Consider the following 128,650-nt stretch of genomic DNA (forward strand, 5'->3'; position numbering starts at 1 on the left):
GACGAATACTTAAATGATCCTAATCCTGGGGATTGATTTGCTCCAGTTCAAACAATTTGTATTAAAAACTTGGCGATTGAAATGAGTGGAGGAAAGTTTCTTGCCAGTTCTTCTTGTCCGCTCTACGGCCTTGACTTGCGAACTGGTAGTAAATGTAAATTTACAATTAATTTAATTCTTTTTGACGTTCATAAGTGTACTTGTTTACCTATACGAATAAAGATATTTTTGTTTGTTTGTTTGTTTATCTCTTATATCTTTTCTACTGTTTACTACGCTTTATAAATGTATAAAGCGTAAAAGAGACGTAACAGTATAAAGTCTGTATTTGTTATTCGAGGACGCTATTACAGAATAGCCTCGCTGGTCTTCAATTTCGGGTAGTAAGAACATAGTACCGTTTGAGGCATAGTGAAGAATAATCCGCGCAATTTGTTGTCGTTATAATGTTCATCATCTGTGAGGTCGTGCGTTCAAAGTCCTGTGGATCAATAATTGTTATGAATGATAGATTTATTGTAAATGAAATATACTATAGAAAATGCACTCTATGTGATGTGTTGTACTATAGTAAATAAATGTTTTGCTCATGTGGCAAAGCTCGATCGAGTACAAGCCGTCATATGTTAGAACTACATTTCGTCATTTTTCACGCACTTGCCTATTACACGCCGCGCCGGGTGGCTTTGATACAATCTATATCCTATGTATATAAAAAACGAATCCCTATTTCCTTTGGACACGGCATCACGTGTGAACGGCTGGACCAATTTCACTATTTTGCTTTTTTTGTTGTGTTTGTTATTGTCACGAGAAGGTTCTTATGAAAGAAAAAAATAAGAAATATTCGTGGAAAATTAGTATTAGAAATTGCTGAAGATTCATTAATCAGCCCGGTAGATGGCGCTGCAGTCCTGTCTAGGTTATTTATTTATACTGCAACTAAATATCTGGTTATTTAATATCCTTGCTTGAAACAACGACTTTCGGGGCCGCTAGTTTTTTTTATAAACAGTTGGACATAAGACATAACATACCCGCCTCTCGGATTATACAGCAGATAAAATAAAGTGGCAGATGGCAGTTGACAAACATTATTAAATGTTTTAATTTTAAATGCCAGACCCAAAAAGGTCTGATATACATATTATATTAAAATTGGCATAACAAACGAAAATTACTAAACTACAAATTCGTATGCGTTTGATCATACTTCTATATATAACCATTCAAATTGCTGAGGGATCAAGTATATGGTTGAACGTTTTCATAGTTATTGCGATGCATGACGCATCTGGCAATACACAAAGGAAGGATCAGGGAAGTATGGCAGAGCGTTGAGGGTTGTCACATCTCTTTTAATATTAACTTGTATGAGACCAGGTATTTCTTTCATATCTTGATGAAAATATAGGACGGAAATAGCTGCCGATAGCTGTTGCTATACTATAAGCCTAAGATATCTTGATTTTTTTTATAAATGAACCATAACCTCAACTATAAAATTGTGTCTTTAATATGACCGAGATTTTCATTTTTAATTATTCATACAATAGTTTTTCTGTCATAGTTAGGTACTCTTTTAAATTTCTGTAGCGTTTTTTTAAATATGGTAAAAAATTAATATATGTACCTACTATGATTTAATGAGTGTAGGAAACTACGACTTAAAAATACATTGTACATAAAAATATTAATAAAAGGCATCAAGTAGTTAGAAAAAGTTTTATTTATTTTATAAAAATAAATTATCTAAAAAACCATTATAGAAATAGTTTCAGTACATACGAAACTTAGCATGCATAAGCTGTTAATAAATAAATTAAGAAAAATTGTGGCACACGTTGAAGATTGCGTCATCCAAGGGATATAGTACTCAAATCTATCTCTCTTCTCAAAAGGATATTTTATAATTTGCAAGAAAAATCTTCCTTTGCCAAACACGTCACTGTTTTCGCTCTAAGATATAACAGTTTCCTTATGAATTATAATAATAAATTCCTATTTAATAAAATGTATAACATATATAATTCTTAATTGATAACTTTAACTTGGCGATTAAAAAGAGTGGCGGAGAGGATATTGCCAGTTCTTCTCTTCCGTTCTACGCCCTTGTTTTGAGAACTGGCAGTAAATGTAAAATTAGAAGCATACAATGTTTATTCCTTTTCTTACGTTCATAAGTGTACATTATGTTACCTACATGAATAAATGATTTTTGAATTTAATACCATCTCTCTCAGTCAGTCTTCAGTCTGCATGTTCATAGTTGATATCTTACTTTGAAATCACTTCCTTCAGTTTTTTTATTATTATAGATTGATGTTTTTTTGTATTGCTGTTTACATTTACAGGTTTTGTTACAGTTTATGCCATATTAAAACTTATATTTTTATATTTGATTCTCCTCTCTCAGTCAGATGTCAAGATAAATTAAATATTAGCATGGTTTAAAGCACCAACCATTTTTATGTTTTGCCCTTAACTTTACTAATATTCTTACGAGTGCCCCCTTAAATAACATACATTATTTTAAATATAAAAAAATTAATTGTTCATTCAATTGGGGGATTAGGAAGAACATACTAGGAAGGAAAATGTTTACATAACAGAGATATTTTTAAAATTCAAATTTCGAATTTTAATAAATCTTCGAATTATTTCCTTAAAATCAAATTGCCACATCGTGCGTGCTACGTTCGGGAACACTGCATTAATGCATTTCAGGCTGAATCGTATTCATATTTCCAATTGTATTTACTTTGCTTATCGTGAGTACTCAAAGCCCTGCTAATCCTATTATCTTTATGTTTATCGCTACAGTGAAGTACTGTGGTAATAGTATATATGTGATTGAATTTTCACACTGAACTGTATTTAAATAACGGATGGATTTGTATTTATATATCGTGGAAATACAAATCCATCCGTTGGATGGGGGGGGGGGGGGGGTCTTGTAATGTTACGATGCGTTTTTAGTTTCAATGTTAATTTATAAGAACTTTAAATTTTTATGTACTAAGTAGGATAAGTAATCACATCAATAAAGGCTTTTATTATTATTAAATATTTAATGTCTTATAAATGCTTATGTTTTCTGTTTGTTTTGATTTGTAAATCTATGTCTAAGTGTTTTTTACTATATATTGACATTGATGTGGAAAAAATAAAGACTTTGACATGTCTTATAAAGTCTTTAAAAAACACAATGCCTTCACAGGTTACCTTTAAGGTTTCATAAGCAATTCATCTTTGAAAAGTTAATTAAATCTAGTAAGTCTAAAAATAGTAACAGTGCACTCTCAAAGGTTCATGTTTATAGCCTTCCCACGTCATAAGATTATGACAAAGAAACGTGAACGAAGTGCGTAATGTGTATGCGTTGAATAGTAATAAGATTCTGTGTCAGAATTGTTTAATATTGTTACATCTTATAAAACTATAAGATTCAATATATAAAATCAGAATCAGAATAAAAATTCCTTTGAAAACATGAAATGACTCCAAAATGCGTAAGCATTTGTTGAATAAGAAGTACAATTGACTTGTAATCTCGACTTCTGGATTGTTCCTGGGATATATCAGTTAATATCTTCTTAAATTAACCTGATAAAAAACTTTATAATATATGTAATAAAAAAAATTATATTTAGTTAAAAAGAAGCCTCCTAGGCTAGAAGGATAGGATGGACACTAGGATGCAGCTGGTCCTTTTTGTTAACGGAATTTGAAAATAATTTCTACATAACACAATTTTTTTAATAAGCTATTGTTCACAATAATAATATTTTCCGTTTCAGCTACTCTTCTAACTATTAGTGTGAACACAAAATCATTTGAATGAGCGTTGAATTTTTTCTTCTCAGTTGATACCGCACATGCACACTCTCAATACCTGGGCTCGTGAGCATGCCTATTTAATTAGGCATTATAAATCATGGGCTGAAACTAAGAACGGTTTTTGTTGCAATTATTTTTATCATATACCAGGAATCAAGAAGCTCCTTATTTTAAGTGAAAAAGCACATTTGAGGGGTAGTGGGTCTTTAAAACTTAAGACTACTCAGCATAACATAAATTCCCTAAAGAACTTTCTCCCACACGTATACTTATTAAATAAAATTTTTACATGAGACTGTATTAAAAAAAAACACTTTTTTAACGGATTGAAGCTATGTATTATTATAAACATGTAATTATTTTACATAATTTTTAATGTTTCCTAACGTTTCGCGCTGTTTTACTTTTGACATTCAACACCTTTTGTCTTCAGTCATCGCGATCACGAAAGTTATGTTATTAAAAGACAATACATGAGCCTGTATGACATTTAATTTTATCAAATTATTGATACTACTTTAACCCAAAGGACCTTAAAATATATAAAAAAATATTATTAACATAAGTCGCTTTTTAAATACAATGTACAGATATGTAGCATAACTAATGTTAGATTACATATATTAGTACTAAATCTATTCTATTTATTTTCATTTATTTAAATAAACCACAGATATTAGCAAAATATTTTAAAGCTGTATCCGACCACCGATGCGATCATTAATATGGCAATGAGAAAAAGATTTAATCACGCATGGGAAACCCCAAGAAGGCGTGATTGTCGAAACGCAAGGGGCGGAAAATTAAATCCCTACTTTGGTGTGAAGGATAAATCGAACGTTTGCGATACTCTATTTATAGTATTTGTTCTGTATGTTCTATGGAGAGATCGTGTTTCTTAATAACAATCGTTAATAATTATATGTAATCTGTGGGTCAATCAAAGATACACCTTTTTTATTTATAACTAGCGGCCCGTTATGGTTTCAATAGAAAAAAAAATTGAATACATAGATATATTCTTTAACGTGGAACATTTGTTTTTCTATCATCGATAGTTTTTGCAGCGCATGCGATGAGAGATATTTTTAAACATTTTTTTACACCTTACCTTTAGTTACCCAAACTTGGGTTAGTTTCAGTAGGATCCTTTTCTTTCCTACAAATATAATATCCTATATTAATCAGTGATAATGAAGCAATGAAATAGTGAAACAATTTTCAAGATTGGTAAAGTAGGTTTTGAGCCATTTCGTTACAAACATACATACATACAAATCTTTCCTCTTTATAATATTACGTATTCTACTCGTCGACAGGCCTTGAAAGCGTATGCTCCTTAAAAATCAGAAGAGAAGATACAATATTATAATAATATGGGTACATTGGTACATAATACCAATCAACTGGGTGGATTACACATAACAATATTGTAGCTAGAACGGTAGGAAGCACGTATTAAAAATAAGAAACAGTAAAAAAAATTGAATTTCTTCAATTATGTAGAATTTTTTTTTTGTGATATTAAAATAAACTGTATTTAACTAGATAATGCGTTTTAATTAAACTTTCAATGTATGAAATTCCTATTTTCCATAAGTGTCGTTTTTTTTTAACAAACATAAGGCGAATGATAAAAATTTTAATAATATTTTTATCTTGTCACGCCATTACTTCTAACTGGTGTAAATAAGTACGCACATAAGCTTTATCAATTTTCTTTTTCTATAAATTGTTAGGATAAAGTCTTCTTATTTGAATTTTTCTTTTCTTTTTTTTGGAATGAGATGACCAGGGGTGGATCTACGTAAGGGCTGTTTGAGTTAAAGCCCAGGGCCCCTTGGATACAAAGGGTTTTAGTTAAGGTATTGTTTTAAGTGGGGACTGGGATACCCCAGTCCCCACTTAAACGCAACAATATAATTTATCCTACCAATATGTAATAAATAGCTTATTTGGAACTTATCCGGACATTGTGAAACAGACCCTTAAAGTAAAATCTCTTTCGTATATAATATTAGGTACCTTAATTATGGTTATTATTTATTTTTTGATGCTGTTACTCTCGCGTTGTTATAAATTGTATATTTAATATTTTATTAAAACCAACTATCCTAACATTTTTTAAAAATTACATATACAAAGAAGAGTTACTGGCAGCTTTAAAGGACAAACAGAGATTTGATAGCCTAACGCAAACCAAAATAAACTTTAAATTAAAAAAACTGCCTTTATATGCATTTATTATTATTATCATTTTTAAATATAATTGGGGGGCAAAGGAGCCTGTGGGACACCCAAAAAGGCAGTAGTCGCAGCCCATAGGCACCCATTTTCAGTAGGTGCGTTGCCGGCCTTTAAGGTTTAAGTTCGTATCTCTCAGGGAAGACCCGCGCCGGTATTCGAATCCACAGTTCGCTAGTTCGCAAAAGAAAATGCCTTGGAAGATTTCCAGCCATCAAGCTGATGTTGGTGAAATTCAGCATTCATGCGGCTCGTACGATGCTGAAGCGAGGCAGGAGGCTCAAAAAAATATTATGCAACAAAACTGCTATGTTTATATTAATACAAAGCACAGCGGTTTTCTAATATAACATACTGTGATATATTATATTATTTTGTTAAAAAAATAAAAAAAAGGTACACTATCACATGTACCAAACTTTTAAATGTATGTGACACAAACTTAGGAACAACTGATTATATATATAAACCTACCATGGTTTTATTACCAGTACTATTAATATAAGATATTTTATAATACCGAGCAATCAGAACCGTTCGTTTATAATAAATAAATATTTGCCATTATAATAAAAAATACAAGGAATAACAAGAAATTCATTTTACTTGTTTTTCTTAATGTTGGTTGGTAAATAATAAAGTTAACAAGATTCAGCACGTTGTACTTGAGAGCTAACTAACATTGCCAGTCTGACGTTTCAAAATGGCGATGGTGGTATCCGCCAAACAAGAAAAGTATCGGGTGCTGTACTGCCCGTTCTTATCTCAAGGCCAACATAGAGAAGAACAAGCAATTTAATCTCCGTCACTCTTTGAAATTGTGTTTTTAAGTTTGTTAGCTTCATTACATGTTCCTCATGTACATAACAATAGTTTCAATATTATAAATAGAAATCGAAAACAAAAATAGAAAGTACAACTGTGTTGAAAGGAATTCCTTTTTCGTGACGATAATCTGTCAAATTTCATAAGGGTTCCACGATGTACCATCAAAAGCGACGATTCTATACCAAATATGGTAGGTGTTGAAAGCACTGTCATTATTCATTAGTCAATTCAATGTCTTGTCATTATGGTATTTTTATAAACAGCCAGAAGCTAGAATGTCATTTAAATGGAAAATTAAGTATACATGACAAGATACTCTTTGTAAGGAACGTTTTCCTAGAATGCGAATATATACGCTTTTCAAATGCCAGCTCTGAGAACTCCTGTACTGTGGGTGGAACTGTCTTCAATCTATGCATTCATGCTCCTTGACCCATGACTCTATTAAAATAAAACATAGTTATATAACTAACCGTATGAATAAAATATATGTGCTCCAACAATTGTTTTCTATAGCTAATTTTTTTGTTAGCAGCTGGTTTTATTTGATGGTGAAATCAATGCTGCTAGAACACCTTTAGGTCTAGGCCTCAGATTTCTGTATCTGTTTGGTGATCAATCAATTTAATAAGCGAGAGGTTAGCAGCCTGTGACACACGCCGTCGACTTTTTAAAGCGAACTTGTTTTGTCACGATGTCTTCCTTCGTTGTTAGAGCGAATTTTAAATGCGCAAATAAAAAGAAACACAATATAAAAAGCTATGTAAGCTATATAAACGAATTCAAAAACTGTCCCAATCTTGTTTTAAGCATCGAGACAAATGATTAAACAAATATTGATATTTAGATTGGAATGATGTTATAATACAGTTCTAACATTATATTTTAATTAAAGTACCAAAGCTACATGGGCGATATTTATGTGTCATAGTTATAAGCGCCTGAGAGATGCTGGATAAAAACAAACCTAAGTTAAAAACCTTTTTTAGTTTTTAAATTAGCTTCATTCTAAACTAACGAATAAAACTCATAAAGCAAAGTGAAAACTAAAGTTTAAACTTCGGTAGACGTTGGACATGTGTTTGAGACAAGTTTCCTTCACATATTATAATGAAAAGAGTTGAATACTCTTATAAATTGAGTGTGTATTTGTGTTTAGATAATGGTTTTATTTTACCGTAAGTGGCCTATTGTATATGAAATCAGTCTTCACTTGACCTCATACTTTTAAGAATACCCCTTTATCTTAATATATAAATCAAAGTCGAGCTTTTTTCAAACAGTTACTCGAGAATTACTTGGCCAGTTTTTATGGGTTTATATTTGTTCCAATGGCAAAAAAACCTTCGCGATTAAAAAGAGAGGCGGAGAGTTTATTCCCAGTCCTTCTCTTCCGTTCTACGGCCTAGATTTGAGAACTGACAGTAAATGTAAAATTAGAAGCATTTAATGGATATTTATTTTTTTGACGTTCATAAGTGTACATTGTGTTGCCTATAGCAATAAATGATTTTTGACTTTGAAAATAACTAGGTATTAAAATTTGAGAAATTTACTAAAATAATATTATAAATAAATGTATCAGAAAATGTTCATAAGTTTCGTAACGTTAAATTTGGATAATGTGCCAACATTGTAAAAAGGCAAGTGGAAGTGTGATCAGTATATATTAAAAATCTATCAATAAATTCAATCACACAGACTTAAAATTGCGGCAATTGAATTGTATTTTGAGTTAATGTGTTTATTGCCCCCTCATCATACGATTTTATTCAGATTAATACGTCTGGAACAGAAGTTTTGTATAAAGGAGGAGTAAAGTGTTTCCAAATAAACTGACAGATATAAGAAGACAGACATATCATTTATTAGTAACGAAACAAACACACAGAGAGATTAATAATCTATTCGTACACAGCCGGGGATCGAACCTACGACCTCAGGGATGAGAGTCACACACTGAAGCCACTAGGCCAACACTGTTCTCTGTGTCAAAGCAGGAATATAGTGATACAAAATCTACAACATAAAAATTCTTAAATGAAATCAGCCCGGTGTGAAAATGAGACATTAATATTCAAGAGTTAAAATTTGGTCCCACAAACAAAATGCGCATACATTTTTCGAAAAACTTCAATGTATTGTCAAATTGTTAAAGTTAAACGACGACATACAAGAGAAATGCAAATGAAATTGCGAGTGTTCTAGTTTTTCCGAGTTGTTTTCTCGTACACCGCTTTTAAGTCTGTTAGACTAAATTTCCATTTGAATTAACAGTTTTTACTGATGAACAAGAAAGTTATGTTTGTTTGGAATTTAATATAGATAATAAAACACACTAACAAGTTGAATCGAGTTAAATTCCCATCTATACTTGAAATAGAACTACACCCAGATCAGTCGATGCAATTGGAAATGTATAGACTCCGAAGAGATGAGGCGAAGAGACCCGGAGAGACTTGATGAGAGGTGAAATACGAGGCTTACAACCGGAAGCGATGGTGACTCACTGTAGACGCCCTCAGCCCCATCTTGGGGTTATAGGACATTAAGTAAAGTAAGTCATACTTAGTCGTACTTAGTCCATTTATTGAGAAATGTGTTACCGCCGCCCATGGACACTCTCAATGGCGGAGGGCTCGTGAGTACGTTTCTGGTCCTTTTAAGAACGCTCCTTTTAGAATTGTTATGGATAGTCAATTTATTAAAAGAAGTGATACCGCCGCCCATGGACACTTTTAATAGCAGAGGGCTCGCGAGTGCGTTGCCAGCCGTTTAAGAACTGTCCCTTTGTTTTCGATAGTCCATTTATTGAGAGAAGTGTTACCGCCATGCATGGACATTCTCAATGCCAGAGCGCTCGTGTGTGCGTTGCCGGCCTTTTAAGAACTGTCTTTTTTTCTTCGATAGTCCATTTATTGAGAAAAGTGTTACCACCGTCCATGGACACTCAATACCAGTGCACTCGAGAGTGCGTTACCGGCCTTTTAAGAACGCTCCTTTTTGAAGGAGCCTAAGTCGAATTAGTTCCGAAATACAAATAAACATATTATTTACATCGTTTACTATCAACAGTTTAAATAACATATTTGCAGACATTTGAACATTTCTTTCAATGAAATACTGTGCAATGTGCGTGTTGAGAATACTCGGTCACACAACATAAATAATTGATTGTTCATACTTCTGGAGCTTCTTCATAGACAATTCTGCAATTTGGCTTTTTCATCTTTCGTATATTAATATTTCAAGAACATTTTTGGTCCGCATTTTTATTCATCTTTCATCTTGAAAAACTTTATACTGTGCTTCTCTAAGTGTTATAAAACACGATACTCTGAAAAATTACTGTATGGATTCATGCTTTTCATCAATACAAATGAGTAAGTCACCGGTGTCTAACCAGCGTAGTATACTGTTTTACCATTCGAGATAATTTAATAGGCGAATATGAATACTGCTATAAAATGAAATTAGTTTTAAGGAAACTGTTTTAATTACTGTTTTAGTTCGAGGGGCAATTATATAACATAATGACCCAGATCGAATTTCAATTGTTATTTCTAAAGTTTATTCTAGTAAGTTAGCAAGTAATTCATAAAAATCAGCTTAAAAAATTTTGAAACTGTCCCTTTTAGGGCCTGTTTCACAATGTCCGGATAAGTTCCAAATAAGCTATTTGTTACTTATTGGTATGATAAATAGTATTTTTGCGTTTCACGACTGTCAGATAGCGCTATACGTCATAAAATTCGAAGTGTCTTATTTGGAACTTTTATCTTTCGAATAATTTATGTGTTGCATATCTATTTGGCACTTTATCCATACATTGTGAAACAGGCCCTTAATCTCTTTTAAGAATTGGTACCTGGTCTTAAAGGACCCTAAGTTGAATTAGTTCTTCTACTTCTGTGGGCAGCTGGTTCAATATAGTGGTGCGCGGCAAAAACTGTCTTGAAAATCGCTCAGATGTGGAACGAAAAATGATGGTAAAATTCTTTGCGTGTTAATGCTGGTTCGGGATTGGTTTAAATGTTTTTGTATGTCATATGAACAGTTCGTCTGTCGGGACCGCCATTAAACGTTTATTTAACTGAGAAGTCTTAGAGCAGTGGTGGTCTAGTGACTTGAACATTGAGCAACCCTCATCCTTGGGTCGTTGGTTCGTACCCCGTAAATAAAAACCGCGAGTCAGGTACTGAAGGCTGTTAACCATCTTAGTATTGTCTTTTATAAACATAACTTTACACATTTAAAGAAAACACTTTTTTAATGGATTAAAGCTATTATTATGTATGTAACTTATAATAATTTTACATAATTTTAAATTTTTCCCTACGTTTCGCGTGCTTTACACCGTGCGTGGTCACGGTGACTGAAGACAAAAGGTGTTGAATGTCAAAAAGTATCACAGCTGTAGAAAAAGTTATATTATCTATATTTATTTCCCCGGGGTTGATATCGACTAAAAGAAGAAAGTTTTTTGCAGAAATTGTTTGATTTGATATTTTAAGTTGGTTTATAATAATACATTGCTTCAATCCGTAAAAAATGTACTTTCTTTAAATGTTAACCATCTTGCTTATTACAACAACTTCACCCACGTAGATTTTAGGTATTTATTAACATATTGTCTATAATAATATTTTTATTTTAGTCAACTTACATAAAACTACCCTACAAGCAGGTAGATTTTATTTTACTTGCTACACAGCAACGTGTGACAACTGTGACAACAATACCGTTGACTTTTTGGACCGCACCCATTTCTACGAAATGTTTTCGTTCACCCATACGAGTCTTATAGCGGACATAGACAACAGTTAATTGGTGCGATCGAACCTGCGACCACATGGTTGAGAGTCTCATGTAGAACTAAGCCAACAAATAATAATATAACTAATATTCAAATATAATAACAATATATCATATATATGTTAATTATATTATTTAAAACAAATAAAACAAAACATTGCTTGGTGTCTCTAGTTTATCATTTTCAAATAATGGTATGATTTTATATGTCCATGCTCTCTCATATAAAATGCATTTGTATTCATTTATGTTAAGCGTATTAATAGAATGATGTGCGAATACAAGATGTGACTCAGACTATCTAAAATAAATCGTTGTTTTATATGTTATTGTTTCTTTTCATACTTGCTCATATTATCATAGTATAGGTGTATTACGAGACTTAAGCATAATCTCATATGTTGAATCCAATACGTTTTTGACACACTGGAGTTATAAATTTCGGAGTTGGACTTTAAATTAAAGTCTTTCACAGATCTAATATTGACCCATTTAACAACTCTATGTATTCAATTAGTAATTACTGTAAACGTAGAATAATGATTTGAATCAATAAATAGAAATAAAAAAAACTCACGCTTTTTAATATATTTTAGACATAGACTTACCATTTATTACAACAATTTAACAAAACACACACACAGAGACATGCAAAATAACATTAAACAAAGAAAAAAAATGTACAAGAAATGGCTTTAGTTTAGTTATAGCATGTAAGGACTACAAGACAAAAGTCAACTCCAAAATTGTTTTAGTATACTATATTTTTAGTTTGACAATCAACTTCATATGATATCAATCATATTCAATGGAAAAGTGTTGTAAATAAATTAAATGATGCGTAAAAAATCAGTTTGTTGTTGCCACAGCCATGTAGCTTCCAAAGAACCTTTTCTTTATGCCTAATTTAATAGAGCTTGCTTGCTAGAGAATGCTTCAAAAAGCATTGAAACGAGATTAACACAAAATACACAAAATACTAAAAGTAGAATATAAATTATTTATCGTTATGTACTTTTATTTGCGTTTATAAGTAAAATCGATTGTTTTAGCATGTCACAACTGAATTAAAACAACGAAGAACCTACAAAAGAGTTTAATGACTGTCTTGGAATAATTTTGGAAGGTTGAATGAATTTCTGTTTAGCACGTGCCGGTACGGATCGACTACAATATCAGTACAATTTTAAACATTTTTTTATAGAACAGGGAGCAAACGGGTAGGCAAATCTGATGTTATGTGGTATCGCCCATGGACACGCTCCATGCTTGAAGGCTCGGGAGTGCGCTGCCGGCTTTGTCGAGTCGAGTATGTTTACTGTTTGAAGTAAGAAATGTGAAAGGAAACAATTTTCAGATTTTTAATATAAATGTTTTTCAACGGCACTGAGCTAAGTAGAGTAATATATATGCATTTCTGTTTAGAACGAACTGGTTCAAGCTAGGCTATTTGTAAGCAGGAAGTTGTGGTAGTAGTTAATATACCAATTTGGATACATTCGAGTAAGTGATTTTCAGATATAATGTCTCTATATATGTTATATATTGAGTGTCTCTCAACCCTGTCTTTGTGCCTTTCAACCCCGACTTTTTGATGGTTTTTTAATGTTTATATGTGTAAAAACAACGAAACCGGCTTCTAAATATTCAAAAACCAACAACAAACTAGAACTATGAATACCAAATTTATTATGTTTATAAATGGTATTCAAAAAGCCGGTAACTCACTGGCGAACCGTCTGGCATTGAGGGCGTTTTGTCTGTTTGCCCCCTGTTCTTTGAAGAAATACTAAAGTGAAACTTAGCTGTAACTCTCTGTGTATCAATCCACTAACGATTGTCAAAAATGCTGACCACTTCATTAAAGCAAAATAGTGAAATAATTAAATCTGACCCATAAACTAGCGGTTTAAGATATATATATTTTGCAATGCAAAAACGGAAGCTACTAATGTTCCATTGAATTGCTAATTTCAAATTAATATGACTTCAGTAAAATGTGTACCGAGGTCATGTTTATCATATACGTCACATATCTAAGTAATTTAACAATGAAAATTAGTAAAAATCATTAACAAATGGATTCTCGTTCGACAGCGCTTGAACGAGAATCCATATAATATGTAATTCGACTTTTTTTTTGACATGACAATTTTTACGATAAGTATGTACTTTAGTTAAAATTATGCCATTACCTACTGTTCTATTTTTATCAATAGCGGGAAATGTTTTATAATAATTGAATTATTAACAGATTACAAATAGAACAATGAGGTGCGTTCATACTTCTATAAACAAACGAAACTATAAATAAAATAACGTTATAGTACCTATCTGTGGTTTGAGCCCACGTACAGATAAAAAATTTGGTCATCATTTTAATTCAGAAGGGACCAGAAGGGTAAGAGTAAGTTTACCCGCTAAACTTGGAAGTTATATTTGAGTTTGGAATCCCTTAATTTATGGCTTTACTATGTGTCAAACATGACACATTAGATCAGTGTTTCCCAACATATTTTGTGCGAAGGCCTTAGCCTTTCTTAAAATCTTATGACCCATATTTTTTTATATCCTTAATTGAATAGGTTACGGATAGGTTTTAATGAATAAATTAGTTGATTTTGTTTAAGAAACCAACTAATTAAATGAACAACTGAAATTACAAATAATTATTTTAAAAAAAAAGAAATTTTTTAATTGCCCCCCCGTGGGCCCCACGTTAGGAAACACTGTATGACATGGATTTAAATATATTTTTTAAATGCGGCGTAAAAACATCCTCGAATTTTTATTATACATATTTATTTGTATAGTAACTTTAATTAATTATTAATATGAAAAGTGTAATATTAAAATTGGTTATTAAATTACACAATAACTGTATTCTCTCTCCTTCCCTGTAGAGAAAGAGAAAGATGAGAAAATAAAACTGAAGAGAAAACATTATATATCTCCTCCTTGTACAGGAGATCTGTTTTAAAGATAAATCAGAGAACGACGAAGTCTCTTATTTTAACATTCACATAATCATAGAGTTTATTTTAAAATAAACAAACATTTCAAGTACTTCCATTCTGATAACAATCACAAAAAGGAAGAAAGTTTTTATGACATCGGCAAATCAAACGTACGAGATTTTAAATTAACTTTCAGTACGAGAGTAATCTTCCCTAATTGCGAACACGATTGGCGATGTAAAACACTATGGGATAACTCCGCGACGCGGGATCATTTCACTTTGAGACTCAACTCCGCTGTGTACACTCGCCGGTGCGTATCCGTACTTTCGCCGCGTATAAAAACTTTACGCCAAAATGTCAAGTGACATAATTAGACCGCGTTACAGATTCTATTTTTAAATGTGCCAGTGAATTTAAAGTTTTGGCGGCAAAAGACTTTTTAATTTGGCGGTCACCGAATTTCGAGTCAAGGATATACGTGAGTATATATATTATTTCATTATTTAACGTAATTGTAACGGAACTCCTTGGATTATGTCGGTCAATAAATTGTAAAATATAATGTTAAAGCTTAATAATAACCTGTCAAGATAATTGAAGTATTTATTATTGACACGCGATTGTGCCGACTTTGTTGTTGCGTGATTCGATGTTTGACATTTTTATAATTACACAGGGAGACATGCATTACTTAAGATCTTCATATGTTATTTAAAATCTTACAGTAATCATTTTTGTGTAATACGTATTATAATTACACAGCGATTAGGAATAATAATATGATTTAGTAAAAAAAAATCCATTCTAATTTTAAACTAACCATAGGTAGATTATGAAATTGTATTCCGATCTTCATATGTTTTATACATAATATTATAATAGATCAATATTAAATTCAACTTCTTTTAATTAAAAAAAAAATTGCTACATTAAATAAGAGACAATTCTAATAATCATAATAATTTATTTCAAAAATATGGAACATTAATAATATGGTGGTAAAATCGTAAATTCGCATATTCTGCTACACATTATTGCATGCAAGTTTGTCCTAATAGTTTGTCATGTCAATAAGTAAATTCCTAGATTATTTGTATCATTTTATATGTTATCAAATTAATAATATATATAATATTTCACCAAATAATTATTATATTTAAGAGACTTCAAGAAAACATATTTATTTCATTACTTTTAGCCTATTAAGCAATTATTACACTAGATTATTTTTAGGAAAACACGAAATGACTGGAAGCTGCCCTTATAGCTGGTAATTTTTTACAGTCCGTTTCATAAGACACTTTCTTTTATGAACTAGCGAGTTGTAGAATCGACTCCCGATCTTCCTTGAGACTTCAAAATATTAAAAGTTAGACTGTTCTCCTCCGTCAAAGGCCTACTAAGAATGAGATTCCATGGTCTCGTTTGTCTCCCTTTTATATAAAAATTGTTTCGAATCTAAAATAATTACTATCAACAAAGTGTTTTTCGTTTGTGAATATATTACACTTTGTTCGTCACTTGTCACTTCCCTGGAGATAATATAGTGTAATAAATATAAACACAGACGAAAGTGAAGGCCTCCTCGCTACTTTTATTTATTCCATACGAAATTTTTGAAGAGCATCAAACTCCTAGAAATTTTAGAAAATTCATATTTTCTTAATTATGTATTTCACATATGTAATTTACCAAAAAAACTCTACTAATATTTACTTAGCCTACCAGAGTTTTTAAAAACCGATATAATGTAAACGAAATTGTTTTTTATAACAAAATAATTAATTAGTAATCTTAGCTAACCTACGTAGATATTTTAAAATAAAACACTTAGACAAAATACAAAGCCAAAACGGATTTCATCTAAAACAATATAAAAAAACAATAACTAACCTTAAAATATAATAACTAAAATATATTATTAAAGAGACCTACAGGCAAGGTTCCGAAGATACTGGTAGCACACCCCTTTGAATAGCTGATAATAATTATGTGTATACAAATAATATCAGGATTGTTTAATTGATATGACTCATAACGTATATAACTTGTATGTAAAATTCCTTTTAAGACAAATTTGCACGCCATTATTTGATTATGCGAACTTTAGATATTACCACCATAAAATTTTGTAACAAATTCTTGCAAATAAATTATTATTTTTATTATATAAGAAATTTGCTAACACAGAAATATATTCATTTCTGTACAATCATTGTCTGTAAAGGCAAGTAGGCAATCAACCATTTAGGTCTTAGAAGTGGTTTACTCAAGATGTTTTCTTTTACTGTATTATATTACATACACCAAGTATTTGGGGTATAGATAGATAAATTGATTGGTCGCTATAGAGTTTTGTTTTGTATGTTTAGAGTTACGTCTTTTGTTTTATATCTATGAAAGCGCCTACATTCTAATCTGTTAATAATTCAAATTATTCTAAACTCTTTCTCCCCTATTCCTTAAAATGTAATATTGGCTTCATATTAATTTAAGTACATATTGTAAAATACCTTTTGACATAATGAGGCGTCTCTAATTAAGTAGCAGTATATTAATTGAAATCCCATACGATAACTTTTTCTTTCTTGGCGAATCTTTTAAGGTCACTGAAGTGAGTAAATTTACTTCCCGTCCCTATTCGTTTGGCTCCTTCTCTATCTTTCTTTAAATCTCTATGGTACAAACATTATCTGTCCACATCATATCCCTAACTTTCGTACTAACTGATGAATTATCGTGATTAATGTGTCCTTTTAAGTTTAGTTCTGTCCAAAATGTATTATGTATTGTGTATTTTTGCACTTCTTGCTCACTAAAATAATATTCACAGTGGTTGTCTGCAAGAGGTAGCTCGAAAGCAATTTGGCCGGCAGCTCCTTCTTTTTTAACTACGTCAATATATTATATTTCTGAAACGAAGTGTTAATAAATCAATAATTAAATAAATTTATTTTGTGAAATTTTAGGTTTCACGGCTAAGTAAAAGTAGTTTATAAAGTTTTTGATTCTTAAAAAAACAAAAAACTACTGTTTTATGGTGAGTTGGCGAAGTCTTTGTATTTAGCTGCTAATCTCCGGATTTCCTCTTTGATAGTTCTCATTTTAAGATGTTCGTGAACTTTATTGTTGGTTATGTACCAAGATACTCTTGCAATTGCTCTCCTTCTTTTCTTGCTGGATATTTCTGTTCGTAATCCTCTGCCCCACAGTTGGAGGCCAAATGCCCAAATGGGCTTTAAGATGACTTTATATGTAAAGAGTTTGTTGTCTAGAGAAAGTCTGGAGTTTCTACGTTGCATCCAGTATGGGTTGTACTCCTGTTTAACATTTAACCTCACGTTAATCCAAGATAAATGTGTAAGCCAAGATATCTAACATGATCGCTGTGGGCAACCACAATCTAGATTTTTGAGTTGTGACACACAATTTTCTATTGAGCGACGAAGTTTTCCACTTTTAAACTTTTAAAAACTAAAACATTCTTTGTGGAAGATGGAAAGCGTTGATTTTTTAGTGTAAGAGGAAATAGTAATAAATCATTAAAGTCGGATTTGGCGAATCCGGGATGTATTCGTAAAACACACGGCTTTAATGCGTCTCGTTGAACAACATTATTATGACATGTCTTGATATATGGATACTGCACTTTTGGGTTACTGGGTTGGTTTATTCTGTTGCTAGGAGTTTTTAATTTAGTTAATTTTTTTACTGATTTATGATATAAAAGCGAGTTAATTATACTATTTTTTTATGACAGTATTACTTAAAAATATATTTTTCAGCTTGTATGTAATCGACTATAGTTGAATTAGTATTATAAAGCAACAATATCGCAATAAAGCAAACAATACAAAAAATCTAACATTTGCCAGTCAAGGGATTCTAGTCAGTCAGGTTTTATAAGACTGGCGATTACCTAAATCCTCGGAATAATGCCACGAGAGTATAGTCACTGAGGCACTTCTCATTGTGAGCATAGTATAGCAGTGATACCATTAAACATTTAATTAATTAGCATTATTTGTTTTTTTACTGTAAATGTAGAATAAAAATAATATTCTCTGTTACTTAAACATGTGGTGAATCCAGGAACCGTACAAAAATAACATAATATATTGTTCATTATCACTATGTGCCTATGATTTTAATTTGATTTTATAGGAGAAGATAAACAAGCTAACTACTAGATTTTTAGAACTATTCTTGACGGCAACATTGTTGTACAAGTGGCTTCAACGTGCGATTCGTATCGATCCCCGGCACCAATGGACTGCTTGTCTATATGGACATTTAAATCTCGTTCGTTCGGTACAGGAAAAGACCGTGAGGTGATTTTTTTTCATGTCACACACTTTATTGCCAGTTCTTCTCTTCCGTTCTACGCCCTTGATTTGAGAACTGGCAGTAAATGTAAATTCACAATTAGTTTAATTTTTTTGACGTTCATAAGTGTACTTGTTTACCTATATGAATAAATATGTGTATTTTTTGTTTTTTTTGTTGTTTGTTTAATTCCTCCAAACATGTAGTACACACGTCTTTTCATTCGTCAAGACTAAAACTCGCTCCAACTATAACCTCTGTGTATCATATTCCAATGTATTTTATCTATTAACTTTCTCATATTGAAAATTTATACTTTTTAAAACCTTTAACATTTTGCAGATGAGCTGAACAATACATAAACATATTGTATTTTATTTAAACTAATAAATCATATAAAATAATAAACCCCACTATTCAAGGAAAAAAGTTTTCGATCCATCATAATTTATTATTGAATGTAAATAAATTCCCAATGAAGAGAAAATACGTTATTTGCCGTCGGAAATTCAGGCACGCGATTTTTCCGGAAGTAGGAAATCTTTTAACCACATAATATTCGGAAAATTTTCTGGAGAAAATTTATATTCAGAAATTGTATGGTTTTATTTATTATGTAAATAGGAACAGATTAGTATAAAAACTATTTAGCTCTCAAACAATCAAAATCAAAAATCAAAATATGCTTATAGTACTTATTATATATAAATATATGTAACGTTTTAACACAAAAAACTACTGGAAAGATTTCAATAATTATTTCACCATTAGAAAGCTGCATGTTCATTGACTGACATACGCTATGTGAATGTTCGCAAATGTTGTACTGAACATATACAACTGTATATATACAAAAATAATGCCTTACCCATGTGCAATTGTACGTTAGCCTATCCCAAATCGGAACTACAAAACATGAAATTATTTTACCGTCACAAACAAAACAACATCAAAGCTGTTTGCGCCGAATTCGCATTTATATTAATGGTTGCTCAATATATCCATCCTAATTTTCCTAGACGCATATCTTTTCAGAACTATAATAGGTCCAGGAACCAGCCACCCACTGAAGAAGGATTCTTCAAGAAAAGAGCGAACTAATTTTTAAAAGGTACTCGTGAGCCCTCTCGCATAGAGAGTATCCATAGGCCACGGTATAAAACAAAAATCCACTAAAACGTAAACAAAACAAAATGTCCTTACTTGAACATCAAGGCTACGTCCTTGATTTTTAAACGGTTCACCCTGATCTCAAATTAAATTAAAAACTAATCAGCTTTTTCAATAGAAGCAAAGATTACTCTTGCTGTTCATCTTAGCCTTGATATCCTTTAGATAGGCTTCACATTTTTTATATTTATAAATGAAAAAAGCCTCTTTAACCAGCGATATTTTTTTTAAATAACATGTGTGTACACGCAGAAGTATGAAGTGAATTTATACTTCTTTGGCGTAACAATATTAAAATCTTTTTAAAATTAAATTTTTCGCACTATTCCTTGTTTGTAGATGACAATAACAATAGAAAAAAGGTGTTTATTACATTGAAAGATTTATAGCATTATCTTGTTAAATATTTCTACATTATTAAAGAAATTTACATTTTTTATTTTAATTGTCTATTCTAACTTCATGGTGTCGGTTTTTTTTGTGTTGGTGTGCGCCGCATCATAAAATTTATCCCTAACGCGTCAAAAATTTTCATTGTTTTTAGTAAAGGGGGCAAATGTTTAGCTAGCTTATCACGACATATAGACAAACTGCCAGAAGTCTCGCACGTACATTTCAGGAATTTATATGGTTATATATATAACGTATTTTGAAGGACCCTAAGGCGAATAGGTTCGAAATTGGTGGAAATATTTTAGAGGGCAGGTTAGTAGTGTCAGCCTAGTGGCTAGAGTGCGGCTCTCTTCCCTATGGTTGGAGGCCGGTCCCCCCGGATCAATGGAGTTTCTTTATATGTGGGCATTTAAAATTCGCTCCAACGGTGAAGGAGAACATCGCGAGGAAACCGGCATGCCTTAGAGCCAAAAAGTTGACGGCGTGTGTCAGGCCCAGAAAGCTGATCACCTACTTGCCTATTAGATTGACATATGATCAAAATACAGAAATATGAGGCCCAGAGCTATAAGGGTTTTAGTGCCATTGATTTTTTATTTTACTTTAGTGGGCAGCTTGTTCCACGTAGAGCGCGGTTCAAAATACTTGGAACTAATTTAGTACTAAATAACAAAGTAAAAACATTGAAATTGTAAAAGTTATTTGTGTATGAATATAAGTGTTTGAATATGATTTTGTTCCATTCGGTGTCGGTATTAATTAAGTAATATTATTCTATATTAATATGTAAGTTAGTGCATCTTGTAAATATTGTTTGGCATGCTGTTAATAAATAACTAGAGTTCATAAATTGAATTAGAGATCGAAAAAAAAAGATTCCCGTTTTACGCCGAATATCTTAAAGAAATGTGAATTGATCGAAAAGTTTACAGTCGGGATATGAATCCACAACCTTAGGATTCCCCCATAAAATGTCGGCTATGCTAAGAGGTATATTCAATTATTACACATTGGCTTAGAATTTTGTTGATAAATAACAGACTGTGGTAAACATTGTTTTAAGCGACAATTATAATATATAATATTTGCATATACAAATATGTTGTATTTTCCTAATATGATTATGTTTGTGATATATACCAATATGCAGTTCGGAATAAGCTATACATTTGAAAACTAATTCCTGTGACGTTTCCTTTTTTCACGCAAAGCAAAGCACTCTCTATAAAAGCTACTGTATGTTAGATATCTCAGATATGATACGAAAACTATGAATAACAACGTAATAAATCAATGGGAAATATATAGGAAAACATTAAGGATATCCCAAATAAGTTAGCTCATAACTTTTATTAGAATTTCTAGTATTTCTGTAATAATAATATATAAAAAACAGTATTTTTCCATACACCTTATGGTGTATTATTTTATCTTAAACTTAAATTTTACGAGTTATTAGGTACCTATTTATTCTTTTTATTTTGGTTATAATGCTACTAGCGCCATCTATTGACGTAATAAACAATATTATAGTTTTTAAGGGTCCGTTATATACAAATATTACATATATGCATCGAGGGAGATATTATATTTTATGCGTACAATATTAAATTAAGCGAGTACATACGATGTGTTAATATGAAGATATATGTAAATGTTTTATTATTATTTAGAATCGTTATTATTTAAAGCAATAAACAATTCAATATCAGCATTAGATATGCAAAAACGTATTTTTTTGTAATACCTCCAAAGTAAAGAAAGTGAAAAACAAAATAATACTTTCTCCCTTTGAATGATTGATATCGGATATAAGTTTTGACAGATTTGACTTACTCAAATCGATTTAACTTTTAAGGTATTCAATCAAGATTATCGTTCATAAATATTCTTTAACTTACCAATATAAGAGATTTTATACATTGTTCTGTTTATTAGTAAATATTCTTATTACATAAAACGTATTGACGTATTTTCAATTGGGTCTCAAATTCCCTTGGGAAGGACGGAATTGGACAGTTCCGTGGTCAAGCGGCAAAAGAGTTTTCGTGCGGCTTTTGTTTTAGTTCCAATATTATTACATTCACCAAGTTCAACATTAAAAGGGCTACAATATGCTTAAAATTATGTATGCTTCTCTTCTTCTTTTTAATAGTACAATTTTAATGCCACTGCGGGCAAGAAGCCACGCCCTTGACAGGCGAACTGGTAGTAAATGTAAATTTACAATTAATTTAATATTTTGACGTTCATAAGTGTACTTGTTTACCTAAATGAATACAGATATTTCGATTTGATTTAATAAATTCGCGTTCCAGATTTTCCTGTTTAAACTACACACACACACCCACACGCAAATCTTGGGTCAATTTATAGTAAATATAAAAGATAAATATAGGTATTCCTGACGGTTTCTTATATAAAAGTTACTTTAGATTTTGGTCGACGACCCATAACTGCAAAAAAAAACCATATACTCGTTTAATAAGTGGATAAACAATGTGCCAATTATCCAGGACTTTACGAAAACTGGACCAAATATGAGTCTAAGTTTGGAAAGTCCATCAAACATAGCATACTATACCATACCCTTTTAGTATTTAATGATTTTAATTTTTTATACTAATTAAGTACACGTCTTGTTTGTTCCCAATCTATGTTCAAATATAAATTCATTCACAACTGTTCACGGTTTCAACATTTATGAAAAGAGCCGTAAAATTATTTCTAAAGTGCCAGATGCGAACATAAACTTCGTACAATAATTTTCAGAACAATAATTCTTTGAAATAGCCACTTATGCTATTTTTTAAATCTAGAACTTAAGAATGTTGGCGATGTTCCTGCAATTTATTGTAAAAAAAGTATTAAAATTATATTCTATCATACTTTTAGAAAGTAAAGCGCTTGAGAGAGACGATATTATTTTTGACCGATGTTCCTGGATTTCTTTATTAAAACCATATTTCTTCGCTCGAGTTTTCAGTAAGACTCGATTCAGTTATGTAAGATAAATTGATGCAGTAAATGTGTTTTAAGTATTTAATAAAAAATAAGAAATCTTGACACAAATAGTATAAATTAAAACGTTCGTTACATGGAGTCAAAATTACCGTTTTAATGCCACCAGTAGCATATTTAAAAAAAAAACTTGTTTTCTACTTTAACTCTTTTTCAGCAAGAAATGTACTAATTTTAAGATATTAGAAACAAAAATTCATAAATAGGTTTACCAGTATAGGTCGTGGCTGCGGGTCGTAGGTTTGATCCCCATCTGTACATCAATGCGCTTTTTCTATGTGCGCATTTAACATTCTCTCGAGATGTGAAGTGAAATCATCGTAGGGAAAGCGGCTTGTCTTAGACCCAAATAGTCGACGGCGTCTATCAGGCAGAGATCTGATCACCTATTTGCCTATTAGATTGACAAATGATCATGAAACAGAAATATGGGGCTCAAACCTAATAAGGCTGTAGTACCACTGAATGATTTTAATACTTAATTTAATTTTAATATTTCTTGTTACAATACATATATTTTAAGGTCGATGCGCAAACCTGTTTATTATAAAGAGCTGAACAAGCCAAAAAATACGTCCTATTGTTCTGTCAATTAAAACGTTTTAATTGATCAGTGATATATCGCTCTTTGTATTAAATGTTGAGGGAAATTGTGAAAACTTCGTTAATTAATTTTCAATTAACTGTACATAATTCGACATGTTCATTAGTATGCGTTCCATATTCAAATTGGTATTAAGCTTTAATTTCCCATAGTTAAGTTTTAAAAACACGAGCGAGTATAAACTCAAAGTATTATCTTTTATATATAATTCTACTGTTCGTGTGTTTGTCACTGATATCTTCTTAAACACCTGGACCAATTTATTGTGTGCTCTAGTGGAGTCGAGAATAATTTACATTATTAGATTTTTGTATGTAAGACGTATCTACAGGACAACTGAACCGTTAGTAAATATATAAAAAACTAACCTGAGAGAAAATCCTTTTTGTGCAAATAAATTTATTTATTCTACTCAGAATATCAACGATAACCATTAATTAAATCCAGGGAAGTAACTGAATTGTATGTTCCTAATCTTTGACTTAATAGTATATTATATAGATATAGTAAACCCGTTTAATGCGATTTGCATAATCAATGCATAATCCGTTTCATACATTGCATCGGTTTATGTGATATTTCGTTTGTAGTTCATGATTGTCTGTGCCGGGTCGCGTAGCCTGAATAAAAATCATTAAAAAAATATTTTCTTCAAGATTGAGAGACGCATTTAATAACCCTTAGGCCTACCCTCAATTTCCTCTCTGTTTACCAAAACAATATTTCTTTAATTTAAGCATTTTACTGGTGTAACTCAATAACGTTGAATTAAATGTCTTGTACGTCAAAGAATCTTTCAGATCCAGCTATTGTGGTATTATTAGAATAATTATTGGATGAAAACAGGTTTCGATTTTATATGTGACTGTCATATATCGACATATATAGCGGACAAGTAAGCCCTAAGCTTTTTCAGTGAAATTATATTCGGACACAGCATACGGCCAAAGTTCCTTTAGGGTGCAATGTTATATGAAAAAAACAAAATTATTTATTCATATAGGTAACACAGTGTACACTTACGAACGTCGAACAAGAAAATTTATTTAATGCTTCTTAATTTACATTTACAATAAATGTAAAATTTATAAATAAATCAAGGGCGTAGAATGAAAGAACTGGCAGTAAACTCTCCACCACTCTTTTTAATCGCCATTTTTTTTTACACAATGTTTGTAAGGTGCTGCAACCAGTACAACATGTTCCACATAACATCTTAAGTAATTAACAGTAAATTGATAATAATAAAATAAAAGGTTTGGAGAAAGTTAAACTAGTGTGGAGATAACTTTTTATATATTTTTTTGACAAGAATACATGTATTGTAAATATATAGTTGTTGTTAATTCATTCAGTTTGTGCCTCGATACACATCTATGGTAGGTGAAAGATAATTATACTGGAACAGTATTTTGATAATTTTATTTTGCAATACTTGAATGTTCGTTGATTTCGTTTTATATATGTAATACACAACGTAAACATTTAAAAACTTGTCCAGTTATGTGATTAATTAAATGCTTACTGGTATTAAGATTGTGTAATTAAAATTGGCGGTAGGCTTTGAGCTCTATCGAAACATTATTATTAGATAGGTATGTTATGTCTTCCGCCCTGTCTTCAATGGGGCATGGTGACCCGGGGTTTATTGGTTAGATCTCCGGGTTTTATAGTTTTGGGAGAGTCCAGAAGGCTATATATTAACTATAAAATTAAATGATCTTTAATACACGGTCTTAACATAAATATTTTTTATAACTAACTATTCATATATTACTCTCTTAACTACACAAGTGTATTTCGCTAAAGATCAGGACAAAACCTCTGTTTATTTTTTAAATTTAATATTTAGTTAATAAAAGCACCGACTCGTGTACTACTACTATGTGGAACCAGCTGCCCACTGAAGTATTTCCAAAACAATTCGACTTAGGGTCCTTTAAGAAAATAGCGGCCTACTGGCGATCTGTCTAATTTTTATACTTAACATCAGATGACCATTCTGTTTTCCTCCTATTAAAAAAACCGACTCATTACCTCAATTTGTATTAACTGCACAGCAAAACCATTTTAAATAAATCTAAATAATATTTCTTGTCTTTATTAAAAAAAAAGTATTAAAAATATCTCACTTTAATTGTACGCATATAAAAAAAACCTTTCATGTATCAGAGACAATATTCTATATTGTAATATGTTTGTGGCAATATTGACTGAGCATAAAAGTGTTTGTATCATCTGTGCAAATAAGTGCCCTTAATAGGAATATCAAATTTCACTTTACAAAGGAATCACGTTCCACGACCTATGACCTTGGAAGGAATGGCAAAATATGGCATCGGAACCTGAAATTTATGAAAATCTATTTCTACGAGAACACTAAACAAATAACAGAGAGTTTATAACGTAAATAACCTGTTTTACCTAGACGTATAAAAAAAAACAGGTTACATAAGTTATTAGACAACTGGCGGCATTAACAATTGATTTCTTCCAGATATCCCCTATAGGCAAGGTTCCGGATATATTAAGATTTCAGTAAATCACTTTTTTTATCGCAGAGCTAAATAAATTACCGCAATAAAGAGAAGGAGTTGAAAAATCGGGAAAACCCTTAATATTCCATATGCAGCTGAATTTTAAATCAGTTATCGTATATGTCACAAGGAAAGCTTTTTCCTTACTCCGTATAATAATACCATTAATGGAACACTGGGGAAAACGTTGACGGTATGGAACATTATATAAAGAGTTTTATTAAGTACGTGTTGATAGATTAAGTGTAATTTTATATATTATTTAGTTCGTTTCGCAAATTAGCGTCTTTCTTTGGAACCAGTTCCCGGGGGTCCTTCGAGATTTATTTCATGATTTATAGAAACAAATTCTTAAAAGGCCACTTGCGAGCCTTTTCCCTCTGTGAGAGTCCATGGACGGTGTGATTAAAATCAGGTGATTCTGCCCGTTTGTCCTCAGTTTTATAAAAAAGTAATTACTAGCATTCTTCATTTACTAGTATAAAATGTCCTGTCTAAAAAAAAACAAAAGCATAGGGCAAATAAGCCTAAAGGACGCCCAAAAAGGGTCATCACAGCCCATGGACACCCATTTTGGGTTTCCAGCTTTTGAGGGAGTAGCATAATCTTTTTTAACAGTTGAGGGTATCTCAATAGTATTCTAAAGTATCTCCAAGGGAAGAGTCAAGAAAGAAAATGTCTTGTGAGGTGGACCGCGGAAGACTTCCACTATGATATAATATGAATGTACTCATTATTATATACACACATATTTACATATATTATACACACAAATATTTGACTATTAGTTATCGACAAAATAATTTTCACATTAACATACATTTACGGAAGCAAACGTGAAAGCCTAAATAGTTCATACTATATGATTTCAATAAGCACATCTCTCTTTTTTCGAAGTTGGATAACAATTTTTTTTTATGTAACATCTGCGAACTGCGACATCATTTTTAGTTAATGTATACGCATTTTTACTAATTTCATTAAAGAAATAACTTCTTAAATAATTAGTAGATTCCTATACACTCGGAAAGTAAGAACAATTCCACTGCGCAAACAAAGAATTATGACACTGAGATGAATGAAGAATAACTTTGAATTATGCTAGCTAAGCTCTAGAGAATTGCTCATACTTTGTTAAACGTCTCTGTTTGTTTCAACTTTATTACTTCAGTTAATGCTGTTATAAAACCACATTTAGCTTTCCTATCGGGATTTCCTTGAGAGTCATTTTAGCGGAACTTAGCTACCTTAGTTTTCTAATAAAATATTATCAAACGAATAACATGTTTCATAGAAACGATGATTCTTTGTGTAGCTTAATTCCTAAATTCTTTGGGTGAATCATCTGATGATGAGGACTGACTTCGCCAGACGGAATATGCAAGCAGACTATATTTATAATAAATGAAATAGGCTGCTTCATATCTACCCACTCACCGTCTTCAATCTAAAAATACGGTTAAATTCGAGCGGACTCCTCCCTTAAAGGCCGGTAACCCACCCACTAAAAATGGGTGTCTATGGGCTGCGATGACTGCCTTTTTAGGCGTCCTGCAGGCTCGTTTGCCCCCATAATATACAAAACAAAAAAATAACAAAGTACGCAGTGTTGAAGATGCTTCTGTGACCTTATATGTAGTGAAAGACTTCATTCATTCTCTCACTCACACACTTACTCACTAGGTTCTTTTCAACTTAAAAGGGTTACTAAATCTTACACATAACAATGCATTGTAAACTATAAGTTATCCGCCAACCCCCATTTGACGATAATCAAAATCGATTATGCCTCAGCACGAATGCGTAGAATTCCAATTACATTTTATACTAGTTTTTGCCGTATTTTATTTGCCTTAAATACCCGAAGTTCAATAGGTTTCAAGAAATTGGTCAAATCATGACGTATATTGAACATTTAAAAATAGAATTTAAATATAGAAAATATTTCCTAGTTCTACTGTAGGATGTGTCGTTGGTTATATGAGATTTTTCATGTGAATTATATGACTGTGACAAGATATACTACAATTTCATATGCAATAAAACGTGAAAATTTTACTCGGGAGTTTAATATTCATCTAGTAACACTACATTCCTCTACGAGCCTCAGACTGCATTTATTTATAAAAGCTTGCCAATGCTTACCACACTGAGACGTTTGTACAATTAAGATTAAATATTATGTTTAATTAATGTGACATGTTAAACGGTTGAATTCGTAAACAAAAAAAGATTAACAATTGATTAAAAAAAATGATTTTAAATTGTCATTTGTTTTATTATCATTTTACTGTCAAGATTTTTTATTGTATTCTGTCTGATTCGTCGTCGTAGATTTTTGGGTCTTTATGCAGGGTTTTAAATGTAGTTTGCAGATAGCAGTATGGTCTGTCTAACTCTCATAAGTGACTACAGTCCTGATGTCATTGTACAGTTGGTGAACTGGCCCATTACAAAGTACAACTACGGATAATAACTACATTTGCATACAAAAACATCGCATTCGGCATTTAATCTAACAACGTACCAGCAAGGTGTTCAAACTTTGAATTATGTATTAAAAACTCCAAGAAAATTTAAACAACTGTAACCTTTTGAAATGATTTATATTACAAGAGATATTGAGATAAGGCATTGTCTTTTTTACAAACAAAAAACTTCCTTTGATAAGCTGAAAAATAATGTCAACGAAATTTTTAATTGGCTCGGTCCTTGATAAATATCTAAATTACGATATTATTTGCAATGTATAGGTGATATGAACGGCGACCATGCAGATTAATCACGCGGATAGTCACCCCTTTAGTTATTTAACATTATATCAACTCAATAATCAAATTGTGATGATATGTTTTAATTAGATAAAAAGGTAAAGGGTTGGTAGACTCAGTTTCCGCACTCAGTCTCTCACCAGCTCCAGTGTGTGTAGTCTTGACTAACTAAGCCAGCCTAGCTCCTTCCAGAAGTCTCCTGGGCTCTTCACAGGTTGTTCCGAGGATTTATGTACGTTAGTTAGTCAAGGCAACACATTCTAGGACTACGTGGGTGACTGATTCCTCTGCGCTAAAACAGCCTATATGGGGCTGTCTGTCGCGCCTGGAGTAAGAGACAATGGCTATCTGTCAGACTGAAATGCTGTCAAATAACGATACTTGGCTGAGAAGCGTCATTTTGACTATTTAATTTTAAGTTCTTAATTAAGTTAAGATTGACATGTCCTTGCGCGTTCGATAAGAGATACAAAGTTTTGTATTTCGTTTTATATTCTCACGCCATTACCACTATTTAACAGTATAATACAATACACTCAAACTCAAACTCAAAAATATCTTTATTCATATAGTAATATGTACACTTTTTAACGTCAAAAAAATAAATTAAATTAATTGTAAATTTACATTTACAACCAGTTCGCAAGTCAAGGGCGTAGAGCGGGTAAGAAGAACTGGAAAAACTGAAAAAAAAAAGGTTTAGTTAAATGACCGTTATTTATAATATTTAACCGTTATTTGTTATATTATAAATTTGATTTTCTTACTTTACTAGATAGGCACGTACATTGAATGTAAAAAAATTCCTTTCAAGTACCCGATCCAAACTACAATGTAACAAATTACACTTGATCTTGACATTGAGTGAAATTAAAACGATGAGGCGCCAGTCGGAATGTCGATGAGTTCGAATTGAAATTCGATTTCATTACATCCGCTTAGAACGGATGGTTTCCGGTTAGTACTAAACTCGAATGTTACTGTGATATATACAAGTTGTTTAGCGGGGAGTCGAATTTATAATCTCCGTAATTCATGTAAACTTGGTGATGAATATAACTGTTTCTTTGTACGTTAGTCCATGGTTACTTTTCTACAGATATTATTTTTAATTTATTATTCGCTATAACATTTTAGGCCAGCAACGCACTTGCGAGCCTTCTGGCAATAATAAATAGAACAAGGGGCAAACGGGTAGGAGGCTCATCTACTGTTAAGTAATACCGCCGGATGGGTATTACTTAACAAATCCGGCGGTATGCCAGGCTGGCGTAATGCCAGAGAGCTCCCGAATACGTTGCTGTCCTTATATTTATTCTATTACAGGTGTTCCAATGACAAGGTTCTTTTTTTAATACTAAAACATACACATACACATTACAATCTTTGTGTTAGCAGACAAATCTCATGAAACTCCTCCTCCTGAAATTGACCCTTCATTGCGATCGGTCTCGATGTTCTGTGCATCCCAGGTTTATTTCGTACACGCCACGTTGTTACTTTCCTTGATCGTTCCAGTAAAGCTTCGTAGCGCGAATTTTAATCATATTCCCAACCAGGCGCATAAACGGACCAAATTGATTGTAAATTATAACATAAGTTTCGCCAATGAGTTGACTTGATGCTAGAATGTTTGTCTTATATATTTAAGGGGTAAGGCGCTGTATGCTGAAATACAGGTTCACATCTAGTTTAGCGACAGATAAACCTGACTGATTTTGTTTATGTAACTAGCGCAATTAGATATAAGTTTTTTCCTGTGAAACAAACTTAAAATAAATTATTATTATTAAATTAACTCTGGCAGCACTTCTACCCTGTATTGAGATACTTATTCGTTGAGCGAGAAAAATATCTGCTCTGGGGTACTATCTAACAGGCCCTAACATAACTCTTTAATTAGCGCATGTGCACATGAATCCCACGACCCAATAGTCTCTACTCCAAAGGTAACATAATGGAAGTTGAAGGAAAGACTTATACAGGATTTATATTTAGACACAATAAAATTATATTGCAGTGATACTGAATCGTCTCAGTACCCCTTGTGCATATTATTTTGATTCCAAGCAAACATCACGTAGAATTGCAAAGCATTTCTGTAGTGTTTCAAGATGTTCCAAATATAGAAGCTTTTATGAAGATTAATATTACAATTGTTTACTCTCGTTGGTAATAATATTAAACGACCAACTCACACGGGTAGTAAGTATTTTATAAAGTAGGCATCTCAAGTGTACATTTCAAATAATTTTGCAAGATTTTTTTGCGACCTCAATATGTTATTTTCAATCAATCGACGTAATGTAATGAAAACCTTTCTTAGTAATCATTCTATTTGTGAATTGCTATAAAAACTCTTTTCAGTAGTTTTAAGAATAAATAAAGAACACAGATGGATGCGGTTTCATTTTAATAACAACCATATTCAATCTTACAAGATAATTGCATACTAATAATATATTTGATGAATTATAAATATTTTAAGCTTAAAATAATTGCTCTTCAAATACGATAATTAATTTAACAAAATTTTTAAATATTTATAGGAAATAAATAAATTAGAATGAAGTTATGGTAATGAAATTTTAAACACTTTTTTTAATCTTTGGTTCGTAGCATAAAAGGACTCTGTTGTGGCAATATTAATTAATCTAAATATATTTAATGTTTTAATAAACTTCAGGCTTATATCTTTGGCTAGGCTCTATATCTTTGATTTTTTATTAAATAATCTCGTAAAAAGAAATAAAATGCCTACATTTTTCCGGAAGGTACGACGTAATATTTTATAGTATCTGTAAAAAACGTTCGTCTGTCTGAACCCAAATTACCTTTTCGGCCCAATATAACGGGGCATTGGTCAGTAATGGGACATTATCGGGGACGTTAAAGTAGAACATTATTTTTATTTATGAACCAAGGAAGTGATTATTGAAATTTAGTCTCTGAGACCTTTACTAACATTAATGTGACCGCAAAGTTCTTACGTCATTCACGTTTTCAGCGACTAACATATACCTTTTTTGTCTCTGCTTATTTGCATTAAGCCATAAGGCTATAAGCGAATTTGTTCTATGGTGTAATATACCTACTACCTTTATACATTTAAAAAATATGACTCACTTGAAAGTAGAATTAGATAACAAATAAATTTCAAGTTTATAATTCTTAAAATAAATAAATCAGTGGCGCTACAATCATTTTAGGTCTAGGCCTCAGATTTCTGTATTTGTTCCATTCAAATATACAAGTAGGTTGGCCTTCTGTGCCTAACGCCTTCGAATTCTTGGGTCGAAGGCATGCCGGTTTCCTCACAATGTTGTCACCGATTGAGCGAATGTCAAATGTGCAAATAGAATGTTCTTAGGTGTACAGCCGGGAATCGAACCTACAATCTCAGGGATACGAGTCGCTAAAGCCACTAGGCCAACAATGCTCTATTTATATTTGTGTATCTTAATGTAGTTTATTGTTGTTTATTTTTATTGGTTAACTTCTTATATCATTGTAATGTTATATAAATGTTGTGCACATTATATGTATTGAATCTAGAAACAAAATTTATTGGAAAATTAAATAATTTATGCGTATGTTTAAACTTTTTATTAATTTTCACGTTTCTCACCGTTTTAACCATCCCTAAACTTTCACGAATTTTTCAAGATCATATTTACGGTCCAGCTATTAGCGAGACAAACAACCAACGAAGAGCAATTCATTTTTAACTAAATCCTAGCAATGAAAACGTGTGAATAAAAATATTATAGTCGTGCGTTCAAACTTCAATTCTACATCAATGGATCTTTTTACATAATTAACAAACACAGATGTTGTTTATTTTGTTTTATTTTTGTGTGTAAAATTCTATTACAAAAAGAAACAATTTATTAATATAGGTAACACAATGTACACTTATGAACGTCAAAAAATAAATATATACGAAATGCTTCTTATTTTACATTTACTGCCACTTCTCAAATCAAGCGTGGGACGGAAGAGAAAAACTGGCAATAAACACTGCGCCACTCTTTTTAATCATCGCCAAGTTTTTTTGTTTTACACAACATTTGTAAGGAGCTGCACCCAACTTATGTAATTAAAAATATTTAAATAAATTAAAACAAAGATTTGTCCTCTATCAGAAGGAGGTATGGTGAAATAGAAGCACGCACTTACATTCTTTTGGGAAAAACACGCAAATATATAGTCAAAACGAGAGTCATTAATCGGCTTAAGTTTCGTCTCAGTGTCTTAACTTAAACAATTACTCTATTTGCCTATTGAAGATAAATTAGAGCATTGTTATCTGATGGCAAGATATGGGTTTAGCGCCAACGGATTATAATTAATATATAATTACCATAACATTTGTTGTGCGACCCTTCAGCCGTTAAATGAAGTCTGAATTTAGACCGAAATTCGTATTTATCTAGGACCGTTTGCGAGATCTGTATAGCCTTGGTGTAAGACCTTTTTGTTTCTCTCGGCTTTTTCCTGGATTAGAGAAGATTGTACGGAATTTTATTATTATTACAAGCCGTATCGTGGTATAAGTTTGCTCAGGGATTTTTTGTATTACACAATTATGTATAGTGTTATTTATTAAGCTTCAAGGTACGGTATGATTTACAAACTGTAAGTTAAATAAGATGTTTCACTATAAGAAGCTATCTTAGCGTGATACAAATATTTGTCACACACCCAATACATTGTGTACGTTTGACCGTCATTTATGAATGATATGAAAAAACAAACTTTTACATTGGCAGTTCTAAAATTGTTTTCTCCTTTTGGTGCGTCTATCTGTGTTTCTGTCTGTGTGTCTGGCCAGATGCAGCAACTTTTCCACATTCGGAATACCACTCCCCAACGTTTAGATGCCATTCCTTCTGCTAAAACGCTGTTTACCCTGGGTTACCCATAATAATTATTTGAAGTAGGTGGTAGCAGTCAAGCCGGTTTCCTTCACTGTTCGAACGAATGTTAAATGCGCACATAGAAGGAAAGTTCATTTGTGTACAGCTGGGAATCGAACCAACGACCTTAGGGATGAGTGTCGTACGCTAAAGCTAAGCCACTAAGCTAAGAATGCTCCTACTTTATATACATTACATACGTCATTTTAATTATAATTTAGCGTAATATATACAGTATACACAAAAGTTTAATAATTTTTAAATCTCTGTAAATGAGTAATAACTAAAATTTATCGCGAGTTCTAGGATAACCACAATGTGATGTGAATTATCATTAAAAATGAAATCTAAAGTGTGAAGAATTCTCTTTATTATAAGTTACAAGCGAAGTTTTACATAATAATATTGTATTTATAGTTTTACGATGTCATAAAGTGTTGGTTATGAGAAATATTGGTCGTTAATTTTGATAATCAGATACAAAATGGGTTAAGGAGAATAAATATTATCAGAGTTTACCAATGTTTATTAAAATATATTGTATAGCAAGCAGATATTACAGAACACTAAACGGTGGGGTCGGTAAATACTAAAGTCAATATTTAAATATGTGCTTTGGTGATTCAAAGAAAAGTCAAATGACGACAAATAAACGTTTTTCACATCAAGATTAATCTTGAGTTTATTTTATAAATTTATGTGTTTACACTCGAATTTGTTGCAGCTAGGCATGTTAACAAAAAAATATTTATTATATTCCATTAAGACCAGAAGTGTTAACTGCCAGTAAACTCTAAAAGTTGTACTTTCATTATGAAGGGTTATAGTAAAAATAGATTTTGTATAGATTTGTCTCGTATCGAATAAGTCTTAACCAATCCAATTGGCATGGTCGCTATTGAATTATTCTTGTATTGGGTTCACGTTTTGTAAGAATAAAGAAAATCCAGCCTCGCTCCGAATGTCCAATTGTTACCTTTCTGACTCAGCTATTCTGAATTATGTTAATATTATTTTTACCATTTCTAAAGTCTACAAGACATATAAATTATTAAAGACGTTATAACTTAGACTTTTATTAACAACGAAACACACACAGAGACACACAAAATCCCGTTTCCTTGTCATCGAAATCGTCCGGGTTCGACTATTCCATTCGTCACACTTTGGATCCAGCTGAAGCGAAATGACGGTAACATCACATCTACCAGGCCTCAAAGCACCTTTGGTTATCTGTTCTCATTTCATAACTATGTATTAAAGAATTATTAAAGGCAAGAAAAGTTTTCTTTTATCATACTTATTTGTACGTAGGTTTTGAAAAACCTTTTTTTCGTTTTAAAGTGAAAACTTCTTTAATATCGTTGTAAGTTGTTGTGAAGTTTGTACTGTATAATTCTTGCTATCTCATTTTCTCCCACGTTAAATCTTATGTATTATTTTCTTTTTTTTCTTTTGATCAAAATTAAAGATGGATTAATATCAATTGATATTAAATTTAAATTATAAATAATTTAATGAAAACTCTTATACTAAATATAAAAAGTGAAAAAACATTATACATATTATTAATTATCTTTATCAAAATAAATAATTTATATTAAACATAAAAATAAATATAACATTTGTCTCATTATCTTGAAACCAACATTTTTAAAGGTTTCACTTCCACGTGTGAATTTTAAGTGACTTTGTATTATTTTTTTATCTGGATTTGTTATATATGCTTGATGACATCTATCATCCTCATGATGTTTAACATACATATAGGAACTGGTAGACAGAAAAATCAATTGGGGCACAGCCAAGCTTTGAAGGCACGACCCAGGAGTTTTACCATGTCAGAGTCGAGTCTTATTTATTACCATCTAGTGAAATATTATTTTCTGTCGAACATAGAGCTGTGTTGTTAAATTAGTAGTCTCGTTTGTAGGCTATAAAATTGTAAGTCATAAAATAGAATCTCTTTTAGTGAAAAATATTATCGGCGATACTAAAAATACAAGAGGCTGTCTCAAAGAGCTTCTCGTGATTTTGAAGCGAATTTTATTTCGACATAAAATGGCTCGGCATCTCGAATGGTCGGTTTTGGTAAGAAATTGAATGAAAAAAGTCGTTAAATCTGTGAAATGAGATACGGGTCGAACACGTGCGTCGCATTTTTATTAAGGCATTGTATTTTTATAAGTAGGTACAAGTTAAAGAAAATAACGCGTTAAAATAAATTCCTTTACGTAATATCATATAGTTCAAACTCCACCTAAAATGGCACATTTGAACTGTGAAATAAAATATAAAGATGATTCTAGATGCCCCGTGCAAAAGGTAGTTTCGTATAGAAAAGAATGAGCAAGAAACTCAACTCATTAAATAATTATCTGTGAAGACAATGTTCTTCCAGAGTAAAACTACTATACAGGTCTATTATCGTATTGATTGGTCTATTTTTGAATTTGATAAACTTGTCCGAAAATAAATATGGCTTAAACTTTTTTTTTAGTAGATCGGTCTTTTCGTCTTCCCTCCATTTGTGACAATAAAATTTGTTTTTTTTCTCTGCTCAAATTATAATGTATAAATTCAGATTACGTGTACTTATAATCGACAAACAGAATTTCATTATGCTTTTAAATTAATATATGTATGACGAGAAGAGCAACAATCAGGAATTCTTTTAATGGCTTGGAAATAGACTAATTTTTATCAATAATATACTTCCTTGATTTTGATTCGTTTCGTTTTCCATAAATAATTAAGAATAATCGAAATCGTAACGTGCAATTATGGAAGCAATTCAACCGAATTCATTTGTTTTGAAACATATCTCGAAGACGGGATGATATTATGTTTACTTTTGATCTGTTATGTTGATATGTTTACCTTATATGTTTTGGGCCAGAACGGGATTAAACTATTGGTTAAGCGTGCAACTTTCAGTTCGTATATATCGTGAAGAAACATTTTAATCCTAAGAATTGTATATGAGGCACGCAAGGCGGATCTACTCGCCTATTAAAATGTCAAGAAATCTCATACCAGGATTATTATTTAGCTTCACTTGTTAGACTTTTGTGATTTCTATATAGGGACAGCGACATATATATATAAGTTCTATAACTGGAAGTTACTATATTATATATTAAGATATATATAAATCTCCTGTCACGATGTTTGTCCGTGATGGACTCCCAAACTACCGAACCGATATCAATCAAATTTGCACACCGTGTGTAGTTTGATCTAAGTTAAAAGATAGGATAGCTTACATCTCAATTTATAACCGCAATATTATTTTTTTATTAATTTATGCAATTCTAACAGATGGCCCTGTGTTAAGAGTACCAACGTTTCACATAAGCCTTTACCTTGCACAAGTTCTCCTACCGTTTCCCTTGAAAAGTTTACTACTGTGTAATATAACAAAAACCTTAGCCACACCGATTGGCCGTGTCTGCTAGTAGAAATATAAATTAATAGTTTCAAAGTGAAACTCAATTTTATAAGCACACATATAAATACATATGCTGTGTGTTACAGACTTGCTAAATATATCCAAAAAACATTGTAATATATGATTGTTGTTTTAACCGTCGTCTACCCTATGAATACGAAATCGGGGCGTTGCTTTTGTTACGTATCAACATTGCTTACCCAATAAACGCTGTAAAACTTTAAAACGTGCCGAATATACTACCCAGAGACGTTCAATTAATAAGCATTATTCCTTCTTATTTCATTGTAATAAGGTGGAAATTCCTATAAACATATTTCCCTTTTGAAAACAGATGCGGGACGTTTTCGTCGTAAAATAAAGGTGAATTGTTCACCTCAGTTTCTCCGGTTAAACGGCAAATAAACTGGTTCATTAGTTGTATCAGTAAACACAGGAAAATATGTCTGTAAATATGTCAATTTCAGTATTGAAGTAAGTTTTATATAAACAGCGTCCATAAGTAAAATTATAGGATTAAAAAATATGAAATCATTTATAACAATTAGACCACCCAAATAGCCACTTTTGAAAGTTAAAAAAAGAAACTCCAGACTTACTCAAAAATAGGATTTGATTTTATACAAATAAATTAGTTACATATGTAAAGAGAATGTACACCTACAATAAAACTACTGTACAAGTCAACTATCGTATTGTGTTTTTTTAATTAGAAGCTAAAGATTAAACATAAACACTCAAAGATATATTTTAACTGATACAAATATATTTACGTAGCATTAAGAGCATAAAATAAGGGGATTTAAGTGATTGGGATGGAAAGGGGTAGCTTCATCGATGACAAGCAATCTCCAGGGTACCCTAGAAAAGTGGCTGGCATGCATGAAAAAGCCATTAAATTACCAAAACAAAGTAGGTTTGAATCTCAATTCTAGGATTTTACATATAATAAAAAATGAAACATACAACAAAAATCAGTACAATTTTAGATCCCACACGAGACGATAATAATATAAAAACCATCACCAAATCACATAATATACGTTCTTGATACTGCTGCTGCAGAAAAATGCTAACTTACGGCTAACAGCGAGAATCTAAATAGCACATTTTCGTAGCGAAATTGAATATGTATGCAATTTGACTCTTTCGTGAAATGCTATTAATACTACTTATGTTATTAGTTCACAAATGGCTATGGCTATGGCAGAAGGGCTACAAAAACAAGGGCTAAAAGGCCGGCAACGCACTCGCGAGTCCTCTGGGATTGAGAGTGTCCATAGTGATACCTATTAACATCAGGTGAGCCTCCTGCCCGTTTGCCCCCTATTCTATAGAAAAAACTAATTCCTTAAATTTTTATTTTATAAATAAACAACACATACAGATTACTCCAATGCGGCAATTATTTACATTTATATCACATACTTTTTATTTATTTAGTTACGGCGATACTGTGGATGTCACGACAATAATTATTAATATTTTCGCATATATGGAAACTGTTTTCGTGAAACTGATTTCATATGCATGCAACTAATTTCGTAAAATAATTCCACTTTTAATGTGTAACAGACCTTTTGACACGTTACTAAAAAACTTTTTGTATGATTCAAATTTAGAATATTTTCTAACTTCGAGCTTTGAAGCTTCATTAAGTCGTTATATTATCTCTAACAAGGAAACTATTATCTTAGAAGATGGTTCCTAATGCGCACCATTCCTAAAAGCCTCCGAAATATTTTGCTTTTTATATTTTCCCTCCGCGTTATTAACCTTTAATGGCGTTTTTCACTTAAGGCTTTTAATTTGGGGCACTTGAGTCAATTTGATCTAAGTAAATCGCCTTGGTATTTTTTAAATATTATGATAATATTTACACTTTTGTATATGTATGTTAAATTTTATTTTTATACGCAACTAGTGGGATTGGTTGGCAGTATTGAATTGGAATCCAGTTAACAATTCAATATACATATTTATTTAATTTTTTAAATATTTTATTATACGTATAAGCTTTGTAATAATAATAATATGATCACTATAAAATGTTTTCAGGTTATCTAATTACCTACGTAATTACTTAAGACAGAAGAAGATATTTTAATGAGCGGCTGAATAAATTTACCGACCTGGTCACATGGTTTACATGGGTCTCACAACTTTTTACGGTAGAAAAACTACGTTGCGAGACTTGTTTATTTACAATTAATCTTTTTGATAACATACCTAACATGTTATCACAACGCATTTAATACTCGGCAGTACGTCAAAGAAAAAAAATGTGTGCTTGTACTAGTGCACGGACGTAAGAGGTAAAACTTCTTTATGACCTTATTTTTCGAAAAATGATCTACTATATGCAACTTTACAGAAATTGGTTAAATAAAGTTAAATGAGTTAAAGTATAACTTTTATTATTATTGACATGTCACAATAATTTTATTTTAACTTATTACCACTATGATTATTACCGAATTTCATTAATTGTAAATATAATTAATACTATCGATATATACTATAATAATGATTTCGAGTCTCTTTGAATCAACCATATTAGGGAACATAAAAAGGTGGCGCGTAACAGAAAATTGTGACGGTAAATTTTTTTTTAAACCCCAATATAGAAGTTTCACTTCTAATAGAGTCGGAAAACCGAAATGCCCAAAACTCTAAAAGCGATAGCGTATCAAAGACACATACGGCTGATTGTCGACTTATAAAAGGAGAAAAAATATCAAGAATTAGAAATCTACTGAAAATTAAAACTAAGCTCTGCGGTACCACTGGTTTTATCTATAATATAATGTTTTCTAGATATGCGGCGATCTAAATATTAAAATATAAGCTTTTTAATGTAAAAGTATTTTTTATTTTACCCTTAATAAAAAACAAGTATCATTTACTTAATTTAATATTTAAGCGAAATCCACAGTCAATAGCAATGTGATATTGATAAAACATATTGATATCGGAGTTCAACAGAGCCTTTGACGTAAGCTCTTTGTCAAAAATGTCAATGGTCCGGTCGTCAGCCTACACCCACTCGAATGGAGTGACGCGATTATCAAGCTAATCTCAGTGTAAACACGCGTGGAACTACGAAAAATAATGATATTGTTTTTATATAGATTCTAAGACATTTATATGTCAGCGCAATGACGATGCTGTCAGTTGTCAATGGAATAATTTGACGATATTAATAATGAAACTAAAATTTTGCCTTTTGCCTTTATTTGACAGCACTAAATCCACGTCATTAGGCCTCCTTCAAATTCTTCCATTTGTCTCTATTTCTCGCTCTATTTTATAATGACACTATGAATAGACAAAATTTTTTAATTACATGTATTAACACTGTATGTATTACGGTGTTAAACTGATTTGACGATTAGGCCGCCAGTAACATAATAACTTAAATTACCTATTTTTGTTTTTTATATGTTTATTATGGTAATGAACTATGAATAAATAAATAATTTAAAAAAAATGTCTGATATTTTTAATAAAATATTTTTAAAAGAACCTTTTCCATCAATTTTGTTTATCCTTGAAGCAGTTAATTATTCAAAACATTCAAAGAAACTAGCCTGTATATGCCGAGGGATCTAACACGGCTGTGGGTACCTGCATGCTGCGACACGATGTATACAAAACATTGTTAATTAATATAATATTAAACTATTTACACCTTCCTAGAAATTATAGATAGAATCCTTGAAAGAAATACAGATCAGTGATCAATGTGGGAAGGTGATTACATTTTTAAAGGCAAGGTGATTTTATAGCGGGGGCGAGTATTTAGATCACACATCAATTATTATAAATAACTTAACTTTCTTATAATTATGACATTATGTTAATGTTGCTATATACATTATAAAAATTAATATGACATTTGCATACCTATTTGTATATGGCTGATTTTATAATTAATCTATCTATCTTTCAATATAGTCTCACTGCAACATAGTTAAACAAGCGTTATTAATTGTATATAAAATAGATTTAAACTCTAGGTTTAAAGGCTAATTATTTCGATTACAACGAAACACGTGAGTGACAAGGGTCGGTAAGTAATTACGATTATCCCTTTCAGAGATTAATTAATTCAATGGCCGCTAATTAGTCAACCGTCTGAATTCCATACTTTAAAGTCAGTCTATGTCGCAGTATATTACATGTATTTAATAAAGCCTTTAACTGTTATAAACGCATTTCTATAAATTTAAAAATAAATAAACCATCAGAGTTTTTTGGCGCTTTCTACAGTTACATTTTTTTAATGATTATCCAACAGGCAATACGACAGAATCTTACAATTAATGCAAAAAAAATTTGCTAAAAATATATTACGTTAAAAATTTTATTCACTCTCTGCTAAAGCTCTGTCAAAGTGGGTAAGAGAGGGTGAAAGAGAAAATTTATTGGCTAACTTACACAAAGGTTTTTATTTGTAGGAGTTATCTGCAGTTTTCACCTTTATCAAATGTGTAGATTGTGTGTATACTAGGATTTATATAATCTGTTTTGTAGTCTTTGCTTCATATATTAAAGGGATATATTAAATGGTTTACCACAGACCTTCTAATTATCCGCTGAGTAAACTAACAAAAGGAAACTTTCTTAAACGGCTGGACCGATTTGAATGATTTTTTTTTAAATCACTATTCAGCCCGGCAGATGGCGCTGCAGTCGGTGTCTAGGTTACTTATCTATACAGCAACTAAACAGCTGGTATGCATATAAATCTTCTGTGCTTGTGATCGTAATTAAACTCCTAAACAGCTGGACATGTATTGATAAAATTTTTGTGTGTTCAAATGGAGTTGAGATTTATTTATATCACTAGTTTTTTTTGTGTATATAGGAAAATGTCTGTCGGATTCGATAGTGCTGCTATAAATATGTTGGCTGGTCCTTGTTAAATCTAAGTGAAGAATCTATCATCTAATGAAATTTTAATTTTAGCAGATATAAAATTAATATTCATTGCTAAGCACGTTTTACTGTTTTCATAAATTTTTATCACTCCCCGTTTATAGCATCGTTATAAATTTTATAGGTCTCTACAAAATAATCAATATAGAGTAATTGAGGCTATAATTGCTTACTTTGAGAGGTTTTATGGTAGTTGTAATAATTATGAGCTAATATTGTATATAGTCAAAAGTCAAAATTTATTTGTTATATAGGTAACATAATGTACACTTATGAACGTCAAAAAACGAAATCTTAAATGAATCTAATTTTACATTTACTGCCAGTTCTCTACTCCACTCTTTTTAATCACCAAGTTTTTTTACACAATGTTTGTAAGGAGCTGCAACCACTACACCATGTTCCATATGACATATTGAGTAATAAATAATAAAAAAAATAAAAAACAAAGATTTGTCCTATATCAGCAGGAGGCATGGTGAAATAGGAGCACGCACTTACATACTCGTGAGAATAACACGCAAATACGTAGTATAAAAATAAATAATAGTGAAAATTAAGGTCGGAAATCCAATCTATTTGAATGCAATGAACGTCACATTTCAATGAAATAGAGTATTTATGTTAAACATAAAATGCAGTAGTAGAAGTCGGTCGTTCTTGTGGGTTGGTTGTCTTTGTATGGGCCTCCTTTCAAACTAGCTAGATTTTGACTAGTTTGTACTTTGACTAAGCTAAAGCCGAAGATTATTTATCTTTGATGTACCAATGTGTTTGTATGTTGCTTCTACGTAAATGTAGGGTATTGTTTGTCCAGATTGATTGAGGCTCAAAATATATTTAAGCTGTATATTGTTTAACGTTGAAATTGGAAATATATTTAGGCTTCCAAACACGTGTATTATCCATTTATCTAAGCCAAGTAGATTTTTTAATGAAATTCATTATCAGTCTGAAGTCAGTTATATTTTTATATACTTTTAATAAGATTAATTCTTTTGATGTCATGTGAAGCATCGTATAATAATTTCAGTTTAAAAACATCGTGTTGAACAAAAATTTTGCGATTAAACATAGTTTCTTGCTTATTTAGACTAATTCAATAATGGTAGATTACGGTAATTCTGATTTTTTTGGCGTTCAATATCCTACCAACATGAATTAATATTTGCTTTCTATGATACTTTTGACTTGTATGATTGAAAGAAATATGCAGTATTTATAATATTCATAACCTACATAATAATATACGTACCAATATATAATGTTTTTTAATACATTCTCTCTTCACTAAGACACAAAACATAACGATCTAGTCTAACTTTAATACAAACGAGTAATCTAAGTCTAACCTAATTATAAATAAGAAAGTGTCCAATAACAATACTTACAGTCTATATTAACAGGAAGTCACTGTTCTTATTCTCTCTCCTCTTCTCTTATTTCTTCACTTACCACTTAAGACTAACGTGCACTGATACTACTTCAGTAATTCAAATGATTTTGTCCCATTCAATCTTCTTATTTGGCCCTCGGTGCTTTTTTTTAGTGAAAGTTTTTTGTAGTGAATAATCGTTTAGCAGAAGTCAAGTCCAGTTGCGTTTATTAAAAGGTTTTACGAGTTAACAGCGGGATCTGAACCAAATTGATCACTTATTCTCTAACAAGGTGTCAGGGTTAGTATTATCGGGGACACATAAACCCTACTTACATCAACCCATAAAGGTCCTTTATTGTTTCTTTTATTATGTCTTTTTGCTGCCTAACTGTTTTTTCTCTGCTTGATTTGAGTTTATGAAGGTAAGAGTGGCTTTTTGTGAAATATGTGAGTCGTGAGTGCAATGTAATTTTGTTAGTGTGTGTGTTGGTTACGGTGTTTAACACATAGTAAAAATATAAACACATATATCAATATTTAACGAACGTATGAAGTTATTATTAATAAATTGTACACTTATACAAAACTAACGGCCCGTCCCGGCTTTGCACGGGTGGACATTGGTTTTTAATTTTTGTAAATATTGATGTGTTCTTTAATATTGTGTAACCTTTTTTTGTTCTGTGATCAATAGTTTAGGCATGCGATTAAAGATATTTTATAGCCATTTTTTACACCTTGGGTTACAATATTGTAGTTTTTGTAGGGACCCTTATTTTTTCTTTGCAAATAAAATAGCCTATTTAATAATTAATAATGTAGCATTCAAATGGTGAAAGAATTTTTAAAATCGGTCCAGTAGTGTACGTTACAAACATACTTACATACTAATCTAATTTTTTTAATTAGTATATATGTCAAAAATGATTTCAGATGTTAAAAATATTTAATAGTACCTGCAAACTTTCCACGAATATTAATTGAAAGTTTATAACTGTACAAATGTCATATTATTTATTCATTACTATGACACAATGTACTTATGAATATCGGTAAAAAATAATGATTCTAAAGTTAGGTTTACGTTTCTCAAATCAGGGACGGACGAAAAAGCCTGTCAATAAGCTCTCAGCCCACTCTTTTAAAGAGCTTTCTTAAATGTTGGTAATGTACTGCATTAAATAATGCTCATTATTAAATCTTAAAATTAAGAAAATAAAGAAGTAAGACAAGTACTGGAAAATGTAAAGTTTTATCCTTACTTTTATCCGACGAACACTGTTGATCTTATCATATACATAAACCACGAAGTATTTAAGGAAATTGTGTTATTTTGATACATATTGAGATTATTATCGTATACGTTATTGTGTGTGATAAGGAAATTTAATTGATACTTTTACCTTGGATATCAGAATTATTTGTCGTAATAAGAAAAGGATAATTAAAACAATACTATAAATTAAAAAGGTTAGGTATAAAATATATCACTTACATGCATAACAATACTTTGATCTATAATGCAGTTGAAATTATTTTACATGTTTTAGTTAGTAAGTAGTTATTCATAAAAGAACATTGTATTCCAATCTGATAGAAAAAAATATGCTCAAAAACATGTAGTTTAAGGGTCTGTTTCACAATGTATAAATAAAGTACCAAATAGCTATGCAACACATAAATTTTTTGGAAGATAATAGTTCCGAAATAGCGCTATCTAACAGTCGTGAAACTTAACAATAGAATTTATCCTACCAATATGTAATAAATAGCTTATTTGGAACTTATCCGGACATTTTGAAATAGGCCCTTAGTGTCATCATTGTGACTTTAAATGGAATACATATTATTGTAATAATATATATTATTATAATATCCCGCAATATTGTAAAATGTAAGGAATCTTATCCCTTACTTTATATATATATATAAAGCTTTAATATATAAGTTTTTTTAATAGAACATGGGGCAAACAGGCAGGAGGCTCAGCTAACGTTAAGTGATACCGCCGGCCATGAACACTCTCAATGTCAGACAGCTCGCGTTGCCGGCATTTTAAGAGCATATCAATTCTTAAAAAGCAGGCAACGAACTCGCGAGCCCTCTGGCTTTGTGAGCGTCCATGGGTGGCCGTACTTAACATCAGATGCCCGTTTGCTGTATAAAAAAATACTTTATTTTTAAATTTGGCAAACAAGTACAGTACTGATCATATTTTTCTGTTACAAGAATGATGTTTGTTTTTCACTCCGATGTTTTATATACCCATCGCTTTTATTTAGCCGCTCTATTCTCCATCAAAAGCATTATTATGATTTGTTTTCGTATAACTCCATAACTTCATTATAATCGCTTATTACGGCTTCCTTTTCGACAAACTTCGACATTCGAATTCGGTCCATAAATCAAAAGGGATAAAGCAAATAGAACTTGCAATGATTTGATAGGATATAATTGAAATAGATCCAATATTTACCATTCATAACTGTCGAAATAATATATGAAGTTTACATATTATTTAGTAAGTTATGGGCGGATCGTGACTGTGTGTTCTTTGGGCTATTACGTAAAAGTCCCCCACCCAAGCAAGAAAACAATCGACGGGGAATTCCCCGCTCGTTCGATAGTTTTTTTTAATGTTACAGGAAGCAAATGGACAGGAGGATCACCTGATGTTAAGTGACACCGCCGCCCATAGACACTCTCAATGCCAGGGCTTGCGAGTACGTTGCCTGCCTTTTAAAAATTGATATGCTCTTTTCTTGAAGGACCCTGAGTCGAATTGGTTTTCAATGGTGACTGGGGGGCCTTTGAATGCACGGGGCCCCAAAGCCAAAAAACCCTTAAAGTATTAAGGTTAATCTATTGTTTTTGGAAGTGAAAATATCTTAGTTTTGTACATAAATCTTATATTTATTTGATTCTTGCAATTATATAACATGGTCCAAAAGTGCATCCATACCATCTGTGCAATTTGGTAATAACTTTGGGTTATGAAAACATCGTAAGAGTTATTAAAAAACCTTACAGTACGAATTTGGGTATTTTTTTGTGTTATGGCTCCACATTTCAGTGTGTGTTTTGTGGTCAATTTTCTAACAGTCAGATTAGCAGCTTTATGTACATGCGGCATCGACTTTCTTGGGTCAAAGTCGTGTTGGTTTCCATACGATGTTCTCCTTCGGTCTTCAAGCGAATGTTAAATGGGCCCAAATTAGGAAAATCCACTGGTGCACAGCCGGAGATCGAACCTACTTCTTCAGGGATGACAGTCGCACGCTACAGTCTAGGCCTTCTACTACTACTAGGCCATTATTGCTATTTTTCGGATCGTATAAAAATAGTGGCGGAGAGTTTGTTGCCAGTTCTTCTTGTCCGTGACTGTAAAATTAGCAGCAATATGTATTTTTTTAGCTACGTTCGTAAGTGTACACTGTATATCGAATAAATGATTTTGAATTTGAATTCATAAATCATTTTAATCTTACCACTTTTGCGTCCATGATGCCCGCATTCTGTTTCAGAACACAATAAACCGTATATGAACAGAGGTATTTTAAAGTAAAGCAAAATCTCATCAAAATATCTATGACCAATTTCTTTTAGGCTATTGTTGTTTTAAATTTATGCATTACTTTTGTGAATACCGATTTGTATGTTGTGCATATCAACTGTTTGATTTATACATTTCTTTCTGGTTTAAGTACAAAATAAAAACCAAGCAATCTTTATAATAGTTTAATAATTCCGATGGTTAAGAATTTAATATAACTTCTGATTCGGGTGCCACTAAATAACCAATGATTGGTTGTTAATAAATATCTTGGTGCTGATACAAACAGATTGCGGATGTAAAAATAACAATCAAAATAATTTCTTCGTATAGGTAAGTCAATGTACATATGAACGTCAAAAAAGAAATATTGATTAAATGCTTCAACAATTACTGCCAGTTCTTAAATCAAGGCCACTCTCCGCCACTCTTTCTTTGTAATCGCTAAGTCTTTTGTTAAATTGTAAGGAGCTACTTACACATGAAATCTTAAGTAATTAATATTGAAGGTACAGTTAATTAATAATAATAAAATAAATTAAAAACGAAGATTTATCCTCTTTCATCAGGAGGCATGTTCAAATAGGCCGCACTTACATTCTCGTGGGAACAACACCCGTAATGTCGTTCCACTCCCGATCGTTTCACAACTACTTTAACCTACGTGCCGTCTCTTGCCTAGTAAAATTTACATTTTGCCTAACAATATCAGTTCAATACCTACCCGTCTTATATAATACGAAACAAATTTTAAATTGATATAAAGTCTTTCGACCGCAGACTCGTTTATTATAAAAAAATCTTGAAAGGTATTAACGAAATGGAATCGTCTTCATAATATTCTAAGCACGTTCGTCAAGTCAATTAGGACAGGGAAGAATATTCCTGGAACTTTTAACCGTTGATTTTAACGCAGTATTTTTAAAACGACGAAGTGATAAATGGCTTATTTAAGCCTTAATTAGCTTAATATTTTGTTACGATTATTTCGAGACACGAGATCAATTAGCTGTATAAGATTTGATTGCCTGAAACGTATCGACGGTTACGGGTCCTAAGACGAGCCGAGTTTTAGATTTTTTGACGCAAGCAAGCCCGTGGGCACTCAAGTGGGCTCGCGAGTGCTTTGCCGGCCCTTTAAAAATTGCTACGCTCTTTTCTTGATGACCCTTAGCCGATTTGCTTGGGGATAACTTGAGTGAGCAGCTGGTTCCACATAGTAGTGGTGCGCGGCAAATTAAATAAATAAAATAAATCAGTGGCGCTACAACCTCTTTAGGTTATAGTAGTAGTTTGTATCTGTTTTATGATCATTTTTAAATCTAATAGAAGGTGATCCTTCAGTGCCGACTTCACGTCGTCGACTTTTGGGTCTTAGACATGTTGGTTTCTTAATTTTCCTTCACCGTTCGAGCAAATGCGCACATAGAAAGAAAGTCCATTGGTGCACAGCCGGGGATCGAACCTACGACATCAGGTATGAGAGTCGCACGCTGAAGCCACTAGGCCAACACTGCCCAAAACTGCCATAAAAAACGCTCTCGATGTCAATAGAAAGAAAAATCATTTGTGCACAAAAATGGGGCTCCAACACACAATCGAAGAGTTGAAAAGTTCTTCGTTCTACTTTAGACATTACATATAATTTAAGTAAGGAAATAATTCCTTTTCGCTTATTTCACCCCGTTTGCGATTATCATATATTTTCTTATGAACTGTCTTATGAATAGCAAACTTTTAAAATTAAGTATTCATGAACTGGAAATAAGTTTTGCTTCAACGGTAATGTCTTCCTTTTTAACTTCCAACGTTCCAGACTAGTGTTGTACCCGGTTCCTCACGGGTGATCAGCCTCCTGTGCCTACTAACGCCGTCGACTTTTTCAGTAAGTCAGTTTTCTAACTATGTTTTCCTTGATCGTTCGAATATTTGTTAATTGCACACATGGAAATAAAGTACATGGTCAAGTTGAGAATCGATCCTGAGACCTCGTAGCTGAGAGTCGCCATCTGTATATATATATATAATATATATATATAGTATAAAATATATTTTATACTTCATCGTAAATAAATCTTAACCTTAATCACATTACCATGCTTACTATACGAGTATATCCTTACAAAAGCACAGTCTATGATGAAAATTTATTGATCGCGATCTTATCGTCACCCCACTGAGTGTGGTTAGAAAAATTTAATTAAGATTAAAATCATAATATTGTTTGCGTTCGACCCTCCTTAAGGGAAGTGACTGTGTACTTCGATTTCCGTTCCATCAAAAATATAGCCTGATACGAAAGTTATTCGCTATAAAAATTTGATAGATAGAATAGAGAGAACCTGTCCACGCAAGTAGTTCATGATTGGTCTATTAAAATATACAGATTTGTCTTGTTATTATAGCTATATTTATTAGTAATAGCGTTTGATTTTATTTATTCCTCGGATATTTATATATATATATATATATATAGGTTTAAAGACTTGATTTTCTTAAAGAAGGCAAAATGCCACTTACATGAGAACAATACTTCAGGTAAACATAATATCCACGCAACAAACCTAAAAGTAAAGGTAACTAAAGACACATGAATAAAAAAAGGCTGGGACAAATTAAAATACTTTAAATATACGCCATTTATAACAAATTCCGTAGGTTGCTTCAATAAGTATTGAATAACACGATAAAAAAACTATTTTTCTATAAAACATGGGACACAGGGGCTGGAAGCTCATCTGATGTTAAGTGATACAGATACCGGCAAAGATCTTGATCAAATGTCCTTGCCTGTGCAGAAGCGATTTTTCGGTATCACTAGGCGGCGGGAGATAGACGTGTCGATCGCGTGATTGGTAAATCAGTTTTGTCCCATGCTGTGATATGATACGCAAACATTCCCCCACTCCCTTGTTTAATGCTCAAGAAGTTTGCCGGTATCTCAATACTAGAGGGATGTCACTATGTCTTAATTGTCACTATGGACTGTGGTAGGCCCGTTTTTGTCCACAAAACAAATCATTACATATGTTGTTTAAGATCTATCTATATTTGTTTCAGAAAATGGATCCGGAGCTTTTCGAAGAAATGGAGGTGACGACCGCCCGGTCATTAGCCACCACTCTCTTCCCAGGACACAGCAATCTTACCCAGAATGCTACCGACTTGAACATGTTCTTTTTCTATGATGTAAGCAAGCCATGTTTTATTAAAGAAACAATGCGATTGCTGAATTATTTTGACCCAATTCATTTTAAACCAGACCTCATAAAGATTATTATCCTAAGGGACATCTAGACTATCATAAACGTACCGTCGGCGATTCAACGTCAAATATTAGATGACATATGAAATTGGCGTTTTGTATAGGAGGAATAAAAAGTAGAATTTTTCTAAATGTTCTTGTATATTGATTATTACCAACTCGGACGTAGTTTGCAATGAATACGCAGTAGTCTTCAACTCTTCGTAATTAACTTTGGTCTCCGGCCATCCACAAGACCTGCAGGTCGAAATTTCCAGAACAATAATATTGCAGCACTGGTACCACTGTGGTACTTGTAAACTACGCGATAATCATTTTCTTTATGTAGAGTGACGCAAAGAAAAAAATTTAAACGGGAAAATGAAATGAATCAAGGTTTTCATAAAACAAATGTACGAGTAGACAGCTGTAAAAAATAATTTGTAATTCAATTTCATTAATAAAATTAGCTAGTACGACAAAACGTCAAATTTATATGTATGGACCTAATACCTATGTTATGGCATATAGACGCTGTGAACAGCGCATGTCTCTTGTATCATTGATGTCACTACTGGATTTTTTGGCCAAACGACCCATGTCACTATAAATTAAGTGATTACGTACCATGTATATCAGGTCAATGTTACCTGCTTACCGGCTTACGGGTGCCAGTCTCAAAGTCATTGGTACGATTTTTAATAATCTCCCCTATGTCGTATTGGTTTGAGAATATCTCTGCTTGCTATTTCTGCAAAGTGTGCGTACGTTAAAGTGGAGTTCAGCTGATATTAGTCCGTAGAATACTTCAAAAACTTCTGAAACCAACTTTACTCTTGACTGTCTGATATCGTCTAAGTTCATAAGCTTTACATTATCTCTTTTATTTACTTCATATATGGACCACGCGTATGGAAGTAGCACTCATACACTGAAATATACAATCACATAAAGTAAATTGCGCCCACACGTTGAGGTAGATTAGTATAATAAAAGCTGAAAGGTTTAATCGTGTAATGGACCGTTGTCGTCATGGACAGATAAGAATTATTTAATAGATATGAGATTTTATTCAGTGATATTTAATTTTCCACAACTGCGGGCTTTACATTTCTACTGCTTAACAATTCTTAGTTCCCGGAAACGGGAGCAGTCCTACACAGAACACGTCGTGTTATGAATCAATTTAGAATTTTCATATAAACAGTTAACACAGACTACCATTTAGAAGAGAGTAAATTCTGCGTATATTTTTTTACGTGTCTATACAGCCAGTATCCGGAAGCCGACTTTGTGGAACCAGCTACCCACTGAAGTATTTCCGAACCAATTCGACTTAGGATCCTTCAAGAAAAGAACGCACCAAGTCTTAAAAGGCCGGCAACGCACTCACGAGGCCTCTGGTATTGAGAGTGTCCATGGGTATCACTTAACATCAGCTGCATTCCTGATCGTTAGTCCCCTGTTCTATAAAAAAAAGTTAAAAAAAAAGCAGACTTTTCAAAAAAGTTTGCATATATTTTGCACATATTCCTTTTTCAAACTACATATATCGTACCGATTTGAGTTATTGCCAAAACGGATGTGTATTCGACTGCAAGCTGAACAATCGTTTGATGTACCGCTTCCTACACAATAAATGCGCTAGAGTATCACGTACGAATGGTCAAATACAATAATGTTGACGTTATAGCGTTTTTGGCACGCACTCACGCCACGCTCACTTGTCAATAAAATGAAATTTATCGCGGCGTAAACAACAATGTTTTAAGATGGCTCTTTATTGAATTATAAGATGTTTCCGGTCGTGTGTTCTTTTGTCCTATTTTAGAGTTCTTGGGTAGTAAAAAATACATCAACAAGTTCTAAGTGTCTAGAAGAATATAATGTGGCCCCTATCTACAGCGCATAGTATACATATATCTATAGCATATATCTATGGTACAAAGTACATTTTTTGATTTGATAAATGAAAGGTTAAAAAATTAAGTGTTTGGTATTCACCGCACCGAATTGGTTCACACTACAATAAATATGTCCCAATATTTATTTAAATAAAAACTTTGCCCAACAAAATGTTTAAAAATATTGTAATATATATCACTGTTAATTTTTATATTACCCTTTACTACTCTTTAAAAATGAAATTTAAAGTATTTTTCGCTTTTCGCAGAAATTTAAAATTAAACTTAATATGTACGTGTGAACGTAAGACGTTAATAAGATTAATTGTGAAAATTTTGTTAAAAAATAAAAATCTTATTTAACAAAAATGTAATCGTAAAATTCTGTAGTGAGCCGTATAATTAATCTCATAGTACGGAGTTAAAATTAGCAGTCTGGTACAATTGCTATTTTTGATACGACATTCAATAAAGGTTATTGACCTAGAAATGTGTGTCAGTGGTAAATCTGAACTTTCGCAGTATTTTTAACATATGTATAATATAGTTTTTTCATACCATCAAGAAATAAATCTCTTACAAATAGTAATGTACAAATAAATCGAGGCGTATAATCAAAATACAATTGTTTTCAAAGATTTGATCCTATCGTATCGGGGTGAAATTGGTTGCGCAAAAAATCTTTTGTTTTTTTTTTTATAGAACAGGGGGCAATCGGGCAAGAGGCTCACCTGATGTTAACTGATACCGCCGCACATGGACACTCTCAATGCCAGAGGGCTCGCGAGTGCGTTGCCGGCCTTTTAAGAATTGGTACGCTCTTTTCTTGAAGGACCCTAAGTAGAATTGGTTCGGAAATACTTCAGTGATCAGAGGTTTATTAGAACCTGAAGAGAATGCCTTATCGTATTGACGTTATCATTATCAAAGTTATATTTAATATAACAGGTGTCTCAAAAGAAAGTTTACATTTATTTAGCTTACTGCGTGAATGCATCAAATCACGCTTCTTGGTGCCTGAACTTAAAAACTAGCTTTAACTAAAAAACATGGTTCCAACTGGACGTCACACACGACCAACAATTAAACGAAAGTCCAAACTCTGCCACGAGTTCGTGAAATTTTATCTGGCAAATTGTTCTCCAAACCTCTATGGCTTTTTTATGGGGTTATCTTAAATCTGAAGTCTACGCCAATAAGCCTAAATGGCAGTCATCACAGAGTCCACTTGCCGAGCCGTCAAAAGTAATTTTATTGTTCGAATAAATGAGTGCTGAGAACGCGAAGGCCTACATTAGGACGGTATTATTTAAAAAAAAAAATTCTCAAAATGTGTACTTTAATAATGAATAAATACTTTTTTGACACCCGACTTACTTTTTTTTAAATCGACCAATTAAATGTAAACTTTTCTCAGACACCTTGTATAATCGATTTCAGTAACATAATTAATAATACTATTTGTTTACAGTATATTCAGTTTCCGGTGATGTGGCTGCTCTTCGTGTTGATAGTTCTCCTAAACGCATCAGTGATAGCCGCTCTCCTCTGTACAAATGCGAGGAAAAGTCGCATGAATTTCTTTATAATGCAACTTGCGATTGCTGGTAAGTTAAATAATAATGATCTGAAGTCATAGCAGCCATCTCTATACACAATAGTTTTTTGAAGTGAAACTTCTTTAGAATCGTTGTGATTTCAAACCGGATGCAACGAAAAAGCGACAGTAAAAAGAGACAGAAACATTAATTCATATGATTTAACGTGGGAGAAAATGAGATAGATAAACTTCTTTCGAATCGTCGTGATTTCAAACCGGATGCAGCGGTAAAGAGAGACAGAAACATCAATTCATCATATGATTTAACGTGGGAGAAAATGAGATAGGAGGCATTATACAGCCTCTATTTACTGCCGCTTTTTTTTTGATCGAATTTCAAACTTTCGTTGTTTTAGTTTTTGTCAAATTAAAGATTTATATTAAACTTATAAATTAAAATGTATAATTAAAATATACTGTTTTATAAAGAACACACACATTTAGATAGTGGAAAATGATTAATTTATATTTGTTTTTGAAGGTTTCACTTCTACCATGTGTGAATTGCACAAATTTTTATATATCAGGGGGCAAACGGGCAGACTCGCTGATGTTAAATTATAACACCGCCCATGGTCACTCTCAATGTCAGAGGGCGCAAATGAGTTGTCCGTCCTTTTGAGAATTCGTACGCTCTTTTCTTGAAGGATCCTGAGTCCTAGTCGAGTTGATTCGGAAATACTTCAGTAGTAAGCTGGTTCGACAAAGGTGTGGTGCGCGGCAAAAACTGCTTTAAAAATCGCTCATTTGTGGAACGGTACGATGGTAAAACTGGCCTTGAACTCTTTACATATATTATTAACCGAAAAGTTTTAATATATATAAAACTAGCAGAGCCGACAAATGTTGTCCTGCATGATATTTCAAGTGATTAGGATAATAAACAAAGTATGAAAGTTCCGACTACAGCGCCATCTGCCGGGCTAATTCGTGCATCTAAACCATTCAGGGCTCTACTCAAACACATACAAAAAAACCATTCAATTCGGTTTAGTCGTTTAAGAGGAGTTCAGTGACATATATACGTACAGTAGAATTATATATATGCAATCGGTTTAGTAATGCGTAATTTATATATATTAATATTTATAATATTATTCAACTAACACAAACTGTCAAACTGACAGTCTATTTTATTAGTCAAAAACGTCTTGTAAATCAACTATTTTCCCTCTAGGTGGTAATAAAAACTAGTATTTCAGTATAATTGCCAGTCTCTCTTTCTACTCTTCCGAGAACGAAGAGTTTTCTCATTTAAGTTGCAATCCGAATGTCAATTTTCAAAATCAATAATCCTCTTACACCAAGAGTCAAATTTCATTTTAGGATTAAAAGTCACATAACAAATGGTTATTACTTTCTCACAGGGAAGCGCATTTAGTTTTAATCCTTAGTCCACCTCCGTGGCTCAATATTTCTTGATTTCAATGCTTTAAAGTTCATAATTCTTCATCTTTACACTTACGTAAAATATAAATAAAACATACAAGTCGTACAAATAAAAACTTACTTATACAAACCTAATACTAGGAATAGCTATGGTTAGAGTAAGCTACGAATAATGTCATATTTTCTTACTTATATACTCTTTATTATCTTGGTATAACTATCCCCCGTTATGCCATATGCCGCATGCATGCATATGCTCATTTCGTTGATAATCTTAAGAAAATAGAAAAAAAAGAGTGTATACTTATGTACACGCGTTAGAAGTTATACTTCTTTGGCGTATGGAAAAAAAATAACTGTAAGTACTGATTAACGATAAATATTCAAATAATTCGAAAAGATTTTGTTTAAATAAATAAATTATTAGTAAATACTATCACCTTCGTATATTAAATTGATTAAACACCAAAATAATATTTATTTATTCACACTGTTTAATTGTACTGTTACGAAACATGTGTTGTAAATATAAAAATACTAGAATATACAACTTGAACATAGTTATCGATTTCCATGCGACCTAGACCTAACTTTACGATGTCGAATTTAGGTTATTTAGGTGCGCGCGCATCGTAATCATCGTTTCATCAATTTTCTCCATCGCACTAAAAGAAGTATATCTTCAAAACAATAACATTTTATTTTATTTATTTATTTATTCCACTACATTTTTCTATCTTAACAGTTACTATTAATTCGATAGAACTAGAAACTTGTCTATGATAAATTGATAACCATGTTTATGTCAGTTTGACGCTTCCATTCCATATACCAAGAATAAGCAAAGCACGTTTATTTGTACCAGCGACTGTGTTTCGAAACGATTTTATTAAAACCAGAATTTTTCGTTCGTCTTAAAATCTTAAAATGCTTATTCCTTAAACCTGCCTAACTTTGTAAAACTCGATGAAGTGACGCCATCATCCATTATAGTAATATCCGAAATCAGATGGGAAAGAATATAAAATAAAGTTACATCAAACTAAATTATATTGTCAAATCAAAGACACGCGGCTTTGTAACCTGTACTCTGATTTTTCATTCCGTAGAATTCTGACATTTCATAAGTGTCACTATAAAAATATCCACCGAAAAAGGGACAAATTTGACTCATTTTAGGGCAATAAAAATAAAATGCTACGTGTTTTTATCTTTTGCCTACAAAAAGGTAAATCTTAATATTTACTCACTCAAGTGACTTAATACAAAAATAATATATATATTTAAAACAGGAACAATAAATAGAATTTTCTTTAATAACTTTATTTAATTCTTTAGTTGGCATCACTGCATACTTTTTCCAGGTAGTAAATCTTTAAAAGAATAGAATGTCATCTTTAATTTTTTTTGATTAAAAGGAACTTAATTATCACTCGCAAATTAAAAAATCTAAGTACAATAAAAAACGGCGTAACTTACTACATGTAACTAACATGAGAAAGTAAAAATTAAAAATAAATTAGTTGTTAATTAATTAATTACTATTAATTGCAGCAGGCTTATGATGGCAGAGGTTGTTTTTATAAGTTCATGATATTGAAATCAGCTTTATGTAAATAACAGATGAGGGTATATTTTTCTAATCCCGGATCTTAGACTATAATGCCTTCATCTGAATGCGTATCCGTTTTAGATATGACCGACTACTTATCGGCCTTCTTCATAGAGAAAGTCCCTCTAAACACGCGACGCCTCCCTGACTAATCACAATCAAACTACACTCCATTGTTTCATTTTATATCCATGAGAACATTGAATTAACAATTTTAGCTCATTTGCCCAGATTTTCGCTTGATATTCACAAGTTTTAAAATAGTTTGCAAATTATAAACCAAAATTAAACAAAACCCTAAAGGTTAATCGGGCTTTTCACCTTAATTAATAAACGAAACTTTTTTAATTAGTAGAATATTTGGTAGTAGATGGATGTTTTATGCATTATTCTCATTATATTTGTGTCTTTATATAATAAGACTAAGCGCAAACCATTAATTAACCTATTCATTTTATTCCGAGGTGAGATTTATGTATAAAGCATATGAATGCAATGAGAATCTTATTTACGTAATCTAATTTTTACTACTCCAGATAAATTCATACAAATATTTGAAATTGTTGTCACTACCATTACCACTGCTAAAAAGGTTTTTAGAAATGTGAATACAACGTATTTAGTTAATTTTATGCCCCGCAAACTTCGTTTCTCCTTAATGCCTAGCCTATCTTTTTAGTACATAAAATCCGTTAAAGTACAAAATGTTCCATGTTGGAACATACCAAGGTGGAACATTTGGCTATGCTACCCCAGAGACGATTTTCTGGAATGAAAACTTTTTAGGTTGTTCTGTGAATTTTTCTCTATTTGCACCTCAGAGTTCATGTAATTAGCTTTTAATTAACAAATAAAAAATAGGGGTTAATTGTAGAGGAGTGAAAATTATGGGTTGTATGTATTTTTGTATGCCGTATCATAAAAAAAGCAAAAAAAACTGCCGAAAAAATAAAAAAATATTTGATGATGTTATTTAATTTATCATATGGTTCATACAGTGGGTTGTAAGCGTTACAAAATTTGTTTGAACGCCTAACATTCTTAAATAAATTCAATAGACACAGAAATATTTTCTTTAGAAATTACATAAAGTTTTTTGGAAAGTCTAATACAAAGTCAAAACAACCCCACCCCATCTTCTTGGAAGACTTCTAGATGCTCGTTTTGTGGTTTCTGTACGTCAAAATAATGAGCTATTTCAACACAACAATCGTAATTGCACACGTAACCACGAAGCTCAAATCTTAAATATGTATAAATAAAATATTCTATTAAGGAGTCAAAGTAAAACATATTTGCACTTTGAAATGTCCACTCGTCTAAGATGAATTACGTTTCATATAACGAATGAGGAAGATTTGAAATTGCTCAGAAATTTACGATTCCCTCGCGTCAGGTAAATACTTTTCGTCTGGCTTGTCTTGTTTGTCTCTGGTAAATTATTTCCAAAGTTATGGAAGTGTTGTGTGAAATATTTAATTTAAATGTTTGATATTAATTTTTAATAACATTTTATTTTTAATGAAAAAAATACCTAAATCAAAGTTGATTAACTCAAAATGACATTATGAAACACTCGATTGCTCTATCTAAACAAAAAATTGAAATTTTAAAAGCTTTTGAACGTGGTGAAGCTTTAAGAACGTTATCCTAAATTTTACTGAAATTGTTTTAAAAGCATTTATGAGCTTAAAAGTTAAGGGCTTAATGCAGTGAATTGGAACTAAAACGGAATAACGTTAATGTAGAAGCCATGTGTTTGAAATACGAATAATTATTAGTTATTAATTTAAAACTACCTATATAATAAGTATCATATTTCTTAGTTAAGTGTCAATTAACTAGGAAATATGACTATTTATTTCAATTGAATCGATTTTGTTAATTATTTCACATTACAAAATAATCAATAATCAACTAATCTTATATAGAAAAATAATGAAACAGCTGATCATAATCATCCGCCATCTTGTTTGTCAATAAGTCGTGTAGCATATAATTAAAACCACTTCGGGAACATGTGATATTAATAGATAAATAGAAAATTAAAACAAATTTAAAAAAATTGGTCCATATAGGCAGTGCTGGCAGTATTTAGTCGCTGTATTGCGATAATGTTTAATTAACACCTGTGAACTTGAAGCCTGCTCGGCTCAAAAGTCTCTATTCTAAAGGAAACAAAACTAAAGTTCCAGGAAACTCTATTAGATTTGAGCCATTTATTTTCCGCATTTATACGTAAGATACAATTTTAATAAAATTTTCATAAACAAATAAAACGCTCACGTTTAAAACGTTTCCTTGCTATGCGGAAACATAGTTTCAAAACAGCACTTAAAAATAATGATATTCATGAAACAAACACTTTGACCATTTTCTCTTTGAAGAGATCTCATCGCTTCAATACATCCATCAACGACCCCTTCACCGACTGAAAGACGTGTCAAAAATCTAAAGTAGACAAATATCAAGACAGACGATTATAGCCTCTATTACATAGAAACAACGATTAAGTATGGTGATCGTAAATTGATAGTAAAAAGTTTTCAGATTTTTCATATAAAGGCTGGTTCATAATAAATTTTTAATATTTCCTGATATAGACAATACGTTTATAACCTAATCTTGATTATCATGATTCTCTTTAAATTGTTGTTTATTTCTGTTAATTTAATTCTTGCATTGTAAACTTTTCTGCATTCCCCAACCCAGCTGATCCCCGTGGGGAATTAGACTACAACCCCCCAAATGTGCCTTAAATGGGGGAGGCCTTTGCTAGTAGGCACACATAAACAGTTATCATAGACAACAAAAACAATGGCTATAATGTATATATTGACTCTGATATAAGGCTATAAAAAAATTGTAAACTTCACACTGATAGATAATAACAATTCACGCGTGGATGCAACTGATTAAATATTGATGAATATATAATATATTATATGTCTTTGGTCATTTATATTCTGGGACCGACATACGTTGTAGATTTTTGGAATTGCCAATTTCTTCAACATATTCCCGGAATTGAAACTTCACTGCACTTTGCATATAATTCCGCAGAATTCAGAATACATAGTTCAAATAAACTCACAGTAAAAAACTAGATTGAATTTCAAGAATATTTCTTTCGTAGAATAAGATAGTGGTTTACTCCGGCCTTAATAAATTTATTTTAGCCAATATAAACAATCGAATTCACGAAAATGTATAAATAGTTCTGTTTTTTGTGTTTCGCGGATTGTAACATTCAATGTTTTCAACCTTCAAACTATTATGATTATAATCTATCAAAATCATGTTTCCATAAAGTTTATGAATAATTTGAAATACATTCGTCGAATTGTCTAACTAAATCGATTTAGATATTAGCTTTAAATGTAAATGACATATTAGTTTATTATTTAATATAGTACATATATATATATATATATATAAAAATATTTCAAAATATCTATATAAGAAATGTTAATGGGTAAATACATCTCTATATAGTAAAAAAAATCTAATATACCTAAAAACTAACCTTAAAATTTAATAATTAAAATATTATTTACGTTCACAGATCTGATGGTTGGCCTGTTATATGTGTTCGTGGATATACTACAGAAGATAACAATCGCTTGGCTGGCTGGAGAGTTTATGTGCAAATTCGTGAAATTTTTACAGGTACGTTTATGAATAGAGTAACGCTTTTTTTGACAACATATTTTTTAAAATTTATTTTACTCATTAATACAATCTAAATCTTGGTATGATTAACATTTGAAATTATTTAGCCTTTATAAATAATTCAACTTGTTTTTTATGTTGGTTTATTAATCGAATAACTGACCGGACTACATTTATTAGGCGCCGTAGCAAATACATCACTATAGTTTCTGGCCATGGGCGTTGTTTTCTATCGATGTACAGAGCCGTCAGAGAACATTATTCTTATCGCAAATAAGAACAGATTTCTGTTGAATTTTAAAATTGTTAGATAATATGTACTATAAAAGTCGTTTTATAAGATCTATATGACTTCATACCTCCTGATGTTGAATGTATTTAACATTTATTATTTAATAAACACACACACTAAAACAAACAAAATAAAAATAAAGACATAGGAATGAGAGATAATATTTTTTTGTTCTATTAAAGAACATGGTACGTTTTACGTGTGTATTACGTGTGTGCTGTGGTGTTAATTGGCGCTGGCCAATATATTATGCTAAGGAGCAGCCTGTATCTTGATTAAAGGTATTCTATTTTGTAAAATTTTAAAGGAAGTTCATCATTCAATTGTTTTAGAATCCATAGCGTAAACATTGGGGAATGGAAAGAAGATAATAGTTTATTTATACATATACACAAATAAATTATACATGTCACGTCAAAATATTTTTTTATCACGCTGTAGTCATTTTGAAAAGACACGAGACAAAATATGTTTAGTTTATATGTTTAATAGGATTAAAATACCGTTAGTTTATTGTGTTGTAGCTGCCATTAACATAGTTTTGTTTATTATGGAAAACTTAGATGAGCCTTAAATTCTTGGCTTCGTAAGCCTATGGGACTAAATTAAGTGAAGTGCGTGACCCAAAGGTCCTTGGAGACACTTAATTAACTTATTTGCTGGCGTCTTGGATTGGGGAATGGATTGCTGGTGACCTAGCCTGGCTCAAGATTTTGTATAAATCCATTTATTGAAGTATTCGTGTATAAACTGAATAAACTCGAAAACTTTTACATCAATAACATATTATTGCTATTGAGGAAGATAATGCATAATTATGCTTGTATGTTACTTGGCTGAAATATGCAAAAAATCTTTATATTTCAGCCAACTCAGAGGTTAAGGCGGTCAGCTAAATTGCACTGCGAACGGAAATTAAATGTTATTTTTTTAATTTATAGCCTTATATCAGAATCAATCTGTTGTTTATGATAACTAATTCTTTGTGCCCACTGGCAAAGGCCTCTCCCATTTTTACAACCCCCCCACAAATGTTACTTAATTCACACAAAATAAAGACGTTGCTTAGTAAACAGTATACAATAAAATGGCTTATGATGTGTTGTAGGTAGTCATCGATATTTAATGTAAATAAATTCAGACAGAGTTATATCAATCTCCTTTGCGTCTACAATTGTAATTGGACATACAAAAAACTGACATTTCACCGAGTCTCTCCTCGCTACTAATGTATTCACCAAACAAAACATCACCTTGTGATACTGTAATTTTCATTTAAGATATTTTGGGCGAAATATACAGCTTTGTATGTTCTTAATGGATCTCTTTAAAGAAGTAATAAATTCGTGCGCAACTTGAACTCCTACGAACAGCTGTCCATGACACTTATTTTTCAGTGCATTTTAAAAGATTCGTTCCAAGGTTTAAGATAATAAGTGCCCCTTAAATCTCTTTTAATGCGAAAGCTCGTTTACTATATACCAGAGAGCTTTCTCGAAGATGCTTCGAAAAGATAGTTCTATTAAAAATAACAGTGTGCTCCACATTTTATAATTTTTTTTACCTTTTTTACCTATATTGGGAAGATTTTCGTTGAATTTATCTTGTACCGAGTTTTTTATAGTTAAGTTGAGTAGTTACAGCATAGAGCGGTTAACTCTGAAGTGCCTGAGAATATTTTTCGGTTAAACAATCATTTTAGGACTGTCACAGATTTCTGAATTTGTTCCGTGATCATTTCTAATAGTCTTCCTGACTGATCTAACTGTCTCATGTAAACAAAATTCTAAAAAAATTAAATCCTAAAAAAAAGTTCTTTAAACATTAAACATTATTTTGAAGTAGGATTGATAGTTTAAATATTTTTAATGAATGACATTAAGATAATATTTCTTATAATCACCTTCTTTTCAGGCAGTGGTCATGTATGCATCAACATATGTACTTGTTGCGTTAAGTATAGATCGGTGCGATGCTATCACCAACCCAATGAATTTCTCGGGAAGTTGTGAGTATTACAGGAATATACTAATATTTATAATTCGGCGTTTTAGTTAATGTGAACTTTTCCCCAATACAAAAAAAGTTTGGGCGGTGCTTGTGAATAAGTTATCACTCATGCTAAATAAATTTCACTAAGGATCTGTTTCACAATGTATGGATAAAGTACCAAATAGCTATGCAACACATAAATTATTCGGAAGATAAAAGTTCCGAATAAGAAACTTCGCATGACGAATAGCGCCATCTGACAGTCATGAAACGCAACAATAGTGTTTATCCTACCAATAAGTAATAAATAGTTTATTTGGAACTTATCCGGACACTGTGGAGCAGACACTAATTATATTTAAAGATAATATAAATATTCTGTCACATTTTGCCTATTCTAAACAGTTTTTGATTGTTATGCCAAATGAACTGTATATTTATTTACGTTACAAAATATGAAAATGTATTGTTTCCCCCGGACCGCCGATAGGTGTAGACGTGTAGTGGACCCCTTGTAAAAGTTTATTTAAATATTAAATTATAAATTTGGTAACACTAAATTCAAAGAAGAAAATAGGAGCGCATAAAATCACAAGAGGTAACCGGCGTGTGAAGATACCCAACGTGTGAAGACTACGTAGACAGAGAAACGATCCTGCCACCCTGGTACCTGAGATCGGCGACAACAAACCAGCGCCTGCGCAGCGAACAAGAAGTACGGGTAACACACCTAATTATTAACTATTGGTCATACGTGACCTTGAAGGCGACCACTCACCGCTAAGCTCCACCTTTCACAAGCGCCACTGGATAATTACCTAAATAGCGACACCCCTTTCGCTAATTACCTTGTGACTAATTGGCCCGTTGTAAGATACGCATTAGTGGTTACTTTGCTGTGCATTATTCCCTGGTACAATGTCCGCAACACAGTTAAATAAGTCGTTATCTGACAGTAACATAAATGAAGCAGGTATTGAAAGTACACCACCGAATTTTAATTCCATGCGAAATAGTAGGGTCAATAAAAGGTGCAGAGTAGAAAGAGAACAGGAAATGCATACTTCACCCGCTGAACCTTCGGATTTTTCTCAATTTAAATTATACATGAAAGAATTGTTCGCGTCATTTACGAAGACTCAGCAACAAGAACTTAGAGAAATTAATAACAATCTCAAGGAAATGCAATTAACTAACAGTAACATAGAAACATCAATCACGCGTTTGTTTGCTCAACAAGAAGAGTTTCAGAAGAAGATAGAATCACTAGAGGTACAGACTAAGAAAGATAGGGAGTATATTAATATCCTAGAAGATAAAATAGAGGATCTGCAAAGGACAACTCGGAAGACATGTATTGAAATTAAAAATGTGCCAAAGAACGGAAACGAAAATAGAGACGACTTAATTAATATGGTATTGTGTCTCTCAAAATCTGTAAATTTTAATATGAGCCAGCAAGACATAAAAGATATTTACAGAATCCAGAGTAGAAAGTCTGGGGTAAATAACACCCCCATAATTGTCGAACTAGCCTCATCGATTCTTAAAATGGATTTACTTCTGAAAGTCAAGAGCTACAATATTAAAAATAAAACAAAGATACAGGCTAAACATCTCGGATTTACCAAAAATGAAGAAACCCCTGTCTTTATATCGGAACAGTTAACATCAAAAGGAGCCCGACTATTTTTCCTGGCCCGAGACCTTACAAAATCAAAAGAGTACAAATTCTGCTGGACTAAACATGGCCGAGTCTTCGTCAAGAAAGATGAAAATTCTCGGGTTATCCTCATTAACAGCGAAGCCCAGGTACACCTTTTGCTACAGGAAACGTGACTATACTGTGAAACTTCTTTTTATTTCTTACTATTCTTATCGCTTATTTTTTGTGCATGTATTAGTATTAAGAAAATAATTATTAGTCTATTCATACTTAAAGTTTTAGCATTTATAATTAACCTACATTGTTTTGATAAACCAAGTAACAGTAGTTCAAAAAGTTGTAATCTACGGTATCTAAAAGTATTATTCAGTGTAAAATCCCTTTTTTACGGACATACATACACACTTAAACACACATACACAAAATCATACACACTCTTACACAATAAGTTTAACTGTCTCAATAGCACTATATGTACTCTCAAAACATCGTTATCCTGCAACGGTACTTACATGCAATTATTCAATAGAGTAAAGGGCAAGCTACGCCATTCTGCACGCGTAACTGAATATGGATAATCATTTAAACACCTTATGGGAACTAGATAATACAGAAATTAGTAACTCAAAAATAATTGACATCGAAGAATTTAGTAACTACGTTGAGCAAAATAATTTCACTGTCTTGACACAAAATATTAGAAGTATTTACAGTAATTTTGACGACCTTCAGGTAAATTTACAGCAAATGAATCATGATGTGGATGTAATGATCCTTACAGAGTGCAGACTAAATAATAGTAAACGCTTACCACTCCTCCGTAATTACTCTTCATATCATACTACAAATCAGCTCAATCAAAATGATGGCGTTGTAGCATACATAAAAAACAACCATCTCTGTCGGGTAACAGAAGTTTCACTCTCGCACGCCTCGGCTATACAGCTAATTATCGCCGAATACGTTATTATAGGTATATATCGTTCCCCATCACACGCCTGTGCAGATAATTTCATAACTTCCCTAAATAGTTATCTCGATACTATTACTACACCTAAAAATATTATAATAACTGGGGATATAAACATCAACCTAATAGGTAGAGAGTCTGAATCCTTACAACAGCGTCACAATAGATTAAATTATTTAAACATGCTGGCAGGACATGGGCTGCTTCCCGGGCACTGTCTACCTACTAGAGAGTCGAACTGCCTCGACCATGTTTTTCTGAAATTCGATAAACTTAAGAGCTCTGCTTTTGTGGCTGTCTTGACTACAACTATCACGGACCATGCCATGGTAGTATTAAACCTAGCACAAAAAACTGTAACTAGAAACTGCCATAGGTATTCAACTTCTATTGACTTTGAAAACGCGTGTAAAGACTTATTTAACTCAGACATGTCATTTTTCAATATTTACAATGATCCGGAGACCTTGGCTAATAAATTTATCCATGAAATAAAAACCATATTACTTTGTAACACTAAAACTAAGACAATCTCTAATAGCAAGCGAATTCTTAAACCTTGGATATCACTAGGAGCCCTACGCTGTATTAAACTTCGCAATAAAATGCAACTTAAACTAAAGAAAAATCCTTTTAACGTAATCTTAAAAATAACATTTAGACGCTTTCGTAACTTCTGTTCAAACTTAATTAAAAAACTTAAACGACAATTTCATAAAACTCAAATAGCTAACTCAGTTAAAAATCCTAAACAGCTTTGGATAAAAATTAATGAAGTAACTCAATTTAAAACCCCCAAATCCTCAAATACATGTCTACTGAATATTACTCCGAATCCGCTTGACTCACTAAACCGTATCAACCAATTCTTTGTTAAAATAGGGTCAACTTTAGCTGAGGACATTTTACTTAACTTCGGTAACCCAACAACTACAGACATTTGTTCTCGGGTGTCTTCGTTTGTTCTTCTTGAGACTAGTCCTCGTGAGGTGGATGCTATACTCATGGGTCTCGATTCTGGGAGCGCACCTGGTTGGGATGGTATACCCACAAAGTTTTTGAAAATGGCCAGAGACTTTATTGTCCCGCTCATTAGCCAGCTGGCTAATTCCTGCTTCAAAACAGGAATATTTCCAGCCGTATTTAAGAGATCGTTGATTACGCCTGTGCATAAGAGTGGGGACCTGAACGACGTCAATAACTACCGTCCTATATCCGTACTGCCATGTATCTCTAAAATATTAGAAAAGTTACTGAACAATAGACTGGTCAATTACTTAAATAAACTCAAAATTTTATCCAACACACAATACGGATTTAGGAAGGGCCTGTCTACACAAGATGCCGTGACTGCACTTACTAATGACATAATTGATAATGTAGACAGAGGTATTAAATGCGTAACAATATTCTTGGACCTTAAAAAGGCATTTGATACCGTTTCCGTTCCCATTCTTCTGCGCAGGCTGGAAGCCATAGGAATTCGTGATACAGCTCTCTCCCTTTTTAGAAGTTATCTACAAGGTCGAAAACAACAAGTTAAAATTAATAATTTGATAAGTGAAGAAGAAACCGTGGAATATGGCGTCCCGCAGGGAAGCGTGCTTGGCCCGACATTGTTCCTGATATATATAAATGACCTTTGTAATATTCGGAGCAATGGCGGACGGATCTACTCATACGCGGATGATACCGCGATTGTGTACACGGGAGCGACTTGGATGGCTGTGAAATCCGCAGCTGAACTAGGTCTGGCTGAAGTAGCTGGCTGGCTTAATACCAACTTACTTTCACTTAATGTTAATAAAACAAATTTTATATGTTTTACTGCGAATCAAAGATCTCAGCCGGGTTACGACTTTGGAGTTAGGATTCATAGGTGTGGTGATCCGATTGCCCAGAATTGTAGCTGTCAGACCATAGAACGTGTCAACTCTACCAAATATCTTGGAGTTACAGTGGACCAAAGGTTATCATGGCACTTACACATCGAAACAATTATGGCCCGGGTTAGAAAACTTATTTGGATATTTAAAAACTTACGCTACGTCATGCCCGCGTCATTGCTTAATAAAGTTTATCTAGCCCTGGCTCAATCTATTATAATATACTGCATTCCCGTATGGGGAGGAGCAACTAAAACTAAGTTTTTAGATTTAGAGAGATCTCAAAGGGCCCTTATTAAAGTAATGAACTACAAACCATATAGATACTCTACCGATGACCTTTACAGAAATAGTGGCTTATTGAGCGTTAGAAAATTATACATTTTGCATATCACCCTACGTATGCACAAAACACTACCATTTAGTCCAGGTAAACTAAAGAAGAGACGTAAAGATATTGTAGCATACGCCCCACGCGTGCACACAGTTTTTGCTCAACGTCAATATACTACACAGGCTGCCTACATCTACAATAAACTGAATCAGAAATTAAATATATATCCGATGTTATTATATAATTGTAAGAATACCGTAACTGGGTGGTTGAAAACTATCACATATGAAGAAACAGAATTAATTTTGACGAGAATCAGATAAACACACACACACACACACACACACACAAACACACACACACACGCACGCACGCACACACACACACACACACACACACAAACACACAAACACACACACACACACACACACACAAAAACACATGCACGCACTCACACGCACGCACGCAAAGACCGTGCGTTATTATTTGTTTAATTTAGTTAGTTTTTAATTCAAAAATAAATAAATAGAAAAATAATATATTTTGTAACTAAGTTTGTCAAGTCATATTTCAGTTGTTTTGGTCCAAACATTGTAATCTATAATTTAAGGGAAGTTGCGAGGTTGCTCCATCACAAGTATTATTTAACTTACTGGGGCTACCTCAATTTTACATGTATGTTAATGTTTGTGATTCAATAAAATACTTTCTTTTTTTTTTTTTTTTTTTTTTTTAACAATAATTAAAAGGATGAGATGTGGTGTAATCTGCGGTCGATACATTAAATATTAACTCATAAGATTCACTTTGAGTTCATTATGATACAAGGATATGTATTATTAAAAAATGTGTTATTTTCTTTAAAAAACTGAAAATTATACATGATGTATAGGTAATACGTAAAAGTGTCGTAAACGTGACAGTTTGTTTGAAACTAGTTGTCGACTGTTTGTAATCGTTTAAAACAAGGGGATTAAATCAAACTAACAAAAAGCTTAACATTTAATTGGATAAAACTAAATGTTGCCTATAGGCTATAAAGAATATAAGCAATGCCGATTCTATTCGATTTGAAGTGATGTAATGAAAATTTTGAAACAAATATGAAAATATTGATCCCTGTGGCAGTGCACCTCTAATGCAACATTACCACACACACACAATTTTCATAATATTTACGACTTACAACGTTTCGAACAATAATGGTCGCATCCATTTTTTTTTGGTTTATAGATTGTCGTAATTAATGCGTAATAATTTGTATAAATTATAACTGCCACGGCCACTGGCAGTTAAATTAAAATTAAATTGTATTAACTAGTAATAATCCTATAATCAATAAACCAAACAAAGTATTAATGTGTTTTTTATTCAGGGAATCGTGCGCGTGCTCTTATCGCAGCAGCTTGGATCATCAGCATCATTTTCTCCATTCCCATCTTAATTCTATATGAAGTAAAGGAAATGCAAGGTAAGAAACATTTGTAAATATTATGGTAGGAAAGATCATATGTATACAAATAAATCAGTCCATTTGCACCGTTGATACTAAGTACTTGGAATATTTCCCTTTTAATCAAAGCGTAATCATATGCAGCAAGACACAAACACAAAGAAAAATACGAAAGAGTACAGTTAAAAGATGCAATTAGATCAGTTTTTATGAATAAAAGTAACCAAACAAAATATAAACGTTTGAACCTAATAAGATATAGATGCTCTTTAAAGGTGATAAAACAATTGAAGTTCTGTTGAATGTGTTCTGAAGCTAATATTTAGAGGGAATAATAATTGAAACAAATTATATATAATATAAACAAATATAGCTATATTACATAGCATCCCGATTCATTTGTTTCAATTCGGAATTTCATAAAGCATTGTGTTAATTTTAAAAGTGAACTGGATTCCAAAAACACCTTCACAAAAATGTCAGTTTTCTTCAATCACGAAACTTGTATTCGCCCATTGTTCTTGATCTTTGTTCGTTTCGAGCAAATCTGTTAGTAAAGTTTGGATTTAGTTTTTAATTTTATGTACATTTCGATAAGATATTCCATTAATATATAAGTTCATCATTCAGGAATGTTAATAATCTTTCATAAACTCTGAGATTTCTCTGGCTAAAAGGTTGAAGTACCTCACCGGAGATCAATCTGCCAATATCTTATTATCAAGATTTGTAATTAGCAGTGGTTGAAGTTCCAAATTCAAATTAGAATATTATTTAATGAAGACGGTTAATAGTCTTACATATCGTTGTATATAACCTATTTAATTCATGTTATATACAGAGATTATGACTACAATTCTAAAATAAAACAATTGTGTTCTCTAGTTTTATTGATTATTGATATGTATTGTGTTCAAATTGAGGTTTAAATAATTTAAAAAATTACTATAAGGTAAAATGTAAAATTAAAAAACATTGATGACATTTCATAATTGTGACGGTGCTAATATATTTCATTTTCATTTATTAATTACCGTAAAATTTATTACCATTAATAATTATTACATTAACCACTATTCTATTAAAAATAAGGATATTTTGATTAAGAGAGTAGCTCTCTTAATAAATGTTTCCTAATTTTATAACCTAAGTAGATTATTTGATATTGCTAACAAGTTTTCTCTTCTTCTTCACTTATAACAGTAAATACAATACAAAGACAGTATAAGATACTTAAAAAAATAAATTTATAAACATCCATTTTTGTTAGTTAGTGACGGAAAGCTAAGCTAATTTTATAAATAGATAAATGAAACCCTTTAGAATATTCTTATCAAGGTTTTCTGGATGATTACTTAGTGATAAACTCAAAATAACTTTAATCATAAGTAAACAAGTACACTTATGAACGTATGAATTTCAAAGACATTTAATTATTTCTATTTCAGTTACCTAGTTCTCAAGTTATGGGCTTAGAGCGCGCAAGATGAACTGGGAAGAAACCCTTCGCCTATTTTTTAAATTACAAAGTTTCGAGTCATACATATTATTTGAACTGAAGCACTCTCACACGATCATTTAAACATTCGTCAAATTGATAAAAAGCTCTCTCTAATTTCGCTTGAGAGTTTATTGTAAAAATGCATACAATATCCAAATAAGTAGTGGTTTGGATATGCCTCGTATCTACTATAAAAAAATTCTTTAATCAAATAAGTATTAAATATTTCCAGGTCAACTCCAGTGCTGGATCGACCTTGGCACACCACAGCGGTGGCAGGTCTGGGTCACCTTGGTGGCTGCCATGATTTTTGTGCTGCCAGCGTTAGCTATCGCAGCCTGTTACGCTGTGATAGTTCTCACCATCTAGACCAAGAGCAAAGCGGTGGTTATGTCCCCACCAGTTAATTCTAGAAGATCGAAGAATATGAGAAATGGTATGTGATTTTTTAACGAATTGTTTTTTGTTAATATATTTTCTAGCTAATTCCCCAACTATGTTGTCTTCGGAGGTATTAAATAACTTTTATGTACAACTTAAGTAAATGGTTTTATTACCCAGATTAATAAACACTAGCTATTCTCTCTCTATATCTCTTAACAACTTTTTGTATTATTGTATTACATTTCAAGACGCTCTAAACAAATTGTTGAACATTATTTCTTTTAACTTCGTCTCTGTTACTTTTATTCTCATCGCTTGCACAGTGTTATACCTGTCTTATCCATTGGAAAATCGGTCAGGACATGAAACACGTGTCAGCTGCATTGTTATAAGAACTTTGGCTTACTTTGAACCTGTTAAGATACTACAACAATCCACAGTGACCTGTCAACATCTGGGTATCATTTCACTCACCTCACCTCAACTCACAAAAGGAAACAACATTTGGAAATAATTAGTTATTGCAATTAATTCGCCGTTGCCATGTCTGTGCTTCCATGTTTCGTATTCCACATAGACAGTACTTCAAATGCGTTGTGTGGCTTCTATTGTACATGGGCACCTCACCTAGATGCGCAACTAAAATGGGTCTCTGTTATATAATTGGAATATATTATTATTATTACAGCACTTAGACAACAGTTATTCTTATTAGCGAAACAGATCATCTTTCACTCATTTCCACATGCTAATGTATATACCGCGTTACCAATTCACTTTGAAGATGAATTTTGCGTACATAAACCAGTCATTAGTTGGTCTTTAGGCTCAAGCGATGAAAGATCGCCCTATTTCTAATAATAGTCAATGCACTCAAACACCTTCAAATGTGGTGGTAGACTAACTTTTAACTGTAACTTATCTTCACAAAAAATTAAACACTCGTTTGCTTATCTTGCTGAAGTCGCTTGCAGATTGAAAAGGCTTATTAAGTATGAAGCTGTGCATTTGACATAAGATGTGTTTAATCTATTTTCAAGGACATAAAGATCAGAATGAGGCTAGAAGACTGAAATAAGGACCGTTGTCTCATGACGACGTGCATTTCGTTCCTAAATAATAATAAGTCTAGTAAAGATTTCTTGTAAACAATTTTATTTGTTGAGAAATAATGTTCTTTAAACGGTAAAGTTTTAGTACGTAGTAATGTAAACTAAGGGTAAGTTCTTGAAACTTAGCGCTAAGTGTGACTTCGGTACGTCAAATCCATTACGTTTTTGACATACCAGTGTCTTACTTAGTGTAAACTTTGATGCGTAATCTTGTTTATCGGGTAATTGTCAACTAATTATTTAATTTCAAAAGTTTGAAAGCCTCTTTAGTCTCAGGCAGTTTATATGTTTGTGTATACTCCATTGAAGCAGGCTTTGCAACGCTACGTCCCAACCTATGTGGGTACCATCAACAAAAGAAGACCATTGTTGAAAAAAAATAGTAACTAGTTTTTGTTAACAGACAAATGTAATTAACAACTTGACTTTGCAACTTGATCTTTGACAAATCGCTCCCTAAAATCGATGCCAATCATTATCTCCGTAAAATTTAGCCGCGTATAATAAAAATATTTTGTTTTTATTATCACATATCTATTACCAATGTTGGTCTAGTGGTTTCAGCGTGCATCTACCAGCCTTGAAGTCTCAAACTCAAATCTTTATTGCATTCCTTATGTTAATATTTTACAGGGGACACGTTATATTTTTTACAATAAGGGCTATGGTTAGGCACAGCAATGTTATAAGAGAGCATGCTCCACTATTGTAAATACATTTCTATTCTTACAAGATACATTATGTCTTTGCTTTGGCGTCACATTGCGAAAAGGATTATACTTAACATTATTAGTAAACTTAACTTTTATAAAAGAAATTAACGTCTATCGGTCAGATACTTTGTAACAGTGTAATAACATTACTTATAATAATTTATTAACAGTGCAACAATAGATTTTTAACTAACCTCACACTATCTAAGTCAAAAGATTTCAGAAACCGGCGAGTCTTAAAACACAGATTTTGCATCAGAAACATAGATTTTTAACTAACCTCACACTTTCTAAGTCAAAAGATTTCAGAAACCGGCGAGTCTTAAAACACAGATTTTGCGTCAGAAACAAGACTTATTTCCTTAATAGAGACTAAAATTTATCAAAGAATCGGACGCAATCTGCGGCTATTCAACATATGTATTATATGATATTTTAATTATTTTCATTATGATGGTTTTATTTACAGCTATGTATATATGTAAAACTTAACGTAAAGTAAACGTAAAGTAACAGAGCTTCCACGTTTCATCATCATCAGGAACTTCCACGTTTTTCCCATTAGATTTAATTTTCATACATCATTTATATTCGTTTATTATCAAGACACAAATATTCCCCGATTAAATTAATACAGAATGCAGAGAACATTCTCTAATACATTAATCTTTCGAGATATTATGTGGGCTTAACAAGAAATAGAGACAGAAGCAACGTGTCGTGGACGAAAGACGGAAATGGTATCTTCTGATGGAACTCACTAATGACACTTAAGCTTGTTATACACAGGGGATTTTAATTACTGAAGAGAATACATTATTTTCTACACTATTGTAAAATTTGGTCTCATAACTTTCAATTTGTATGGTGAATATATGTCGCAGTAAAGTAGTAAAATAAGAGAGTTAATTGAATCTCTAGACAGACAATTAAAGTTCGATATTCAATCAAGTCGTTAGCATTTTAATTGAAATAAAGCAACATCGAAAGCGTTTAGCCAGCGTGCTGATTAATAATGTATTTTTTTAACTACTTTACTGCGACATATATATGTCGATTTTAGAAAAGATTGACCGATACTTTTCAGTGAATTTTTTTTCCTTTACCAAGCAAGAATTTTCAATTTTTTTTAAAGTTTCGGCTGAAATTTAAGCGTCTTTTACGTCGTTCTTCCAACTTCGATTTTGTTCCCTTCGGAGAGAGAGAGAGAGTCTCTTGGGCCGTGGGGTTCATTTGATGTGAACATGCGTTAACTAAAGATTTACTAAAAGATCACTACCGCAGGCCCAAACTCTCATTTTTTGGTTTTAAATTACTACAAGTGTGTTATATCTTCTAAAGACGGTACTTCACTTCTGAGGACAGCCATATTATATTATATATTCGAATGTTTTGCTTAGTTACTGTAAAAACAGTTAATAACATAACTCCAGAAGTGAAAATTCCTTCCAAATATTATCGTAAAAATATCAAGTGCGAATAACAAAACAGTTCAATACGATAAATAGTCAAGCATAGTTTTGGAACTCCCAAACAAAATATAATTTGTATAAATAAATACTGAGAAATAAAACGTCCTGAAACATCTAAGAACATTTTTTTTCGTTTCCAGGACAGGTGGAATGTGACCCAGATTCCCGGCGTGCCAGCTCTCGCGGTCTGATACCGCGAGCCAAGATTAAAAGCGTCAAAATGACATTTGTTATTGTTTTTGGTAAGTGTGAACTTGGCCTAATAAAGTGATGAATTGCCTTGTAACTATAATTGGGAGGTGGATTTATAAGTCACTAAATGTCACAATAATGTTGCTATCGCGAGACATCTTTATATTTAGTTATTTACTGGACCTAATTCTAATAATATTGTTATTTTCGAAGTTTTTTTTTCTTTGTGCTAATGTCCAAAGATAAATAAATCATTACATTACGATTAAATTTACGCTAGGAAAAGGGCGGAGATAGTTTTATCTGTGAAAAGTTACGTTTTCCTTTTACACTCAATAGCAAATTGCAAGCTATAGCGTTAGTCCATATAATGGAAATAAAATATTTATTATACCAGCTCAAATGATCAGTATATGTCGAAATGTCGATTACTATAATCTTTATCTTGTAAAAATCACAATCCATTTTTATCTTTGTTAATTAGTTTATTCTTCACAAAATTTAAATATATACGATACGCTACACATATATTTGCGTTTATAATGCCTAAAGAAAGTATTTTATGTTGTTTTATTTAGTCTTTAACTTCATTCAGTCTCAAGTCAATCCTCAAATAAACTCTAAAACCACTTTCAGACATGATTATTGCAAATTAGGCCCCAAATTTAAATAGTTCAGTGATATACGGACCTCATAGCCTACAATATCAGTACAATAGGTAACACAATATTGTCGAACAAGCAAATTCTATGAATTGATTTTCTCAAACTCGATATGATTAGAAAATGATGTGACACCTTGATTGATGGTTTGGGGTAATTATATACCCTTACATTATTCAGGCATAATGGGCGCTATTTATAATGAATACTCAAATATCCAATTTCAGGGAAAAACCACACTCTGTGAGTCCCAATAGTAATTGCTATCCTGGCTTCAGTGTTGAGTGTTTGTACTATGCCTCACAAAATTTGCAGTGTACCACCATGAATATTAAGAGGCTGGCCTCATACTTCTGTGTCTGTTCCCTGATCATTCGTCTCAAAGATGTGTGCCAGATAAACGTCCATTTTGTATTTCATTCACTGTTTTTATTGTTTTTTTTTATAACTCTTTAGTGTATAATAATCTACAGTTATATTTGTAAATATGTGAGCAACATGTATACTAAAAGTAACAGTATAATACAATATTAGACCTGTATAGTAGTTTTATAACTATTTACCTTATGTATACAAATATTGTAAATTCTATTATAAAAGAGTAAGTGTGGAGTTTCTTGCTCATTCTTCTCCACACGAAACACCTTTCAAAAGGTGCAACTAGAATCATCTTTATATTTTATTTAACGTTGAAAAGTGCCATTTTAGGTGTTCTTATTGGAATAAATGATTGATTTTTTTTAACAAAATGTCTGCCTATACTGTATGTACAAGTGTTAGGTTCGTATATGCATTTGTGCTCAATTGAGGTTTGAATTCACAGCAGTACTTATCAAAGGATATAATTTAATATTATTAATTATAAAATCGTTTGCAAAATTAACTTAAACCGATAAATCACGTGTGATAATTATCTCGGAACGTAAATTACCGATATAATTAAATTGTAAATATAATTTGAATTATAAAATTATACATTTTGCCAGCGTAACATTACGTAAACCCGTAAAAGTACATCTCTGTACTTTGGGAACAAATCTTTCGTTTGATTTCTTTCCCGACTCCCAGATTTCTTTTTCACTCCGAATGATTCATTCGAATATTTTTTCGTTTTGCAGAAGCGCAAGCTACCTCCGCAGCTTAGTTTTTACCCAAATGAGTTTTAAATTCGATTCCCAGTGAAGAAGTCATTGTTTCAGCTTGGTTTTATATAGCTTGGTACAGGAGACGACCACGGCGAACAACATAAATAAAAACGAGCAATGTATGTTATTTTTCTTCAGTGTACTATTTCCGCGAAGTTGCTAAACATTTTTTGGCAAAATGAAATATTCGTTGTGGATTCAATTTCTGATTTAATAGTTTATATTGAACTACGGTTCACCTTGACCAAGGCACTGTTTAAAGCCCCTATGCGTCAGAATCCCATATAAAATTCTTCCGCATTTCAATCAAAACATGTGTGAAACACCACGCCTATGCTTAACTAAGAATAGAACGCGTAAACAGCGGAAGCCGATTATCTGAGGGAGATTATCTCATTTATATGTCAGACATATTAATGATGTATGCGATCTATTTTCGGCTGCCCTACGTAAGAGTTCAAGATCATTGTTGCTCTACTAATCAAATCTTCAATTATATGGATAATGGCGTGGTAAATATTATCAAAGGCCGGCGATGTATTTTTGTGACGTCTGGCGTCCTTAAGTATCAGTTAATAGATGAGATTCCTGTTCCTATACGTCTTTTAAATTATATCAGAGGGGTTTCCGCGTGATATACGAGAGTCATTCTCGTACCTGACCCCTATGCTTATAAAAAACTACATTTAAAAGCAAAAAACAATGACATCATCAACCAACGCCGGATTTAGGGGTGGGCTACAGTCCTGGGGTCTCCACAATAGTATTGCAATAACGTCCAAATTTAATAACAAAATTGCTTTTAATGCCCTAAAAAAATATTTATACAACTTAAACGCCCTAGTATTACGAACAGACCAAACATTCCAAAGATAACAGACACTTGATATCGTTCATAAATACACTATGTATTAACGATGTTTTGATCTGTTTTAGTGTCATCCATGTAAAACTTTGAAATCAAAGAGATTGATTACCAGTCTTTGAAATTTAACTCTTGTTTAATTTATTGACTACACTTGGCTCAGGTTTTTGTACAATTGCAATAATAATAAATTTAGGATTCATTTGTTTTTTTCAATTTACTACGGTATAAGTTTATCGCTTGATGGTAAAAATGTTTTTGATACTAAAATATCCATAAGTTTTAGGAAGTATGGAAATATCTATCTGGTTTAGTTTGCATTCGTATCAAATTGATAAAAGCCATTAAGATACTTAACATATTGTTGTCGTTTGAATAAATTTTATTAAAAATTAAGGAGTTCAGTCAAAGACTCTTAATAAAAAAATAAAGTCACGTAAACTAAAAAGTAATTTCCCATTTATGCCAAACATTATTTTAAATTACGTATTACAGCAAAATACCTACGCCAATTGAAATGAGACTCAATTTACTTTATCATATAACGGGTTGTTAATAGCGCCATCTAGTATTACAAGGTTGTACTACAATATTTTTTCTACATTTCAGTATTTGTTCTCTGCTGGTCACCGTACATCGTGTTCGATCTTCTCCAAGTATACCATCACATACCTCCGACACAGACCAATCTGGCAATCGCTACCTTCATCCAAAGTCTCGCACCGCTCAATTCGGCAGCTAACCCATTAATATGCTGCATGTTTTCTCCGCATATATACAGCAGTTTAAGGTATGTAAAATACCTTTCTATCAATTACGGAATTAGTGAGAGTGTTTTTAAACAAATACTCTTGTAAATAAATCTTAAAAGTACAAAATAATAAATTAATCCTGAGACTATGATTTTATTAAGGTAAGACTTCTGTACTGTTCATTTACTGTAAGAAAGAATAAATTTCATTAAACAGATGGTATTTTTAAAAAATGATTCCATTTCCTTTACACAGATGGCGCTTAAAAACATTTAAAAAACAATTTAGATGATTTAAATTATTATTAAGGAAGCTATCTATTTATTTCCTACAGGTATAAATTCGTCCAAGAATATGCTTTACAAGTAAGAGAAACAAAAAAGCAAGAACTGAATGGAACTGAAATAATACAAACAACGCAAAAATAACTGATTATAAAAATGTTGTCCTTCAGAAAGAAAATTTCCATATCATACTATATTTCAAGAAGTTTTAAATTAGCGACATCACAATGATTTCCATCACCATACGATCCAGTGTTAATATGTTTTGCTCAAGTTACAAAGCAAACATTGTTCAATAAGTTTATTAGTACTTTTAATTCCAGGCGCGTTCCTCCTTACCGCTGGCTATGGTGTGGACAAAAACGAAAGCGTCACACGCGTGGTACATTGCGCTCGCGTTCTGACTCCACAGCGAACTCGGATCTCCTTAGTTCCACTCATGCAAGGAGATCACACACCATCGCTTCGGTAATTATTTTTCTTAACAGCTAGCTTTACTTTATGCATTTAATAGTACATTTGATGTTTTATTTATTATTTATTTTATTTCTGTATGTGTGTGGCTTGTCCATTTGCTTGTTCTAATTGGTCTAACGGTTCTATCATCAGAAAGAACGTGATTTTTTAATTTATAGTAACAATATACTATAAATTTATTACAATAATAGACACTATTAAACAATTTGGGTAACCTATGTGGCAATGTTATACATACAACTCTCACGCGAGCAAAACACCGACTGAGTTAACAACAATTGCCTGCTTAATGGCTAGTTATAAGATCTATATATATATTATAATTGTAGGATTATCGGTGTGCGTACTATATAGTCTATTATGTAGTTCTGTGGTAACTGTTAACATACTACTAATGCGATGTGATTAATGTAATTATGTGAAAATAAGTAAACTTTATATTACCTTTTTATTTATATACATCATTTTATCGCAAGGCTTAAAACATAATCATCTGTCTCTTTTCATCACAGTGTAAACTCAATTTGACAGATAAAGAGTGCTTTAGTGAAATAAATTAATGGCATAGTTTCATCATCAGTCTTTGAGGTATGAGTGTTTTCTAAAGACAATTTCTGCCTCTCACCATTACTATGTGGAACCAGCTGCCCAGATATTTCCGAACAAATTCAACTACCTTTAAGAAAGGAGCGTACTAATTCTGAAAAGGCCGGCAACGTACTTGCGAAGCCTTGAGAGTGACCAGGGTCACTGTGCACCGTGTACTATGTGGACAGGGCGGTATAACTTAACAGACTCCTGCCAATTTGTTCTAGATCTATATATGTCTACATTACATAACTCTTGCTTTCAGGCATTAAATCGCACATGCAGTAGCAGCATCCCAAGAACAGAACAGCGGCGCACCCAACTACTGGTTCTCTTGCCTTCCAAGGACTGACCCAGGCTTTCTGCAGCGCATGACGTCATGCTTTAAAATGTAGACGATTCTCTTTTTTTATGTTGTACTATTTGAACGATCTTTAATAAGCATAGATGTTGGGTGTTATTGTTTTGTATTGTGCCACTTCTTAGGGCAGATAGTTTGATGAGCTATAAATGAAATATAGACAGAACGGTGCTCTTAACCGCTCTTAAACTATATTAAAACTTAGATAAAATCGTGTCGTTTGCTCGATTATTGTTTGATTTACTGTCATAATTATATGGGTCTCAGACATTACATTTTACACACATTTTAAATAAATAATTTCTCAATGGATTCTAAGGTTTTTTGAATACTACTTAACTCTAACGTGAATATTTTTTTAATTTGAGTTGAGAGACGTTTATAGGTTAAGCAAATATCAGTTGCCATGGCAACTGTAAATCCTAAAAAAAGTTTATTTAGCAAACTTTTCGAGAGTTTCTATCGAGTGAACTATACGCATATAAGAAAACTAAGATTAGTCGTGAAAGTAATGGAAATAAAAAATCATGGTCGATTGAAATGTGTTCAGGATGCAATATCCGAATTACGCAAAGATATGTATACGTATGTTCGTATGTATATAGGATAAGCTGAGATAGTGCCAAGTTTGTATAGTTAAAATGTATAAATAAGATATTCCGTTGCTCGGTTAGAAAAATTGCTGCGGAAGTTTTGACTTAATATTAAAGATAAAAAATAACTCCTTTTGTAAAGTCCTGTACACTGCAGAGTTTGTAAGCTGGTCCTATTATACTACAGAGGCTCGTTATATGACTGAATACTGTATTTATAAAAAATACCTCTATGTGCAACTCTGTCCATCATACGTTTTTGGATAGATCTAATATAAATGAGTCATAATACTAAGTTTTGTATTAAGTGTTTGTACAAATGTTAGTAGCAATATTATTCGCAAGATTCACTGTGTTTTGTATATAAAAAATTGATACCTACATATTTAATAAAAAAGTCTAATTCCACCGTTTTAAGTAAAATACTTATCTTTTTCATCACAGCGTAAACACAATTTGACAGAAAGAGACGAAGAAGTGCTTTAGTTAAAAAAGTGCAATTAGACTGATTCATATTACACTTCATGTAGCGCAAAGTTTTCCTTCAGAATATTACTGTTATGTAACGAAATAAATAATTTTAACTTTATTAGTGTTATAAGCAAAGTATTATGGAATAGGTATTGCATATTGTAGTTCTGTATAATTTTTGCAACAAGGCAAGATTGAGACATACACCATATTTTTAAGAATATTATTTATCATATATGAATTTCATTGGACAAACATACATTTAAAGAATTTTTAATTAGTTCTTGCAGTTTATGTTCCTTGTTAGAAATAAAGAATCTTTTGACTATTTTTGTTTTAGATTAGTTTTTTATTACATAATGTTTCTAGTCTAGTAGTTTTATATTTTATATGTCACCTGTATAAATGAATGGGTTGAATACTACAATATTAATTAAGCATTTCAAAATTTCTTGTAATAAACCCCTACTGATTGCATTTCTTTTTCATTATTTTTGAAGTTATATTATACATAACATGTTAATATAAGCATTTATAGGTGTATAAATTATGTACATACTATGCATGGAAGTATATGTAACGAAAATGTATAATTATTTTTGTATTATATACCGGACATAAAATATAATATAAATATTATCCTCTTGCATGTGTTTCATTTAAAATTTCCTGTTCTACAAATACGATTTGGCTTCATAATATATATAGCTTGATAATTCAATTACATTATTGAATTAATTTAATTTTCTAAATTAAATATTTTATTAATACTAAAAAGAATTCTAAATCCCTATGAATAAAGAAAACAAGTACTTATTACATTGCAATCACATCTGGTCAAATATTTACAATTTTGTATATGAATATATACAAAAGGAACGAGGTAACCTCCTAAATAATGGCGAAGGAAGGTCAAGGATTACATTTAGAAAGAACTGAATATGAACGTCTAACACCAGGATTGCAGAATAGGGCCTCATAGTTAACGCAGCATCATACGAGAACCTTGACAATGACTACGTGCATTTTATATAACTTACGACAGTAGAGATGGACAGGACACCTGCTCAGAGGTCAGAAAGCAAAATGGTCGAAAAAAGTAACTCAATGGACACCTACAATACCAAGCGAAGGAGAGGAAGAACATGAACGCGGTGGGCTGATGACTTTATAAAAGCTAACGGTCCTCTGTGGCAAAGACTTGCCAGGGATAGGAAGCACTGGAAACACCTGGAGGAGGCCTTTGTGCCACAAAGGCAAGCTGTACAAGAGGACAGCTGTGCAACAAACCCTTAAAGAACTTTCTTATATACATATATATTTTTATAAACTTCTCTTGTATTAGTTGTAATAAAGGCTTTGAAATTGAAAAAAATGACAATGGAATCATTATTACTATTGAGGCGCAAACTAGCTGATGACGTGGTCTCTGGCAATGGCCAGCGCTGTGGAACATTCTGCTCCTCAGCATAATGCTGAGCCAGGGTCATTTACAGCCACAGCACACACGCATTACACGCTTGAGACGAACCGAATGGGAATAGGAAAAAATATTTACCTCTCATTATATCTTTTATTTAATTTTTTCTCTTTGATTATTGTTATTTTGTGTGTTTTGTTTGTAATAAATAATATGTCTATGTTTATGTCTATTGAATATCAAACATTAAACCATGAAAATTAGAAAATAAATAAAACCACAACACTAATTATACTTTGACGTTCATTATGAGTCACGTATTGAGAATAGCATCAGTAATGATATTGCTTCGAGATAGGTATTCTGAAAATGTATAATTCAAATTAAAAAATCATTTATTTATGTAGAACGTTAACATAATGAAGGTACACTTATAAACGTCAAAAAAAGAAATATACATTAAATCATTCTAATTTTGCATTTAATGCCTAAGTTCTCAAATCAAAGGCGTAGAACGGAAGAGAAGAACTGGCAATAAACTCTTTTTTATAATAAATACATTCAAATACTTCTGGATATTTTTATTGTTTTTTTCTATAAATAAACATATTTGAACAATCCATTCAATGTTGAACTGGAATGAAATATTAATTAATCACTGGGTTATTTGGATATATCTTTTTCCAATTTGACCCCATTCGCAATATCGCCCGGAGCGGCAATAGAGGTCTATCGCAAACAAACTTTGTACAAACTGAAAGTTATCGAAATGTTCCCTTTTATTGAATTGTCGGTGTCGGAAGCTTTATATATTTCAAACATATGTATGTACAGGAAACAGGATGTTTTTCAATACAATTTTTTTAGATATATTTTTCTAAATAATCATGTTATTTGTGACGAACGACACTATGTTATAAGCATGGTGTAATGTCGGCAAAGTATTTGTTGACGTTCGGAAGTGAGTATGAATTAATGTTTTGATAATAAAAGGAAAAAATATTGGACTCCCGTAACCACACTTTCATGTGTATGTGTTTTCTTGTTAACGCAATTTACTTTAAAACCTAATAATAGTCTTTTGGCAAAGCAATTCTTTTTGATTATTTTAGTTTATTTTCGATTTACAGACATAATATAAGTAAACACCTACCTTTAGGTAGGTTCTTCTGTTGATACACAAATACACAATACATCTTAGAGATTGTATTAATAAGGAGTTCAACACCACCTTTTCCCTTAAAGAAAATCTCTCATTCACAGTGTTAATCGTTCGGCTGCAATTTCCCCGTACTAGACTATCTTATGTTATTAATTCTTTACTGAGAATTTTTTCCATTTATTCCCGGCAGTTTTAATAACAAAAATATATAATAACGATAACAATGACAGTAATAATTCCATTACAATTAATAATATTCTATAATAATCTTAGTAGTAATAAGATAAAATGAAGTATTTGTATTCGTATGTCTATCATTATAAAAGCACTTATCAAACTGTATCTAATTTAACTTTATTTAACCAATTTCTGTAAAGTTGCATATAGTAAATCATTTTTTTGTCATAAAAAAGTATCACTTTTTACGTGTGTACACTATTACACGCACACATTTTTTTACTGTTTCATCTGCCTGATTATTCAGTGTTTATTTATTTATAATGTAATTTAAATTTTACAATATCTTTGTTTTTTTTATAGAACAAAGGCACGGGCAGGGGGCTCACCAGATGTTAAAGATACCGCCGCCCATGGACACTCTCAATGCCAGAGGGCTCGCGAGTGCATTGCCGGCCTTTTAAGAATTGGTACACTCTTTTCTTGAAGGACCTAAATTAGTCAATCGGAAATACTTCAGTGGGCAGCTGGTTCCACATAGCGGTGTTGCGCAAAAACTATCTTGAAAAACGCTCAGTAGTGGAACTGAATTACGTATTCTGCCTTGATGTCCGATGATGAAAATCTATTGTATCTTAGACTTCCAAAGAATGATTTATTTACTGCAAAATGAACTTAGACGTATCCCTTGCACAACGGTTTTCACGAGTTGAGAATCACACTATGCGATTTTTTTTTAACATTAAAGCTGTATTAACATAAATATACATCGTAAATATAGCTTAACGCCCTAACTTAAGTAATAATTAATTGAAAAACTTTTTGAGTTTATTGAAATTAACTTGGTGTCGTGTTACATTTACCGGTTGAGATAGGTGCGCGGGAATTTCAATTACGTTTCTTTCGCTTAAAATAAATAAAAATACGTGTAAGCATGTGAGTATAGAGTTTTTTGTGTATCCTATGTTATGTAAGCCATATGCCAGAAATATTGAAAAAAAAAAGAAACTTGAAAATGTTTTACAAAAGAAAAGTTTTTGATGCCTGTATATTACCGTGCCTAAATACGCATTACAAACCTGGTCACTCACTGATAAACAAGAAACAAACTAAGAGTAAAGCAGAATAGTATCGAAAGGAGTGTTCTAGGTCTGAAATTTAAAGATGGAGTAACATTCGTGCGAAAAACTCGAACGACTGACGAAGAAGTAGACGGACGGACGGCGTCGCGTCGAGTCTGTTGGCCACCATCGATCTGGAATGTCATCATCGGGTGGTGTATCCTCGCTTGGAGTTGAAGCAGATGATCAAAGTGTGATTCTAGATTATAGGAAACACAGGTAGAGGAGACCTTGGAAAAACTGATGCAAAAGAGGCTGATAATATTGATGATGATTTATAAACATATTTTGAAAATTTTTCAAAGCGATATATTTGCAGATTATACGTTTCTTTCTTGTTCTATTGTTTACTTTATTTAATTGTACTCAAGCAAATAAATGCTGTATTTATAATAAAATCAGATTTGACTTATACATATCGAGCGTATTTTTCACCTTGTGAATTTACTTAAACACAACGATTAAAGCAAAGCTTAAGGGCGGAAGGCGAAAAATTTACAAATAGAAGCTGTATTATTTAATAAACATAGGTTTTACAAGATTTATTAAGTAAAGTAAAATAATCTGTAGCAATCTGGTCTCAGACAAACGCTCGACCAGAGATTCAGAGTAGCGCACTTCGCCTGAGGACTAACTATCACTTCTTGTATTTTCCATACAAATCGTATAATAATTGTTATATTATGTTTTTGTAAGTGCATATTGGACTAAATTCCTGGCGAACTTAGCCAGTCATTCTGACGCTTATGGAGGTTTACGAGACATTTTTAATTTCCCTTGCAAAGGAAAATGCAATTTCAGACTGCATTTGGCACTCACTACAGCTGTGTTCACCATATATGGAACAAACCAAAGCTACTAAAATTTAAATAACTTTTAAGATACAAAACCGTATTAAGAAATTTTATATTTGACCCGATTACTATTCAGAATTTAGTTATAAAAAATATGATATAATTTATAAATCAAATTAAAAGTATAATTTTGTTCCGGTATTACATAATAATTATTAATAAATAATGGGACGAAAAGAGAATTTTAGCTTGTGCTAACATCTTTAAGATTCAATTAATATAAGTTACTGTATAAAATATATAATTTTACTAAATGACACTCGGTTATGACTAAATAATAATTTCTCAAGCAAGAATATTTTCTGACCATTAAAAAGAAATATTTTAAGACTGACATACTGAGTGTGTGTGTGTAACATCAGGGTGTCCTTTTAAACTTCGATTCAAACAACTATTCCAAAAATATGTTATCCTTATAAATGGTATTATTTTTAAATAAAACAGTTTTAACCGATTTTTTTTTATTTGTCTTGGTCAGCAAGAGATTTTTTATCAATTTCATACTTTTATTAAAATCTTAAAACACCATCACAAACATAGATTCTATATGTATTTATTTTTTTCACGCCCGTATTCTGGTAGGGTAGGCTGAGACAGATCTCCACTTGCTTCATGCATTTTCACGACATTCACCATGCATGCTCGTCGCTATAGGTACTTTAAAATTGTCTCTTCAAACCTTCAGGATTTGGTCCAGGTCCAGGATTTGACCATGCACGGTTGCCTTTTTGTTAACCGCTTCTCATTCATCCGTTTTAGTTGACCAAACCACCAATGCCTTTCGTATCTTCGTATCAGTACATCTTAATTCAACCCACAATACTCACGTATATCACTATCACTATCACGAAATGTACACCCCGCATGCTTCTCTCTCTCATTTCCACGGCATTTATTCTAGTTTCATTCTTTCTCTGACACACCCAACGTAGCTTACAGTATATAATTACAAAATATAGGACGAAAAGTACTTCGTTCATTTTATGGTTATAATATTCTTTTCGTTTTGGCCAAAGAAAAATAATACCTATTTAAATTAAATATACATTGGTCCCTATAAAAATGTAAATGGTTATAAGCCTCGCTCAAAAGAGACAGTGTCTTCTACTCGATAGAGCGTATCACCTATCACGGTACCTAAATGAATGAATGAATAATTCAAATCCCTTTCACACTTCGGACGTGATTTATTTTCAGTGATGCTCACCGATGCGATTATTTAAATATTTTTGTACTGAAATAAATGTTCGTCAATCTTCAAAGTCGTCGTTGAATGGTTTATTGATTTTGACGACGTACGGTTTTTTCTCATTTATTGCTTTATATAAATAAAGTATAGTGTCTAGTTTCTAAAGTTTTAAAAAGTTTCATAGTACAAATTCTTTAAATCTAAAGACTCAATAACGTACTAATATAACTACGCTTTGATTTGTGCCAATGGACGCTCTGCTAATCAATTAGATTCTCTTCAATCGTCTTACCTTGCAAGAAACAAACTGAGAACATTCAGGTCAAATTATGGATATCACGTTCTGAATTTCAAAACTTATTTAGTTGATTGAAGCGTAAACCCATGTAATTAAATACAGACCCTCAAATAGTTTTAATTATCACACCTGTTAAATAGTGATGTTATTCATAATAGCAGTCATTTTGTTTAGTAGTATTGGCTAATAAACTTATATTATTGATAAAATGGATTAGAAAATGACTATAAAACAATTAGTTATATTATTTTGTTAAGTTTTGCTTATAATAAATTGCTTATAAATAATTAAGGAATGCGATGATTTAATTTAGAAATACCTATTCCTGCCATAAGTTCTGTAACAAATGATTATGCATTTTTTTAATGAAGTAATATTATTGAAATTTATACCTACATATTTATTAGTCTCAAAAATAAATAAATAAATATTCTATTCGAAATGGCCACCTTTAGCTTTTACAGGCCTTTTATCTTTTTGGCCACGAATTTATTGATTAACGCACTGTATCCAAATTTTTATTTGTTATTTAAAAAATTATGACTTGGTTTACATAGAGAAAAACTCTTAGAAAAGCCTTTTAGTTTAACTGTTTCTGGGGTAGCATATCAAAATGTTCATATTGTTATGTACTAAAACAGAGAAACAAAGTTCGCGGAGACAGCTAGTCTTTAAATATAGCAGTGACTTTTAACTGCGATAACTGCGTATAACAGTGATTTATGGCCACCTGTAACATAATTTTATTGTTTACACGTGGAATTTCAATTTTGTATAATTAAACAAGAATAAAATTCACAGGTTTATTTGAAAATTAAAGTTCAAATACAATTTTCGTTGTGAATAAAGTGAGCAATGTAAAATAGAATTATAATTGGAGTCGAAATTCTTGGGTTGTGGGGTTCAAATGCACAGGCGCTAATTAAATATTAAGGTAAACGCATGGTAAATGGTACAGTTGTCCCAAGATCTGGTGCTTCCTCGCTCAACGAATAAGTATCTATTTGGATAATAGTTTTAAAATTTGTTTCAGTTTATATAATTATTTTTATTATTACGGTTGGTTAAGAAACTTATGTCAATTTGTCAAATTGTCATTAAAAGTCCTTCAAAAGGTACACTGAAAATGCATTGCAATATTTGTAATGGTTTTTTTTTCATGTACGTTTCTACGTTGCCAGAACAGTGAGGGCGAGCATTCTCGTCTGTAAAATTGGAATTCCCGTACGAAACGTAAACCCTTCATAGTTAACTATGATTAATGTAAATTTTTCATATATTGTAAATTTAGTTATTTTAATTATTTATTTAGTTTCATTTCTATAGTACAGCAAAAAAATATTAAATAAATTTTTCATTATAATTGCGTTGCAAATAAAAAAAAATTATAAGTATATCAAATATTTAAAAAGGGATACCGCAATTTCTCTCGTAATTTTTGAAATTTATGAACTCGATACAAAAACAAAATATTGTTTCCCCCAAGTTTTCTCTCAGCCGAGGGTGACAATTTTTACGACCCTATGAAGATTTTACTAGCATGACGATTTGAGTTAGAAAACTGTGAACTTCATACTTGAAATAAAGCAGCAAACGGCCGTTAAAGTAGTTTAAAAGACCGGCAGCGCCCTTCGAGGCTTCTGGCAGTGCGAGTGTCCATGGGCGGCAGTGTCACTTAACATCAGGTGAGTCTCCTGCTCGTCTGCCTCCTGTTAACTTTAAATAAAAGTAATATCAGTGGATTTATTTAAAATAAACTCTTTCATCACAATGTCATGACATTTTCAGAGAACTCCATAGAGACTGTACAGGCCAAGGCTGTACTGCACACTCAGATTTTCTTCAGACCTAAACCATGGGAGTTACGCCCCGAGAGTATATCCAGACGTAGGCACTCTCTTCGACTGTTATATTATATTCATTCGTTATAGCAGTAACTCTATGATAAAACACTCCGATAACCCAGGAATCATACTAACCATTTGTTTAGTCGTTTTAGTATTTTTCGCTCGTAACAGATTTTTGCGATACACAAACTTACATACTTTTATAACGACAACGATAACGATAACGATAGTCGATAACGTTGATCCTATCCTATCCATCGCGGCAGGGCGCTCACTCTAAAACCAGCTTCTGACAACACGCAATATAATATAGATTTAACATTCCTAACATATTCGTTGCTACCTCTTAAGTAAGTTGGTGGCTCTCTTACTCTAACTTAAGTCTGAATGTACCAGTGTTTATGCAACGAACATATAAGTTACTTGAAATATTCTTAGTCAGTTGAAATGTTAGAATTTGAGGGCCAAACTGAAAATTTGCTAGAGGACGCATATTTATTTATGGGACGTGTAGGGGGGTGGTCAATACAAGCTTAAACTCAAGTTTGTGGGGTCAGCGCGTTTGTCCCCGGGCCGCCATTTTGGAAAAAGGGGTAAAAACACGTTTTTTGCTAAATCTCCTAAACTATACATCGTACATAAAATTTGTAAAGACATATTCCGTAGCAAATCGTATCAGAGGACTTTTTTAAATAAAGAATTCAAATTTTAAATAAAGAATGCGAGCAACAAGTTCACATACTCTGTGGCGCATTTACGGGAAATATGTGTGCAGCTACGATAACACTCACATTATTGTGAGGTGACCGGGTCACGTATGATAAGGCTTTTCACGTTAAACGACCTAAGAGCGTCCATATAAAATGCTGTAGCCCTATAGATTCATTCTTGCTTCACTGTCAAAGTGTTTTTAATAATAGTATTTCATTTTATTAGGGATATCGGGCAGGAGGCTTGTCGATGTTAAGTGCAACCGCCGCCCATGAACACTCATTGCCAGAGGGCTGGCGCGTCGCCGGTCTTTTAAGCATTGGTAAACTATTTCATAAATGGACCCTTAAAGGAAGTTATTTAATGATATATCTTTAATTGACTAGATTAGTAACATATAAACGAAATTCCCTAATTATCTTGTTAATATTGTAAATAAGATCACAGACAGAGTCTTATAAAATAGCAGAAGTCACTAGCTCTTGTCTAAGCGTGACCAAAGCTTTCCAGCGTTATTGATCTTCTAAAATCGGTATAAAACTTAAGTTCCTTTTAAAATCTTATATACAGCCAGCAAGTCAAGTCCAATTGTAATGTCATCCGTTCAAACCACGGGAATTCGTACTTGCTCGTAGTGTGAAGGAAAATATTGTGTGTATAAATGCTACGGAAGCCTTTATCTCCCGACCGCAAATTCGAGCTTATGATATTGAGAAATACAAGGGAATTACCTTCAAAAATGAGATTATAGTTGTTAGAAGTTACAGTGTACTCGTGCTGACATGATGATTTAGAATTTGATGATGTGTGATATACCCATGGCAGTAAGATTTTTGCTTTATCAAAAATCACGATCCATCTCGCTACTATAAGAAGTGTACAACTTCTCTATAAATACATTTTATGTACTTCATTCTCCTTAATTCTTAAAGATTTTAAATCCACATTACCTTTCTATTACATTTATAATTAACACCCAATTTCGTTCTTAAGTTACGATATTTAATAAAGTAATAATATTCCCGTACCACGTCTTCTGAAGTTAATAAGACGAAACCAATTTAACCTTAATTATTTTAAATTATCGTCATAGATTATATAAAAAGTTTAATATTTTGTCTACCTGAATATGAAGAGCTTAAAATTCATTAGGTTAAATAAATCTTTACCATAGACTGGAAGGCGATAAATGAAATTTATTTTATTTTAATTGTTTTCGGTTCCTTCGCAATATTTTTCTGACTAGGTGGTTGTTGTATAAAGAAATAGATAAATCAACGCTGCAAGTCTGAGCTGACAGATTTTACGTATGATTATGATATTATTTTTCCTCGGAAATTTTATGGTCGTTTGGCGTTTAAATTATACACGAACTCAAAGTATTGTACAAAGTATTATTGATACAAAATATTTTAATTAAATAACGAATTTCTGATGTATCAGAAACAATACCACTTCAGGGAAACAAACTCACAATTAAGAGTTACTTGTAAAATTAATTTGGACAACATACAGTTTCCATCTATATCAAGTATTTTCAAGATTGTAAGGAAAATCCTCCGCTGTGTATAGAAAATACATAATATGAAATTTTGGAAACTCTATGTAATCTAAACTGTATAGAATATTTTTTTTCTTTAAAATTGTCTAAATCATAATCATGTATGCTTTGGTATAATTTCAAAATATTGATTAACATTACCATTAACAGTTCTTTGTCAAAGCGTGGATTTGACGTGTATTGATGTGGGGCAGTTGCTTTGTTTTCCATTTTCATTGTTAAGTATTTCTATACAATTTTGACATTTCATTTTTTTAAATTTATAAGGCATAATAGAAAGCTCAAAATTAATAATTTAATATTTCTTAAAGGAAATGTCAATTAATCCATTTAAATAAAATCGTGACGTCATTACAGCAAATAATTAACATAGCAAGGTTACTAAAACAACTCAGCGAAAGATCTCTATGAAAAATTAAATTTACAAAATAAATAAAAGATATAAATCATTTTTATGTAATGCTATTCAAAGAATGCAATATCACCTAGAGAATCGCAAATAATTTTATATGGTAAATTAGCTCGCTACAATGACTTGGCAAGCACTAAACCAAACTTCTTTGCTTTATCACTTGACACCGAATGCAAAGATATTTGGAGACATTCCAAAGATATACAAGAGAATTTACATACTAATATGACATAAAAGTTTATGATTCAAAAAGTTTTGTTTGAAATAACATCCTTGAATTTTTTTTTCTGTACATTTTTGTGCGTTACCTAATTACGTCACTAACCTACCGTCACTTTAGTCGCGTAAAACATAATAACTTTCAGTCCAATAAACCTTAATAATGTGTCTTAATGCCTGTATTAACTTTGATTAGTGATAAGCGCAGGTGATTTTTGATTAGCAGAAAACATGTGTTGACTGCGACTGCAAGTGTTGCAAGTATGGACTACTCGCTCGCTCGCACTCACTTGCACTTATCAGCCGCTGTCCACACTTGTTTAATCACTAATCAAAGTGAATACAGGTCAAAAACCGTCTGTTTAGTGACATCACCCGCCGCCCATGGACACTCGCTGCTTTTAAGAATTAGGTATGCGTATTTTGAAGGGTCCTTTGATAGCTCTTTAAAACAATCCGGTCTAACCAACATTAAGATATTTACGGATAAAAATATGTAAGTTATGTGCGTCAAGTTCTAACATTTGTAAATCAAAACATGCATGCAGAGTTAAGATAATATGTAAAAAAATAAAATTGTTTTTATTTGATCAACAATGTCAAACTTTTTTAACCAAGTACTTTCGTGCACCAAAGCGTGTTTTTATTACGCCATTAAATAAGTTTTTAAGAGCTTACAAGAAAGATACGAAATAACTACATATGAGCTACGCATAGCTACGGGTAATGTTCTTAAATTCCATCAAAATATACTACGAGTGTTCTACGAAATTTCTAGAATGCATTAGTAGGTACAGATTAAGAATTATGTTTTATAAGTAAATGAAAAGTAATAATATATGTGTTGGTATGTCGTTATAATCCGTAGTGATGAACAAGCCTGTCGATCTTGAGGATTTGGTTGCGATCTTCAGTGTCTTTTGAGTATTGAGTTGAAACTTGTTATTGAAGAGTTTGAACTCTACCACAGGTATTTTTTTACTTACAAATATTCCCAAACATTACAACAATAAATTAAACCTGTTTTTTTTTCATTTAAAACGAAATATCAAATGTCTGTAATCATTCAATCAAAAAATCGTCTGTTATCATTTAAAAATAATTTACTGATTGTTGTTAGTAAATTATTGTTTAAATTTTCTTTTTATTAATTTTTAATTATTTTCATAATTACCAGTAGGTTAAGGAAATTATAAATAATTTATATTTTATTGTTATGACGAGGTTTTTTTTAATAAATGTATGCCTATATTAATGTTTGTAAGTACTGATACTACCAGATTTTAAGCCTAATTGGTGGGAAATGAGTGCAAATTTTTACGACGCAGTAAACTTCGCTACCGTAAATTAAGTGTCGAAGTTCATCGTTCCCTCCTAATTCACATGGTTTTATTACATTTATACATCTTTTATTTTCAATTAGTAAAGCGAGTACATAATTTTTATTTTTATAGAACAGGGGGCAAACGGGCAGGAGGCTCACCTGATGTTAAGTGATACCGCCGCCCATGGACACTCTCAATGCCAGAGGGCTCGCGAGTGCATTGCCGGCCTTTTAAGAATTGGTGCGCTCTTTTCTTGAAGGACCTTAAGTCGAATTGTTAATTTAATATTAAGTACATATATATATATGTACATAGCTAGACTCAACAATAATCTTGTATTATTTTTAGTTGTTTATTCGATCACATAATAACGGGAGTAAGAAAAGCCTCACCTGCACGTACAAGACTTATTGATACCTCGTGGCTCCATCTAGCGACCAGTGGATGCAATTCGACAACCGTTATATATTTTAACCAAACATTACCGCATAGCAAGAAGCAGCTATTCAAACAATGATTAGGTTGCGTCTGTCAACTACTGTATAAAGTCCAAACCACTGAACAACTGGGACAATAAACTCAATTCAATGGTTATGATTTAGAAGGGTTAAAGTAGTTGTGTGTCACTGACAGGTCCATTATTATAATCAAAGATTTATTACTCTCAAACTTTGGGAATTATAAGAGGTATTTATGTAATCAATTTGTCTGCGATAGATATAATATATTTGTTAAATATATTAATTAAACTTCTTTAAACCGATTAAAATTAACAACTCGATTGAATCTAGAGTTCGTATGGAAAGAGAAGCGTCTTGGAGTTTCAGGTGGCCATGAGAATTCGCGTTTTTGTTTCGTCAGTATTGTACGACTATACTTACGACTACTGCTACTTGGTTTAAAAAATATAAATCAAAGGACGCGTAAATTACTTCGCTTAACTGATACGCCGGTTCTCATGCCATACAAACTTTATTTTTATAGAACAGGGGGCAAAAGAGGCAGGAGACTCACCTGATGTTAAGTGACACCGCTCATACCCAAGTGATAACACTCTCGATGCTAGAGGGCTCGCGAGTGCGTTGCCAGCCTTTTAAGAATTTGTACGATTTTTAATTTTAAAAATGAAATAATTGGTGAATAAAGTTAACATTGTTCTGTGAACGCGGTTGCAGTTTTTTTAGGTTGCGAATGTACTGCACATAATAAGATTTGGTTATCTTACGTATGTATATAGTAGTATTAATTAAACTAACGAGTTTATTATAACAGTGTCTACGTTTCCTCAACAATAGTATGAATATATTTTTTAAATATAGTATCAAAACAATAAACGTATCGTGTTATACATCGTGCCAGTTTTAAACACATACTACAACTACTGGGGCACGCTAAAATGTTAGAGAAATTGAGAAAACTTTTAACCTTTACATGAATATTACATTCAAATCATTTTTTAGTAAAGTCGAACTAATGATACATACATATTTACAATAGGCCTTGTTACCCGGCCTTGCCGTCAGGCCTTAAAAGCTTTTCTTCCAATATTCTATAAGCGTAAGTAACTATTACTTATATAGAAGACGTATAAAGATATAGAAAGAAAGAAAGAAACATTTATTTCATTAAATACAGCGTATATAAAAAAAATACCAGCTAATATACATATTATAAAACATATAAGATAATATACAAGGCAAAACATATCACAAAGATAAACAATATATTATATAAGAGAAAACCCAATACATTCATTAAAAAATGGAAGAAAAATGAAATTTACCACTAAACAAACGACAATAACTACTAAATTCTTTGAAATAAAGAAGATTTTGAGACGTTATCATCAGCAACACTGATTTCCAGTGGTCCTGTACTACTTGGAGTGACATATATCAATTATAGTTATTCCTTAAAATAAATAAAGTTCGTAGCTTTGTGTCGAAACGACCTTTTTGACCCCGAACGGATTTATTCTGATACTCCTAATCTAACCTCAAGCTATTCAATAAGTTTTTCGTCCCAAAATCCTCGGACTTGCCATTTGCATTACAATTTCGACTAAGTTTAGATTGCGTGCCTTGTATGAGAATTGTGGTCTAAGCAAGCGTTTTTTATTATTTCTATATTTTATATTTACAGTGATAACACAGTGACAGCCACATCAGATTGACACAAAAATTAGACAAGTAATAATTTATCCTAATATGATGCGTACCGCGAAAGGTCCAGTGCTTCAGGTATTATTACTGACTTTTGTTTTCCTTATGTTTATTAATAAATAAAACTCGCCACTTCCACCTTGGCCGTCGTTTTATCTGTGAAAAATAATTTAAAGAAATAACAATTGCTATAGAACAAGTGATCACAGATCAGTCAGATCGATTTAAGGTTCTCAAACTCTTTTATATCGCCTGACTAATACACTTCGCAATATTTTATTTATTTATTAATTTGTTATTTTTATAATTAAAATTACATTCTAAAACAATGTGTATGCCTAAAAAAAGCAAGAAAACATGACATCACAAATTTAACACACTTACACATACACACACATCAATTACATTAGAACTTAAGCAATATATAGCAAAGGAACAAAAGAAACGGCCACAAAATAACAATAAAATAAAAAAAACAAATTATTAATAATAACTAATAATATAAATAATAACTAAAACTAAAAAGATAAAAATAACAGTAATAAACAAACAAAAATTCAAACTTAAATCACATTATGATTTAAGAGCCTGCAAAGAAAGGAAAATACTATAAGTAAAAAGTTCTTTTTAATAAAGTCTATCCCGATATCCTGAAAATCCAAGTTCGTAGAATAATAACGTAATAAAAAACCTCATAAATACCATAACCAGAATCCTCTGGATTGTGAAGGTTAAGTCGACCTTGGATGCCCTTGACTTGCCAACAGGTTTACGATCTGTTTTATTAGAACCTGCCGGAAATCCCGGAGCTTCATGTCAAAATCACTCGCTATCTCGCTGATGTTAACTGTCAAATACAATTTTTATCGGCGCTTAGATGTTTCGAAGTATCGAAGTATCGAAGAGTTTTTATTTAAGTTCAATAAATTCGTAGGAATTATGTTTTAACTTGAATAGTTTTCGACGTTTATATGAATGTATGTACGTCTTTAGAAACTAACTTTGGTAATAAATTATTATCATAACTGTAAAAGAAATAATTACGGCAAAAGAAAAAATTGTGTAATATATAAGCAAGATGGCCGTGTTTGTTGGTACTAGATTTATTTATTATATATATAAAAATTCAAAATCAGTAATGATAATAAGTGACAATGCTAGCGTAAGTTGGTATGTTATGTAATATCCCTGTGTCATGATAATAGAATAATTCATTTTTAATCAATTATTTATATTCAGAACCCAAACTAAACTACAAGTAAATAGGTGTATGTATGTCCTTCAACGTATATGCTATCTAGAACATACCATAAATATAATATTCTTAATTGATAGAAGTTCTACAAACAGAAACTGGAGTATGATGTATCGAAGCTATGTCCGGTCAAACAAAACTCCATTACACAAGGAATACTTTCTAACTCATATCCTGCCTACTAACGTCCGGGTTCTTTTCATAATAGTTGTGTATTTCTTATCAGTCTTTTTTCTATTGAACAGGGAAACGAGCTGAAGGCTCGCATGTGACGTGTAACGTACAAAACCTGAAAGAACTTTAATTTAATAATTTTATATTATTTTAATTTTGCAGTTTTTAATTTTATTCTTTTGTTTTTCTTTTAAATGTAACTTTATCTTTTAATGCTTGTTTTCGGTTTTTTATTTAATCTGTGTAATCTGTTTTGGCTTTGTGTATTGTATTTGTATTTTGTATAATAATATGTATTAAGTAGCTGTTAGATTACTTATAATTAAGTAAATAAATAAACTTAAAATCGTTCGATTTCTAGCGACATAATAATTATTATTCTTACTACAGATTACTAAAATGCGATAACTATTTACAGTTAGATCACATACAAAATTATACACAGAAATAACAACCTTTTGTCAGCTCACCGAAGGAAATATTGTCATGTGTGTCAACCAGAAAAGCCTTACTTTGTGTTAAATTAATACATAAACGTAATAATTCCGCAGCCAAACCCTTTAGAGTTTGTATGGAACAGTAATTAAAATTACATTCCTGACAAAAAGAAATAAAAAGAAAAAAATAAATATTAATTTGTTTATATGTAACTATTAAAACATTTATATGATGTTTCATTTCGTTAAATGCTTCGACTAATCGGAACTAATGTGCTAGCTTTGAGGATTAGTCACATATTCCTATTTAAAAGTTAAATTAGACTGTTAGGTGAGGATTAACTTAGCTTTGAAATATTGTATACCCATATAAAAGCAATATATGCTAAAATCTTTATTTGTTATACAGCTTAAAATCCACGAAATAATTTTACTATTAATAATTTATAAACAATTTTTATTTCCAAAGATTAATAATTAAGAGTAAAATTCTACACTATTTTATTCTACAAAATTAATTCACAGTCTATATTTTACTTTTATTACTCAGATACAGTTTAGCGATAATAATAATCTAAATCAAATAAAAATATAGGAAATATAAAGTTTCCTATATGAACTATATTTTAATTGAAACTAATTTATGTAAGAAAAAAAAATAATGCTTCTAAATTAAAAAACGAATAACTGGCAAATAACTCTCCGTCACTCTTCTAAATCGTCAAGGGATTTTTAAATATTTGTAAGCACCTCCAACCATTTTGTACCGTGTAATTAAAATAAAAGTCATCAAATAAATAATTAACAGTAAGGCACGGTGAAATAGAATCATGCACTTTTGTGGAAACAACAAGAAAAGAGCGTATGAAGTCTTAAAAGGGCGAAAACGCACTATGAGCGTTCTGGCATTGTGAGTGTCCATGGGCGGCGGTATCACATAAAATCAGTGGACATTTACCTACTATTAGCTCCGATATATAAGAAATACGATTATACGTAATATTTACGAAAATGAAAGCTATTAATAACACGTTACTAAGATCTTTAAATATATAACTCAGTTGAATTCAATTCCATGTTCAACGTTTTTAAGAGGCCTACCGTATTTTATTCGGTCGCAGGTTTGAAAAAAATAAGACTACAACTAAGCATTTAATCTCACCTTAGTCTTTTCCCTTCAAGACATAAAAAATCAGTTAAGCGTTAATGGGGTATGAACATAAGACCGGTCCTAGTCACGTCAAGATATCAAATGACTAAGTAAATGAAGGTACTTTACGAGGTGTCCTGGAATAAATTCAGTAGTAAACACATTGTACTGTTGGCCCATCGCCAGTTCAGATTTAATATATTTGCGACCGCGTAAACAAAAGATACATTTTTGGAGTTCCTTTTCAAACGATTATATATAATTATTTTATTGTAGTGTTTCACTATTACTGATAAGGTATGTTTATAGAAATTATGAATTAAATGGGATTATATAGTAATAATAATTAATAAAAAAAAAGATTTTTTTTAAATTTTGTGGCAGTGTACCTTTAACACTGGCAGCATTTTCTCTCTGTATTACGATACTTATTCGTTGAGCGAAGAAAGCTCCAGCTAGGGTCAGCAGTACTATCTATCAGGCGGCAACTTTAACCTTTAATTAAAGCTTGTGAACTTGAACCCCGCGACCCAAGAATCTCCAAAGGAAACAAAATCGAATTTGGAGGAAACAAACCAACACAATTATTTATTTGTTTAGCAATATATACAATAGGATGAGGATTGAGGCCTCCATAGTAAGTCAGAGACCTGTGACAGGGAAGTTTCGCTCTTTAAATTTACAAAGTTTCAACAGAAACGGAAAGATTCTTATATTTGAGCCGTTATTATTTTCCGACTACTCTGCGGCAGCTTTTTCATGTGTAGAGGAACCCGATAATATTATAGTGTATTGTTAGAATGTATGTGAAACAAATGGAATATTTAGTGAATACAATTTATTCTGATATTACACTTGTACAGAATTTGTAAGACAAAATAGTAGTAACACATCTCGTGACAAAACCAGGAACTAATAATATGTTCCACAATACATATACTTATATTCAAAGAAAAGGCATTAAATTATAAAAACTAAAATATATTATTAAAAGGAGTCCCTTTAGTTAAGCTTCTGAAGATACTGACAACGTTCCCCCTTTAAATAGCTAGACGAAAACTTTGTCCGATGTAGCTGCCAGCTCTTCGGTAAAATATAATATAAATTAGAACATTTTGCAACGGTCTACAGAACCCGAGCAATACAAAGTGTTTGACAGTTATAATATAGTACAGCAAGTTAACATTTCTACTCAATTTAGCAACTATGTCTTATGGTGTCCCTCACCGAGACTAACTAGCTTCAAGAAACTCCTGTAAAACATTATTTGCTTTGCAATAATAATTTAATTAAATTGTTTATGTTCGTAACTTAAACCGTTATGAATTTTTTTTATTAAAAGAACTCCATTATATAGACATAATATTCAATATTTTCAATAGTTTTTAATATATAAATGAAAGCCTGTTGACGTATTTTGTTAAAGCTAGCATTCCGAGAAATACCTCAAACTTATTAAAAATAATTCAAAGGAACAAAAGAAGCGACCACAAAATAAAGCAAAAAAATATAATAAATAAAAAATATATAATATAATATTAGTTGTAAATATTTGTTTTTCTATATTTTTGTCGATTTATTATGGCATTTGTCTTCGCGTTTCCTTACTCAGATATCCGTTTCGTTCAATTCCAAAACCGGGAGCTTATGTCAGCATTTCCTGGAAAACGATTTAAGACAGTCCAAAGACAATTAAGAGCGAAACGAATAACCTAAATGGCCAAATGCCCGACAAATGTCAATAAAACGATAAAGTCCATTAGCTGTGTTTATTCGTGATTCATACGTGTAAAATAAATATTCCTCCTCGGTTTCTTTCTTATATATTTAACAAACAGACTAATATATTTTGTAGAGCTGGATACATAAGATAATTTTAATGTTTACTCAGTGATGGTTAGCTGATGGAGATGCAATAGGCAGGAATCTATACAATGAAAATAAAAAAAAACGTGTTTGTACTTATATACACGCGTTAGAAGTTTAATTATATATCTAATAAAATAAAGTTTATTTAAATATCACAAAAATTAAAATGTTGTCTATAGCTAACTTCAGGGTGTCGGTTTTTTGTGACGGTCTGCGCGGGCATCGTAAAAATTTAGTCTCATAATTTTTCCGTAACGCGCCAAAAAAGTAAAACTTCATAAATTAAATACCTAAATATATGATAACTAATAGATACGAAATTATATATATATATATATTTCGTTAAGTTTTCTTTTATTAATTTTAGTGTACACTTTGTAAAGAACAATCAAACGGGCTTACCCGATATTAAACCGTCAAACTCTCAAAGCCAGAGGGCTCGCGTGTGCGTTGCCGGTATTTTTCGAATTGGTAAATTATCTCTCATTATTGTTTATTTAAATACCTTTTTTAAAGGTTCCTAGGTTGTAATACATTTGTATAGTTTAAATACAATAATACATAACTATAATCCGTAAAGAAGTGTTTTTCTTTAAATGTGTAAAAGTTATGTTAATAAAAGACAATACTATGAACAATAATGTTACATAGAAGGATAAAGGCGCAAAGAAGATATGGCCAATAAGAAAAGAATTTAAATTTATGAAATTATATTTAACAAAATATTTACGTGAATATATTACGCTGATAATATCTTGGGTCAAAATATTTGTCGATCGAATGATGCCTTAACCTGAATTTCCACCGCCGACCATTACGTGTCTACAATAAAAACTAGGGAGCCATAAGACCAAAGATTTTATTACATCACCATAAATGCGTAATGTTTTTATGACACTACCATAAAAATTGTGTAAAGCCACTGAAATATAAGGAATTTCCATGATTTTTTATCGCTTTTTTACAAAATAATCAGTGGCGTTACCTCCTTTGTTTAGGTATGGCCCCAAATTTATGGGCCTGTTTCATGATCATTAGTCAATCTAATTCGCAAGTAGGTGATCAGCCTATTGTGCCTGACGCACGCTGTCGACTTTTTGAGTCTAAGGTAAGCCGGTTGTCTCACGATATTTTCCTTCACCGATCGAGCGAATGTTAAATACGCACATAGATAGAAAGTCCAGTGGTACACAGACGGAGAACGAACCTACGACTGACGACAGTCGCATGCTAAAGCCACTAGTCCAACACTGCTCTTTTATACAAATATCACACTAAGATTTTGATAATTGTTAGAAAAATAAAAAAAGATTAGAGCTCGGAGTAAAAATAATCAATTCTTCGGTGCTGATAAATTATTTACTGAATATAAAAGACAGTAAGTTGTAAAGTGTATAATGAAAACAAAACAAGCATTACTTATGCGAGAAACGTACAAAGTGAACGATAAAAAGACGCTCAACCGCACTTCTATTCTAGTTGACGATTTTATCCCGAAGCCCCAGAACACGCGTTTTATACGCAACAATCCCATTATTGGGGCAAACCCACATTGATATATTTCAAGATATTCAATATCATCAATTATCAAATACTTTGGGATTAATATAATATATTTCTGACTATTTTTCAAATAATTGTATAAAAGTCAAAATTGTATTAAAACCATTCAATAACTCTCAAACATTAGGTGAGATTACGAACTTTGTTTTCTCCTTGATAATGTTTTATTTTAGTTAAAATTGTAGGAAAAAAATCCACGAGTAACTAAAACCACGTATTAACGTGGCCCAGGATGGGGATTTTAGTAGAATGTACCTACTTAGACCTACCAAAGTTACACATTCATACACATTACACTCAATCATTCACTCATATGCACCCACACACTTACGCTTTTTACGCGTCGTTTAATAGTTTTAGTGCAAAAAATGGTGAGGTAAAGTTGTTTAAACCATTTATATAAAATCACAACTTTGTCATGAATTTAACTATTATTATATACATAATACATATATATTGTATATTTTTCTTAAAAGGTTTCCCAAATCTATCACATTGCAATGTATTGTTGTAATTATTTTGTATTAAAAAGCTACAAATTTGCGTTCGTTATAACTCGTCTATTCAATGGCTCCATAGAGTAGTTGCATACGTAAGGGATCATCGCACTCGCAACCCATCAACTAGGAAGGATTTAAGTCACTGTACTGTGTATACAATATGGTCCCGATTTTATTCTAATATGTGAATTTGACGTGATCTCACAATACGTATTACACTGAAATATATTCATACCCATTCGACTTCGGATTCTACTAGAAAAGCAAGGCAAGCCCTCTGGCATTGAGTCGTCGGCATTACAACATCAGATGAGCCAGCCACAACTGCGTTTTTCTATAAAAAAAATAATAGATTCGCAACTTGCATTACATACTTTTGATATATCAAAAACTAGTCATTAACGTTAAGTTGTGGTATATATGAACAAATATTGTATTTAGTTTCTTCTCCAAAAGTTTTTATTATACTGTGTTATTATACCGTTGTGAGAGTCTAGTGCTTTTAAATAGGACCTTAGAAGCTCTGTGGTAATAGGTTTTCAGTCCATCTAGGATAGGAAATATCTAGCTGAAGAAAAACACTTTTTTAACGGATTGAAGTTATGTATTATTGAAAACTTATAATTATTTAAACATAATTTTAAATTTATCCGACGTTTCGCGTGCTTTACAGCTTGCGTGGTCACGGTGATCCGTTAAAAAAGTGTTTTTCTTTAAATGTGTAAAAGTTATGTTAATAAAAGACAATACTAATATCTAGTTGGATTCATAATGTCCAGTATAAAACCGTGAGAGCATTTCATAGAAGACATACATACTTAGATACTACAACAAACAGACATATACAATTGATATGTATAATTCTTACATCTGCATGCATCCTTGAGTTTCACCAGCTCAAAAATGACATTCATAGATGTGATCCGCGTCACAAATCGAACTAAAAATTGCTACGTAATTTTATGTTGAGGATACCAACTAGGGTTAGTGCACGAAATTGAACACGCTATACCTATGTTTGTAACCAAGTGGTTCTTAATTAATAGATATATGTTTATTAATACATATATGTAGTATGAAACTGGAATAATCTTAGTGGGAAATATATTATTAACAACACTTCCTAGCTAATAAAATGAATTGTATTAGATTTTCATCAATCACCACGGTCGAGAGATAAAAAAAGCGACATCCCTCAATTTTCCTTTGTTACACATTGGGGACGAAAGTCAAGGTCAGTCAAGGGTAGATAAACGTATAGGACGAGAAAACTCATCTTGTCATAGCCAACCGTAATATATTCGTTCGTATTAAAATTAGTACTTGTTAAAGGCTCCATTTATCTTGGTTATTTATATTGTTTAAATTCATTAATAAATGACCAGGTGAACTTTGTATCACCTATATATGTATATTTATATTTGTGTCAAAACTTAATACAACTTTTCATAGAAAAAAAATCCAAAGAAATCGGACCTCAGTTATAGCTATTGAACAAAAGTTTCTGAAGGCATACATAAATATATTTTTTTTATTTACAGCCCTTACATGGGCAAACTCAGACTAAAAACATACTTAAATATATAAATAAATAATATTAATATAACAACCAAGCGAGAATTTTTATTTCTATTAAGACGTCCGCTAGGAACAGTTTTTATTGAAAGTTTCAAGTTTCGTTTTTTAGTATTTTTCTTTACTAATTATTGATGTTTCCCATATAAACTATGGCTGAACTTCTCCAAATATTTAAAGATCATAAAGAGCCGAAGCAATCCAGCCATTTTCGAGTTTTAGCGAGACAAACGAACAACTATTCACTTTTTTTATAAAAATAGTATCCATTCTTTCATTTCTATAAGTTTTTATATTTGTGTTGTTTTTTGGCCGAACAGTCGCACCGGATGTGCACCAATGGACTTTCTGTCTAGGTGCGTATTTAACACTCGCTTGTGGCAAGGTAAACATAGCGAAAAAGCCCGCCTTAGACCAAAAAGTTGTCGGCATATGTCAGGCATAAAACAAAAAGGCTACCTACTTGGCTTTTAGAAAAAAATTAACACGAAACAATTACAGAAATATGTTTTATGTATTGCCATATATATTAAAACTGTTTCTACTAACTAATCGTAAGCTTTTTTATAAATAAAAAAGGCTTTTCTCTTAAAAACTTAAAGAAAACTTTTTTAAACTTTTTATGAAAACGTTTATTGTTTATCAAGCTACGAGATTACATTTTACTAGACTTATAATTAATATTAGAATTTTTAATTACCCGCGTAATTTATAATTACACTTAATTAGAAGTTCTAGGGACTGCCTCAGTCAAGGTCAGCTACGTACGAGCGTGAAGAGAAAATATAATTACGCGACTATTATTTAATTAAAAATTGACTTTTCGCATCGTCGGCAATTCCGTGTACTGACAAATATACGTATATATTGAGGAAACTAACTTACGCCCCATCAAAACCTTTTCTTTGTCTTTTCTTTGTCATACCTTTGACACCAGCGACCAAAGCATTGCTAGAATAAATACAAAGTCTTTTCAATTGTGTCTGAGTCACGGGGGTGTTTTAATACCACGGAATATTGAAATATTCGATGAATTAATATTTTATTCCCAGGCTAAAATTATTAAAATATATTCATTAATTCAGATAATTAAATTAAAGGAGGGCAAGCGGCCTTGTCGGTTTAAAGCGATCTCTTTCAGGCAATCACTGTGAAAAAAAAATGTTTTTAAATTTGACGAGGTTTAGCTTAGTTTATTATATATTAAGTTTAAACAGGAAAAATAATCACAATAATTTTAGGTCCGTCTCACGACAGTTATTAGTTCGAAAGTTTGGGATACGATGTGGACAGGTTGGTACGAAAGAAATTAAAAGGTAGAGAAGGAGCTAAATGAATAGGGACGGGTAAAGGGTTTCACAAGAAAGGAGGAGTTATGAGATGGGATTACAAGGCTACTCATGTTATTAAATTTAAGCCATCATTATATATCATAGTGAATTTAACAAAAAACGCTTTTTCAAACGTACAAACGTAGTCAAAAGACATAAAAGACATTTTATGTAACATTCAATGTGAAAACATTAGCCAAGGAAAACGTACTTGGAATATGAAGATGTCAGTGCGAGATTTGTAGTTGATTAAATTTTAATCAAAGCAAATTAGGTTTTGCGGAAAGCAAAATTGTTTAATACATTTACTGAGCCTCATCGTATTAAATTAAAGAGAAATTTTAGCCTTGCGAGGGGCTTGCTGGCCTGTAGTTACGCGTTTGAACAGCGACTATCGGTTATTCTTTTTGTGTAGGCAATTTCAATGGCGATGCCGCTTTGATAACGGCGAATAATATGAAATTCACAGGCATGCTTGATTGTCTTCAGGTTCTACGTCCCCTTGGGTGGGGCACATAATATAGCACAAGCTCGTTCTTGGACCGCTATTAAAAATTATTAAGATCATAGATATTCGAAATACTTAACCCATGGACATTTGCTTTATCGATTAAATTACCGAATACTTTCTTGAAGTTATTGGTATTGAGTGTCCATGGGCGGCGGTATCACTTAACATCAGGTGAGCCTCCTGCCCGTTTGCCCCCTTTTATAAAAAAAAGTTAGATAGTAGCGAAATGTCTTGACAATATTAATTAGAAAATATTGTATACAATAATTTTTATATCGATGGATATTATAATTATCTGTATATATACTAAGCCTAAATTATTCAATATATCCAATTATTATGTGTAAATATTATCAAATAAAATGGCTGATCATAAAATATACAAATGTTAAAATCAAGATCTCAAATAGTCCTTTATAAATCTCATTCTCAAACACTTCTTTTATTATTTACTCACTTATGTAAGCAGAGAGTTATTAAACGACCCGACGACATTTACTGACCCGCGTCTTATTTTTGGAAGCTCCTATTTTCATTCATAAAAAAACATGAAAGAAAGCCTAATTATAGGATTTTGCCAGCAACTTCAGATGACTGAAATTAGCTGTACGTGTATATAAAAGTTTGGTTTATACCAGGATTATTTATGGATTTTCATTCCATGTACATACACTATCCATAGAGTACAAATCCAACACAATATTGTGTAAAAATGGAATATAATATTTATACAATACTTACATAATATTACTATTGTGAACTCACTAGATATAAAGATGTCGATAGTGTCGAAGACATGTCTCCTTAATAAACATCTACTTGTCCTAGGCGCGACGGACAGCCCCATGTGCAGGGGTTGTTTCAGCGCAGAGGAATCAGTCACCAACGTAGTCCTGAAATGCGAGACTGTGGCTAAACAACGAACAGAAATCCTCGGAACAGTGAGATCGCTCCGTGAAGCCTGAGAAGTGCCCAGGAGACTCTTGTGCTTCTGGAAGGAGCTAGCTAAAGTAGCCAGGGCTTTACGCAAAACGGACCAAATTTGAGTCTAGTTGCGGAAATTGAGTCCACCTACCTAATACCTAATAATAGTGTCGGAGATAGCATTCATTAGGCAATTTCTTCGTTAACGGAAATCTGTGCAACAGACTTCTTGGTTCTTGGTATGGCAATTGCTATTTATTCAAATAAATCTTTAAAAAATATCGTATCTTTCGGTTGCTTAAAAATTGTATCCATCTGAAGACTGCCATGTCAATACCTTTCCATTGACGTTTAACTGTTTAATATTATGGATAGTCTTTAGTGTGTTCGCCTCTTGGTCGTGGCCACAGATTCCTGTGTTTCGTATTCTTTTGTTTCAGATCTTTGTATACCTGACATATGCCGTTAACTTTTCGGGTCTAAGGAATGCAGGTTTCCTCACGATGTATCCTAAGATTCATGTTAAATGCGCGCATAGAAAGTCTATTGGTTCTCAGCCAGAGTTCGAACCTAAGAGATGACAGTTGCAGGTTAAAACCACTAGCCACAACTGTACTTACACCTGGATTTTTACAAAAAATATTGTGTTCATTACTAATGTCGTTATCATTACCTGTCATGCTACTCGTTTTTTTCAATATAAAAGTTTTTCAACATAATCTTTACAAACGACTTTCCATCACACAAATATATATTTGTGTGTTGAAGATGGTGATGAGTGTGTGAAAAAATCTAACCTAATTGAAAATTTATAAAAATAAAATTATACAACTTCAATGTCCTCCAAGAGTTTCTACTTCAAAGGAAACAAAATCAAAAGAGGAAAGACAACATGTATATATTTGAAGTATACTTGTTGAATAAGGCAGTGAAATAAAGAAACAACAGTCTGGGAATGCAAATATGTCGTAAACTGAAACATACTTCAGCTGATACTTCATCCAAAACACTTAACGCTCAACGCATAATATTCCTTATTCAGATAACAATATAGTATAATTTTATACGATACAATTTTCGCATGACTAAAATTTAATTAATGTTGCTACCAAAATGGTTATACAATCATAGAGCTGTGTAATTATAATAAAATCATAAACAGTTATCAAAACCTTATTTTATGCTTTATATATAAGATATTTCTTCATATTAAAATATAATAAAAGCAATGTCTAAGCAGTTAAACTGCCAAGTCCAATCTTCATATAAAATGCGTTTTCTTTGTATGGAAGCTCACTGTTGGCGTTAAGCGCCTTTACATCTCAGCTCAGTTCAGAAAACTTAAATAAAAATCAGTATAATTTTATTTATATTTTTAAAATCAAGAAAAAAGTGTAATATAAACAACGCAAGTGCCAATCAAAGTATTTTGAGAGAGACAAGAAAACATCTGATTGACTGATGATTTCAGCTGAGGTGAGGAGGAGGTTTTGTTTATTCCAAAAAGCTGCAAAACCAATTAAAAGAGCTTCAGACTTCCATAACCTAACTGGTAATTTTATTATAAGCAAATTAATTATTAATTTTGCTCAAAACTTTCAAAAACACTTCACTTCGTTTAGCCAAGTTCAAAATTGAATTTTAACCAACAATGTTTTGAGTTATATAATAACGCCCGTTTATGAAATCTAGCTACGATTAGTACTACAATTAGTTCTCGGTACTCTTTAATAAAAATAGTTTAGATTAAACACATAATAATTGAAACTGTGATATAGCATGCGTAATTAACACGTTGTTCGGATTAATACCTGCAGCTGAGTTTCATCATCGGATCCTGCAGAATATTATACCACCCGTAATTCCGAACCAATTGTCCTTCAAGAAAAGAACATACTGATTCTTAAAAGGCAGACAACGCACTCGCACTCGCTGGAATTGATTGATTGAGTGTCTATGGGCGGCGATATAACTTAATATAAGCCATTAATGTTAGCCCCTTGTTCTATAAAAAATGTATTATTTCAGATATTCAATGCCCTTAGGAATGGATCATGAAAACTCTTGTCATGCTCTAAATCACCTCCACTTTATACCTATTGGAGGCATTACAATACATAATATATAATTTTTAATCCGTTAGACAAGTTATTTATCATTTTGTTTCCTTAAACGTATTGAAAGAAGTGTTATATTATATCAATATTAAACTGTAAAAATCCAACTGAAATTCAAAATGTTTATGTGCAATAAAACGATCGTTTACTACATGATAAAATGTTCAAAATTGAGTTGAGAAGCACATTTTGAAGAATATTACTCAATTATACGTTTAACCGTGATCTATAAAACCCTGTAAGACAATAGAAAATTATGGTTGTACACACATTTAGAGTTAGTTCAAGGGGTTATAGTTTTTTATTTATTTTTTCTCGCCTGTAGTTTTCCTACCCTTTACTTGAAACTGGCATAAATTAATCACACCCAGTTCTTACGTATTAAGTTAATCCTTTATCAATACCTGCTTAAGCTTAAACATGAAAGCCTTTTTCGGTTCATCAATCACTCCAGTTTAGGCATATCGTATGTAAACTTCACGGAAGATCAAGCAGTAAGTTTAGAAGAATTAATAGCAATCAAATATTTACGGCGTTGAGAAAAAGAAACATATATTTTTAAGAACAAAGCGAACAAAAATGTTTATCTTTATTTTAGAACATAAAATCATCAAGGTATTCCACGTCATTAAATTCGAACCTGTAGGCATCTCTACTCATCGGCAAAGAAGACAGATGTGTAGGCCGAGTGAAAAAGCCGGCGTAAAAATACTCTTGGTACTCTTTTATAATAGCAAATTTCATTGTAAGTTAGACTTTTAAAAGAGCTGCATGATTCCAGTTTCGATTAACAATAAAAATTCAATGGCACCTTTGGCCTTGACTTTAAATTTATTTACTTGATAGGAAATTGATATCATCCTTCTGTGCCTGACATGCAGTCAGTTTTTTTTTCGTCGTCCAAGTAAGTGTTAAGTGCACAAAGAAATAAATAAATTGCACAACCGTGATTCATACGCACGGCTTGCTGGTTGAGAGTTGCACGTTCAATTCACTAGACCAACTATAATGATCATCACTGTTACTCGACCAATAACGTCGTGAGGAAACCGCGTCTTTCAGTAAAACAAACATAGAAATATTTCTACTTGCAAGTCGCATAAAGATATATATTCTAGTATGTACATACACCCGAAAGTGCAACGACCTTTATTGTTAATAGGGATCGCAAACTTTAACTGTTTGTGACAAAACATTTAATTTTTATTACAAAATTCCGGGTAATATAGTGACTTTTAAACTTCTAAACGATCTCAGTTAGCGATATTTCGTCCAACTTCGCTCCGAACTTGGCAAGTTTGTGATATGACATAAATTCCGTTAGAAGCCTTAGTTTTCGTTGTTCATGATTGTTTGAAATTTTTCCTCAACAATTGACTAATAATAACTATTTAAAGTACTTCAAATAGTAATGCGAAATTTTACACTGGAGGATCAGGTTATATATATATGAAATGTGTATTTCAGCTGCCCACTGAACTATTCCCGAACAAATTTGACTTAATAAAAGAGCGTACCAATTCTTAAAAGGCCGGCAACGCACACGCGAGTTCTCTGGCATTGAGAGTTTCCATGGGCGGCTGTATCACTTAACAACAGGTGAGCCTCCTGCACGTTTGCCTCTGTTCTAATTTTTTTTTCTATTTATCAATTTTTATTCAAAGAATAATGTATGCACATTTCAATGAGTATCATAATAATGGTCATAATTTGGAAAAAATAATGAATTGGCATGTTATTGGCATAAGCATTTGTCAGTCAATTAGACAAATAGTAATGCCTGATTTTAATAATTTATTTATCAACTTTATTATTATTATTCAATAATATATTTACTGTTGTTATTGTTATTAAAATTATTGCCATTATAAGTGGCTATTGAGTTAATAGATTCTACTATCCGTGGATGTAGCATGCCATGATAGCTATGATAGCAGTATCGTGGTAAAACCTTTATTATTTACTTTATATATACATACACATATACATATCTTAAACTAACCTACATAATTTAAGTTTAACCAGTCAAAGTACAGCCACAAAATCTAAATTGGATTTGGATAACCTACAAATAAATGAGAGTGAACTGTGTGTGCAAGATTAATAAATTAAAAGTCTCAATGTTTATTATACCTAAAAATAAATCGCCTTTATCTACGGAATTTATTCCTTAGTTCTTTTTTAAACTGTGACTCATGCAAAAAATATTATAAAGCAGTGATTTATCACAATATATATAATACAATACATAGACATAGTTATAAGTACAATATAGCAATTGTATAGACAGAGCTTTCGCGCGCATTGAGTTTTGTACCGTCTCGTCGCACGCACGTCCGTAGCTCTGCGGTCTCACGAAGTTATATCGACTTGCGAGCTTTTGTGTTTGAACTTTGTGTGTAATTTATATGATATTAATATAGTGTCATTTTTTCTTATTAGGTAAGTTTAATTAAATTAAGTTTATAAATTTGGACAAAAGTAGTGTAAATTTTTAAAGTTTTTATATTTTATTATATTTTTATTTTAAATATTTTTTAAATTTTAATTTTTAGGAATTTTTATTGGATATTAGATATATTAAGATATATTATTAAGAAACAAACAGTGACAGTATGCTTAATCCATTTATTATATTAAATATATCGCAATCGTATGAATAATTTATTTATTACAGAAATACATACATTATCCTTACAGACTATGCCAATACGATGATATCAAGAAACATTAAATAAAATATAATAAAGTACATATATATGTTCTCTTATTAATTAATATCTAACACATAGTATACACAATATCGAACATCTTACAATTTTTAATCGCGTGTATTTAAAGACTAATCCTCTCATTGTGAATGATTTGTCTCGGTAATAAAATGTAAACTTATGTTACCTATTAGATTGTAGCAAACCATTCGGTAAAGACCAAATTATGACAAAAATATTAAAATTAATTAAATAAAAATTAATTAAATTAATAACAAACATCGACCCTAAATATATTTTATTCTAAAGTGTCTAAATTATAATTAATCTTGCCATAATACATGAAATTAAAACTATGTTTGAAAAACATTTTCATTTTAGTTTTTCGTTCGATGTTTTGATTAACATTCGTTTGAAGTTTTGAAATCTTGGGTGTACGCAGAGCTTTATAGTATCGTTACTGAAATTAGATGGAATTGAAACTGAAGTCACAACACATATATTTATTCCTACAAAGGAAAGATTTATATATACCGTGCTTTGATTGTATATACTAAATTGGTGTAATATAATCAAATTAATTTTTAAATTGTCAGTAATGGTTAAAGGTAACTAAAAATCATTTAAGCTTTTATAGCGTAAATATGCCATTTAAACCAAATTTTACAAATTTATAGTTATCATTTTAATATAAAGTAATGTAACATTTGATATACGAAATCTTTTCTGATATTTTTTAAGCTAACACTAGCATGATTTATGCTCGGACCTTAGAGTCCTTTCTTCGACTGATGGTGTCTTGAGCTTCTTGGTTTGTACCTTAAGACGTCATAAGGTATTGAGTCATTTTGTTAAAGGCAACGCGAGCCCTCTGGCGTTGAGAGTATCCATGGGCGGTATCACTAAATATCAGGTGAGCCTGTGATCCTGCCCGTTTGCCTACTGTTCTATAAAAAAATAATTACTGGGATGAAAAAGATATTTACCAATACTAATACAATGTTTACAATACCCTAAGACTGAATTTTTACTAACTAATTTTATAACTTATGGATCAATCTGGAGCAAATACGTACTTTTCATAAAACAATAAATAAACAAAATTAGATGGAAATGGGAAATAGGAACGGAAAATTGGACGAAAAATGTATGTAACTAGTGCCCAATCAAAAAGAGGAACACAATGTATATGTTTTATTTATTTATTAACGCTTCGTTTCAAGTATATAGAAATGTAGTACAATTAAAATAATTAAATAAAAGGGAGAGAAAGTGGCAGGCTTATTGCTTTCGAACACTCTTTACCAGGCTGTAAGAATAAAAAATCACAAATTCGATATTTATGTATATTTCGCAGTGTTAGCCTAGCGTCAACAGGTCATAAAAAAATAAAGTGCATGTTAATTTTTTTATGAAATAATCAATATCATCTTTGCACATTTAACACAAAGAATAACCAGCTCTTCTCCAGTGAGAGATCACCGGTACTGTCTCACAGTTACAAAAAATAATAATTACAAGTACATTGCTATGAAATGAAATAAATAATGTATGAGTTTGAATATGTAAACATTACGACCAAAAACTTTGGAATTTTTTTTTAAACTTAGTATAGACAAACAAATTGACGAATATACAAAAAAATTAAAAGCAGTACCAGCCAAATATCCTATAGCTTTTTGTATTATTTTTACAGAGTATTTCACACATATTACAGTTGTTATATTAAAATGAATTTATTTAAGCCATAAATCGGTTAGTAATGGAATAACGATGGTAATCCAGAGGTTTAATCAATACAGTACAGAAAATATTATTTCGAATTTCGTTGATTTCTTCCATCAAGATCCTGTCGGCGCTGAAAGTATAAATCAAAGAAAGGTCATGGAATCGATTTGACATACATGTAGCGTAAGAGCTGAAGACCATTTTTGTACCGAACATTTATATTCTTAATAAACAATCTATAACGATATTAGCATAGGGATATAATATTATTATTGTCTAACAATTATGGAAAGGCACAATTAGTTTGATATTTCTCTAGTGTTTCTTGTTACGACTAGCTTATGAACAGTTGATATTGACCCGAAATATTAAATTAAATATTTGTTATTATATTAAATATTTCACTTTAACGATTATTTAACCTTCACAGTTATAATAATAATGTCAATTAATTAATACAAATTTAGGAAGTTTGGTCAGCTTGGCAGTGTATTTTTAATCTAGCATCATTTATCATCTAGCGCAGCATTTAAAAAGCAATATTTTCACAACTCACTGTCTTAAATTGTTTTTGAACGACAGGAACCAAATAAGACCAAAACTTTAAATAAAGTAAAAGAGTTGCAATGAATACCTAATTACAAGGCCCTGCAAGGCAGGGCTTACAATAAAAATATAACTAGCTCCTAAACTAACTGACCAACGTCATTATTCTCTATATATTTCGGATCAGATGTAACTCAGTGGAAAATTACGTTTAATTCCAGGTCCTTTATAAGTTCCTGCCCTTGACAGCAACCTTCAATCTTATCCTTCCTTGTTTCCTCTTATTTACTCATCAATTAATTAAATGCAATCAAGGGATGTAGAATCTTTTCGCAAAAGTATTATTAGGGTCAATAAATAACATAGTAAATCCTATTACGGTTGTTTGTAAAGTCGGTAACCGGACGATAGTTTAACGTGACACCTTTTTAACTTTTTTAACTTTTATGAATAAAATTAAATCCTTTGTTGAATTATTACTATTGTGTGGAAATCTTTGGACTTATTGGGACAATCATGTGGAGTGAAAGATAGATACATACATTAGTTTCATCATCGGACGTCAAGGTAGAATACAAAATACAATCCGTATCATCATGACGTCGGTTGTTTTACATCTTAGAGTTTCTTAGGAGCAATTTCTGCCACGTACTACCACTATGTGGAACCAGCCCCTCACTGAAGTATTTCCAAACCAATTCAACTAAGGGTCCTTCAAAAAAAGAGAGTGCCAATTATTAAGATTGGCAGCACGCTTGCGAACTTTATGGCAGTGTGAATGTCCATGGGCGATATCACTTAACATCAGGTGAGCCTACCCGTTTGCTCCCTGAAACATTAAAAGTAAAATCAGCGCAAACGTACAACGACCGTAACGGGACAATGAGCGTAGCAGGACAATGAGTCATGCTTTTTCGTGCGTGAATCCGGCGTTCATCGATTTATTAGATGTCATGCCAAAGTCTTAAGAACGCCTAAACAGTGCCATTTTAATTAAAGGTAAACAGCAAACTTACATACTCCAGAATTTGTTAAGCGTTTAAACTATAATAATATATTATTGTCAATTCGTTCAATTTGATTTTCATTGTCTTAAATAGGTAGCTGATAAACGAGAAAATTAATTATTATACCTCCACCATTTTAAAACCGACCCTCAACGACATGTCTCCGTCACTCTATTTGGCAATGTTATTAATGTACACAATGTTTGTACGACACGACACATCTTAGCTCGGATGGTGTAATACGAGCACAAACTTACATTAAATAACTTACTTATTCATGATATAAAATAATATAAATGAATTCCTAAAATAGAATTAAAGGAAACATAAATTGATTGTATTACATCCATTTTGCTATGATAACACAATCTATTTACAGCAGAATTCATCCTTTGCCTGCATTGATAAGAACTTTGATAAAATAATTTAAACGCTGACGTGATTTCAACTCGAAGAAAATATTTAACTTTACATTCAACACTGAATGGAAAATAATTAATTATGTTAAATAAAAACTATTTCAGAATATTAAGTTTTTATATTCCAAAACCAGATTGGTAAAAAAGCTCGATACTGAATAATTTTTAAATAAGTTGTTATATAAAACACGATTTATCTAACATAACATTTGTTAAGTTACACAGGTAATAAGTAGAAGCGCAACTCAAATGTTAGCAATCATCGCACACTTGAAGCCGTTTGCACGAAGCACGAAGTGGTTTGCACCCGTGCCAGCCGCGGTTGCGGGCCCACAACCTTTGTAGAATACAGATATTTATGTAAAAAATTTTATCACATTTCACAACTCGGTTTACGCTCGCGGCGCGTGCGATTGTTTGCGGCCCCGTGCCCGCACGTATATAATAATATGTATTTACGAGAATGTGAACAAAAAAAAATCTATGGCGCCAAAAATTTTTTAGAGCTGGGCCGTAGATTTTCGTACCTGTTTCAAGATCTTTTGTCAATCTAATTGGCAAGTAGATGATCAACTTCCAATGGCTGCTGACACACGCCGTCGACTTTTTTGTGCCGTTTTACCATTTAAAAGAAGAAACCACAGGGCAGAGTTAGTTTAATATACTTGTTCGATACATATGACAATGACTATAGTAAATAGTTAAGGTCAAAGTTAATGAAACTTCGGTTCGTCGCTGTAATTCCCGTTAATTAACACATAAATTAACTGCCGCACCACTGAATAAGTGTTGATTTTTATGTACTAAATGCAAGTTCAAGGTTCACATGTCGATAATATACTTGTAAAAATACTGTTTACTAAAGATACTAAAACACAGTATCGTTGGCTTATTAGCTCTAAAGCCTGGTTTGTTTTGAGTAGCATACTTGTGAATGTCACCATTTTTTTTAAGCGTGTATATACTTTTTGTATATACATAGCTTTATGACTGTTTGTGCTCCGTCCGGGTTTGAACCTACGACCTCAAGGATGAGCTGTAGCTACTAGAACAACACTGTTCTGTCAACTCAACTTGTGTCAATGTTAAATATGTCCATAAAAAATCTTAAAGATGTCATATGGAATATGGTGTAATGGTTGTAGCTCCTTACAAACGTTGTGTAAAATTAAAAAACTTGGCGATTAAAAAATGGTGGCGGAGAGTTTATTGCCAGTTCTTCTTTTCTATTTTTAAGACATTTAATCTCTTTTATTTCAAACTTCAATTGTCACATAGATGTGATTTTTTTATTTAACTTCGTTTCAAAGAAATTGCATTAACATGTTTTCCTTTTGAAGTTGTAGATACGCCAAACACCGCATCTAATAAGTTTGTTTGTCGAGGTCACAGATCTCTTAATAGAGGGTTATATTAGACCTCATTCGGATGATATCTTCTTTTGTTTGGCATTAGTTTGAGTTTAGAAAAATGTATACTTTGCTATGTTAGTTATTTGTTTAAATAAAAAAAAATGGAATTACCCAATTTATCAAATTAATTAAAGATTCTAAGCATAACGTAGCAGAGCTAATATAATTTGCTTAAGTTACAGAATATGTATAAAGAATGGAGCAATTTATTGTATACAATATTTTCTTCTTAAACGCTATAAAATGATGGGCGACGATTGTCAAAAATAGCATCACTTACACAAGGATCAGTCACACGCTCTTAGAGTTAAAAAGTGGCATCTTAATCTGTTATCATCGTACACGGACAGTTCCTTGCCTCAGAGTGTGAGGTCTTGGCCTCAGATCTTTTTATCTGCTTTATTATTTTTCTTAAGTAGCAGATAGATGAACCCTGATGGCGATTTCCTCTTTATATTTTGCTTTGTGTTTTTATGTTCTCCCTTGCCACGAGTGATTGTAAACTGTGTAAATATAATTCCACTGGTGATATATGTGATTCGAATACGTGGCCCCAGCGTTGGGAGGAGCTCAATCCACTACTATCCACTAGGTGGAACTATGTTAATACTTTTTCTTACTCTTTAGTTGGTAAAATGTATCAGGACGCTGTGCCCGCCTATTCAGAGTGCAATGTTTATGTGATACGTAGTAACCACGTAGTATCTCATCTATAAATACAATTCATCGGATTAAAACATTGTTTACATTGCAGTAATAAAAATTCTACCGCACGCGTTCTGTAAAATAAGAATAAATCATTATAAACCAGTTCTTGAAATAAACGTTTAAAATGTATAATTTATGTAGTCTTAGATATATTTGTGTGCAAAAGAAATATTATTGAACCAGTAATTTGAACTCGAAAGGCCAGCTTATTATCAAACATAATTAAGAATTTTTTCCAACAAATGTTTATTAATAGTAGATTTTTTATATATTTTGATACACATATTTTAATTGATTATGAGATTGATAAGGTGTATTTTATAGATTTAAATACAAGTCGCTTTAGGGTTGCCTGTACAGATATTTATGTATATAAATATAATAATGTGAAATAAATAAAACCACTGAGAAAATAATCAGAACTCCAGTTCCTTAAAGGCTTTTGACCTCAATGATACTTTGCCGGTCGTGATCTAGGCTTTCAGTGTAAATCGGTTCATTGAATCGTAATAATGGAACAGATTGAAGCCTTTGCTGCGTTTGACAGGAACTGATGACGCGTCCTTATTTTGTTCATCATTTGTTATATTAGGACTGTACAGTAATTATTTCTGTACTTATGAATTTTTAAAATAAAATAATGTCATAAGTTTTAATTTTATAATATCATATATATTATAAGTGAAATTCCAATCCGAAGTCAAAATCATTGCTGAAAAATAAAATAAAATTTCCTACAGTTAGGTTTAATATAATTTTGTTTTAAATTTTAAATTAACTTCTATATACAATGCTCACTTGACATCAGGTGAGCCTCCTGCCCGTTTTTTCTATAAAAATAAAATATTGTAAATATATTTGATACACTTGTGTCTGTTATCGAATCGTTATAAAGTTTTTGCACATTAAATACCGTCCGCCTCATATGAAATTCTCGACAAGTAAATAGGTGCACAATATTTCAATTCTGATTTACATACTTTATAAATAATAAAACTTCGACATTTTATTTAACAATGCATAAATATCAGGGAAGGATGATATTATGTAAAGTATAAATAGAATTAAAATACGTTATTATATTACAAGTCAACCAATAAATTCAAATCAAATTCATTTATTTATTTAGGTAACACAATGTACACTTATGAACGTAAATAAAGAACTAGGTACTTATTAAATGCTAAATTTTACAAATTTATAATATTATATACATAATTTTCAAATCAAGGGCCGTAGAAGGGACCAGAAGAACTGGCAATAAACTCTCCGCCATTATTTTTAATCGCCAACTTTTTATTGTACAAATTGTTTCTACAACCATGTCAAATGATGTCTTAAGTAATAAATAGTTATTTATTAAAAAAACAATATAAAACAATGATTTGTCTTTTATCAGCAAAAGAAATAGGAGCACGCACTTAGAGTGTAAATGCGTGGGAACAACCCCCAAATACATTATCGAAATACCTAAAATCACCGCATACACGAATTCAAGTACGACCAATTACCACAAGTAGCACCCGTTCACGAGTATGACGCATGGCCAGCCATTGCCCCCTTGACATATTTTTTTATAGATAAAAGCTTGCCAACGCTTGCTATTGGTAAAAGAACCACAAAATAAAATTTTAATGTGACAAGCACAAGGCAAACATGGCATACACGAAGAGATCATCTAAATATTACACAAAAAAAAATTAACAATTTTAACAACAACAATAATGTAATGTATTTATTAAATAAATATAAAAACTTATTACACTTACTACAAAACTCGACTATTAGTGTTAAAATGTATTCAGATTTACAAAAGTGTTACGTTTATATTGTATGACCTTGGCCGACCTTGGCCAAACAAACATAAGATTGAGTGAAGCAAATATATCAGGAAGTGTGTGTATCAAATTTCTCCTGACAAGACAAAGATTACATATTTTGTTGTTTCATATTTATTGCTGAAAATATCTAAAACAAATTTGTTAAATAATGTACGTTTATATAATACCTATAACATTTTATACATATCGTTGAATAAGTATAATTTTCGTTAAATATGAATTAATTATGATATATGCATCTCAAAAAGTACCAAATGAAAATTTCATTAATATACAGTGTAATTCATTAATATTTAGGTAAATTGCGTATTAACTCGACGTCCGTCGTTCCACAACTGGGCCCTTTTAAAGGCAGTTTTTGATGCGCACCCCTTTATCTGGAACCAGCTAGCCACGGATGTATTTCTGAATTAGATTTCTAGAAAAGAGCGTACCAACTCTTCAATAGTCTGGCAACGTACTTGCGAGCTTTTTGGTAATGTGAGTGTCTCCGCGCGGTATCACTTATGAGGTAACCTGCCTGCGTTTGCCTTAGATATAACGATTGTTGTATCGCAATATTGATATAATGTACGAAATCTACGTGGACAAAGTATCGGATGGAAGCCAGTTTGGCTTGGGATTGTTAGTTAAATTTATTTATTAAAATCATGTTTAATTACAGCTGCCACAAATTATTTAAATATTATTCCACATTTTAGTAAACATAATACTCGTTATTTAATGTTGTGAAATAAATAGTTTACATGCATGAAATTGCATATTGAGCCTCCTGCCCGTTTGCCCCCTGTTTTATAAAAAAAAGTTACACTATATTGACACCTAACATATTATCTATAAAATAAATAAAAATGTGTTTGTTTGTTTCTTTCTGATAGTCAGATTGTTTCTGTCTTGTTCTCAAAAAATACTGGCTAGAATGTAAAAATTGGGTTACCCATTTATCGAGAATAACTATAGCTACTTTAGAAATAAAATAAAATATAACAGAGTGGCACGATAGAATAACGCGATAAATAAAACCAAAATAATATAATATTCAAACCAAAACTTATGATAGGTTAAGTTTATTTGAAATGACAGTCGCGTTAATGAAAAGTAAAATTTTATATAACAGCGCGAACGAGACAACTTAAATCTTTTCTTTAATAAAATATTAGCGCAAAGTTCTTGCGGTTCACCTACAGTCTAAGTTATGGAGGCGACAAATTGAATTTTTTCCCTGACCGTAAAATTCCTTTTGTCTGATTACTTTAACAAAATACGTAAATCGAGCTAGCCCTGAGATTTATTTTATATCGTGAGACTTATCAGACTGTTATATCGAAATACTGCGCATAGTTTATATACAAACCTAATCTAAATCTAATATCTATATATATAAAAGAAAGTCGTGTTAGTTACACCACTTATAACTCAAGAACGAAAGAACAGATTTGAGTGAAAATTGGTATGGAGGTAGCTTAGAGCCAGGAGACGGACATAGGATACTTTTTATCCCGTTCGACAGCGTTCCCGTGGGACTTGACATGAAACGTCAGTCACTATAAAAAGTGGTATAACAAATAAGAATCAGACTTGGAATAATAAAACGCAAATGATAGCTATGTAATTGACGTATAATGACAGCTATGTAATGACGTATATATGACAATTTGATATTTGTAAGAAATCAATATTCAAAATATTTCTATTAAATAAATACGTTTAATTATTTTTACAATTTACAATTTAATTATAATGATAGTGCTATTGCCCATTCGTATAAACAGTGAAGAGAACTATAAAACTCGGTATTGTCGTATGTATACAGTTCATCCAAAGAATGATGAATGTTTCTATTTGTTGTTGTTGTCGAATGACGCATTTAATCGAGTATTGGAACGGGAACGTGAATATGATCACCAGGAATTAGATTTAGTAGTTCAAACGAATGTACCCCTGTTGAAATACCAACAAAAGGAAGTTTATGATACTTTAATGAAGGCAAACGATGATGAAAATGGTGGTTTATATTTCCTAGATGCCCTTGGTGGAACTGGCAAGACATTCCTCATGTCATTAGTTTTAGCAACTGTTCGGGCGAGATCCAACATAGCGGTTGCAGTTGCTTCTTCTGAAATAGCAGCCACATTGTTAGAAGGATGCCGTACGGCTCATTCAGAATTAAAATTACCGTTAAATCTTCAAACTATTGGAGAACCAACGTGTAATATTGCAAAACACTCAGCAATGGCCAAAGTTTTAGCGGCATCGAAAATCATCATCTGGGACGAATGCACAATGGCGCATAAACGTGCATTGGAAGCACTTAACCGAACATTAAAAGATTTACGCAATGAATCGAGATGTTTTGGAGGAGCAATGATTTTACTGTCTGGCGATTTCCGCCAAATACTGCCAGTAATTCCAAGATCTACGGCTGTCGACGAAATAAACGCTTGCCTCAAATCGTCAAATCTATGGCGCTATGTGACGAAACTGCAGCTGACAACAAACATGAGAGTTACATTGCTTACTGATAAAAAAGAAGAAAAAGAATAAAGATGTAGATGACCTGAACTACATAATGGTATGCGTTTGGTGGTTAGAAAATTGAAGAACAATGTAATTTACGCTACGATAATGATAGGAAAATTCAAAGGTGAGGAAGTTCTTATTCCGAGGATCCCGATGATCCCAACCGATATGCCGTTTGAATTTAAAAGACTTCAATTTCCGATACGTCTTGCATTTGCCATGACCATCAACAAATCACAAGGCCAATCCTTAAAAGTTTGTGGTTTAAATCTAGAACATTCATGTTTTTCCCATGGTCAATTATACGTGGCATGTTCACGGGTCGGAAGACCATCAGCGTTGTTTGTTTTTGCGCCTGATAATAAAACAAAAAATGAAAAAATGTGTATCACAAGGTACTTAAGTGAAGAGCAACCTATGTACTAAAATACAGAAATAATAATGAATGATTAATGTAGGTATTTAATTTTTTTGTATATTTTCCAATAAAAAAACCCAAACTGCTTATTTATTGCCATTAAGGCGGAACAAAGTTCGCCAGGTCAGCTAGTATAATGATAATAATAATGTATCCCAATATCTGCAAATATGTGATTGACACAGAAAAGTGTAAAATTAAAGTAAATGACAACAATGTAACATTACATACGTTTTGACCAACCGAAAGTACTTGCGAAAGAAAAAAGATTCTTCCCAAGATTGGTACGCAAAGCCATTGAAATAAAAAAACACGCCAATTTCAATAGAGAGGACGGCCTAAAAATTATCAAAACACCTGGGTACCTTTTCCACAATATTACTGAATACCCTAAACTATGGTAATGTTTTTTAACAGTCTTAGTGTATCTATAATGTTTTGACACTTGGGAAACCACAATTGCACTTATTATTCACTACACTATTGTTTTGTTCTCTTTAGGTATCTTATTTCTGTTGTATCAAGAAGTCTGATTACCCCAGCATTCACATGGTTATGTGCCCTGTATTCATATTAAGATTCTTGTGGAAACTTTCACTTTTATTATAATTTCGACAATGTCCCGAAGTGGCTTGTTCTGAAACCGTTTTGGTCAGATTTCTTAATTTCTCTTCGCTGTATAGCTGCAAAGCTAAATACTATAAATACACGAGAGTGATGTTTTATTTGTTAGCTGTTGTTATAAGAAAAGCAATTGTGTGTGCAATACTCAACATTTGCGTAGCACGTTCTGAGGCTGATAATTATAGAACGATGTTATGCTTAAAAGTATATCACTTACTATGAGAGAATAATATTAAGAATAATTAAATAATTTTAATAACTGATTAAGCATAATCAGTTGCAGTCTAAGACTCATTAAAATTGTAACGGCACTGGATTTATTAATATCATAATTTCATATAATTCAACTGTTATCAAGTAAATCCAACTACCTATGGGTATATATATCAAATAGTTGATACCTCTCCATACAGTTGAGTTTGGTTAAACAAAAACAATTCTGTGACAAATTTTCAGGTCATATTAAATTACATTGTTCGGATAAGAGGCCTCTACGTGCGCGTCCCAATCGGAATAGAAAAGTTGCCTTATTTCATTTACTATTTTTTTTCTTTTATTCTAGCTCGCATCGTATTTTAGAAGGGTTCATTAAATTTAAGCCACTTCAATATAAGTATGCGGATAATATGGATATTCATAGATTTTATTTATATTTATTTTATTTTCGCCCTCACATATGTGATGAATAAAGACAATCAGATACGTATGAAAATATGTTATAGAAAGAATATCCACGTGAAAATTACATTAGAACTAAAGAAGCGATCATGTGCTTCGCAGCTCACAACGTAGTTGTGGTATGAAGCAGTCAAATAAGTCCGAAAAGCATCCGCAAATATATAATCTAAAAACTGAAATAGAAATTACAACGACTTGGTGACTCTATGGAATATGTGCGCACCTAATTAATTAATGCTCATAAGTGAAATTAAGACATCGCCTAAGATCGATGGCGTATATCAAATGACGACGGATCGTCACCTAGTTTGCTTCAATAAAAAATATTCAGTAATGTACCAATGACACCATTCTTTACTAGTAAAACTTGATTCGTAAAAGAAAACTTTTCTTACGTCAATGCTTGTATACCGCCCACAACCATATATATAGATTAAGCTTATTTTAGTTGACACAAAAATGACCTTTATCGCAACTTGTATTATAATCTAGAGTGGAAATTTGTGTAAGCCACCGTGGCGTAGCAATGAAGGAGTTTGTATCTTGTCCCTAAGGGATAAGCGTAGCAAGGAAATACTGTCCGGTGGTTTCGTAGCATTGTAGCTACTCGTAGCCGCGTAGGCGATCTCCGTTTGTAGCAGGATAAGTTCATTTGCTGGTATGAATAATAGTGTATAAAAGCCTTCATACATTGTTCCTAATAAATTATGGATAAAGTAAGAGCTGGCTCAAATATAAATTTATATTTATATGTAGTGTAACCTATATTTGTGTTAATTATTATGTTTAAAGGTAATGTAGGTAATTTAGATTTTATAATTAAAAAATCGTGTGTAGGTTTTTCATTTTCGTTATGGAATTTCTCGATTGGGTCACAGAACTCAAAGCCTGCGATAATATTTTTGCAATAGAACCTACATATTTTTACTAAGCCTTGGAAACTTGGGCTTAGTATTACTAAATAAATAGAAAAACTACCATCAATCATTTCTACAGTATATATGTCCATACATGTAGAATATTTTTTTATAAATACAACAATTGATTAAATTGGCCTAATGGTGAGTCTCCTTGGCTGAGTCCTGGAAAAAAGCGTATATTAAAACAAAATTAACAAAAATATTTTGAACCTTCTAAAGAGAATTAAATCCTCATTTAGAGGGTTCAAAATATTTAAGTTGTCGTAAATTGTTATGAGGCCATTACTTCTTCTCACCTAAAGGAATTAAGTTAAACATTAACTTGAAATTTGCTCTGGAGATAAACAACTTTGGGCAATTTACGCGATCAAGGTCAATTATATCGTAAACTAAGGTTAAGATGTTAATTGTTGCTACGTTTTAACTTTAATTATTTTCCTAATATGTAGCGCTCTTTTAAAATTATAAATTTAAAAAAAGGTTTTTATTTCTGGTAATAGAATTAATATGCTACACGTCAAATAGTAGGTAATTCGCATTTGCAAGAGTTTAGAGTTCACTGTAACATTTGATTTACGGTAATAAATACTGAACTGCACTCACAAACATATTTATTATCTTTAAAACAAGCTGTAATTGCTTAGAATGTATCTTTCAAGATGAGCAAATTTATTTACTTTATTTATTTATTAACACTTCCTTAAATTATAATATTAAAATTGAACATAATTTAATGAAAATGAGGGCAACTGGCGGCCTTATCGCTTTCGAGTGATTTCTTCCAGGCAACCAATTTAAAACAGACAAATTTGTTAAGTTTTGAAGAATAACGATATTTTAAGTTTTTATTCACTTTTGATTGGTCACTTGTTGTCGGAAAAGTACATATCACGCGATTCCAAGTAATTTATGATCAGCATTGAATGTAACAGATATTATAATTTTAATATTGTTGAAACACTTAAATTAAAAATCCTTGATATTTTACAGTTCTTGACTCGGGGAATACAATATTCTTTCCGTGGCAAATATTTGTAGAACATTTATTCTATTTGAGCTACATTTTATGCATTGCAATGTTACTGCAGTTGGTTGTACAGTGAGATTTGTATACGTTTTATTGCACCTGCTAGCATTAATTTATAATAGCTTCTGGGTACAGCTTTGCTCATGTTATAAAAATATCTACAATTGATCTTATATATAAAATTAAATAAAAAAAGTTAGTGGCGCTACAACCTCTATAGGTCCTGGCCTCAGATTTCTGAATCTGTTTCATGACCATTTTTAAATTAAATAGGCAGACACGCGTCGTCGACTTTTTGGGTCTAAGACGGTTTCCTCACGAAGTTTTCCTTCACCGTTCTAGCAAATGTTTATTGCGCACATAGAAAGAAAGTCCATTGGAGAACATCCCGCGATCGAACCTACGACCTCAGTTTTGAGAGTCGCACGCTGAAGCCACTAGGCAAACACTGCTCTCAAAATTAAATAAAAGTGTAACTTAAATACACCATTATGGGTCCTTGACGGAAAGGGCGTTACTGACTTAAAAGGATGCCACTTCAGAACCTTCTCACAATGTCCATGGTCGACGGTAACAAGTAACATCAGATGAGCTTCCTGACTATTTTACAATAAAAATACAGAACTTACAAAATCATTGTTGTATATTATTAGGTACCTACTGTTATTTATTTTAAGTATTTACTACTTAAAGTTTTGCAACATTTATTCATTGAAATTTATTCTAAAAACATGTGCTTAAGGTCATATGTGTGTCTAAGCTATAGATATGTCAGAAGACTCACAAGTGCCTTGCAGGCCCTTTAAGAAATAGTAATGTGCAGGCTCTCACTACGATGAATACAGCCTAAATCTTGCCGTATTTAAAATATATTCCGTTTTTGCTTCAGTAAATTTTTAAAATCAATAAAACCATATATTTTAGTTTAACGGATTGTGATAACTTTATTGCACTACGAAAACATTTACTTTAAATTTTTCAACCAACTTCAAAAGTCCGAAACAGGATATTAACATGTGGTTGTTAAAATACCCGCCATAGATTAATTGCCTCTTGTATATGAACTACTAATTAACACTACAACAATCTCAAGCCAATAAAAATAAAATTTGTTTTTGTTGAATATGCGTACATTTTGGGTTTTTGTGAGAAAAATAAATAAATATTAATATTTTTAATTGGCGCTTTTAAATTGATGTTTTTCATTGATGCAGTTTCTTTGTTCTTTAATCTTAAACGTAAGAAAACAAACAAAGAAGATAAGGAATTAGCAAAATTATAATGGTTTCGAAAACAGAAGGTTCATCTCCATTCTCTGATTAAAATTTGAAAAGAAAAGCTTGCGATTTGTTTTAGAGACATTTTCCCTAAAAAGGGACATGGTGTTTGTCACTGATTAATTACGTCAGTCAAAGGAGGTTTATTGCATAAAACCTTTTTGGGACTTATTTCCGTCACAACAAGTGTATTTTATATGAGCTTTATTTTGCTTTGTTAATAACAAAAGGTAGAACAGTGAATGTTTAAGCAAAATAAATTAAATCAATTTTGATTTAGTATTGACTATATTAGTTTTTGTGACACAAAGTCGTTAAGATAAGTAAATGAGGTATTTTCATAGCATTTGTGAAAAACAAACCGTAGCGTGTATAAAAAAACGGATTACTACACGATAGTTATTTATCAGGCTTGGCTTAGGCTCGTAAATCGATGGTGTGTTATAGGTAATATAGGCTGATCCATTTGACAATTAAAAAAAACAAATGATCACAGATACAGAAATCTGAGTTGAAAGAGTTGCAGCATAACTGGTGTTTTTTTTTAATCAAATTTTATATTTTGGAATTGCTTTTCTTTTCCGTGTGAGGAAAACTATATATTTCCAGTAGTTTCTGTCTTGCACTGGGCACTTGTACTCTATATGAAACGTCATTTAAAGAAGATTGTATATACTCCATATGCACCGAACAAAACCGTCAGAAAAAATTAACGAGAAATTCAAATCTCGAACGATTTGACTTGACCTAGTTTCAGTGAAAACTCAAGTTTTCTTCGCGACTAATTTTCATAAGGTCACTTGAAACGTCACTTAAACTTAAAGGGTGAAGACCGATAAGTGCCGAACTCATAAAACTTTATTACTTTTAGTTATCAATTCTAAAACTAGTCTGTAGAATTTCACATGAATTTCTTCTTCCTTTTTTATACTGAACTATCTTATTTATTGGGAATATAGTTGTGCTGCGATTATTTTTTTTAGATTTTTAAGTTTTCTAAGGTGTAAACTTAGGAATAAAAAAGAGAAGATGCCCACCAAAAACTTTGGAAGTAAAATAAAAGAGATACCGGGAAAGATTGGTAAAGAGTACCGAAGATGAGATACATAATAGAAGAATTGGGAACAGTACTTCACTCCGTTGGAAGACGTGAACTATTATTAATTATGTACATAAATGTCATCGTTAGTATAATACACGAATGCAGGATAATTGTATGTATTATATGTATTATACCTTCAGTACATTCAATCCATAAATTCTCGCCCGGTATAGTAAATAATAATTTAGCAATTGATATTTAAAATAGTATAATCGTCAAGTAAAACTTCTTAGGACATAGAATGGAACCTGAAATAGAATCCTTACGGCCATTTCATTGATAACGTTTATTTCTGGGAAAGTTAATCAACTGAAGCTCGAACTCCAACTATTATGGTGTCGTTTCGCAGTATACGCTAAAATACATATTATTCATATAAACAAATTAATAAATTTAAACAAATTAATAAATTTTACCCTTATAATTCTTAAAAGGCCGGCAACGCACTCGCGAGCCCGGCTTTGGGAGTGTCCATGGGCGGCGGTATCACTTAACATCAGGTGAGCCTCCT

General features: G+C 31.9%; 1 protein-coding gene across 1 annotated transcript; it reads left to right on the top strand.

Annotated features, from left to right (window-relative positions):
- Window positions 1-14,930: 14,930 nt before the first annotated feature.
- LOC110991959 (cardioacceleratory peptide receptor) lies at window positions 14,931-81,963 on the top strand. Its single transcript, XM_022257562.2, is given in 11 exon segments — window positions 14,931-15,165; window positions 50,812-50,940; window positions 54,371-54,506; window positions 61,066-61,169; window positions 63,379-63,472; window positions 69,688-69,783; window positions 71,499-71,702; window positions 75,088-75,189; window positions 78,421-78,601; window positions 79,171-79,315; window positions 80,178-81,963. Coding segments are annotated over 10 exon segments (1,275 nt in total). The 5' UTR covers window positions 14,931-15,165; window positions 50,812-50,814; the 3' UTR covers window positions 80,265-81,963.
- The last annotated feature ends 46,687 nt before the right edge of the window (window positions 81,964-128,650 follow it).

Source organism: Pieris rapae, chromosome 16, assembly GCF_905147795.1.
Source record: "Pieris rapae chromosome 16, ilPieRapa1.1, whole genome shotgun sequence".
In the NCBI taxonomy this organism is placed as follows: Eukaryota; Metazoa; Arthropoda; class Insecta; order Lepidoptera; family Pieridae; genus Pieris; species Pieris rapae.